At 42.5% G+C, this 144179-nt stretch overlaps 1 protein-coding gene across 1 annotated transcript; it reads right to left on the bottom strand.

The window, feature by feature from the left end:
- Positions 1-19470: 19470 nt before the first annotated feature.
- LOC135052765 (vomeronasal type-2 receptor 116-like) lies at positions 19471-103873 on the bottom strand. Its single transcript, XM_063957446.1, has 6 exons — positions 103815-103873; positions 96752-96851; positions 94912-95214; positions 48778-49002; positions 20842-20965; positions 19471-20378 (listed from the first exon to the last, which is right to left on the bottom strand). Exons 1-6 carry the CDS (start codon positions 103871-103873, stop codon positions 19471-19473), a joined length of 1719 nt encoding a protein of 572 aa, XP_063813516.1.
- Positions 103874-144179: the final 40306 nt, after the last annotated feature.

The following is a 144179-nucleotide window of genomic DNA, read 5'->3' on the forward strand; positions in this document are numbered from 1 at the left end:
CACCGCATGCGCATGCGCAGAACTGCTGGTTTTAGCATGATCGCTGCTCTGCGAACAAATGCAGCTAGCGATCAACTCGGAATGACCACCTGTGCACAGTGTGCTGCGCTGTTAAGGTTACGCAGGTCAAAAAGGGAATAAATAGGTTAATTGGTAATATTGAGCACTGATGTGTTTGTGGTGGGTGTGGGATACTAGGAAATAGAGATGCAGGTAGTGAAAGATTAAGAGGGGAGACAAGTTAAACCAAAATAAAATAAAACAAATTTAAATCAATAAATAAGTCAAATAAGCAGTTACAATGGGGGTAATTCCAAGTTGATTGCAGCAGGAATTTTTGTTAGCAGTTGGGCATAACCATGTGCACTGCAGGGGAGGCAGATATAACATGTGCAGAGAGAGTTAGATTTGGGTGGGTTATTTTGTTTCTGTGCAGGGTAAATACTGGCTGCTTTACTTTTACACTGCAAATTAGATTGCAGATTGAACACACCACACCCAAATCTAACTCTCTGCACTTGTTATATCTGCCCCCCCCGCAGTGCACATGGTTTTGCCCAACTGCTGACAAAATTCCTGCTGCAATCAACTTGGATTTACCCCCAATGTTCCAAGCTCTTTTGTGCCTTGTTTAGGTTGCGGGAATGTTTTGTATTGTGCCACAGCTTTTCAGTAAAATTCAGTCTACGTAGCCCGTCTGGGCTGAAGTGAATACTTTCCCTACTTTGCCCTTATCGTTGGCGCATAGAGGGACCATGGACCACACACAGCTGTACATGAAACACATATGGGTCCATTCCGACCCATTCGCATGCAGCGATTATTCAATGCGATGTGATCGGGTCTGGTATGCACATGCGTCACGTGCGCATTGCACATGTGCGTCATTGCCTGGCAACATAGGTGGCCGGGCAACAACGCTGACAGAGAAGAAAGCAGTCGCAGTGGCGACCGCAAGAAGAAGGACAGCAAGAGGACTTAACGTTTATCGTTTGCTGCTGTTTTCAGGGAGTGGTAAGTAAAACGCAAGCGTGTCCAGGTGAACTGAGGGCGGAGGTGTGACGTCAAAGCCGGGCCCATCATCGCTGGATCCATCGCACAGGGTAATTATGTCCAGGGCTGGTCTTGTTTTTAGTAAAACTTTTTTAGCTTAGCAGGGCTACACAAGCGATCGCAGCCCTGCTATGCTAAAATACACTCCCCCATAGGCAGAGATTAGTTGATTGCACCAGCAGCAAAAAGTTGCTTGGTGCAATCAAATCGGAATGAGGGCCATAGACCGGTGCTAAGCAGTGCAGCAGTAGCAGCCAGGACGAAGACATGTCTTTACTTCTCCCCTCCGCAAAACCCTGCAAGCTGCAACATATGAGCCACCAACGATAGGTGCAAGGTAGGGAAAGTATTCGCTTCAGCCCAGTCGGACTAATATAGACTGAATTTTACTAAGCTGCTGCGGCAAAATACAAAACGTTCCCGCATCCTAAACAATGCACAAAAGAGCTTGGAACATTGTAACTTCTTATTTTACTTATTTATTGATTTAAATTTGTTTCATTTTATTTTGGTTTAACTTGTCTCCCCTCTTAATCTTTCACTACATGCATTTCTATTTCCATGTTTCCCACACCCACCACAAACACATCAGTGCTCAATATGACCAGGAGACATTAGTGCCGGAACTACTTCAGATGGAGCAGGAGACTGAGCATGCAATGTGCTAGTGCTATGTTCTTCTCTCCTCATCTTCTCCCATCAGACATAGCGACCAGGAGACATTAGTGCCGGTACTACTTCAGATGGAGCAGGGGACTGAGCATGCAATGTGCTAGTGCTATGTTCTTCTCTCCTCATCTTCTCCCATCAGACACAGCGACCAGGAGACATTAGTGCCGGTACTACTTCAGATGGAGCAGGGGACTGAGCATGCAATGTGATAGTGCTATGTTCTTCTCTCCTCATCTTCTCCCATCAGACACAGCGACAGCTGCGGATGGCAATATTTCTGTGCACTACTGTTGTATCTGTCACTAATGGGGGAATTACATGTATCTGACACTGCTGGGGGCATTATTTGTGTATCTGGAACTACTGGGGGAATTACATGTATCTGGCACTACTTGGGGCATTATTTGTGTATCTGGCACTAATGGGGGAATTACATGTATCTGGCACTACTTGGGGCATTATTTGTGTATCTGGCACTGCTTGAGGCATTATTTGTGTATCTGGCACTGCTTGAGGCATTATTTGTGTATCTGGCACTGCTTGGGGCATTATTTGTGTATCTGGAACTGCTGGGGCCATTACTTGTTTATATGGCACTGTTGGGAGGCATTATTTGTGTATCTGGCACTGTTGTGAGGCATTATTTGTGTATCTGGCACTGCTGGGGGCATTACTTGTTTATATGGCACTGTTGGGAGGCATTATTTGTGTATCTGGCACTGCTGGGGCCATTACTTGTTTATATGGCACAGTTGGAGGGCATTATTTGTGTATCTGTCACTGCTGGGGGGCATTACTTGTTTATATGGCACTGTTGGGGGCATTATTTGTGTATCTGGCACTGCTGGGGCTATTACTTGTTTATATGGCACTGTTGGAGGGCATTATTTGTGTATCTGGCACTGCTGGGGCTATTACTTGTTTATATGGCACTGTTGGGGACATTACTTGTGTATCTGGCACTACACATGGGGCTTTACTGTTGTGAGGCCACACCCACTTTTCTGAGGCCACACCCACTTTCACAGGAATGCACATGCATTGTGGGTGGGGGTAGCTCTTCCAGAGATTTTATTTTCTGAAAGCGGCTCACACCCCAATTAAGGTTGGAGACCACTGGTCTAACATATGTGATGAAAAGACTCAAAGGCAGCAGCAGTATAGTCAGAAAGGGCTGACATCAGAAATTGAGAACCAAGTACTAATAAAAATAGGCATTACCTTCCCAATAGACTCACTTACACATATTCTCCCCCCATACTCACAATTCCTTCTGTTTCTGCCCTCCCACCAACATACTATGTTTCTCACTGACACCCACATTCCACAGTCTCTCACTGACACCCACATTCCACAGTCTCTCAGTGACACCCACATTCCACAGTCTCTCAGTGACACCCACATTCCACAGTCTCTCAGTGACACCCACATTCCACAGTCTCTCAGTGACCTTCCACTATCCCGATTCTCTCATTGACCTCCCACATTCTCAGTTACTCCCCAACACACACATTCACCTTCCTCCGCAATCACCACCTTACATTCCCCTCTCTGTTAGTGACCCCCACCCCACATTCCCCTATGTCACTCAGTGACCCCACTTTCCCCTCAGTCTCTCAGTAATGCCCCCATTCCCCTCTCAGCAGTAGTAACTACTACTACTTTAATAAGAGTCCTCACCAGGAAAGACATGGGCCTGTTAGCAGGATTGTCAGGGGTTCCATGTCGAAGGAGATGTCCGTCCGTGACTTTTCCTGACCACAACCAGCCCCTCTATACAAATCTGATGCTTGGATCAGGAGCCAGGGCAGTGTGGTGGTGCAGAAATCAAATCCATGCTTCACATGGTAGGCCACAGGGTGAGCTTGTAATGGAAGAGAGGGTAGTCCTGGGCTAGTGGATGTTAGAACCTGGGCCCCCTACATCACTTTCCTGGGTGGCTGAGCAGTCAGGCAGGCAGAGGACTGGTTGGGGCATCTTTCACATGTTGCGTCAACAGTATGGTATGAGTGGAAAGGACCCCCTTGTTTATCAAAGTGTCTGGGCCCAGGACTGTTGATGGTGGCCCCTTTGATGGTGGCCATGTAGGCAGCAATGACTGGTGCTGTGGCTGATACACTTGGCTCTGCTGCATCAGCCCCACATAGCATGTGTTCTCTGTCATGTGGTCTGGTGCCTGCAGTTGATGCCATCTGTATCCACACCATACAGACAATCAAGCACCTTACTGACAACCAGTGGAGCCAAGGGGGGAGTGGGTACTCTTTACTTGGGCCTATTGGAGTGGCCTGGGTGGGCCTAGGAGGGCATGCGTCCTGCTGCCCTCCTCTCCATTGTAGACAGTGACATCTTGGGGTGGGGAGAGAGAGGGTTGTCTGCTGCAGAAGCCTCTCTCCCCAGTCCAGCACACACTCTGTTGTATGATGTGCTGGGGACAGTGTTAGTTGCAGAAGCAGTCGATCCTCTCTCTGCCTGATGTGCGGGTGATGATTGTACTCCCGCCGTGGGTGGTGACACCCCAACCACCGCCTGTCCTCAAGATGGCGATTCCCTTCCCTGCATGGGTGGTTGCTTTGCGGCTACACATTAAATACTATTTTAAATATTTCACAAGGAGGGAAGCTGGCCACACCTCTCTGCATTGGCCATGCACTATCCCATTACATGGTCCCAGCACAGCTGTCAGTGCCCCTGCTGACAACAAGGGTCTAAAACTTGGGTCACATCCATTCATACTTCAGGCAACCCAGGTCACTCACAGGAAAAACACTGGTACCAAGCAGGGTTGCAGACCTGGCTCCCACAGTCTAGGTTGGCTCTCTTCTCTTACAGCCAAAACCCAGATCAAGCCTTCTCCATGGGAAAAAATGTTTTTGCTGTATGTGTAAAGGGTTATAAGTTATATTGGAAAGACTAAAAAGGATCTTAATATCATACTATATCATTCTCAGAATAATAAATGTGGCTTAGGAAACCATAGCCTTCCTCATCACTTTATACATTAACATAACTGTAATACAGATCTTTTGTTATGTAAGGGAATGGAATTTGTAGTACCGGACAAAAAAGGATGGTATTAAGCTTAAAAAATTAACTAGAAAAAATATTCTTAGGATAATTATACATTATACTGTACACTACTGTATGTCCTAGTGGTGTAAAGGAAAAATATGAGATACTATATACCCTTTCCTGTGATGTTTTATGTGAATGTGCTGCCTATCCTCTGGATAATAGGCACAATTGTTTAGAGTCCTGTAACCTCTATTGTCCCTCCATTAATAACTTTCCTTCCTTTATTGTCTTCCTCTTCGATAAACTTGTGAGCTGATACTGTAGGTGCACTTGTTAATTCCTGGCTAAAACACACGCAATGTACAGTATGCTATAGGGCACACACACACACATATATATATATATATATATATATATATATATATATAGTTGTAATGTTCTGATTTTTTTGTCCTGTATAAAAGAAAATATCCTCATTTCATTATTGTTTAAAAATGTTAATTTGATTCTTAATAGCAATATGTAATGCAGTCAAATGCAATAATTAAAAAAAACTTGATAAAATGCCTGTTTTAATTAAGGTTAAGAATAAATAATATAAATGATGCATAATTTACAAATAAACTTGGAACAAAATCAATTCATTTTGTGGCACAAATATATTATCTGAAATAGTACTAACTATCTAACTTTTATTAACTGCTATTTAAAAATGAGAATATATTTGAAAAAATATTTATGCTCAAAAGTGAAATAGAAATAAAATCAAGAAGTGAAAAGAAAAGAAAAAATAAAGATCAATTTAAAACCAAAGAGTTGTCCACAGGTGTTTGTGTATTTATATTTCATAATTGTATATAATATATATTGACCACAGTAACAATTTGCAGGAAATATTCTGTAATTTTCCTCTTTTTCCTTAATACTGATTCAAAAATGGACTTCATAAGAAGACAACCCAATGCGTTTCATCTTTTCTCCAAGACTTCATCAGGGGTGAATCGATGATTGTATAAGAACTTATCAATAAAACATTCATAATTGTGTATAATAGATATACAGAACATCTCACATAAAAACATAAAAAAATGTGCAGTATATACAAAAGAGCAGACAAAAAACATAAAGTGAGAAAAATCATGGACAACCTTCCCAGATAACATAAATACATCTTTGGAACGTACCTCAACTGAATGGTAAGTATGAATAGTGTATGGAACCACAGTCTAAACAGATCATTCGTGAATGCTTGATGACAAGACCTTATATGCGATTAGGACTTCAAATTGGCCAGTCAGTCAAGCCTAATAGGAAACAATTCCATCAAGTGCATTAAGCCAAATGATGCTATACATAAGACCCGATTAACTGGTCCAGGAAAAAACACAAACCTTGTAGTAAGACAATTTGCACATGGAAAATCAGATGCTCAGGTTCAGAGACAAATCACTTAACAGGCGAACCTAGCAAGTTCATATCAGTAAGTTAATTAATGGAATTCAATCAATATATATTAATTAATTTAAATTGATATCAAATTGATAAATGTTCGACCCATAGAATGACTATTTAACACCATAAAAGACTTTACACCGCACTTAAATTCATATGATGGTCCAATATAGCATATCCCCTCTCATAAATGTCTTGCGGGGAATAGTGCTTATGAAGATAATGCATATCGTAAAGTATTAAATTATATGTTGGAAAAAGGGGTGTCATTAAAAACACAGTGATTTTCTGACCTTACACTGAGATTCATTGGTGTACTTAACATCATAAATCCTTCAATTATTAAATCCACTGACATACATTGTCGCAAGATCTGTGATAACATTCTAACAAATATAAACATAGTTTACATAGTATCCAAAGCATAATTTACATAGTATCTAAAGCAAAGTTTACAAAGTATAAAAAAAAAATAGCAGGAACCTAATTCACAACAGTGCCTTAATACTTTAGAAGTAATCCTTACCCTCAATGGATCTGCAAAGGTGGTTCAGCATCTGTGTAATGAAACACTGAGCCACAAAACTGCTTTATAAAGGGAATAAAAATGACATCATCACACTTGTTAATGTGATTGGTGCACCAAAAAAAACAAAAAACAGTAATTTAAAAAGGGCTATAAATTTACCATCAACTTAGTGAATATTAATAATTGGTGTGCAAATTCATAATCACTTAAAAAGCTTATAATACTTATAAACTACTGAGAAAAACGTTTATTGGTGTTATACCCATAATGCCATTCAAGAAAATCATTACACCCACACCTTGATTGACAGTCCCCAGCCACCAATAACTTATATGCAGGTCGGGATGCTGGACTGTCAGTTCATTTACACCTCATGGGCATGTAGCGGCTAACAACCACAGCCCATCCTTGAAGCATAAAGGTGTGCTACCTAGCACACACATCTACTCGCGGCAGACTATACTGCCGCGCTCGATCTCTGCGCCCACACGCTGCCGCTGGCCAGAGCCCATGCATTCCAGCACCATTACTATGCACTCCCCAGGGACGGCCAGACTCTTCCTATTATGTGCTCCCGTCACATGACCCTATCACTCCAATAGCATAACTCCAGGGTTCTGAGCACCTAGGGATGACGGCTAACAGTCTTTATTCTTAAAAATGAAGATTCCTCCGTTTAGGATAAACGGGACCCATAGATACAAACCTTTGAATATATATATATATATATATATATATATATAGTGAAACTATAAACCCCAGTGAATATATTATAAATACCTAAAACAACCCCTGTCCCGGAAGCATCTGTCAATTATCACCTATCTCTGTGTTACATATATATTATACATAGGCACAACGATACTTAAACATTAACACAACAATACTTGTACATGAGTTCCTAAATTAGGGGATAAATAATATAGGGGTTAATTCATTAATTATTATTCATGGACCCGCTCTTTATTCATGAACTTGTTCCTAACTAGAATACAGTGAAATTAATTACCCTATTTATCTACTCTATTCGAAACAGTGAAATTAATAACCCCATTAAGCTACTCTATACGTAACACAACAATATTTGTACATAAGGTCCTAAGCTAGGGAATAAATAATTTCGGGGACAAATCATTAATGATTAATTATGATCCTGCTCCTAATTACAATACAGTGAAATTAATTAACCTATTCAGCTACTCTATTATTCATAGACCCACTCCTAATTACAATACCGTGAAATTAATTACCCTATTTAGCTACTTAAATGTGAATCCTATTTAGTTGTATCACACAATGAATAGTTTATTCAATTTATTTATTATCTAGCATGTGACCAAAACAAGACAAAAAGACATATAAAATATTACATATGAGATGCACACATAACCACTTTATCAAGAATTATCTATCTATAATTTAGATCCAAGGCACTATTATGAAATGAAGGCCACTACTGTACAATAAAAGATCGATATCAATTTTTTATAGTCACAAAAGGATATCATGGAACGTTAAATATAACTATATATAATACCTAATCTAAATATACTCAATAATACAACTATACCCCCTGTGCTGAACACAATTCTTCTATTGTGTTATATTTTTATTTTCAGTTCCTTCTAACGGGGAATTTAGAAGAATCAGACTGCCATTTCTACATCTAGTGCAGTAATTTGCATTGAGTATACTACACTTACCAGTGCAGAAGGAGAGTATTGATTTGGTATGTATGTATATATATATATATATATATATATAAGTTCCAAACAGTCCACACTCTGGCCTTTCAAGTATATGCTGGGGTGACTTCCATTATAGTGATAGGTATTGACCCATCACTTTCCAATATACATCCAAAAGTAAAGGAGCACTCACCAGTCTTCAAAAGCAAGTTTTCTTTATTTTCAGTGGATCATATGAAACAGGGGTGTATCGACGTTTCGGTCCCCAGTTTGGACCTTTGTCAAGAACATCTAGTATGGTGAATAGCCCTCATTTATACCCAAATGTGGCCCTCCCACCAATCATCCAATTAGAGGGATCCCAAATTTTATACATTAAAATACAGACATAGTACAACAAATACAAACAAGACTTACTAACATATAACAATAAATGTGCAAATCTTACTTTAAAATCATATATCCATTGTGAACCGCCATATAGACTGCTGTGATCACTGCAGAAGCGGCGTGCGTTCCACTGCGTCCCGTACTTCCGGTCTGTGGAACGCACGCTCCGGTCACATGACCGGAAGTGTGTACTGAAAGCTGGTATAGATAGACTTAGAGTGCTCTGCAAATCTCAGTACTTCCTGTCTCTGGAACGCAAGTTCCAGTATCTTATCAGGAAGTGATAGGTGTATGTAAACAGTTGCCTCCGTTGTCATAGCGATCAATAGTCTAAAACGAGATTCTAAGAGTATTCATATATTAGCAAGTATCACCATGGATATATGTATCTCAAACAAGGCCATATTTGGCTAATATTACAAAGACTCTGGTATGATTTAAATTACATTCTAATATTGTAAAACTATATTATTGTTATCTAGTTTATTTATCTGTTAACAAACTTCAACAATTAAGGGCATGGGCACAGACCATCCTTATTATGGAAATCCAAAGTCGCAAAAAAAATGTGATATTAGGAAAAACAAAAAACAAAAATAAAAATAAAAATAAAAATAAAAAATAAAGATAAAAATAGAAATATGTATTTGCTGAAGACGTGAATTTAGAGAATTATTCCAAAAATATCCCATAATGAATGCCTTCATTTAGGCCTCGCGGGCGAATAGTGTCAAGCCGGTAGATCCATGATGCCTCTCGTTGCAACAATAATTTTGCTCTGTCTCCTCCCCTTTTCAGTGGTAGTATCCGATCTATGATCATGCATTTGAGTGATGCCAGAGTATGTTTCGCTTCATAAAAATGCCTTGCGACAGGCTTGTCTGAATGTCCAACACTTAGTGCTGTTCTGATGGATAGGCGATGATTCGCCATTCTCTCTCTAAATGGACGAATCGTTTTGCCCACATACATCAGAGAGCATGGGCACATAAGTATGTAAATGATGAAATCAAACATACAGCTTACTCGCTGCTGAATCTTAATTTTCTTTCCAGTATGCGGATGATGGAAGTATTCACCAGAATTCATACTTCTGCACGTAGTGCAGTTGACACATCGATAGCACCCCATTTTCTGTGGTTGTAGCCATGAGTCAGAGTCAGATTTTAATAATCTATCAGGTTGCATAAGGATATCTTTCAAATTTCGCCCCCGTTTGAAGCTAATTAGAGGCTTAGTTGGTAGATATTTGTTGAGAGCAACATTGCGCCATCGTATGCTAATTTATTTATGGATATCTATGAGAATACACAGATACTCCCGCTGTTTGGAGATAGTATCGGCTTCTACCGTCGCTTTATAGACGACATATTCCTGATTTGGACGAATAATGAGGTGGCATTGCAAAATATGTTGAAAAGCCTTAATGAGCTGGACTCTCCAATCAGGCTGACTATGGAGTTCAGTAGAAATGAAATTAACTTTTTAGATGTGACCATCTATGCCACAGAGTTTGGGTATGGACACAGACTATTCAGGAAATCCACGGATCGCAACACTCTGCTGCAGTTTGGAAGTTACCATCCTGGTTCCCTTAAATTAAACATGCCGGTCTCACAATTTTTGCGAGTACTTCGCAACAATTCAGACCCAGATACAGCCAATATACAACTTGAAGAGATGAAGTTGAGATTTTCCTCTAGAGGATACAGCGAACAGATTATCAACAACTGCTTGCATAAAGCACGGAAGATCTTCTCCTCTGGAAATCGGAGGAAACAGAAGGTGCAAAATCCATTTGTGGTCACTACGACATTTGATACTGCAGGTTCAGCAGTACGACAAGCAGTAAAAGATCTCTGGCCGGTGGTGAAGAGTGATCCAGCTCTCAACAAATATCTACCAACTAAGCCTCTAATTAGCTTCAAACGGGGGCGAAATTTGAAAGATATCCTTATGCAACCTGATAGATTATTAAAATCTGACTCTGACTCATGGCTACAACCACAGAAAATGGGGTGCTATCGATGTGTCAACTGCACTACGTGCAGAAGTATGAATTCTGGTGAATACTTCCATCATCCGCATACTGGAAAGAAAATTAAGATTCAGCAGCGAGTAAGCTGTATGTCTGATTTCATCATTTACATACTTATGTGCCCATGCTCTCTGATGTATGTGGGCAAAACGATTCGTCCATTTAGAGAGAGAATGGCGAATCATCGCCTATCCATCAGAACAGCACTAAGTGTTGGACATTCAGACAAGCCTGTCGCAAGGCATTTTTATGAAGCGAAACATACTCTGGCATCACTCAAATGCATGATCATAGATCGGATACTACCCCTGAAAAGGGGAGGAGACAGAGCAAAATTATTGTTGCAACGAGAGGCATCATGGATCTACCGGCTTGACACTATTCGCCCGCGAGGCCTAAATGAAGGCATTCATTATGGGATATTTTTGGAATAATTCTCTAAATTCACGTCTTCAGCAAATACATATTTCTATTTTTATCTTTATTTTTTATTTTTATTTTTATTTTTATTTTTGTTTTTTGTTTTTCCTAATATCACATTTTTTTTGCGACTTTGGATTTCCATAATAAGGATGGTCTGTGCCCATGCCCTTAATTGTTGAAGTTTGTTAACAGATAAATAAACTAGATAACAATAATATAGTTTTACAATATTAGAATGTAATTTAAATCATACCAGAGTCTTTGTAATATTAGCCAAATATGGCCTTGTTTGAGATACATATATCCATGGTGATACTTGCTAATATATGAATACTCTTAGAATCTCGTTTTAGACTATTGATCGCTATGACAACGGAGGCAACTGTTTACATACACCTATCACTTCCTGATAAGATACTGGAACTTGCGTTCCAGAGACAGGAAGTACTGAGATTTGCAGAGCACTCTAAGTCTATCTATACCAGCTTTCAGTACACACTTCCGGTCATGTGACCGGAGCGTGCGTTCCACAGACCGGAAGTACGGGACGCAGTGGAACGCACGCCGCTTCTGCAGTGATCACAGCAGTCTATATGGCGGTTCACAATGGATATATGATTTTAAAGTAAGATTTGCACATTTATTGTTTCATATGATCCACTGAAAATAAAGAAAACTTGCTTTTGAAGACTGGTGAGTGCTCCTTTACTTTTGGATGTATATATATATATATATATATGTATATATATATATATAATGTTATAACTCTCTTTTATAAATGCATTGTAATATCTGGTGCTTGACATGTTTCATTTATGTGTTGTAAGAAATATGTGTTGAATATATCTTTGTGGCTAGTCTGTGTGAATGCGTAGGCTACCATATATCGCTGTGCATGCTGCGTGTATGCTCCATCTGTTTGGAGTTTATATGTGGTGTGTATGTAATATTTTTGACTTTCACAGTCCACCCTTTGTCAATAGACAATAACTGTCATAACTGACACACTAAAAATAATTGAAAAAAAATATTTCAAACACACAATCTATGACCTAGACACACGTATGTATTAATTTCACAAATCAGACATTGACTATATTTGGGGAAGACAGGGATGAGGATGGGACATCCTCTATATGCACTCGGCAGTCACGGGACAACTGGTTGGATGTGGGATGACATTAAACCTGTAGAGTATGCTGAAACAGTGCTATGGCCTATGATGTCTGATTTGAACAAACGTTGCACACATACATGTACTTACATCTTTGCAAACTGATGTTTGGATTCTATAAATGTTTTGCTGGGTAGAGGGAGAAAACACAAACAAATCGTGAAAGAGACATATAAAATATTCCTGGTATATATTCCTATCATTTCCTGAACATTGTTTCCATTTCTGGAACGTATGCTAGGTCTGTTTAATCATTGAACAAAGTTTATTATTTCAGTTATTGTCCTTCCTAGATAACATAAACCTTCGGAGTTCGGGGAGAGCAACTCAAAAACTTTTCTTCCACATATATTAATGAGCTCTTTATCTGCTATGTGTGAATAGGCCATTGTCTTATTGTTCTTGATTACCTCCCAATTTCCTGATTTCTTGAAATTGGTGAGATTTAAACATACCAGGGATTTATATATGGTACTGGTGGATCTTAATACTAGCAGATCTAGTTATATTATATTCCTTGTCCACCGGTCCCCCCCCCCTCAGTATCATTCAAGTACCTCAGCTAACTCTAAAGAATATGACTCTAGTCCTGCATTATTTTGTATTAGAGGTACCTGTGAGCAGATGCAACATTACATTTGGTTTAAGACCTTACCCACTAGTGAGTGGTAATCACTCAAGGGATGTCTGTCAAATGCTGCCTTATTGCTAGACTGACATCTCTGGATGCACTCATCTTCAAGTATAGGGTCCCGATGACTACAAAATACAGTATTCCTCAGACAATAGCCACATTACCTCTGAACTCCGTAACTACTAGACCTTTGATTTTCTCTGGCTTTAACAAAGTGATAGGCTGATCCTGGGATCCTATAAAGATATCACTCCTTTCTCCAGAACCAGTTCCAGTTCCACACTCGACTCCTCATGAGACCTCACAAAAATAGAATGTCTTGAAAAAAATATTTGTCAATGGGAAAAAGAAAGATAGAACAAAACAAATCTTGCTTATAGCAAATCCATTACTACGACTTGTCTTTTTGCAATTCTTTAGTACGCACAGGTAGTGTTCAGTGCCGCCTCTCAGTCTTCACGGAACAGACTCTCGGGTGATACTTCTGCAATCTCACTCCCTTTACAAGTTCCTTCTGGACTACTGACTTTCCTGCAATGGGAATTCGTGGACCCAAGTCTCTCTCTCGGCTACTTTCACTAGGATCGTGCTGTCAACAAAACTTGATACGGTCCTTCCCACCTGTCTATTAGGCAACCTGAGCATAAGAACAATCAGACAGTCTCTTGGTTCACAATCAAGACAGTTAGTAGTTGGCATATCAGGAATCAACAGTTTCAAGTTCTTTTGTTACGTTCTCAAATGCTGGCTCATCTCGATAAGGTACTGTACTGTCACCTCATTGGTGTATTTCTGATCATGGTGTGTATAGATCATGACATTTGGTTGTCTTCCAAAAAAACACATTTTTTTTTAAAGAGGGTGATTCGTTAAGTGGGGATCTGGGAGTGGTTCCGATGCTACATAACATTAGTGGTAGTGTCTATGACCACAATAGTCCAGTTTCAAGCTATCCCTTTGCTCCTAATCCTAGGGGTACCATATCTACACACAAATATCTGCACAATTTTCTTTGCGGTAAACACAGCAGTATTTGTGGTGGCAGGAAATGCATCTTCCCAATTTGAGAAAACATCAGTGCACACCAATACATATTTCAAATTCCTACAGGGTGTTAACTGTACGAAGTCGATTTGTATTACCTGAAAAGGTCCGTCTGCAGAAGGAGTATGGGATGGCTCTGTCAGTGATACCTTACCAAATGTTCTTCCTCATGCAAGTAAGACAGGTCATTGCTTTCCTTCTTGCCTGAGAAGAGAACCCTGGTTTATGCCAGTATTCTCTTACCAATTTGCACATACCTTCCCTACCCTAGGTGAGTCAGAACATGTGCTGCCTCAGCTAGGCCTAGGAGATACATCCTGGGGGCCACTGGCTTACCTTGTCCATTTCTCCGGAGTCCTGAGGACTCCTGAACATACCCCTTTGCATTCCAGACCTCCTTTTCCTGTAGGGAACACAAATTTGCATCTTAATTTAATTGTTGTATGATTGCAAATATAGAGTACCATGAGCATAACTCAAAAAAAAAGAAAAAAAATCTCTAGAGAGAAAAAAAAGAAAAGATATCAGGTCTGCATTAACCAACGGGCTGTCACTGATGTCTGGTCTCGTAGTAAAGGTCTGATTCAGATATTCCATACCATCATGCATATCAGTGTCTATACAAAAATGTCCCTTCACCAGTATTCTCATCCTCCACCCTTTGTGCATGGCAAGGCACACTGAAGTAATATACTGGTGCCATCGTGCTGATGAGACATACCGGGTTCGGACAGAACTTTGAAGGACCAATATGGCATGTGGTGTATGAACTGTCAAATCATGTACCAGTACTACGACCCAGGTATTTGACCCTTGTCCCACACAATTGCAGTTTATCCCTTAAAACCTGGTGTCCTGTCTGGAAAAGACGAAACAGAAACTGCTTTGTATCTGCCAGGGACGACTCAAATGAATCAGTGCATAACAACAAGTCATCAACATATTATATCAGCACCGACCCATTCTCAGGCTGAAAGGTCTGTAAACAGTCATGTAGGGCAAGGGAGAAAATACTCAGGCTGTCACTTGAAACCTTGGGAGAATAGGGTCCATGTATTGTACCCCCTTTGTGAACGCAAAAGATGAAGAGGAAACTGTGAAGAAAACAGAATAGAGGTTGGTGACAGATAAGTTTGTAGAGGTGGAGAGGATTTTATAAAAATGACAGCTGGATTGGGCACTACGGGGAATTGATTCACTACTTGGTCTACCTCCCCTTAAAGCTTGTTCTTGCTGTTTCACTACTGGGACTACCTCATCCATTCCATCAATCCAGTGTCCTGTCCATCCTAAGTTCATAGGGAACCCGGTATCTGTGAGATAATTTCCTCTACCTGTTATGGACATGAATCTAGAACAGTGGAATGCAACATTAGTCTTTGAGGAGTATCTAACATACCTGTTACCTTCTGAGCAGGAGTACAATATATGTATTACACATTTCAATTTACATAACAAAATCTCTGTCGATTAAGTTAGTCAGGGGCCACTGCTGCTAGGGAAATAGAAAAAGGTTTAGCATCATAGATGCCCAATCGTAACTTCAGCAGGTTTTGTCAAAGGGTAATGTTGCAGTTCTCTCGTTCCTCCCATTTGCCGAATTAGTGTTTACCAGTAATCTTATCCTGACGGGGAATTTTCTAGTACTAAAAAAACAACCAAATAAGCTTCTAGGTCATGCAAAGTATTCATTCAATCCTTCTCATCCCGTATTAAGGGTCTGTATATGGTCCAACAAACATTTCAGAGATTATGTAGACAAGGGCATTCCTAGAAATGAATACTTCTTATGTGGTAATTAAAAATAAATTCCCGGGGTTTACCCCATCTCGGTCTGCTTTCCTACTGGGAAATACTAATGTGCAGACAGGATAATCTCCATTTATGTCATTTCTTTCTTGATTTTTGTTTTATTTTTGTCTATATCTGTACTTGAATGGCTCCATACTTACCAGTTCCACTGGTCTCAGCCACTTCCCCTGCAGGCTACAGCTCCTCTTTTACCAGGTTGGATACTACTCCTCTGAATGCATGAGAAATGGCTGAAACCAGTCAGGTCACCTTCTCCTCCTAAATAAAACTTTGACATTCATTAGTGCATATATATTGGTTACATTCATATTTTTCATATTTTTCATATTTTCTATAGTTTGTATACTGGCTGTAACTGCTTCCACATCCACATATGGCAGTGTACTTGCTTTCTATTTTTACTTACTTATTTTTGCTATGAGTTCAAACAGTTATTATGTTTTTGTTCTTGTCTTATATGACTTTAGTTAAACATACTACCTGCAACCTCATGATCAAAACCACCAATCACTTGAAAATGATATTCCACCATTCATACGTACTCAATCATTACAAAAAGCCTTTGTGTGTGGACTATATTTCCCACACATATTACACCGAGTGGACCCTCTTAGCCTCTGCTCCTCAGCCTGAACCCTGGCTCCTGAACGCCTCTCGGTTGCGCATTTGGCTCCCATTGTGGGCTTTTTTCACAACCCCAAATGGACAATGCAAGCAAACGATGAAAGTTCTCAGAGTTATTTCACCAACTCCTTCTCCTCTGGAAATACCATGGGCATCTTCTGTAGTGACTACCGCGTACCCAGTGAAGATCCCTACCAGACACCTCAGCAATGGAAGTATGACATATTAACAGCAAAAAATCAATACTAACAAATTTGCAGCAGCGTTCAGGTCTGAATTACCCCAACAGTCCTCTGCGCCAAATACAAAATTGCAAGCAATGTGGAAGCTTCTATGAAGAATCCTACTTCTACTGGCTCCATAAAGCAAACACAAGGCATCTCCAATGGCAAGCAAACCACACAGATGAAAGTCCTCTACCAGCAAATCGGTGCAGGCAACAATACAGGAAACGTGCCTCCAAGCCATGGACCTACAATCAAGCTACATAATGGTATGGTGTTCAAATGCCTGTACAAAATATTTTCCTCATGAATACTGAATTTTAAAAATCACAGTGGTTACACTCATGGTTAAAGTTGTGGATAAAATGTGTTCAAGAAATGTTTTAAAAGGTATTGAAAAGGACTACATTAGTTTATTGTGTGGTCAATCAAAATTATTTCTCATGACTGGAAGGGAATGACTGTTGCCAGATAGGTGATTTGCGTAAAATATATTTTAGGAATATTGAGATTAAAGAGATATTGTCTGAATTAGAATATTGTTAAGGATGAAAGGTGGTTTTAACCCAAGTGAACAGTATGGAAATACATTTTATAGTAAGAAACAGGTTTAATAGGTTTGAACATAGGTTAATGTTTAAATTGTTTTGGAAATAAAGTTTTGTATACAGTATGTGTGTTTATTTGTGTTTACTGTAAGACATTGTGTAGGGAACAGGTTTATTCCACTCAAGCCATAAATTAGGCTAGTGAGGTTACAATATAACAAATAATTGTTTCACAATCAAATGGACCCTGTAATCCACAAGTGTATATTTTAATCAGATTCAAGATTTGCAATACAGTACCTTTGGTATTTATAAACAATCTGGCCTATTGCCAATGTATACTGCAGACCAGAGACAATGACAACATAACAACATAACATTTTTTATCTACTACCAACAAGTCCCAATTGTTGATGCTAACAACCAAGGCAAACACATACATTTACACTTTGATGATTAACACATTTTATGACCCCAATATATATGTACTGTTATCCACCTTGGTGCAGAACAATTACACATGTTTTAGGACACTTTTGAATCTGGCAGCAATCCGTTACAAGGGAACCAATAGGAATATGCCAGTTTGAAATGGTTATGTTATGTATACATGTAGATGAGTTAGTTAGAGTCAAGAGATAAAGGAAATCAGAAGGACAGAGGAAGATGCAGAGAAAAAGCTAAGTGCAGGAGGAAAGGAGACATGGTCAGACAGAGAAAAGGATCTTAAGATGGTAACTATGGAACTGCAAGTGTACAATTTGTGTTAGTAATTGTCTAATAATTTCATGTTTTTTATTAAGGAAGCACAAGTATAAATATTAATAGTGTGTATGTATATATATATATATATATATATATAAAACTATATATCACTACTGTGTATATCTTATTCTGTATGATTTGAGTTTGCCTGTGAATAAACAATGAGATGATAAGATCTGTGAATACCATGTTTGAACTCCTTTTGGAATCATGATTTCATAACTCATATGTATGAGAACTGCATATATGTATCAGCTGGATAGTATCTAAGTCATACATAATATATTTGCAGATAAATATGATAAACGTATATTATAAAATATACATATAGATTCTACTTTTCAATAATTGGCACTCCAGACACTACTATAAAAGTATAAGATAATATAAGATTCCTCAACAAGTATCCCCTGCCTCACCCCACCGCACGTCACGGCTCTACGCTAGCATGCAAAGAGGGGCTATCTTTGATATAAATAGGCACTACTACTCCCAGTACTTTGGAGAGGGGAGAGGCAGGCACTTAATCATGTTATGTATAAAGGGAGATCCAGGGCACCACTCAGTATGTCTCTGTTGTTCCTGCTGGAGGGATGTGTTGAAGAAGGTTACATTTGTGAACCAAAATGTTGACTCTATGTATTAAAGTGGTGATGTGAGTAATAAAACTCTGAAATATTGCTTGTGAAAAAAACTGCAACCAGCAATAGATCCTCTTAGTGTACCCTGTCTCCGCTTTATATAATTTGTGGACCCCAGGAAATAAATATATCTGGAATTAATGGATAAGAAGAGGGCGCCCATAGTGCAAATCAATTTTTTTATTTAAAAACAGTTCTTGTAAAACACCACAATACAAAATACACCTTCTGACCAAGAATCTCACCGCTGTGGGCTGGACACCACAAGATGTAAAACAGAAAGCCACGGCAATAATGTAATACTTCACTAGGGAAAGAGTCAGGACCATAGACTGTATCTACTGGTCACCATAGGGTCCATCTGGACACTGCTCACTACCAGCATGACAATAATCTGGGCACACACAACATTGGATAGGCCAAAATCTTATGTGTTCCATGTAATCACTTTGTCAGTATAACGAGGCTGCAATCTCTCTTGTGGTGTTTTAAAAGAACTTTTTTTAAGTGAATTAAAAAATTCACTTGCAATATGGGTGCTCTCTATTCCCACACACAGACATATATATATATATATATATATATATAAATATTTTTTTTTCCTTTGTCCATGTCACTAAATCCAGATCTTTCTATACGTATTTACATAAACCAATTTAGAATGAAAATATTGTTAATGAAGCAAAATTTAAGGAAAACAACAGGTTTTGAATCGTATAATGGTAATGTACAGTATCTGATGGTTTATATAGTGTTTTTCCCCAGTATTGTTTTTCTGGAGTTAAATGCAGGTTTTCTAAGCAAAATATACAGTTTTGGGAAAAATATACAGCCCAGAACACCAGCACATGAGGTCAGTATGGCGAATATCTCCACAGCCACCATGTATTTCCCTTTGGTGCTCAGATAGGCTGGGATCATTGCAATCCAGACACTGCAGAACACCAGCATGCTGAAGGTGATGTACTTGGCCTCATTAAAGCTGTCTGGTAATGTCCTCACCATGAAAGCCAGAGCAAAGTTCACAGATGCCAGGATCCCTATGTAACCCAACATAGAGTATAACCCAAGCACTGACCCCTCATTACACTGAATGATGATCATTCCCTTATAGGAGTGATGGTCATACTCCTGGTATGGAGAAGAAACAGTCAGCCAGATACCACAGATCAGAACTTGGAGAGAGGAAAACACAATGACCACATGTTTAGATACTTTGAGTGTGACCCACTTCCTCCAGGAGCTTCCGGGTTTGGTGGCTTTGAAAGCAATGAAGACAGTGACAGTCTTGGCCAGTACAGAAGAGACAGCTGTGGAGAAGAAGATCCCAAATGATGTCTGTCTGAGTCTGCATGTTATATCCACCGGCTGGCCAAGGAACAAGAACACACTGAGGAAGCTCAGCAACATGGAGATCAGTAGAATGAAGCTTACAGCCCGGTTATTGGCTTTCACAATTGGGGTGTTCCAGTAATAAATAAAGTTCCCTAATATAAATAATGTTATTGCAGAGAAAGATGAAGCTGTTACTGCAGATATTTGCACCACAATGTCCTTTTCATAGGACAGAAAGTCATATATTTTGGGTACACATCTCACTCTTCTCTCATCCGGCCACTCTTCATCAGGACATCTATGGCAGATCTCACTATCTAATGTAATATAAAACCATACATATAATCTCGGTGGGTCAGTTCTTTTGTTCGTTATAAACAATCAAACTGTATGTATATTCAATATAAATCTGCAAAAAAAATTAATGTGTTTTGTCAGCAAAGGGAGCATTGGACATTTGTTCTTCTGAAATGTTTTCATGGGGTATGTACCCAAATGGGGTGTATCAGAGTATTTTTTTCTTTATTGTAATACTTCTGTCTCTCAATAAAAAGTGGTAATTAACTGAAACAAAGTACTGCAATATAATATGTAGTGAATTTGGAATGTGGTATTTTATACTTTAATGTGAGAACATCAATATAGTTTTGTGCTATTTGTATTGTGTTTTTATTCTATGGTACAGTTTGTCTTCTATACTTATATGTTACTATGACAATTGTTAAATCTTTACTCTATTATGTTGATTTATCTAATGTATATACTGTAACACATTCCTACCTGTTGTATTAGATATTTCTCCCTCAGAACATGGGACACAGTCATAGCAGCAGACATGGAATCCCCCATTAAAAGCTTTTCTGTATCCAGGAGGACATCTGTCATTGCACCGAGATGTTGGGATCTTGTACATGTATTAAAATATAAAATATGATTCCGGTTTTTTATAAATCATTTAATTTAATTATTGTTTCTTTTTATTTGCAAAACCGTTTACTATTTTTTAAAATTTCTCTTAGGGATATAATATACTGATATGACCTCATCCTCCAGTGATAACATGGACCATATCTTCTGTCCCTCAAGTCTGTTTCCTCTTTGGCATTCTAAAATTCACTTTCTCCTTCTCTCCCCACATTAACGCTTTATTTTAATACTGACGCCAGATTAGGGGTATAAAATATACCTTTTTATTAAAGCATTTCATCCTTCCTGTTTATTTGATTCTCCAGCCCTGCACAATATATATTTCTCTGGTCACCCTCCAGCTGTTTTTCCCTTCACTTTAGAGTGTAAGCTCCTCCTTCTTGTTCTTCCTTAGTACACCGCCTTTCACCAGCACTCCATGGCCTTGTCTCCTTCCTACTGCCACTCTGATTCTTGTAGCTTGCCCACATGCTGGGTACAGGATCACTGCACTGCCCTGACTCCCACCTTTGCCTCCAGCTATCTTCAATGAGTTGTCATACAGTATGTAAGCCCCAATTGTCACTTCCAGTCTGGTGTAAGCTTCTTTTTTGACACTTATGTTATGGCGTTCCTTTGTGTATTTTATGTAAAACCTACTGTAATGCCCTGTTAATGAGAAATGTTTTGTATGTGTACTCTGTACAGCGGTGTGTACATTTTGCGGCACCTAATAAATAAAAGGTAATAATAATACTGTGGGATTACACACATGAGAAATTGCACCTATTGAAATATACAGTAAATAGACTAAATTCTGTAAATCCTAGAACTTGTTTTGTTGGTGTTACATTGTACACAGCAGATCATTCATAATAATGTTTACAACGTATTTATTTTCTAATCATTCCTAACATATTCCAGCATTCATTGTTCTGTGTATAATCCACATCCCTCCTGCACAACAGCTCTGACCACTTACTGCATATCAAGGAAAGATGCTTCCCCCGGTCACACACTCCACATTGTGATCACTCTGCAGCTTATTTCTAATATATAATAATTTATGGTCAGATATCACTCTGACTCTTATTATAGGATTTACTATCAGACATGTAACAGTTTCCAAGTACTTCTAGAAGATGGTTTACATATAAGACTGATTACAGCAGTACATGTCCTTATTACTTATATTATTATTATTTATGTATGTAATTTACAGATGCTGAGGTAAGTAGATGAGGGTGCACAATCCCACACATCTATACCAGCTGCAGGGGTTGCAATGTTATCAGGGGGCTCTGGTTCCCTGCACCTGGCTGTTACAATCAGGGCCGGCGCTACCACTAGGCAGCTTTAGGCAGCTGCCTATGGGCGGCGACCACTGGAGGGTGGCACTCAATGAAACAGAGAACGCTTTCTTTATTACCCTGCCTCGCCTCAGCTCAGCCAAGCTCCTGCTCTACTTTAAGAGACGAGGAGCAGCCAGGGATGTTGTATGCGCCCAATTGTCTCGGTGCGGGTGCTGACAATTGTTCGTGAGTGAGTCAGTGAATCCCTCCCTCTCTCCCTCCCTCCCCTCCCTTCCTCCCCCCCTCCACGATTGTGCTCCCGAATGTTACCTCCCCCCCTGCAAGATTATGCTCCCCTCCGCATTATTACCAGCCCCCACTCCCGAGATTGTGTACCCAAACATTACCCGCTACCTCCCCACCGCCTGCATCTTGTTACCATCCAGGGCTGCCAGGGCCAGGCTGAGGAAGGTCAAGACCTCCCCTTTGCACTCAAAACACGGCAGCATTAGGACCCGGGACATCCTCCATGACCATGCGCCCTCCCGCCCCCCGGCTGTTGCTGCTGTGTGGCTGAGCCTGACATCGAGCGGAGCTGAGCTGCCCTGAGCAACTGAACAGCGGTCACACCAGCTGCAGCTACTGTGCCACACTTTTCCAGTTATCTGGCTGGACACATAGCACCTGCGAATGACATCTGCCTCCCGGGCTCCTCACAGCCAGCTGCGCAGTGCGAGGTGGCACTAGGTGAGCACTACTGGGTGCATTGTTTGTGTGTGGGTGACATTGTGGGTTACATTGGGTGTATGCTGTGTATGGGTGCCAGTGAATGACTGCTGTGTGTGGGTGCCAGTGAATGACTGCTGTGTGTGGGTGCCAGTGAATGACTGCTGTGTGTGGGTGCCAGTGAATGACTGCTGTGTGTGGGTGCCAGTGAATGACTGCTGTGTGTGGGTGCCAGTGAATGACTGCTGTGTGTGGGTGCCAGTGAATGACTGCTGTGTGTGGGTGACATTGGGTGAATGCTGTGTGTGGATTACTGCTGTGTGTGGGTGTCAGTGAATGACTGCTGTGTGTGGGTGCCAGTGAATGACTGCTGTGTGTGGGTTACATTGGGTGAATGCTGTGTGTGGGTGCCAGTGAATGACTGCTGTGTGTGGGTGCCAGTGAATGACTGCTGTGTGTGGGTGACATTGGGTGAATGCTGTGTGTGGATGACTGCTGTGTGTGAATGTGTGTGACAGGGGGTGACTCCTGTGTGAGTGACTGTGCTAAGTTTAAATTTCCACCATATCTGCCGTGATGCTCCTGATTTGAGATGTCTATGTCCCTGCTTGGGGTAGGAGCTGCATTGGATGATAAATCGCATTGGGGAGAGGGGCTAGGGGTTAAAGAAAAGAAAGCTAGTTAGAGGTGTGGGGATGAGTGAAGGAATCAGGTGGGGCAAGGAAGCAGGCAGGGAGTGAAACAAGCAATGAGAGGTGAGGGAATGAGGGGGGGCAGGGGTAGAGAGGGAAGAAGGAGACAAATGGGTAGCAGGCAAAACGCGAGGTGTAAGTAAAGGTGAGAGACACCGGCATTCAGACACTAAGGAGAGCAAATGTTTTTTGGGATTTTTTTTTTTTTTTTGGGGGGGTGGGGGTGTTAGGCTGAAGTTTTGCCTAGGGTGCCGAGATACCTTGCACCAGCCATTGTTACAATCACATAAGATCAGGCTACTGCTGACAGGGTCAGGGCTATGGTTGTGTGTCAGCGTCTGCTCCAGCCTTTAGTTTCCCAGCCCTCAGCTACTGCCTGTGGATGTGAGTTACTGATAAGCTGTAACTGGAGTATGTCCCTCTCACACACACGCTGCAGCAGCCCTGGCAGGGAGTGGGAGGAAGATGGAGGCTGGGGCTCTTCACTAGCTTTGCATGGATTTGTTATAGGGTCTGGTTGTTCTGCAGTGCCAGGAATGCTGAGTGATGCCACTGAGGTCAGGAATGCTGAGTGATGACACTGAGGTCAGGAATGCTGAGTGATGACACTGAGGCCAGGAATGCTGAGTGATGACACTGAGGCCAGGAATGCTGAGTGATGACACTGAGGCCAGGAATGCTGAATGATGACACTGAGGCCAGGAATGCTGAGTGATGACACTGAGGCCAGGAATGCTGAGTGATGACACTGAGGTCAGGAATGCTGAGTGATGACACTGAGGCCAGGAATGCTGAGTGATGACACTGAGGCCAGGAATGCTGAGTGATGACACTGAGGCCAGGAATGCTGAGTGATGACACTGAAGCCAGGAATGCTGAGTGATGACACTGAGGCCAGGAATGCTGAGTGATGACACTGAGGCCAGGAATGCTGAGTGATGGTACTGAGGCCAGGAATGCTGAGTGATGGTACTGAGGCCAGGAATGCTGAGTGATGACACTGAGGCCAGGAATGCTGAGTGATGACACTGAGGCCAGGAATGCTGAGTGATGACACTGAGGTCAGGAATGCTGTGTGATGACACTGAGGCCAGGAATGCTGAGTGATGACACTGAGGTCAGGAATGCTGAGTGATGACACTGAGGCCAGGAATGCTGAGAGATGACACTGAGGTCAGGAATGCTGAGTGATGACACTGAGGCCAGGAATGCTGAGTGATGACACTGAGGCCAGGAATGCTGAGTGATGACACTGAAGCCAGGAATGCTGAGTGATGACACTGAGGCCAGGAATGCTGAGTGATGACACTGAGGCCAGGAATGCTGAGTGATGGTACTGAGGCCAGGAATGCTGAGTGATGGTACTGAGGCCAGGAATGCTGAGTGATGACACTGAGGCCAGGAATGCTGAGTGATGACACTGAGGCCAGGAATGCTGAGTGATGACACTGAGGTCAGGAATGCTGTGTGATGACACTGAGGCCAGGAATGCTGAGTGATGACACTGAGGTCAGGAATGCTGAGTGATGACACTGAGGCCAGGAATGCTATGAGATGACACTGAGGTCAGGAATGCTGAGTGATGACACTGAGGCCAGGAATGCTGAGTGATGACACTGAGGTCAGGAATGCTGAGTGGTCAGTAATGCTGAGTGACGACACTGAGGTCAGGAATGCTGAGTGATGACACTGAGGTCAGGAATGCTGAGTGATGACACTGAGGTCAGGAATGCTGAGTGGTCAGTAATGCTGAGTGATGACACTGAGGTCAGGAATGCTGAGTGATGACACTGAGGCCAGGAATGCTGAGTGATGACACTGAGGCCAGGAATGCTGAGTGATGACACTGAGGTCTGGAATGCTGAGTGATGACACTGAGGTCAGGAATGCTGAGTGATGACACTGAGGTCAGGAATGCTGAGTGATGACACTGAGGTCAGGAATGCTGAGTGATGACACTGAGGTCAGGAATGCTGAGTGATGACACTGAGGTCAGGAATGCTGAGTGATGACACTGAGGCCAGGAATGCTGAGTGATGGTACTGAGGCCAGGAATGCTGAGTGATGGTACTGAGGCCAGGAATGCTGAGTGATGACACTGAGGTCAGGAATGCTGAGTGATGACACTGAGGCCAGGAATGCTGAGTGATGGTACTGAGGCCAGGAATGCTGAGTGATGGTACTGAGGCCAGGAATGCTGAGTGATGACACTGAGGTCAGGAATGCTGAGTGATGACACTGAGGCCAGGAATGCTGAGTGATGACACTGAGGCCAGGAATGCTGAGAGATGACACTGAGGTCAGGAATGCTGAGTGATGACACTGAGGCCAGGAATGCTGAGTGATGACACTGAGGTCAGGAATGCTGAGTGGTCAGTAATGCTGAGTGATGACACTGAGGTCAGGAATGCTGAGTGATGACACTGAGGTCAGTAATGCTGAGTGATGACACTGAGGCCAGGAATGCTGAGTGATGACACTGAGGACAGGAATGCTGAGTGATGACACTGAGGTCAGGAATGCTGAGTGATGACACTGAGGTCATTAATGCTGAGTGATGACACTGAGTCCAGGAATGCTGAGTGATGACACTGATGCTGAGTGATGACACTGAGGCCAGGAATGCTGAGTGATGACACTGAGTTCAGGAATGCTGAGTGATGACACTGAGGCCAGGAATGCTGAGTGATGACACTGAGGCCAGGAATGCTGAGTGATGACACTGAGGTCAGGAATGCTGAGTGATGACACTGAGGTCAGGAATGCTGAGTGATGACACTGAGGTCAGGATTGCTGAGTGATGACACTGAGGTGAGGCTCAGGCTCCCTATCTGGGCTGTCACATGCCAGGTGTCTGTGAGACAGGGAGCATAGCCACTATGGTATTACCCTCAGTATTCTCCCATAATATACTGTATGTGAGCAGACACCTAATGCTGGCATCCTTCCTCAGTGATAAACTCACACAGATCCCATAGGAGGGATCCGGTTAGGATCCCGTCTATCGGGATACCAGCTGTCAGAATACTGATGCTGGAAACACGACACAGCGGTTAATTCAGGTTGCATTGCTGTCATGATGGGACCGTAATTCGCCCTCCATGGTGCCAATGCGCAGGCGCAGGTTCCATCCTGCATATGCGCACCCACCAAATGTGATAGGTGCGATTTCCTCTGCCTGAATTACAGGCATACAGTAGGTGTTCGCGGGGCATGTGCGGGGTGGCGACGGACCATTGTGGGGGCAGTGTGGGGAAACCAGAGGCGGGTCAGCTGCATTTTCAGGGTTGCGGCATGACATCACACACAGCCGCTCTGATGTAAAAAATGTTGGCTGCCCTCCTGCATATACATCCCTAATTTCTGCATGAGCAATGAAATCGCAATTGTTTTCCAATTGCATCGCCAGGCCCGCCAATTATCATGCCGGGAGGCCTTGCCCTGCGATGGGCAGCCCCCAGAATGCCACAGAAGGAATTGCAGACCCTGTTTTTTGCAAAATCTGCAATCTCTACTGAATAACCCCCACTATTAGGAATGCTGACACCAGCATCCCGATTAGGTGCACCATCCCAGCACCGGAATCCCATCAGCCAGGATGCCAAATGGCAAGCCAGCGGGACGATGCAGGGATGGGGGAAGTTAGGGTAAGGCTGCCGGGGGAGGGTTAGGTTTAGGCTCTGGTGAGGGAGGGTTAGGGGGCCGGGGGGAAAGGTAAGGTAGGTATATATACTCTGTATATAGATGATCAAGCTGCTGCTGCAGGTACAGGGGGGTGGGAGAGGAGCACTGGAGCCCCCAGGAGGACACATCAGTTCAGCTCCTACTGCCTGGCCGCGCACCTCATAGCACCCTACACATCATACTCAGTATAGATCTACCCCAGGCTGCCTGCATCAGTGTCCATGCTGTGAGTTACCCCCCAGCAGACACGGACATGGACACCACTGCACTGAAGCTGGATGTGCTGAAGTTCACAAAGCTGTGTTCCACTACAAGGTATGATCCCAGCCCCGGCTGCCTTACCCTGTACACTGCAGCGTACACCTGCGTTGTGGCAAGCTGCATTACATCACTTACCCATGTTGCTGTACACTGTATATAGATCATGTATGTTGTGTGACAGTAAGCACCTGTCCCCATTCCAACTCCTGTGCACAGTGATACCCAACAGTGGAGAAAGTGACTATTTACTCTCCTAGAACAAAGTTGTCATTTTATACAATCCTGGCCGTAATGAGCATAATGTGTAAGGGCCACTACAACTGCTCTTTTCCCATGAGCGCCAAAGTATATCAAAGCATACCAAAAAATATGCTTCGGGCCAGCCCTGTGTGTGCCTTAATACTTTACTGCTTGCATAACATCTTTACAGTGAGACTGGCACGACTTTTGGATATAATAGAAACTGTAGCACCTTTTATATAATGCCACCAGAACCACTGTGTTCATACACTGTATGCTGGTGTAAATCCAGGTCTGTTATAAGCCAGTGCCTCCACCAGTCATTGACCTCACCGCACATCACTGATAGTGAGCAGGGAGTGTACACAGCTTTTATGCTGGCTGATTATAATAAATAGATGTTGCTATTATTAGTATCTCAGATGGAACTGTGTAGTAAGATATTTGGGGTATTGTATTCATTAGCGGGTGAAAGGGGAAACCTGTCAAGTCATTAGATAAATTATCTAATGTGAATTAGTACTGCACCAAGCAACACAGGCCATGAAAGTATTATCTGTTAAGACACTGAAAGTAATCTTACAGGAGGGCTATAAAGCCTAGAGGCTTACCCATAGCAGATCAGTTCCGATCAAAGCTAGTTTTGTCTGCAGCGGATATAGCCTTCCACAAATCCCCTCCAGCTTTTAAATTGAGACAAAGTTAATAGGCGGGACCCTGGAGAATCAACTGAACTTCATTTTTTAAACTACTTAATCAATGACCATCATCTGGGACATATCCTAAACCATCTGAGATAAGAGCAAAGTATTCTCATTTGTTCATGCTATTATTGTAACTGAGTATAACTTGTTACTTTCATGTTTTTATTGATGTAACTTAGATAAATAAATGCTTATCCTTTTTTAAATGTCCTGTGTAAATCTCCATATTTAATACATTGTATCCCAGAACCTGGGTCTCTTGGGTTTTTTACACAAGATGCCTCCTGAGGAGTAACCATATGGTCACACAGCAGCTGCACACAAAGATGAAATGGTTGCAACAGTAGCGTTCACCTCTGAATTAGCTCCTGGATTTTGGAGGTGGAGTGTGTAGAAAGTCAAGAACAGATTGTGAGGGAGGGGGGGGGGGGGCAGAAAGCCTGACAAGGAAGTTAATATTGACATGGCAGAACTGTTCGATGAGAGCATGAATTTGAAGTTGCAGAAAACAGTGTGACTTCATTGACTGTAATTCAGTGGAAAGGGAAAATTGCATAGGTAGGAGGAATGTAAAGTGTGTCATGGTTGATGTGGTAACCACCAATGCTTAATAGCAGCAACCAGGACAGTAATATCTAGATCAAGGTAAATGTGTAATTAAAGAGTAAAAAGGCCTCTTTGGGGCAGAAAGGATATCCATGTACAAATAAGAGAGTTAAGAAAATAGTAGAATGTAATAAGTACAACTGTTAGGCGCCGAGGGTCCGCCCGTCAGTGTGGCCCGGCGCCTAGCAACTAGGGACGCCGCATGCGGACAGCCGCCGGCTCCCTAGCAACGTTAGACGCCGGGCGCACGGAGCCGCTCAGACCCTAGCAACGGGGACGCCACTGTCGGACCGCGTTCCCCGTTGCTGGGTCTAGATTAATCACCTCATTGGTATCCTGGCCGTGCAGCATGCAGCTGCACGGCATGATTGGTAATTACCCTGTCTGGCTCCTGATTGGAGAGCTCCCAGTTAAAAGCACTCTCTGGACTTCTCACAGACGCCGGTAATAGCTTCCTGTTTGCTGTGTCTGTTGCAGAGAGTTTTCCAGTCCTGTCTATCCGGTCGTTCTTGTCCTCAGTGGTCCAATACTCGGAAGTTGTCATCTTTTCCTGGAGTCCTGACCGAGCACCTTTAACATCCTGTGGTGTTCGTGAGTCGCGGCGTAGCCGTGTGTTGCGGCTTGACCGCTTACTATTTATTATTTGGTTATATTGTGTTTCGGAGCTTTTGCGGAGGATTCCGCTCCCACAAATCCACTCTGGTATCCAGCGATGCTGGATAGGAGTAACGGATTCGTGGATTTTTGGTTGTCCTTTTCCCTGGCGGTTTGTCCGCACATACTTCTGGTTTAAGTTAGTTAGCTTGTAGCCCCTGGCCTGGTTGCTTAGTCAGAGGGCCCCTTGTTATCACCCTGTCTCGGATTTCCCTTTGTCTCCCATTAAGACCTGAGGGGGCATCGGAGTTGGGCAGACATAATCCGCCCTTCAAACGCGGCTGCCATGGGCTCAAGCAACCATAGTCTCGCAGGGGATTTCTGATAACACGGGCGAGACAACGGAGTTAGGGCGCCAGGGGTTACTAGGCTATCCTGCTCCCGTAACCAGCATTCCATTCCAGTACTCTGACCTCCGTCATAAGATCACCTCTGGTCAGACGTACTGGTATCATAACATTATTACCGGCCTGACTAAAATTTAAAATTAAACAGGGTTTGATTTTTTCCCTTATTTCAGTTTGGAAGATTTGTCGGCCTCATGAATCCCACTGGTGTAGGGCCAAATCCTGGCCAGCTTCTAGTTAGTCAGATTCAAGAACTTACTCAGATGGTTCAGGATCTATCCCTTCGGGTGAGGTCACAGGAAGATCTGTTACGGACTTCCCCGAGGGTCGTTCCTGAACCAAAAATGCATTTGCCTGACCGTTTTTCTGGGGATTGAAAGCAGTTTTTTAATTTTAAAGAGTCTTGTAAACTTTATTTTCGTTTAAGACCAGTCTCCTCAGGTACGGAATCTCAGCGGGTCGGAATTATTATTTCTTTACTTCAGGGGGATCCCCAGACCTGGGCTTTTGGTTTAAGAACAGACGATCCGGCATTGTTGTCTGTAGACGCCTTTCTGGGGTCTTTAGGGCTATTGTATGATGACCCTGATAGAGAGGCATCCGCCGAGAGTCATTTGCGTGCTCTCAGACAGGGTAAGAATCCCGCAGAGATTTATTGTACGGAGTTTCGCCGTTGGTCGAACGACTGTGGATGGAATGACCCAGCCCTGCGCAGTCAGTTTCGCCTCGGCTTATCTGAGTCTATAAAAGACAGTCTCCTTCAGTATCCCGCTCCTGAGACTCTTGATAAACTCATGGAGCTTTCTATTAAGATTGATCGTCGTCTCAGAGAGCGGAGGGCTGAAAAAGGAGCATCTGTCGGGTCTACTCCTGGTGTTTTTTCCATTCCTGTGGACATAGAGGAGCCCATGCAGATAGGTCTCTCCAAGCTGTCTCCTGAAGAAAGAACCAGAAGGCAAAATTCTGGTCTTTGTTTGTACTGTGGGAGTAAGGGACATTTTGCCCGTAATTGTCCGAACAAGTCGGGAAACGCCTCGACCAAGTGAATTGTGAGGGGGTTCACTTTGGTCTGCAGCTTATCTCCTCAAATAATTCACTGTTAGTCCCAGCTAAAGTTTCCTTTGGCAGCCTCTGTTCCTCGGTGTCGGCTTTTGTTGACAGTGGAGCTGCAGGGAACTTTATGGACTTAACGTGGGCCAAGGCCTTAGGTATTCCTCAGTTAGCCTTGGGTAGGTGTATCACCATGCATGGTTTAGATGGGAGTCCCTTGTCCAATGGGGTTATTTCTCTCTGTACACCTCCTGTACTATTTTCGGTAGGAGCTCTTCATTCCGAAAAAAATTGAATTTTTCCTTACCCATTGCCCAGCAGTTCCAGTGGTTCTGGGTCACCCTTGGCTGGCCTTTCATAATCCCATCATTGATTGGCAGTCGGGGGAGATCTCACAGTGGGGTACCATCTGTAATAAGGAATGTATTACGCTTCCCATCAGAATAGCTGCTGTCATTCCCGCACCCATTCCTGTGGAATACCAGGATTTTGTTGATGTATTTTCCAAGGGCAATGCGGACATTCTGCCTCCCCATCGGCCTTATGATTGTGCTATTGAGCTAATTCCTGGTGCCACTTTGCCTAAGGGAAGGTTATATGCATTGTCCGGACCAGAAACTGTGGCCATGAATGAATATGTTAAAGAAAGCCTAGGGAAAGGATTTATCAGGCCGTCTAAATCCCCTTTAAGTGCAGGCTTCTTCTTTGTGGAGAAGAAGGATGGATCACTCAGACCTTGCATTGACTTTAGAGCCTTGAATAAAATCTCAGTAAAAAATACTTACCCTTTGCCGCTGATTTCTGTCCTCTTTGATCAGCTACGTTCGGCTGTGATTTTTTCTAAGATTGACCTGAGAGGAGCATATAACCTCATCCGAATCAAGTCAGGGGATGAGTGGAAAACGGCATTCAGTACTCAGTCGGGTCACTATGAGTATCTGGTTATGCCATTCGGCCTGTCTAACGCTCCGGCAGTTTTCCAGGATCTCATTAACGATGTGCTCCGTGATTTTCTTGGAAGATTCGTAGTTGTCTATTTAGACGATATCTTGATATATTCTGACTCTATTGAACAACACGTTACCCAGGTGCGTCAGGTTCTAAAAAAATTACGTGAAAATCACCTATATGCCAAGCTGGAGAAGTGTGAATTTCATGTCACGGAGGTATCCTTTTTAGGGTACATTATTTCCCCTCGGGGATTCTGTATGGAACCGAAGAAGCTCCAAGCCATCCTTAGTTGGGCGCAACCCACCAACTTAAAAGCAATTCAGCGCTTTTTTGGGTTTACGAATTATTATAGAAGATTTATTCACTCTTTCTCCGACCTAGTTGCTCCCATTGTGGCACTGACTAAGAAGGGAGCGGATCCAACCAACTGGTCACGTGAAAGCTGAGTTATCTTTTCAGGCCTTGAAACAAGCCTTTGTCTCAGCCCCGGTCCTCAGACATCCCAACCCAGAATTGCCTTTCATTGTTGAGGTTGATGCCTCGGAGGTTGGATTAGGGGCTATCCTATCTCAGAAGGATCCGGATTCTCTAGAATTACATCCTTGTGCCTTTATGTCCAGGAAATTCTCATCTGCTGAATCCAACTACGATGTTGGTAACCGGGAATTACTGGCTATTAAATGGGCTTTCGAGGAGTGGAGGCATTGGCTTGAGGGAGCAACACATACCATTTCAGTTTTGACTGATCACAAAAATCTTCAGTACATTGAATCAGCTAGACGGCTGAATGCCCGGCAAGCTCGTTGGGCTTTATTTTTTACTCGTTTCAAGTTTATTATCACCTTCAGGCCAGGTTCCAAGAATGCCAAGGCGGATGCCCTGTCACGCAGTTTTCTTCCAGTTCATGATAACAGTCCTGTTACTCCCATACTTCCGTCTTCAGTCATTCGGGCAGGCCTCACACAAGATTTATTTACCCAGTTAAAGCAGCTTCAACATCAAGCTCCTGGAAATACTCCTGCTGGTCGTCTTTATGTCCCTGAGTTTTTGAGAGCAACTGTTTTGACGGAGTTTCATGATAGCAAAGTTGCCGGGCATCCGGGGATCGCTAAGACTTTGGAATTAGTCTCCCGCTCAGTATGGTGGCCTGGTCTTTCCAAAGACATTAAGGAGTTTGTTTTTTCGTGTCAGGTCTGTGCACAGCATAAAGTTCCCCGTTCCTTGCCTATCGGTCAACTTATGCCCTTGAATGTTCCTCTCAGGCCATGGTCTCATATTTCCATGGATTTTGTGGTGGACCTTCCTCTGTCAGCCGGATGCCGAGTCATATGGGTGGTAGTTGACCGTTTTAGCAAGATGGCCCATTTCATTGCCCTTCCCCGATTGCCATCTGCCCAGGGATTGGCAGTTTTGTTCCTCCGCCATGTTTTCAGACTCCATGGGTTACCCACTGATATTGTTTCTGATCGGGGTCCACAATTCATTGCACAATTTTGGAAGTCTTTTTGTGCCTCTTTAAAGATGAAATTGTCTTTAACGTCTGGCTACCATCCCCAATCCAACGGGCAGACTGAGCGAGTTAATCAATCATTAAAACAATATTTGCGTTTGTACTCGGCCAAACTCCAAAATGACTGGTCCGAGTTTCTTCCGTTGGCGGAGTTTGCTTACAACAATGCCTGTCATTCCTCCACCAATGTGTCTCCATTTTTTACAGTTTTTGGTTTTCACCCCAGAGCTAATTCCTTTTTTCAACATTCCTCTGTCTCCTCACTGACCTTGACCGCTCATCTCAGACTCATTTGGAGAAAAGTGCACCTTGCTCTCAGAAAAGCGGCATTTCGGGAGAAAAATTTTTCTGACAGGCTCCGGCGGCCGTGCACTTTTAAAGTTGGAGATAGGGTGTGGTTGTCGACTCGCAACATTAGACTTCGACAAACCTCAGCCAGATTGGGCCCTAAATTTATTGGACCATTTCATATTATAAAAAAAATCAATCCAGTTGCTTTCCGGTTACGTTTACCAAGAACTCTCCGGATCGGAAATACTTTCCATTGCTCCTTGTTGAAACCATACGTTTCTTCCAGTAGATTTCCTCGGAAGATCTCTCAGGGGAAATCACCAATAGATGTACAGGGTCAGCAGGAGTTCTTGGTGGAGAAGGTTCTCGATTCCAAGTTGTCCCGGGGTCGGCTTTATTTTTTGGTACATTGGAGAGGTTATGGTCCAGAAGAAAGGTCTTGGGTCCTGGATGAGGATCTCCATGCCCCGAGGCTCAAAAAGGCATTTTTTCGAGAATTTTCTCAGAAACCTGGCCTTAGGGGTTCCTTGACCCCTCCTCAAGGGGGGGGTACTGTTAGGCGCCGAGGGTCCGCCCGTCAGTGCGGCCCGGCGCCTAGCAACTAGGGACGCCGCATGCGGACAGCCGCCGGCTCCCTAGCAACGTTAGACGCCGGGCGCACAGAGCCGCTCAGACCATAGCAACGGGGACGCCACTGTCGGACCGCGTTCCCCGTTGCTGGGTCTAGATTAATCACCTCATTGGTATCCTGGCCGTGCAGCATGCAGCTGCACGGCATGATTGTTAATTACCCTGTCTGGCTCCTGATTGGAGAGCTCCCAGTTAAAAGCACTCTCTGGACTTCTCACAGACGCCGGTAATAGCTTCCTGTTTGCTGTGTCTGTTGCAGAGAGTTTTCCAGTCCTGTCTATCCGGTCGTTCTTGTCCTCAGTGGTCCAATACTCGGAAGTTGTCATCTTTTCCTGGAGTCCTGACCGAGCACCTTTAACATCCTGTGGTGTTCGTGAGTCGCGGCGTAGCCGTGTGTTGCGGCTTGACCGCTTACTATTTATTATTTGGTTATATTGTGTTTCGGAGCTTTTGCGGAGGATTCCGCTCCCACAAATCCACTCTGGTATCCAGCGGTGCTGGATAGGAGTAACGGATTCGTGGATTTTTGGTTGTCCTTTTCCCTGGCGGTTTGTCCGCACATACTTCTGGTTTAAGTTAGTTAGCTTGTAGCCCCTGGCCTGGTTGCTTAGTCAGAGGGCCCCTTGTTATCACCCTGTCTCGGATTTCCCTTTGTCTCCCATTAAGACCTGAGGGGGCATCGGAGTTGGGCAGACATAATCCGCCCTTCAAACGCGGCTGCCATGGGCTCAAGCAACCATAGTCTCGCAGGGGATTTCTGATAACACGGGCGAGACAACGGAGTTAGGGCGCCAGGGGTTACTAGGCTATCCTGCTCCAGTAACCAGCATTCCATTCCAGTACTCTGACCTCCGTCATAAGATCACCTCTGGTCAGACGTACTGGTATCATAACAACAACAACAGTGCGGAAGCTACTCCTAATCAGGGCTTTTTTAGAGAAGGATGGAAGGGAGACCATGAAAATATGGTACAGGAGAGGAGAATGAGGCTGAGAATGAGGCTGGACAGAGATTTTTTTAATAGCCAGAGACAGCATAGAGGGAATGTACATAAACATGGATAAGAGATGAGATCCATTTACATTGTGTAGAGTTAGACCATTGCAGAAGAATAAAAAGACTGGAGGCAGCAGGTTCAGAAACATTGTCAGTTGGGATGTTAAAGAACAAAACATGAGAAAGGGAAGGTTGTAAGAGAAAAAGAAAGGTATCCAAGTGGCAAAATTATCAAGGAATTCATAGACTATTTTAGTTATGCAAATGTTGAATAGGTGATAGAGACAGATAGGGAGGACATCAAAGGAGGATGAGAGGGAAGATTCAGGGCAAATAACCTGGAAGGTGTAGTTGAGGATAATGAATAATCTTTTTGTTGCTTGTCAGGTCAGGGATTATAGAAAATGAACAAAATTACAAAGAAGACAGCAGTATGCCGGTTGTGTCATGTGAGGACAGCAAAGAAGTTAAGAGAATTAGAGATTAAGTAATCATGAACAGAAAGTACAGTATGTTTGGTGCACATCACTTTGTTATTACAAAGTGCACAAGAAAGAGGGAGAGAGAAAAAAAATGGTGGTGATATTTCGGGTTTGCAGGGTGGGCAATGTTTTTATCAAAGAGGTTGATATAAAGAGTAGAGGGAAATGAGTCAAGAAACAGAAAGGGAGGGAGATCATCAGTAGACTGGATCGGAAGAAGTGTGAGTGGGACATACTATTTTGTGATGTTGTGTTGAAAAGAAAGAAGAGTTAAAGAATCAAAGTGAAAATAAATGCTAGAAAACATTTAGGTTATTGCTACAAAAATAGAAAAAAATCACAAAATTGTTCACTAGCTCACACTGGGGCAGATGTATTAACCTGGAGAAGGCATAAGGAAGTGATAAACCAGTGATACGTGCAAGGTGATAAAGGCACCAGCCAATCAGATTCAAACTGTTAATTTACATAATGGAGCTGATTGGCTGGTGCCTTTATCACCTTGCACATATCACTGGTTTATCACTTCCTTATGCATTCTCCAGGTTAATACATCTGCCCCCACTGGCTGGTACATCAATTCACATAATAATAAAATCTTTACAAAAACAATTAAAAACAGCAAAAATTCAAAGTGAATTAATTTCATTAGCTGCTGTATTCAACATTAAGCTATGAGTATTAAAATTCACTAGGATATTTCATGTAAGCATATAAAGGGTTAATAGTATCAGGGCCGGACTACCCATCTGCCCTCCGGCTCTCTTGTTTGGCCACCCTTGCCTGAAGTGTGTGTCTCAAGAAAATTGAGGTGTACTGTGAGTACACGCCCCCTAACTCATGGTACACCCCTGTGAGCTTTGTTGCAAGCCCTTGTCCCCCCCATCTGACGTGTCTGTTTCAAGGGAAATGTGGGTGTGCAATGAGTACATGCCCCCTGATTTGTGTGTCTGTGCGCTCCCCCTGTGACATGTGCACACACTCACAAATGTCAGTGCTGATTTGTAGCCCCAGTACGTCCTTAAATAGCATATAACATAATCTGGCTTTCTTGTTATGCACATGCATGCACATATGGATATAGTTTGTATTTGTTTTGTAGCATGGAAGCTTATCTAGCTTTCTTATTGAGTACACATAGGGTCTAATTCAGACCTGATCTCTGCGGCCCTTTTGCATAGATAATAGTAACGGTTCCTGATTGCCTAATCATGCTGGCTAAATGGTAAAAACTCTCACCCTCCGTCTTACACGTAGACAGATTCAGCTGGAGATACACTGCACTGCCGGTCAGGTGCGGCTAGGGAGCTCCGGACGTCTCCGGCCCCCAACGTATGAAATGCCGCTGCAGTCCAAAGTGAAGCCGCTGGCTTCCGGCGTGGTGCAGTGATTCTTAGGTGATAATCGCAATGAATGATATTGTCATCAGATGTCACTTCTTTCCTCTGACTAGTTTCGCTCGTCACTGGAGCTTCCTCATAGAGTCTATGCAAAATGAATTGCTTGAGACTTTGTAACAATGAGTTTTCAGTGTAATAACACAAGGAGCCGTTCTGAGACTTTGTAACAACGAGTGTTCAGTGTAATAACACAAGGAGCCGTTCTGAGACTTTGTAACAACAAGTGTTCAGTGTAATAACACAAGGAGCCGTTCTGATACTTTGTAACAACGAGTGTTCAGTGTAATAACACAAGGAGCCGTTCTGAGACTTTGTAACAACGAGTGTTCAGTGTAATAACACAAGGAGCCGTTCTGAGACTTTGTAACAACGAGTGTTCAGTGTAATAACACAAGGAGCCGTTCTGAGACTTTGTAACAACGAGTGTTCAGTGTAATAACACAAGGAGCCGTTCTGAGACTTTGTAACAACGAGTGTTCAGTGTAATAACACAAGGAGCCGTTCTGAGACTTTGTAACAACGAGTGTTTAGTGTAATAACACAAGGAGCCGTTCTGAGACTTTGTAACAACGAGTGTTCAGTGTCATAACACAAGGAGCCATTCTGAGACTTTGTAACAACGAGTGTTCAGTGTAATAACACAAGGAGCCGTTCTGAGACTTTGTAACAACGAGTGTTCAGTGTAATAACACAAGGAGCCGTTCTGAGACTTTGTAACAACAAGTGTTCAGTGTAATAACACAAGGAGCCGTTCTGAGACTTTGTAACAACGAGTGTTCAGTGTAATAACACAAGGAGCCGTTCTGAGACTTTGTAACAACGAGTGTTCAGTGTAATAACACAAGGAGCCGTTCTGAGACTTTGTAACAACGAGTGTTCAGTGTAATAACACAAGGAGCCATTCTGAGACTTTGTAACAACGATTGTTCAGTGTAATAACACAAGGAGCCGTTCTGAGACTTTGTTACAACGAGTGTTCAGTGTAATAACACAAGGAGCCGTTCTGAGACTTTGTAACAACGAGTGTTCAGTGTAATAACACAAGGAGCCGTTCTGAGACTTTGTAACAACGAGTGTTCAGTGTAATAACACAAGGAGCCGTTCTGAGACTTTGTAACAACGAGTGTTCAGTGTAATAACACAAGGAGCCGTTCTGAGACTTTGTAACAACGAGTGTTCAGTGTAATAACACAAGGAGCCGTTCTGAGACTTTGTTACAACGAGTGTTCAGTGTAATAACACAAGGAGCCGTTCTGAGACTTTGTAACAACGAGTGTTCAGTGTAATAACACAAGGAGCCGTTCTGAGACTTTGTAACAACGAGTGTTCAGTGTAATAACACAAGGAGCCGTTCTGAGACTTTGTAACAACGAGTGTTCAGTGTCATAACACAAGGAGCCGTTCTGAGACTTTGTAACAACGAGTGTTCAGTGTCATAACACAAGGAGCCGTTCTGAGACTTTGTAACAACGAGTGTTCAGTGTAATAACACAAGGAGCCGTTCTGAGACTTTGTAACAACGAGTGTTCAGTGTAATAACACAAGGAGCCGTTCTGAGACTTTGTAACAACGAGTGTTCAGTGTAATAACACAAGGAGCCGTTCTGAGACTTTGTTACAACGAGTGTTCAGTGTAATAACACAAGGAGCCGTTCTGAGACTTTGTAACAACGAGTGTTCAGTGTAATAACACAAGGAGCCGTTCTGAGACTTTGTAACAACGAGTGTTCAGTGTAATAACACAAGGAGCCGTTCTGAGACTTTGTAACAACGAGTGTTCAGTGTCATAACACAAGGAGCCGTTCTGAGACTTTGTAACAACGAGTGTTCAGTGTAATAACACAAGGAGCCGTTCTGAGACTTTGTAACAACGAGTGTTCAGTGTAATAACACAAGGAGCCGTTCTGAGACTTTGTAACAACGAGTGTTCAGTGTAATAACACAAGGAGCCGTTCTGAGACTTTGTAACAACGAGTGTTCAGTGTAATAACACAAGGAGCCGTTCTGAGACTTTGTAACAACGAGCGTTCAGTGTAATAACACAAGGAGCCGTTCTGAGACTTTGTAACAACGAGTGTTCAGTGTAATAACACAAGGAGCCGTTCTGAGACTTTGTAACAACGAGCGTTCAGTGTAATAACACAAGGAGCCGTTCTGAGACTTTGTAACAACGAGTGTTCAGTGTAATAACACAAGGAGCCGTTCTGAGACTTTGTAACAACGAGTGTTCAGTGTAATAACACAAGGAGCCGTTCTGAGACTTTGTAACAACGAGTGTTCAGTGTAATAACACAAGGAGCCGTTCTGAGACTTTGTAACAACGAGTGTTCAGTGTAATAACACAAGGAGCCGTTCTGAGACTTTGTAACAACGAGTGTTCAGTGTAATAACACAAGGAGCCGTTCTGAGACTTTGTAACAACGAGTGTTCAGTGTAATAACACAAGGAGCCGTTCTGAGACTTTGTAACAACGAGTGTTCAGTGTAATAACACAAGGAGCCGTTCTGAGACTTTGTAACAACGAGTGTTCAGTGTAATAACACAAGGAGCCGTTCTGATACTTTGTAACAACGAGTGTTCAGTGTAATAACACAAGGAGCCGTTCTGAGACTTTGTAACAACGAGTGTTCAGTGTCATAACACAAGGAGCCGTTCTGAGACTTTGTAACAACGAGTGTTCAGTGTAATAACACAAGGAGCCGTTCTGAGACTTTGTAACAACGAGTGTTCAGTGTAATAACACAAGGAGCCGTTCTGAGACTTTGTAACAACGAGTGTTCAGTGTAATAACACAAGGAGCCGTTCTGAGACTTTGTAACAACGAGTGTTCAGTGTAATAACACAAGGAGCCGTTCTGAGACTTTGTTACAACGAGTGTTCAGTGTAATAACACAAGGAGCCGTTCTGAGACTTTGTAACAACGAGTGTTCAGTGTAATAACACAAGGAGCCGTTCTGAGACTTTGTAACAACGAGTGTTCAGTGTAATAACACAAGGAGCCGTTCTGAGACTTTGTAACAACGAGTGTTCAGTGTCATAACACAAGGAGCCGTTCTGAGACTTTGTAACAACGAGTGTTCAGTGTCATAACACAAGGAGCCGTTCTGAGACTTTGTAACAACGAGTGTTCAGTGTAATAACACAAGGAGCCGTTCTGAGACTTTGTAACAACGAGTGTTCAGTGTAATAACACAAGGAGCCGTTCTGAGACTTTGTAACAACGAGTGTTCAGTGTAATAACACAAGGAGCCGTTCTGAGACTTTGTAACAACGAGTGTTCAGTGTAATAACACAAGGAGCCGTTCTGAGACTTTGTAACAACGAGTGTTCAGTGTAATAATACAAGGAGCCTTTCTGAGACTTTGTAACAACGAGTGTTCAGTGTAATAACACAAGGAGCCGTTCTGAGACTTTGTAACAACGAGTGTTCAGTGTAATAACACAAGGAGCCGTTCTGAGACTTTGTAACAACGAGTGTTCAGTGTAATAACACAAGGAGCCGTTCTGAGACTTTGTAACAACGAGTGTTCAGTGTAATAACACAAGGAGCCGTTCTGAGACTTTGTAACAACGAGTGTTCAGTGTAATAACACAAGGAGCCGTTCTGAGACTTTGTAACAACGAGTGTTCAGTGTAATAACACAAGGAGCCGTTCTGAGACTTTGTAACAACGAGTGTTCAGTGTAATAACACAAGGAGCCGTTCTGAGACTTTGTAACAACGAGTGTTCAGTGTAATAACACAAGGAGCCGTTCTGAGACTTTGTAACAACGAGTGTTCAGTGTAATAACACAAGGAGCCGTTCTGAGACTTTGTAACAACGAGCGTTCAGTGTAATAACACAAGGAGCCGTTCTGAGACTTTGTAACAACGAGTGTTCAGTGTAATAACACAAGGAGCCGTTCTGAGACTTTGTAACAACGAGTGTTCAGTGTAATAACACAAGGAGCCGTTCTGAGACTTTGTAACAACGAGTGTTCAGTGTAATAACACAAGGAGCCGTTCTGAGACTTTGTAACAACGAGTGTTCAGTGTAATAACACAAGGAGCCGTTCTGAGACTTTGTAACAACGAGTGTTCAGTGTAATAACACAAGGAGCCGTTCTGAGACTTTGTAACAACGAGTGTTCAGTGTAATAACACAAGGAGCCGTTCTGAGACTTTGTAACAACGAGTGTTCAGTGTAATAACACAAGGAGCCGTTCTGAGACTTTGTAACGAGTGTTCAGTGTAATAACACAAGGAGCCGTTCTGAGACTTTGTAACAACGAGTGTTCAGTGTAATAACACAAGGAGCCGTTCTGAGACTTTGTAACAACGAGTGTTCAGTGTAATAACACAAGGAGCCGTTCTGAGACTTTGTAACAACGAGTGTTCAGTGTAATAACACAAGGAGCCGTTCTGAGACTTTGTAACAACGAGTGTTCAGTGTAATAACACAAGGAGCCGTTCTGAGACTTTGTAACAATGAGTGTTCAGTGTAATAACACAAGGAGCCGTTCTGAGATTTTGTAACAACGAGTGTTCAGTGTAATAACACAAGGAGCCGTTCTGAGACTTTGTAACAACGAGTGTTCAGTGTATTAACACAAGGAGCCGTTCTGAGACTTTGTAACAACGAGTGTTCAGTGTAATAACACAAGGAGCCGTTCTGAGACTTTGTAACAACGAGTGTTCAGTGTAATAACACAAGTAGCCGTTCTGAGACTTTGTAACAACGAGTGTTCAGTGTAATAACACAAGGAGCCGTTCTGAGACTTTGTAACAACAAGCGGTGATTACTGCATCTGATTATTCCGTCTCTCTACAAGCAGTTAGTGGACAATCTGAGAATACTGATTTGCACAGCAACTAATAAGTATATCCCCTATTGCACATATTGTGGTTATTATATACGCATGAGAGCTGATCCATATTTTATTTTAGGTGCATATAGAAATCCGGCTTTTGAAAATAAGAATTAATTAGAGTTGTTGAATTTATATATGCATATGATAGCTTTTTTTATTAGATTAAGAATTTTAGAGATTTATGTGATTAATCCAGAATAAAAAGGTGTTTTTATGTATATATGTGAATTCACTTTATTTGGAGTCTGAAAGGTTCTTAAATAGCGCAGAGTGTTCTTTTCTTATATTGTCTAGTTGGTAATTCCCCCTTTCTTAAAGGGGAACCGCTGATTTTATGCTTACACTAGCACAATTAACATTCAGCAGCTGATTAATATCTGTATTCCTATTAACTATTAAGGTTTGTTTTAGAATAAATATAACATTTAAAATTTAGTACTAGCGCCGTGAGACATTCTTGTATGAAGATTCTACACTGTGTTAATTTATCCATATTATTCCTCTTTCTGTTGATCATTATCAGTGTCCTACTACACAAATCAAGAGGTTCATATTTCAACTACTTCTATTATTTATTATTATCCTTTATATGACATCACAAGGAATTAACAACACCCAATTACAGAGTACATAAAAAAATACGCAAAACAGGCAAACAGTGACTTACTGTCAAAGACAATGTAGGACAAGTACAGGGTAAATAACATATCTGCATCAGCTCCCGACACTGAACTAAGTGTCATGGTGTCAGAAAACTGTGTGATTTGATGCTGTTGAAGATGGTTAAAGTAAGAGAATGAAAAGCACATGAGGAAAGAGGACCCGGCTCATGAAAACTTACATTCTAAAGGGGAGAGACCGACAGATGTGATGCAGATGAGTGAGCATGGAACAGAATGTTATGATGAGATTTGGCTGCAGTTGTTGGGTATCGAGAGCCAATTTAAAGTTTTGTAGAGAGGTGGAGATTCTGAGGGGGAGATACAAAGAATTCCATAGAAAGAGAGTGGCACAAGAAAAATATTGGAGCTTGGAGTGGGAGGAAGTAATCAGTAGGCAGTGCCTTAGCGGAGTGAAGAGTGCAGGTGGGAGTGTAAAGGGAGATAAGTTCAGAGATGTAAATGGGAGAAGAGTGGGTAAGAGCTTTGTAATGTAGCGTGAGAAACTTTACTTGTATTCTGAAAGGGAAGGAATGTTAGTTATGGGCTTGTAGAAGAGATGAGTTGGACAGTTTTGTTTGATGAGGTTGATAAACTGGGAAACAGCATTGAGGATAGATTGGAGTAGAGAAAGGCATTTTTCAGGGATTCCAGATAGAAGGAGATTACAGTACTCCAGTCTGGAGATGATCAGTGAGTGAATTAAGGACTTGGTAGCATCCTGGTTGAGAAAGGGTCTGATCCTGGAAATATTTACAGATGAAAATGGCAGGTTTGTGAGAGGTGATACATTTGTGGTTTGAAGTAGAGAAAGGAGTTAAAGATTACTCCAATACAGCACACTTGGAGGCTAGAGGATACAATGGTGCCATTAATAGATAAAGAAATTGTGGTGGGTGAGGTTGTGTGGAAGGGTGGAAAGATGATCAGGTCAGTCTTAGTCATGTTATGTTTAAGAAAGTGCTGGGACATCTACGAAAAGGTAGCATAAAGAGAGTTGGAGATATAGTATGATGGAGGAGAGTGAAGGAGAGGTCAGGGGACAAAAGGTAAATTTGAGTATCATCAGCATAGAGAGGAATTGGTAGTCAAAAAAGCTGATGAGTTTACATAAAGAGGACATATAGATAGAGAAAAGGAAATAACCAAGAACAGAACCTTGAAAGACAACAACAGTTAGTGAAAGTGGAGGTAAAGTGGCATCATGAGAGGAGAAAGAGAAGGAACAGTCAGAGATCAGACCAAGAGAGTGAAGGATATGCAGAAGAGGGTAGTCCACACTGTCAAAAGCAGAGTTTAAAATTAATTATCAGAGATCAGTGTCCCTTAAATGTTGCAGCATGAAGGTCATTGCAGACTTTGTGATGACAGTTTCAATGGAGTAGACAGGACAAAATCCAGACTGGAATGGGTCAAGCAGGGAGTGGGAGGATAGAAAGGCAGTAATGCAGTTGTACAGAATATGCTCAAGTAGTTTGTAGTGAAACATGAGGAGAGAAATGTGTCAGTACATGGAGAGGGTGTTTGGATCAATGGTAGGTTTTAAGAATAGGGGAAATGAGTGTATTCTTGAAGGCATAGGGTACAGTGCCTCATGAGAGGGAGATATTGAGGAAGTGAGTCAAATGGAGAGGTGGTGGTGAGAAGGAATGGATGATGGTTATGAATTTATCATTAGTTATAAGGAAGAAAGATGTTAGAGCTGATAAGAGGGACAGGGAGGGGTGTTAAGGGACAGGAGGTTGCTGATGGACTGGTAGGATGTGAAGTCCTAATGTACAGATAGGTCCTCCATTATCTTTGCTGACTGAGGCATTAGTCGCGATCGGGCATACGCAGCGTGCCTGGGCGCAAGGAGGCGCGCCTAGTTGAAGGGATGCGCACAGAGCGTTTAGTGTTACCTTTGAGTGTAATACCTAAGATCATCCACCAGATGTCGCTTTTTAAAATCACCAATGCGCATGCGTGTGGTCTCCATTAAAATACAATACTGAACTACAGGGTAAGAACTACTTTACTGGTGCGTCTCATTACGCTACATTATGCTACAGTATGTCATAAAGTATATAACAGTATATACAGTACAGATGCAAATAGTACAACATATACAGATGCAAACAAACGTGTTACAGATACAGTGTGGTCTATTGATGTTAGGAATATGTGAGCGTCCAAATCCCATAGTATTAAGTATAATGGGGAGAGATAAAAGATACTCCCTAAGTTCCTGGATGCCAAATCACTGTGTGAATAGTTTATACAGATGAAAATGAACATTTTAAAACACTTGTGTATGCAGACGCAACTAATGTGTGAAAGGAATAATGTAGCTCATTGACTTTACAGTATGTACAGTGCACTAAATGAGCAGCCGAGTCCCCTAATGGCATAAATGAAAACCAATAGGAAGGAATCACTGCTTGCATTACTTTTACACATGAACTTGTGTATCTTCCATGCAGCGACGTAGGCTATCAGTGAAGGCTCCCACCTCCCATGCTGAGGATCCCGGCTTCGATTCCCAAAGTGCCAATCTATATATTTTTTTCCCCTTACATTCACTTTATTAATTTTGTTTTTCTGTGTAATATATTGTAAAACATTCAATGGAAAGGTGCACACAGGTTTCACATAAATCAGGGTTTTTAGTGAACAGCTAATTAGTACCATAATAGAACATACTGTACAGAGATACTAAGGACGGTGATTTGGCACCCAGGAACTTAGGGAGGAGCTTTTATCTCTCTACACTATACATAGAAAGATTGCAATGGAGAGAGATAAAAGCTCCTCCCTAAGTTCCTGGGTGCCAAATCATCATTCTTACTATCTCTGTACAGTATATTCTATTAGGGTACTAATTAGCTGTTCATGCTAATTAGTTGTTCACTAAAAACCCTGATTTATGTGAAACCTGTGTGCACACTTCCATTGAACGTTTTACAATGGATTACACAGGAAAAAAAGAATATGAAAGTGATTGTCAGGGTAAAAAAAATTCACACTTTAGTTAGAAATTAGAACTACATTATTCCTTTTACACATTAGTTGCGTCTGCATACACAAGTGTTTTAACATGTTCGTTTGCGTCTGAATAATTTTTTTACATTTTTTTTACTCTCTCCGTCTGACCATTGGTTACCATCTATGAGTACACTATGCAGTACAGGACTATATTAAAATTACAGTCATCACTGACCATTTTCCAGAGCTTGTACTGTAGATCAATCCGCCGCTATTCAAACTAAAGTACTGGATTAGTGGAGCATTAGCCACCCAGTGGTGGAGATGTGTATTGCATGCTGAGTATCTAGTCATGCCTCAACGCGCCTGTCCGTGATTAAACTCAGCAACATAAGCTATCGCCTCGGCGTGACTAAACCTCCGTCTATGTGCTGAAACAATCAAGATAATGGAGGACTCATCTGTATAGAGTACATTTTGGATGTGAAGTAAGTGGAAAAATCAAGAGCCTAGAATGAGGAGGGGAGATGAGTTTTTGGTTATGTAAACTTCTCTAGACACATGCATTTAATTGTAATATCCTTGATATTCAAAGATTTATCTAATCACGACAGGTTTCACAGACTAACAGAGCAACATCTGCGATCCCAGAATGTCCAAGTTATTCAATATTGAAAACAGTTTGATTAACGATAGAGAATAATGGAGATTTCGATAAGTTTACTCTGATGAATTCCCCCAATGAAAAGAGTAAAGATTCTTCAAAAATATTTATTTTATTGAAATCCCTTTGGCATTTTGTTTAATTATAAATGAATTCCAAATTGGAAAAAATATTTTCCCTTTTGTTATCTTACTTTTTACAATTTTACTTTGCTATTATATAAATTTATATTTTTAAAGAAATAATTCACTGTGGGGGAATTCCATAGTGCTTGAGGTTTACTGAGGTCAAACAAACAACTCACATACTGTACCTCACACCTGATTTTGGATTACCACAGTTATGAAGGAATCTAATATCTATGGGATCTAATTATAAAAAAAACTATGGTTGAAGGTTTTTCAGCTCTGAAAAAAATATACTCATCTCTCCATGCAGAATATCAAGATTGTATGTTAATATTTCAGATCTCAAAGCTGTGAACATAAGAACAGTCTGCACATGTTGACATGTTCATTGTTGTCATTTTATCAATGTTCAAAATACCAAAATCCTAATTTAGTCTACTATCTTGATGGCAGTGACGATAGGCAGACAGAACCTGGGGCAAAAAAACCATGGTATGGTTGACACAACGTTTTCTCAATTTCTCCTTTACCACCAAATTCAGCTCAATTTTCAGAATTAAAAGCATTAACCAAGTCTTGACTTATGTCAGAAGAGAGGACCATAAATACTCATACAGAAAGTTCATATGATTTTGTTGTATTACTTGATTTTGGCGATTCATATAAAAAAGAGACTTCATAACAGTAACAAGCAACCAATATGTACATGTTAAAGCAGTTAAGGAGTTGCCAGAAGTCATACAATTAAAACCTACTCTTGGCTGCTACAAATACCAATCCCAGGACAAGATAAAACTAATAATGTAAATAACTGTGTGCAGTTATAGCATCCATGAGTAATCTGATTAAGACCTACTGATATAGTAATATCTTCACATTATTTCTAGACGTATACTTTGTCTCCTGTATTGTCTATTTGCAAATTAAAAAATCAGTAAGGAAGGTTAAAACACTACCTTCATATATTTCCTTTTACACATCCTATAACCAAATGTAATTCAAGTTACAGAGGCTAGAATGACTCAGTGTGATTTGGTATCGGATGAAGGGGACAGTATGTCATTGCTAAGGCACAAGATTATTTCTGTATGTATAGTATGCTAATGTAATACCATCTGTTCAAAGTACACATTTTACTACACTACTTTAAAAATAAACCAAATAATCTGTAACATTCGCAAGTGGGAGAGGTGATGGAAAACTAGTACTACTACTACTACTACTACTACTACTACTACTACTACTACTACTACTACTACTACAACAACTACTACTACTACTACTACAACAACTACTACTACTACCTATTACTACCAACACTTCCACAACAACTAAAACTAATTCTACCACTATCACTAATACTACTACTACTACTACTACTATTACTTACTACTACAACTCCTACTCCTACTACTACTACTACTAATAATAATAATAATAATAATAATAATATAAAATTGATTTAATCACAATGTTCTTGTATATTCTTTGTTGTCTAACAAATTTTGGGAACCTAACTTCAGTGCTTCATGAAACTCAAAGTGCTTGAGATGACTAATAATATGATCATGTGTTTTATATCTGCACAGTGTGCCTTCATCAGTTTGCCATAAAGGTGGCACCTACTGTTTGCCCTATCACACTATGCTGCACCAAGAGGCTCTCTGAAAAATCCCTTTAGCAAATTTACTATTTTCTCTCACTAATCTCGGCTAGGAAGATATTCCATGTCCAGTCAAAATAATTCATTACACAGAAGTTAATGATGTTTTTCTTTGTGTAACAAATTTGTTGCCAGATGTCATGTATCTAGGCTTACCATACATACCGTGTAACTGGGGCACACATGAAACACACAGATTCTCTAGCTGAGTAATACCAGGTGAAATGCAAGTTTGAAGTCAGCCAGCGACAGAATATGTGTGATTCATGTGTCCTGGTATAAAGGGATAGTACGGCACATCTGCATGTATAATACACCAACTGCATTCCTACTGTATATGATATACTGAATTTCATCATCTCTTACCATGCCATTTTTCCACGTGATTTCTCCTGCTTTTATATTATAAAACTGGTCATCTTGTGATTCGTCAAAGATGGTCACAGGCTTTATAACAAATTCATATGATGTATTAGTTTTATATATAACCCAATTTTCCATTAACCACTTGGAGGGCAGATCTCCTCTCTCATTGAAGGTCATCTCTTCTCCAGTGGGATCTGTGTAATGAAGGTTTCTCATAGAGTGCTGCTTTCAATAGGAAATAAAAATGTCTGTATAAGTAATGGCACAAACACAGTAAATGTTCTGGACATATAAATCCACTTATAGCATAACTGTGGCCATAGATTTTATAGGTAATGAGAGAATGGGTCTATTTACAAAACATAGGAAGTAGAGATGAGTGGGTTCGGTTCTCCGAGAACCTAACCCCCCCGAACTCCACGTGGTTTACACGGGTCCGAGGCAACTTCGGTTCTTCCTGCCCGACTTGGAAAACCCGAATGAGGCAAAACGTTATCATCCCGCTGTCGGATTCTCGCGAGATTCAGATTCCATATAAAGAGCTGCGCGTCGCCGCCGTATTCACTTGTGCATTGTAGACAGAGCGGAGAGGACGTGGCTACGTTCTCTCAGTGGAAATCTCAATATCAGTGCTCAGTATCAGTGCTTACTGATAACTTATTGCTGCTCAGTAATACTTCTAGTTGTGTGTCTCTCCTGCTCAGTGTCAGTTCTAGTATCCTCATCAGTGCTCAGTATCACTGCTCATTGTCTTGTGCTACATTGTGTGGTGCTCAGTATATTTCAGTACATTACTAATAGTCCAGTGCTGCATCTTGCTGCTCAGTGTCAGTTCTTCTCAGTATAATCCTCATCAGTGCTCAGTATCACTGCTCATTGTCTTGTGCTGCATTGTGTGGTGCTCAGTATACTACAGTACATTATTAATAGTCCAGGGCTGCATCATGTTGCTCAATGTCAGTTCTAGTCCGCATCAGTGCTCAGTATCACTGCTCATTGTCTTGTGCTACATTGTGTGGTGCTCAGTATACTACAGTACATTACTAATAGTCCAGTGCTGCATCTTACTGCTCAGTGTCAGTTCTAGTATTCTCATCAGTGCTCAGTATCACTGCTCATTGTCTTGTGCTGCATTGTGTGGTGCTCAGTATATTTCAGTACATTACTAATAGTCCAGGGCTGCATCTTGCTGCCCAGTGTCAGTTCTTGTATCCTCATCAGTGCTCAGTATCACTGCTCATTGTCTTGTGCTGCATTGTGTGGTGCTCAGTATGTTACAGTACATTACTAATAGTCCAGTGCTACATCTTACTGCTCAGTGTCAGTTCTAGTATTCTCATCAGTGCTCAGTATCACTGCTCATTGTCTTGTGCTGCATTGTGTGGTGCTTAGAGATGAGCGGGTTCGGTTTCTTTGAATCCGAACCCGCACGAACTTCACTTTTTTTTCCACGGGTCCGAGCGACTCGGATCTTCCCGCCTTGCTCGGTTAGCCCGAGCGCGCCCGAACGTCATCATGACGCTGTCGGATTCTCGCGAGGCTCGGATTCTATCGCGAGACTCGGATTCTATATAAGGAGCCGCGCGTCGCCGCCATTTTCACTCGTGCATTGAGATTGATAGGGAGAGGACGTGTCTGGCGTCCTCTCCATTAGAATAGAGATAGATAGATTAGATAGAGAGAGATTGTGCAGAGTCGCAGACAGAGTTAGTTTACCACAGTCAGTGACCAGTGCAGTTGCTAGTTAACTTTTATTTAATATAATATATCCGTTCACTTCTCTCTGCTATATCCGTTCTCTGCCTGAAAAAAAAAACGATACACAGCACAGTCAGTCACACAGTGTGACTCAGTCTGTGTGCACTCAGCTCAGCCCAGTGTGCTGCACAGTCATCAATGTATAAATTAAAAGCTTATAATTAATTGTGGGGGAGACTGGGGAGCACTGCAGGTTGTTAGCAGGAGCCAGGAGTACAATTATATTAATTAACAGTGCACACTTTTGCTGCAGGAGTGGTGACCAGTGCCTGACCACCAGTATAGTATTGTTGTATACTACTAATATCTCTTTAAATATCAACCAGTCTATATTAGCAGCAGACACAGTACAGTGCGGTAGTTCACGGCTGTGGCTACCTCTGTGTCGGCACACGGCAGGCAGTCCGTCCGACCAGAATTGTATTATTTATTATTATATACCTACCACCTAACCGTGGTTTTTTTTTCATTCTTTATACCGTCATAGTGTCATCCTAATTGTTACGAGTATACTACTATCTCTTTATCAACCAGTGTACAGTGCGGTAGTTCACGGCTGTGGCTACCTCTGTGTCGGCACACGGCAGGCAGTCCGTCCGACCAGAATTGTATTATTTATTATTATATACCTACCACCTAACCGTGGTTTTTTTTTCATTCTTTATACCGTCATAGTGTCATCCTAATTGTTACGAGTATACTACTATCTCTTTATCAACCAGTGTACAGTGCGGTAGTTCACGGCTGTGGCTACCTCTGTGTCGGCACACGGCAGGCAGTCCGTCCGACCAGAATTGTATTATTTATTATTATATACCTACCACCTAACCGTGGTTTTTTTTTCATTCTTTATACCGTCATAGTGTCATCCTAATTGTTACGAGTATACTACTATCTCTTTATCAACCAGTGTACAGTGCGGTAGTTCACGGCTGTGGCTACCTCTGTGTCGGCACACGGCAGGCAGTCCGTCCGACCAGAATTGTATTATTTATTATTATATACCTACCACCTAACCGTGGTTTTTTTTTCATTCTTTATACCGTCATAGTGTCATCCTAATTGTTACGAGTATACTACTATCTCTTTATCAACCAGTGTACAGTGCGGTAGTTCACGGCTGTGGCTACCTCTGTGTCGGCACACGGCAGGCAGTCCGTCCGACCAGAATTGTATTATTTATTATTATATACCTACCACCTAACCGTGGTTTTTTTTTCATTCTTTATACCGTCATAGTGTCATCCTAATTGTTACGAGTATACTACTATCTCTTTATCAACCAGTGTACAGTGCGGTAGTTCACGGCTGTGGCTACCTCTGTGTCGGCACACGGCAGGCAGTCCGTCCGACCAGAATTGTATTATTTATTATTATATACCTACCACCTAACCGTGGTTTTTTTTTCATTCTTTATACCGTCATAGTGTCATCCTAATTGTTACGAGTATACTACTATCTCTTTATCAACCAGTGTACAGTGCGGTAGTTCACGGCTGTGGCTACCTCTGTGTCGGCAGTCGGCAGGCAGTCCGTCCATCCATAATTGTATTATTATTATAATATATACCACCTAACCGTGGTTTTTTTTTCATTCTTTATACCGTCATAGTGTCATACTAGTTGTTACGAGTATACTACTATCTCTTTATCAACCAGTGTACAGTGCGGTAGTTCACGGCTGTGGCTACCTCTGTGTCGGCAGTCGGCAGGCAGTCCGTCCATCCATAATTGTATTATTATTATAATATATACCACCTAACTGTGGTTTTTTTTGCATTCTTTATACCGTCGTCATAGTGTCATACTAGTTGTTACGAGTATACTACTATCTCTTTATCAACCAGTGTACAGTGCGGTAGTTCACGGCTGTGGCTACCTCTGTGTCGGCAGTCGGCAGGCAGTCCGTCCATCCATAATTGTATTATTATTATAATATATACCACCTAACCGTGGTTTTTTTTTCATTCTTTATACCGTCGTCATAGTGTCATACTAGTTGTTACGAGTATACTACTATCTCTTTATCAACCAGTGTACAGTGCGGTAGTTCACGGCTGTGGCTACCTCTGTGTCGGCAGTCGGCAGGCAGTCCGTCCATCCATAATTGTATTATTATTATAATATATACCACCTAACCGTGGTTTTTTTTTCATTCTTTATACCGTCGTCATAGTGTCATACTAGTTGTTACGAGTATACTACTATCTCTTTATCAACCAGTGTACAGTGCGGTAGTTCACGGCTGTGGCTACCTCTGTGTCGGCAGTCGGCAGGCAGTCCGTCCATCCATAATTGTATTATTATTATAATATATACCACCTAACCGTGGTTTTTTTTTCATTCTTTATACCGTCGTCATAGTGTCATACTAGTTGTTACGAGTATACTACTATCTCTTTATCAACCAGTGTACAGTGCGGTAGTTCACGGCTGTGGCTACCTCTGTGTCGGCAGTCGGCAGGCAGTCCGTCCATCCATAATTGTATTATTATTATAATATATACCACCTAACCGTGGTTTTTTTATACCACCTAACCGTGGCAGTCCGTCCATAATTGTATACTAGTATCCAATCCATCCATCTCCATTGTGTACCTGAGGTGCCTTTTAGTTCTGCCTATAAAATATGGAGAACAAAAAAGTTGAGGTTCCAAAATTAGGGAAAGATCAAGATCCACTTCCACCTCGTGCTGAAGCTGCTGCCACTAGTCATGGCCGAGACGATGAAATGCCAGCAACGTCGTCTGCCAAGGCCGATGCCCAATGTCATAGTACAGAGCATGTCAAATCCAAAACACCAAATATCAGAAAAAAAAGGACTCCAAAACCTAAAATAAAATTGTCGGAGGAGAAGCGTAAACTTGCCAATATGCCATTTACCACACGGAGTGGCAAGGAACGGCTGAGGCCCTGGCCTATGTTCATGGCTAGTGGTTCAGCTTCACATGAGGATGGAAGCACTCAGCCTCTCGCTAGAAAACTGAAAAGACTCAAGCTGGCAAAAGCACCGCAAAGAACTGTGCGTTCTTTGAAATCCCAAATCCACAAGGAGAGTCCAATTGTGTCGGTTGCGATGCCTGACCTTCCCAACACTGGACGTGAAGAGCATGCGCCTTCCACTATTTGCATGCCCCCTGCAAGTGCTGGAAGGAGCACCCGCAGTCCAGTTCCTGATAGTCAGATTGAAGATGTCAGTGTTGAAGTACACCAGGATGAGGAGGATATGGGTGTTGCTGGCGCTGGGGAGGAAATTGACCAGGAGGATTCTGATGGTGAGGTGGTTTGTTTAAGTCAGGCACCCGGGGAGACACCTGTTGTCCGTGGGAGGAATATGGCCGTTGACATGCCAGGTGAAAATACCAAAAAAATCAGCTCTTCGGTGTGGAGGTATTTCACCAGAAATGCGGACAACAGGTGTCAAGCCGTGTGTTCCCTTTGTCAAGCTGTAATAAGTAGGGGTAAGGACGTTAACCACCTCGGAACATCCTCCCTTATACGTCACCTGCAGCGCATTCATAATAAGTCAGTGACAAGTTCAAAAACTTTGGGTGACAGCGGAAGCAGTCCACTGACCAGTAAATCCCTTCCTCTTGTAACCAAGCTCACGCAAACCACCCCACCAACTCCCTCAGTGTCAATTTCCTCCTTCCCCAGGAATGCCAATAGTCCTGCAGGCCATGTCACTGGCAAGTCTGACGAGTCCTTTCCTGCCTGGGATTCCTCCGATGCATCCTTGCGTGTAACGCCTACTGCTGCTGGCGCTGCTGTTGTTGCCGCTGGGAGTCGATGGTCATCCCAGAGGGGAAGTCGTAAGCCCACTTGTACTACTTCCAGTAAGCAATTGACTGTTCAACAGTCCTTTGCGAGGAAGATGAAATATCACAGCAGTCATCCTACTGCAAAGCGGATAACTGAGTCCTTGACAACTATGTTGGTGTTAGACGTGCGTCCGGTATCCGCCGTTAGTTCACAGGGAACTAGACAATTTATTGAGGCAGTGTGCCCCCGTTACCAAATACCATCTAGGTTCCACTTCTCTAGGCAGGCGATACCGAGAATGTACACGGACGTCAGAAAAAGACTCACCAGTGTCCTAAAAAATGCAGTTGTACCCAATGTCCACTTAACCACGGACATGTGGACAAGTGGAGCAGGGCAGGGTCAGGACTATATGACTGTGACAGCCCACTGGGTAGATGTATGGACTCCCGCCGCAAGAACAGCAGCGGCGGCACCAGTAGCAGCATCTCGCAAACGCCAACTCTTTCCTAGGCAGGCTACGCTTTGTATCACCGCTTTCCAGAATACGCACACAGCTGAAAACCTCTTACGGCAACTGAGGAAGATCATCGCGGAATGGCTTACCCCAATTGGACTCTCCTGTGGATTTGTGGCATCGGACAACGCCAGCAATATTGTGTGTGCATTAAATATGGGCAAATTCCAGCACGTCCCATGTTTTGCACATACCTTGAATTTGGTGGTGCAGAATTTTTTAAAAAACGACAGGGGCGTGCAAGAGATGCTGTCGGTGGCCAGAAAAATTGCGGGACACTTTCGGCGTACAGGCACCACGTACAGAAGACTGGAGCACCACCAAAAACTACTGAACCTGCCCTGCCATCATCTGAAGCAAGAAGTGGTAACGAGGTGGAATTCAACCCTCTATATGCTTCAGAGGTTGGAGGAGCAGCAAAAGGCCATTCAAGCCTATACAATTGAGCACGATATAGGAGATGGAATGCACCTGTCTCAAGTGCAGTGGAGAATGATTTCAACGTTGTGCAAGGTTCTGATGCCCTTTGAACTTGCCACACGTGAAGTCAGTTCAGACACTGCCAGCCTGAGTCAGGTCATTCCCCTCATCAGGCTTTTGCAGAAGAAGCTGGAGGCATTGAAGAAGGAGCTAACACGGAGCGATTCCGCTAGGCATGTGGGACTTGTGGATGCAGCCCTTAATTCGCTTAACAAGGATTCACGGGTGGTCAATCTGTTGAAATCAGAGCACTACATTTTGGCCACCGTGCTCGATCCTAGATTTAAAGCCTACCTTGGATCTCTCTTTCCGGCAGACACAGGTCTGCTGGGGTTGAAAGACCTGCTGGTGACAAAATTGTCAAGTCAAGCGGAACGCGACCTGTCAACATCTCCTCCTTCACATTCTCCCGCAACTGGGGGTGCGAGGAAAAGGCTCAGAATTCCGAGCCCACCCGCTGGCGGTGATGCAGGGCAGTCTGGAGCGACTGCTGATGCTGACATCTGGTCCGGACTGAAGGACCTGACAACGATTACGGACATGTCGTCTACTGTCACTGCATATGATTCTCTCAACATTGATAGAATGGTGGAGGATTATATGAGTGACCGCATCCAAGTAGGCACGTCACACAGTCCGTACTTATACTGGCAGGAAAAAGAGGCAATTTGGAGGCCCTTGCACAAACTGGCTTTATTCTACCTAAGTTGCCCTCCCACAAGTGTGTACTCCGAAAGAGTGTTTAGTGCCGCCGCTCACCTTGTCAGCAATCGGCGTACGAGGTTACATCCAGAAAATGTGGAGAAGATGATGTTCATTAAAATGAATTATAATCAATTCCTCCGCGGAGACATTGACCAGCAGCAATTGCCTCCACAAAGTACACAGGGAGCTGAGATGGTGGATTCCAGTGGGGACGAATTGATAATCTGTGAGGAGGGGGATGTACACGGTGATATATCGGAGGGTGAAGATGAGGTGGACATCTTGCCTCTGTAGAGCCAGTTTGTGCAAGGAGAGATTAATTGCTTCTTTTTTGGGGGGGTCCAAACCAACCCGTCATATCAGTCACAGTCGTGTGGCAGACCCTGTCACTGAAATGATGGGTTGGTTAAAGTGTGCATGTCCTGTTTTGTTTATACAACATAAGGGTGGGTGGGAGGGCCCAAGGATAATTCCATCTTGCACCTCTTTTTTCTTTTCTTTTTCTTTGCATCATGTGCTGATTGGGGAGGGTTTTTTGGAAGGGACATCCTGCGTGACACTGCAGTGCCACTCCTAGATGGGCCCGGTGTTTGTGTCGGCCACTAGGGTCGCTAATCTTACTCACACAGCTACCTCATTGCGCCTCTTTTTTTCTTTGCGTCATGTGCTGTTTGGGGAGGGTTTTTTGGAAGGGACATCCTGCGTGACACTGCAGTGCCACTCCTAGATGTGCCCGGTGTTTGTGTCGGCCACTAGGGTCGCTAATCTTACTCACACAGTCAGCTACCTCATTGCGCCTCTTTTTTTCTTTGCGTCATGTGCTGTTTGGGGAGGGTTTTTTGGAAGGGCCATCCTGCGTGACACTGCAGTGCCACTCCTAGATGGGCCCGGTGTTTGTGTCGGCCACTAGGGTCGCTTATCTTACTCACACAGCGACCTCGGTGCAAATTTTAGGACTAAAAATAATATTGTGAGGTGTGATGTGTTCAGAATAGGCTGAAAATGAGTGTAAATTATGTTTTTTGAGGTTAATAATACTTTGGGATCAAAATTACCCCCAAATTCTATGATTTAAGCTGTTTTTTAGGGTTTTTTTAAAAAAACACCCGAATCCAAAACACACCCGAATCCGACAAAAAAAATTCGGTGAGGTTTTGCCAAAACGCGGTCGAACCCAAAACACGGCCGCGGAACCGAACCCAAAACCAAAACACAAAACCCGAAAAATTTCCGGCGCTCATCTCTAGTGGTGCTCAGTATATTTCAGTACATTACTAATAGTCCAGGGCTGCATCTTGCTGCCCAGTGTCAGTTCTAGTATCCTCATCAGTGCTCAGTATCACTGCTCATTGTCTTGTGCTGCATTGTGTGGTGCTCAGTATATTTCAGTACATTACTAATAGTCCAGGGCTGCATCTTACTGCCCAGTGTCAGTTCTCAGTATCATCCTTATCAGTGCTCAGTATCTCTGCTCATTGTCTTGTGCTGCATTATGTGGTGCTCAGTATACTACAGTATATTACTAATAGTCCAGTGCTACATCTTGCTGCTCAGTGTCAGTTCTAGTATTCTCATCAGTGCTCAGTACCACTGCTCATTGTCTTGTGCTGCATTGTGTGGTGCTCAGTATACTACAGTACATTACTAATAGTCCAGGGCTGCATCTTGCTGCTCAGTGTCAGTTCTCAGTATCATCCTTATCAGTGCTCAGTATCACTGCTCATTGTCTTGTGCTGCATTGTGTGGTGCTCAGTATACTACAGTACATTACTAATAGTCCAGGGCTGCATCTTGCTGCTCAGTGTCAGTTATAGTATCCCCATCAGTGCTCAGTATCACTGCTCATTGTCTTGTGCTGCATTGTGTGGTGCTCAGTATATTACAGTACATTACTAATAGTCCAGGGCTGCATCTTACTGCTCAGTGTCAGTTCTAGTATCCCCATCAGTGCTCAGTATCACTGCTCATTGTCTTGTGCTGCATTGTGTGGTGCTCAGTATATTACAGTACATTACTAATAGTCCAGGGCTGCATCTTGCTGCTCAGTGTCAGTTCTAGTATCCCCATCAGTGCTCAGTATCACTGCTCATTGTCTTGTGCTGCATTGTGTGGTGCTCAGTATACTACAGTACATTACTAATAGTCCAGGGCTGCATCTTGCTGCTCAATGTCAGTTCTAGTATCCTCATCAGCGCTCAGTATCACTGCTCATTGTCTTGTGCTGCATTGTGTGGTGCTCAGTATAATTCAGTACAGTACAATAGTCCAGGGCTGCATCTTGCTGCTCAGTGTCAGTTCTAGTATCATCCTTATCAGTGCTCAGTATCACTGCTCATTGTCTTGTGCTGCATTGTGTGGTGCTCAGTATACTACAGTACATTGGCCCTCATTCCGAGTTGTTCGCTCGGTAAAAATCTTCGCATCACAGCGATTTTCTGCTTAATGCGCATGCGCAATGTCCGCACTGCGACTGCGCCAAGTAAATTTGCTATGCACTTTGTAATTTTACTCACGGCTTTTTCATCGGTCTGGCGATCGTAATGTGATTGACAGGAAATGGGTTTTACTGGGCGGAAACAGGCCGTTTTATGGGCGTGTGGGAAAAAACGCTACCGTTTCCGGAAAAAACGCAGGAGTGGCCGGAGAAACGGAGGAGTGTCTGGGCGAACGCTGGGTGTGTTTGTGACGTCAAACCATAAACGACAAGCACTGAACTGATCGCAGATGCCGAGTAAGTCTGAAGCTACTCAGAAACTGCTACGAAGTGTGTAATCGCAATATTGCGATTACTTCGTTCGCAATTATAAGATGCTAAGATTCACTCCCAGTAGGCGGCGGCTTAGCGTAAGCAACTCTGCTAAAATCGCCTTGCGAGCGAATAACTCGGAATGACCTCCTTTACTAATAGTCCAGGGCTGCATCTTACTGCTCAGTGTCAGTTCTAGTATTCTCATCAGTGCTCAGTATCACTGCTCATTGTCTTGTGCTGCATTGTGTGGTGCTCAGTATATTACAGTACATTACTAATAGTCCAGTGCTACATCTTGCTGCTCAGTGTCAGTTCTCAGTATCATCCTCATCAGTGCTCAGTATCACTGCTCATTGTCTTGTGCTGCATTGTGTGGTGCTCAGTATACTACAGTACAATAGTCCAGTGCTGCATCTTGCTGCTCAGTGTCAGTTCTAGTATCCTTATCAGTGCTCAGTATCACTGCTCATTGTCTTGTGCTGCATTGTGTGGTGCTCAGTATACTACAGTACATTACTAATAGTCCAGGGCTGCATCTTGCTGCTCAGTGTCAGTTCTAGTATCCTCATCAGTGCTCAGTATCACTGCTCATTGTCTTGTGCTGCATTGTGTGGTGCTCAGTATACTACAGTACATTACTAATAGTCCAGTGCTGCATCTTACTGCTCAGTGTCAGTTCTAGTATCCTCATCAGTGCTCAGTATCACTGCTCATTGTATTGTGCTGCATTGTGTGGTGCTCAGTATATTACAGTACATTACTAATAGTCCAGGGCTGCATCTTGCTGCTCAGTGTCAGTTCTCAGTATCATCCTTATCAGTGCTCAGTATCACTGCTCATTGTCTTGTGCTACATTGTGTGGTGCTCAGTATATTACAGTACATTACTAATAGTCCAGTGCTGCATCTTGCTGCTCAGTGTCAGTTCTAGTATCATCCTTATCAGTGCTCAGTATCACTGCTCATTGTCTTGTGCTGCATTGTGTGGTGCTCAGTATACTACAGTACAATAGTCCAGTGCTGCATCTTGCTGCTCAGTGTCAGTTCTAGTATCCCCATCAGTGCTCAGTATCACTGCTCATTGTCTTGTGCTGCATTGTGTGGTGCTCAGTATATTACAGTACATTACTAAGAGTCCAGTGCTGCATCTTGCTGCTCAGTGTCAGTTCTAGTATCCCCATCAGTGCTCAGTATCACTGCTCATTGTCTTGTGCTGCATTGTGTGGTGCTCAGTATATTACAGTACATTACTAATAGTCCAGGGCTGCATCTTGCTGCTCAGTGTCAGTTCTAGTATCCGCATCAGTGCTCAGTATCACTGCTCATTGTCTTGTGCTGCATTGTGTGGGGCTCAGTATATTACAGTACATTACTAATAGTCCAGTGCTGCATCTTGCTGGTCAGTGTCAGTTCTAGTATCCTCATCAGTGCTCAGTATCACTGCTCATTGTCTTGTGCTGCATTGTGTGGTGCTCAGTATATTACAGTACATTACTAATAGTCCAGTGCTGCATCTTGCTGCTCAGTGTCAGTTCTAGTATCCTCATCAGTGCTCAGTATCACTGCTCATTGTCTTGTGCTGCATTGTGTGGTGCTCAGTATATTACAGTACATTACTAATAGTCCAGGGCTGCATCTTGCTGCTCAGTGTCAGTTCTCAGTATCATCCTTATCAGTGCTCAGTATCACTGCTCATTGTCTTGTGCTGCATTGTGTGGTGCTCAGTATATTACAGTACATTACTAATAGTCCAGTGCTGCATCTTGCTGCTCAGTGTCAGTTCTAGTATCCTCATCAGTGCTCAGTATCACTGCTCATTGTCTTCTGCTGCATTGTGTGGTGCTCAGTATATTACAGTACATTACTAATAGTCCAGGGCTGCATCTTACTGCTCAGTGTCAGTTCTAGTATCCTCATCAGTGCTCAGTATCACTGCTCATTGTCTTGTGCTGCATTGTGTGGTGCTCAGTATATTACAGTACATTACTAATAGTCCAGTGCTGCATCTTGCTGCTCAGTGTCAGTACTCAGTATCATCCTTATCAGTGCTTAGTATTACTGCTCATTGTCTTGTGCTGCATTGTGTGGTGCTCAGTATATTACAGTATATTACTAATAGTCCAGTGCTGCATCTTGCTGCTCAGTGTCAGTTCTAGTATCCTCATCAGTGCTCAGTATCACTGCTCATTGTCTTGTGCTGCATTGAGTGGTGCTCAGTATAATTCAGTACATTACTGATAGTCCAGTGCTACATCTTACTGCTCAGTGTCAGTTCTCAGTATCATTCTTATCAGTGCTCAGTATCACTGCTCATTGTCTTGTGCTACATTGTGTGGTGCTCAGTATACTACAGTACAATACTAATTGTCCAGTGCTGCATCTTGCTGCTCAGTGTCAGTTCTAGTATCCTTATCAGTGCTCAGTATCACTGCTCATTGTCTTGTGCTGCATTGTGTGGTGCTCAGTATACTACAGTACATTACTAATAGTCCAGGGCTCCATCTTACTGCTCAGTGTCAGTTCTAGTATCCTCATCAGTGCTCAGTATCACTGCTCATTGTCTTGTGCTGCATTGTGTGGTGCTCAGTATAATTCAGTACATTACTAATAGTCCAGGGCTGCATCTTGCTGCTCAGTGTCAGTTCTAGTATCATCCTTATCAGTGCTCAGTATCACTGCTCATTGTCTTGTGCTGCATTGTGTGGTGCTCAGTATACTACAGTACAATAGTCCAGTGCTGCATCTTGCTGCTCAGTGTCAGTTCTAGTATCATCCTTATCAGTGCTCAGTATCACTGCTCATTGTCTTGTGCTGCATTGTGTGGTGCTCATTATACTACAGTACATTGGCCCTCATTCCGAGTTGTTCGCTCGGTAAAAATCTTCGCATCGCAGCGATTTTCTGCTTAATGCGCATGCGCAATGTCCGCACTGCGACTGCGCCAAGTAAATTTGCTATGCACTTTGTAATTTTACTCACGGCTTTTTCATCGGTCTGTCGATCGTAATGTGATTGACAGGAAATGGGTTTTACTGGGCGGAAACAGGCCGTTTTATGGGTGTGTGGGAAAAAACGCTACCGTTTCCGGAAAAAACGCAGGAGTGGCCGGAGAAACGGAGGAGTGTCTGGGCGAACGCTGGGTGTGTTTGTGACGTCAAACCAGGAACGACAAGCACTGAACTGATCGCAGATGCCGAGTAAGTCTGAAGCTACTCAGAAACTGCTACGAAGTGTGTAATCGCAATATTGCGATTACTTCGTTCGCAATTATAAGATGCTAAGATTCACTCCCAGTAGGCGGCGGCTTAGCGTAAGCAACTCTGCTAAAATCGCCTTGCGAGCGAATAACTCGGAATGACCTCCTTTACTAATAGTCCAGGGCTGCATCTTACTGCTCAGTGTCAGTTCTAGTATTCTCATCAGTGCTCAGTATCACTGCTCATTGTCTTGTGCTGCATTGTGTGGTGCTCAGTATATTACAGTACATTACTAATAGTCCAGTGCTACATCTTGCTGCTCAGTGTCAGTTCTCAGTATCATCCTCATCAGTGCTCAGTATCACTGCTCATTGTCTTGTGCTGCATTGTGTGGTGCTCAATATACTACAGTACAATAGTCCAGTGCTGCATCTTGCTCTCAGTGTCAGTTCTAGTATCCTTATCAGTGCTCAGTATCACTGCTCATTGTCTTGTGCTGCATTGTGTGGTGCTCAGTATACTACAGTACATTACTAATAATCCAGGGCTGCATCTTGCTGCTCAGTGTCAGTTCTAGTATCCTCATCAGTGCTCAGTATCACTGCTCATTGTCTTGTGCTGCATTGTGTGGTGCTCAGTATACTACAGTACATTACTAATAGTCCAGTGCTGCATCTTACTGCTCAGTGTCAGTTCTAGTATCCTCATCAGTGCTCAGTATCACTGCTCATTGTCTTGTGCTGCATTGTGTGGTGCTCAGTATACTACAGTACATTACTAATAGTCCAGTGCTGCATCTTGCTGCTCAGTGTCAGTTCTAGTATCCTCATCAGTGCTCAGTATCACTGCTCATTGTATTGTGCTGCATTGTGTGGTGCTCAGTATATTACAGTACATTACTAATAGTCCAGGGCTGCATCTTGCTGCTCAGTGTCAGTTCTAGTATCATCCTTATCAGTGCTCAGTATCACTGCTCATTGTCTTGTGTTGCATTGTGTGGTGCTCAGTATATTACAGTACATTACTAATAGTCCAGGGCTGCATCTTGCTGCTCAGTGTCAGTTCTCAGTATCATCCTTATCAGTGCTCAGTATCACTGCTCATTGTCTTGTGCTACATTGTGTGGTGCTCAGTATATTACAGTACATTACTAATAGTCCAGTGCTGCATCTTGCTGCCCAGTGTCAGTTCTAGTATCCTCATCAGTGCTCAGTATCACTGCTCATTGTCTTGTGCTACATTGTGTGGTGCTCAGTATACTACAGTACATTACTAATAGTCCAGGGCTGCATCTTGCTGCTCAGTGTCAGTTCTAGTATCCTCATCAGTGCTCAGTATCACTGCTCATTGTCTTGTGCTGCATTGTGTGGTGCTCAGTATATTACAGTACATTACTAATAGTCCAGGGCTGCATCTTGCTGCTCAGTGTCAGTTCTAGTATCCTCATTAGTGCTCAGTATCACTGCTCATTGTCTTGTGCTGCATTGTGTGGTGCTCAGTATATTACAGTACATTACTAATAGTCCAGTGCTGCATCTTGCTGCTCAGTCTCAGTTCTCAGTATCATCCTTATCAGTGCTCAGTATCACTGCTCATTGTCTTGTGCTGCATTGTGTGGTGCTCAGTATACTACAGTACATTGGCCCTCATTCCGAGTTGTTCGCTAGGTAAAAATCTTCGCATCGCAGCGATTTTCTGCTTAATGCGCATGCGCAATGTCCGCACTGCGACTGCGCCAAGTAAATTTGCTATGCACTTTGTAATTTTACTCACGGCTTTTTCATCGGTCTGTCGATCGTAATGTGATTGACAGGAAATGGGTTTTACTGGGCGGAAACAGGCCGTTTTATGGGTGTGTGGGAAAAAACGCTACCGTTTCCGGAAAAAACGCAGGAGTGGCCGGAGAAACGGAGGAGTGTCTGGGCGAACGCTGGGTGTGTTTGTGACGTCAAACCAGGAACGACAAGCACTGAACTGATCGCAGATGCCGAGTAAGTCTGAAGCTACTCAGAAACTGCTACGAAGTGTGTAATCGCAATATTGCGATTACTTCGTTCGCAATTATAAGATGCTAAGATTCACTCCCAGTAGGCGGCGGCTTAGCGTAAGCAACTCTGCTAAAATCGCCTTGCGAGCGAATAACTCGGAATGACCTCCTTTACTAATAGTCCAGGGCTGCATCTTACTGCTCAGTGTCAGTTCTAGTATTCTCATCAGTGCTCAGTATCACTGCTCATTGTCTTGTGCTGCATTGTGTGGTGCTCAGTATATTACAGTACATTAATAATAGTCCAGTGCTGCATCTTGCTGCTCAGTGTCAGTTCTAGTATCCTCATCAGTGCTCAGTATCACTGCTCATTGTCGTGTGCTGCATTGTGTGGTGCTCAGTATATTACAGTACATTACTAATAGTCCAGGGCTGCATCTTGCTGCTCAGTGTCAGTTCTCAGTATCATCCTTATCAGTGCTCAGTATCACTGCTCATTGTCTTGTGCTGCATTGTGTGGTGCTCAGTATATTACAGTACATTACTAATAGTCCAGTGCTGCATCTTGCTGCTCAGTGTCAGTTCTAGTATCCTCATCAGTGCTCAGTATCACTGCTCATTGTCTTGTGCTGCATTGTGTGGTGCTCAGTATATTACAGTACATTACTAATAGTCCAGTGCTGCATCTTGCTGCTCAGTGTCAGTACTCAGTATCATCCTTATCAGTGCTCAGTATCACTGCTCATTGTCTTGTGCTGCATTGTGTGGTGCTCAGTATATTACAGTATATTACTAATAGTCCAGTGCTGCATCTTGCTGCTCAGTGTCAGTTCTAGTATCCTCATCAGTGCTCAGTATCACTGCTCATTGTCTTGTGCTGCATTGTGTGGTGCTCAGTATAATTCAGTACATTATGTCACGATCCGGGTATCTGGACGCCATTTCTTACCCATCAGATGCCTCCTAAGGCTGGCTCAGCGCTCCAGGACCGGATCCCATCTGTTATCCTAATGTTCACATTCCTGCATCCTCTCCTGTCTCTCTGAGACGCTGTCACAGTAACGCCTTATTACATCTGGCATGGCGTCTCCCGCGGCCTCCGCCGCCGTCCCTGAGCTTCTGCATGCAGAGTGTCAGAGTGGCGATTACGTCAGCCGCGGCCTCCGCTGTGTCCGCGTGGTTGGATGTGCACTTGTCAGCCTGGCGTCTCCTGTCTCCAGTGGCCGGCGCCGCCATTACTGTTTTCATTACCACATGGATTACAAACCAAACTTCCCTCCAAGTGTCTGCATGGGCGCAGCCATCTTGGATTCTGTCAGCTGATCATTTCCTCCAATCTGTTGTCAGTATTGTTAATCTGCATAATTGCCTAGCCAATCCCTTCCTTGCTGCAGGTATAAATACACTGTGCCTGAGCAAGGAAGGCGTCAGTGCTTTGGTTGTCAAACCTAGTTCCTGTTTGTCTCTCTCCTGTGATTGTCTTCCAGGTTCCAGCTCCTGTCTCAAGACTTCCACCATAGAGACCCGCACCAGCATTCCACCTGCGGTGTAGCTTGACTCTCCAATCCATTGTGGATTCATCTGTTTCCAGCTACAACATTACCTGCTTCCAGCTCAGCTTCCAGCAGAGTACAGCTTCCCTTAAAGGGCCGGTGTCCTTTCTACACTTTACCACTCTCCACCGGTATTATTATTTCTCCGCTCTCAAGTTCTACATTTCAGTTCATATTTCATCGCTCCCAAGTTCATTTATTATTTAACTGGTTCCAGCCAGTATCCACTCCGTGCTAACAACAGTCTGGTTCCAGCCAGTATCCACAGCAGCTGTTTTACCTTCAGCAACCCAGCTTTTCCTGGAACACCAGCTGACACAATCCTGGGTTATCTCCATTGCTACAGTCGGGCCTGGTAAGGACTTTCCATCTAGAAGATCATAAGAACTATCTCACACTACCAGTGCCCTGTGGCTCCTGCCATCCTGTAGTACCCAGGAACTGTATTTATTATTTGCTGACTTTTACGTTTTCTTTTACTGCTGCTGTGTTGCGGAGTTGTCATAATAAACATCATTGACTTTTATCTAAGTTATTATTATTTTATTATTATTATCATTTATTTATATGGCGCCACAAGGGTTCCGCAGCGCCCAATTACAGAGTACATATGCACATAATCAAAACAGTGACTTACAGTTGAAATCAATTTTGGACAAGTACAGGGTAACTAAGCATAACTACACCAGTAAATGACAGAGATAAGTTCCAGGTGGCCCAAAAACTGTGATTTGGGCAGTTGAGAATTATTAAAGAAGAAAAGGGTGAGCACATGAGGGAAGAGGGCCCTACTCGTGAGAGCTTACATTCTAGGGGTAGGGGTAGACAGACAGGGGTGACACAGATGGGGTACATTGAGAGCATGGAACAGGGGGTTAGGATGAGATTTGGCTGGGTTTGGTAAAGAAATGGGTCTTGAGAGCCCGTTTGAAGTTTTGTAGAGAGGTGGAGAGTCTGAGGGGGAGAGGTAAAGAATTCCAAAGGAAGGGAGCAGCACGTGAAAAATCTTGGAGATAGGAGTGGGAGGAAGTAATCAGGGGACAGGAGAGGCGGCGTGCATTAGCAGAGCGAAGAGGACGGGTGGGAGAGTAAAGGGAGATAAGGTCAGAGATGTAAATGGGAGAGGATTGGGTGAGAGCTTTGTAAGTGAGAGTGAGAAGTTTGAATTGGATTCTGAAGGGGAAGGGAAGCCAGTGAAGGGCTAGTAGGAGAGGGGAGGTGGATGTAGTGCGTTTGGTGAGGAAGATGAGCCGAGCAGCAGCATTGAGGATAGACTGGAGTGGAGAGAGGTAATTGTCAGGGAGGCCAGTTAGGAGGAGATTACAGTAGTCCAGTCTGGAAATAATCAGTGAGTGAATAATGATCTTAGTGGCATCCTGGGTGAGAAAAGGTCTGATCCTGGAAATGTTTTTGAGATGAAAATGACAGGTTTGTGAGAGGTGCTGAATGTGTGGTTTGAAGGAGAGGGAGGAGTCAAGGATTACACCAAGACAGCGTACTTGGGGGCTAGAGGAGATAGTCGTGCCATCAATGGATAATGAGATTGTGGGAGGTGAGGTTGTGCGGGAGGGTGGGAAGATGATCAGCTCAGTCTTAGACATGTTGAGTTTAAGAAAGCGCTGGGACATCCAGGAAGAGATAGCAGAAAGACAGTTAGAGGCACGAGTGAGGAGAGCCGTGGAGAGATCAGGGGAGGAGAGGTAGATTTGAGTGTCATCAGCATAGAGGTGGTACTGGAAATTAAAAGAACTAATGAGTTCACCTAAAGAGGACGTATAGAGAGAGAAAAGGAGAGGCCCAAGAACAGAACCTTGGGGGACACCAACAGTTAGTGGAAGTGGGGGCGAGGTAGCATCATGAGAGGAGACAGAGAAGGAACGATCGGAGAGGTAGGAGGACAGCCAGGAGAGGGCAGTATCACGTAGACCAAGAGAGTGAAGGATTTGCAGAAGAAGAGGGTGGTCCACAGTGTCAAAAGCAGCAGAGAGGTCAAGAAGAATAAGCAGAGAGTAGTGGCCCTTAGATTTGGCGGCATGGAGGTCATTGCAGACTTTTGTGAGGGCAGTTTCAGTGGAGTGGAGAGAGCGGAAACCAGACTGGTATGGGTCAAGCAGTGAGTGAGAGGAAAGAAAGGCAGTAAGGCGATTATAGACAATACGCTCAAGAAGTTTGGAGGCAAAGGGGAGGAGAGAGATCAGTCGATAGTTGGAGAGAGTGTTAGGATCAAGGGTAGGTTTTTTTAAGAATAGGGGAGACAAGAGCATGCTTGAAGGCAGAGGGGACAGTGCCTGATGAGAGGGAGAGATTGAGAAGGTGGGCAAGATGGGAACAGGCAGAAGGGGAGAGGTAGCGAAGGAGGTGGGAGGGGATAGGGTCGAGTGGGGAGGTTGTGGGGGGGGAGGAGTGTAAGAGGGCCATGACTTCCTCACCAGATACTAGGGAGAAAGATGTCAGAGTTGGTAAGAGGGTAGGGGAGGGGTGGCAAAGGATGGGTGGTGGCTGGTTGCTGGACTGGTGGGATGTGATGTCCTGACGTATGGAGTCAATCTTGGATGTGAAGTAAGTGGCAAAGTCAAGAGCAGACAATGAGGAAGGGAGAGGAGGTGGTGGTGGGCAGAGGAGGGAGTTAACAGTGGCAAAGAGGCGCCGGGGGTTGGAAGAGTGGGTAGAGATGAGGATTTTGAAGTATGATTGTTTAGCAAGGGAAAGGGCAGCACTGAAGGATGAGAGCATGAATTTGAAATGGAGGAAGTCTGCTTGAGAGCGTGATTTCCTCCAGTGTCGCTCGGCAGTACGTGAGCATTTTTGTAGATATCTGATGCATTTGGTGTGCCAGGGTTGAGGTGTTGATCTGCGAGGGTGAATAGTGGTTGGCGGAGCAACAGAGTCAAGGGCTGAAGTAAGAGATGCATTGTATAGAGATGTGGCTTGTTCAGGGCATGTGAGAGAGAGAAGAGGAGAGAGAATCGAGTCAAACAGGGAGGATAGGGATGAGGTGTCAATAGCCTCAATATTACGCTTAGTGATGGTAGCCTTAGGAGGGAGAGATGGGGGAGCAGAGATAGATAAGTTGAATGAGAGCAAGTGGTGGTCAGAGAGGGGAAAAGGGGAATTGGAGAAATCAGAAATAACACAGCGGTGAGTGAAAACCAGATCCAGTGAGCTCCCGTTCACATGGGAGGGTGAGGAGGTCCACTGGGAGAGACCAAGTGAAGAGGTGAGGTTAAGGAGTTTAGAGGCAGGTGGTTTTGTGGGGTTATCGATAGGGATGTTGAAATCACCTAGGATAATGGTGGGAATGTCAGAAGAGAGGAAGTGAGGAAGCCAGGAGTCAAAGTTGTCGAGGAATTTAGAGGAAATGCCAGGTGGACGGTAAATGACAGCAACTCGAAGATTAGTGGGTTGGTAGAGGCGAATTGCATGGACCTCAAATGTAGAGAATGTAAGAGATGGTTCTGGAGGTATAAGTTGGTATGTGTAGCTTGAGGGTAAAAGGATCCCAACACCACCCCCATGACGACCCCCAGGTCGGGGTGTGTGTGAGAATGTAAGGCCCCCAGCCGAGAGAGAAGCAGGAGAAGCGGTGTCATAGGGTGTAATCCAGGTTTCAGTAATGGCCAGGAGGTGCAGGGAGTTGGATATGAAGAGGTCGTGAGTGGGGGTCAATTTGTTGCAAACAGATCTGGCATTCCAGAGCGCACAGGATAGGGGGTATGAGTTTGTTGGAGAGATGTGAATGAGATTATCTGGATTGCTATGGCGTTGAGGTAAGCTTGATGGGGAAGGAAGGGATAAAGAGGGTGAATTGATGGTGCTGGGGCCTTGGCTAGGAAGGGAGACTGCAGGAGTGAGGCAGGGAGGGAGTGCAGTATGATACTGGTGGAGGAGAGGTGAGGAGACAGGCAGAGGAGGGAGAGAGCAGGGTTGAGTGCTGGGGTATAAATGGTGTGAAGGGGCAGAAGTGAATTGCAGTGGGGAAACAGAAGAGGAGGGGAAGGGAGGCAGACAGAGGAGAGGAGACAGCATGAGATGTAGGAGACTGGGAGAGAGGGATAGAGGTGGTAACAGGGGACAGAAAAAAGGAATAGGAAGACGAGGATTAATGAGGGATGTTGCCAGCCTGGCCATAGTGTGGATGGGGTAAATAGTGGTAGCAAAATAAGAGTAGGAGGAGGAGTGGTGGCTGAATAAGAGAGCAGTGAAGTTTGCAGAAATAAATTCAATGTTAAACTGTCGTTATTATCTACAGGTAACAGTAAATCAAATATTTGCTGATGTTAGTTGGAAAATTACACAGTGTTGGCAAACTGCAAGTCAGTGTTACTTCATTAAATATGCTTCTCAGTGACCCATTTGTTGTCCAGGTGTTTGCAGGGTCAGAGTAGAAGTTGCAATGCAGGTGTTTGTGCAGAAAGTGAATGTATAGTTTTACAAATAAGTGAGGTTTGGAGAATATTAGGAGTAAACAAACATTTGTAGCTGCAGTCCAAGTATTGGGGTTTGTGTTGTTTTTTTGTGTGCAATTGATGGTGCTTCCTTTCAGTTTCCGTCCAGTAGAAGTCCAGTAAAAGTCACAGATGACACCCTTAGAAAGTTTATCCCTTTGAAAGCTTTCACCCCACACTGAATCAGCTACGCTGTTTCAGCTAGACTACAAGCTAATATAAAGAGCAACAAACATGTGTATGTAAGCACATTGATTGATTGGACCCACCCCTAGCCCATCACCCACTTAAAGCAATAAAACTTACACAGACAAATGGTGTGGGGGTATGAAACCATCACACATTCCCCAAATGCAAAAAATAAAGTTTGCTTAAATCTGCTAATGATTAATAAGCTAAACATACCTATTGCTAAGCATTCATGAAAGTCATATATGATAATTAACAGATGCAGTGTGGCTTGCTGGCGCTTGTAGTCCCACTAGACATACCTATTGCTAAGCATTCATGAAAGTCATATATGATAATTAACAGATGCAGTGTGGCTTGCTGGCGCTTGTAGTCCCACTAGACATACCTATTGCTAAGCATTCATGAAAGTCATATATGATAATTAACAGATGCAGTGTGGCTTGCTGGCGCTTGTAGTCCCACTAGACATACCTGTTAAGAGAACAATGAGATATGAGGTTACTTCATACTCCTTGCAAATTGATCACTAATTTTCCAGTAAAAGTCACAAAGTTGTCGTGGTCACGCCTTCGGGCAGTTATTATTCATGTTACTTACATGTCCAGGGGTCTGATACAACCTCCCAGGTTCCGGTACATCTCAGCCCCTACAACTGAGGCTGCCTCCCGTCAGCTCAGGCCCTCAGTTGTGACACATTACTAATAGTCCAGTGCTACATCTTACTGCTCAGTGTCAGTTCTAGTATCCTCATCAGTGCTCAGTATCACTGCTCATTGTCTTGTGCTACATTGTGTGGTGCTCAGTATATTACAGTACATTACTAATAGTCCAGTGCTGCATCTTGCTGCTCAGTGTCAGTTCTAGTATCATCCTTATCAGTGCTCAGTATCACTGCTCATTGTCTTGTGCTGCATTGTGTGGTGCTCAGTATACTACAGTACAATAGTCCAGTGCTGCATCTTGCTGCTCAGTGTCAGTTCTAGTATCCCCATCGGTGCTCAGTATCACTGCTCATTGTCTTGTGCTGCATTGTGTGGTGCTCAGTATATTACAGTATATTACTAATAGTCCAGGGCTACATCTTACTGCTCAGTGTCAGTTCTAGTATCCTCATCAGTGCTCAGTATCACTGCTCATTGTCTTGTGCTGCATTGTGTGGTGCTCAGTATACTACAGTACATTACTAAGAGTCCAGGGCTGCATCTTACTGCTCAGTGTCAGTTCTAGTATCCCCATCAGTGCTCAGTATCACTGCTCATTGTCTTGTGCTGCATTGTGTGGTGCTCAGTATATTACAGTACATTACTAATAGTCCAGGGCTGCATCTTGCTGCTCAATGTCAGTTCTAGTATCCTCATCAGTGCTCAGTATCACTGCTCATTGTCTTGTGCTGCATTGTGTGGTGCTCAGTATATTACAGTACATTACTAATAGTCCAGTGCTGCATCTTGCTGCTCAGTGTCAGTTCTAGTATCCTCATCAGTGCTCAGTATCACTGCTCATTGTCTTGTGCTGCATTGTGTGGTGCTCAGTATATTACAGTACATTACTAATAGTCCAGGGCTGCATCTTGCTGCTCAGTGTCAGTTCTCAGTATCATCCTTATCAGTGCTCAGTATCACTGCTCATTGTTTTGTGCTGCATTGTGTGGTGCTCAGTATTAGAGATGAGCGGGTTCGGTTTCTCTGAATCCGAACCCGCCAGAACTTCATGTTTTTTTTCACGGGTCCGAGCGACTCGGATCTTCCCGCCTTGCTCGGTTAACCCGAGCGCGCCCGAACGTCATCATGACGCTGTCGGATTCTCGCGAGGCTCGGATTCTATTGCGAGACTCGGATTCTATATAAGGAGCCGCGCGTCGCCGCCATTTTCACACGTGCATTGAGATTGATAGGGAGAGGACGTGGCTGGCGTCCTCTCCGTTTAGAATTAGAATAGATTAGAGAGACACTTGATTTACTAATTTTGGGGAGCATTAGGAGTACTCAGTAGTGTACAGTGCAGAGTTTTGCTGATAGTGACCAGTGACCACCACTTTTATTTATAATCCGTTCTCTGCCTGAAAAAAGCGATACACAGCACACAGTGACTCAGTCACATACCATATCTGTGTGCACTGCTCAGGCTCAGGCCAGTGTGCTGCATCATCTATTATCTATATATAATATTATATATATCTGTCTGACTGCTCAGCTCACACAGCTTATAATTGTGGGGGAGACTGGGGAGCACTACTGCAGTGCCAGTTATAGCTTATAGCAGGAGCCAGGAGTACATAATATATTATATAGTGAGTGACCACCAGACACACAGTGCAGTTTATTTAATATATCCGTTCTCTGCCTGAAAAAAGCGATACACACAGTGACTCAGTCAGTCACATACCATATCTGTGTGCACTGCTCAGGCTCAGGCCAGTGTGCTGCATCATCTATATATATTATATATCTGTCTGACTGCTCAGCTCACACAGCTTATAATTGTGGGGGAGACTGGGGAGCACTACTGCAGTGCCAGTTATAGGTTATAGCAGGAGCCAGGAGTACATAATATAATCCGTTCTCTGCCTGAAAAAAGCGATACACAGCACACAGTGACTCAGTCACATACCATATCTGTGTGCACTGCTCAGGCTCAGGCCAGTGTGCTGCATCATCTATTATCTATATATAATATTATATATATCTGTCTGACTGCTCAGCTCACACAGCTTATAATTGTGGGGGAGACTGGGGAGCACTACTGCAGTGCCAGTTATAGCTTATAGCAGGAGCCAGGAGTACATAATATATTATATAGTGAGTGACCACCAGACACACAGTGCAGTTTATTTAATATATCCGTTCTCTGCCTGAAAAAAGCGATACACACAGTGACTCAGTCAGTCACATACCATATCTGTGTGCACTGCTCAGGCTCAGGCCAGTGTGCTGCATCATCTATATATATTATATATCTGTCTGACTGCTCAGCTCACACAGCTTATAATTGTGGGGGAGACTGGGGAGCACTACTGCAGTGCCAGTTATAGGTTATAGCAGGAGCCAGGAGTACATAATATTATATTAAAATTAAACAGTGCACACTTTTGCTGCAGGAGTGCCACTGCCAGTGTGACTAGTGACCAGTGACCTGACCACCAGTATATAATATTAGTAGTATACTATCTCTTTATCAACCAGTCTATATTAGCAGCAGACACAGTACAGTGCGGTAGTTCACGGCTGTGGCTACCTCTGTGTCGGCACTCGGCAGCCCGTCCATAATTGTATATACCAGTGACCTAACCGTGGTTTTTTTTTCTTTCTTTATACATACATACTAGTTACGAGTATACTATCTCTTTATCAACCAGTCTATATATTAGCAGCAGACACAGTACAGTGCGGTAGTTCACGGCTGTGGCTACCTCTGTGTCGGCACTCGGCAGCCCGTCCATAATTGTATATACCAGTGACCTAACCGTGGTTTTTTTTTCTTTCTTTATACATACATACTAGTTACGAGTATACTATCTCTTTATCAACCAGTCTATATATTAGCAGCAGACACAGTACAGTGCGGTAGTTCACGGCTGTGGCTACCTCTGTGTCGGCACTCGGCAGCCCGTCCATAATTGTATATACCACCTAACCGTGGTTTTTTTTTCTTTCTTTATACATACATACTAGTTACGAGTATACTATCTCTTTATCAACCAGTCTATATATTAGCAGCAGACACAGTACAGTGCGGTAGTTCACGGCTGTGGCTACCTCTGTGTCGGCACTCGGCAGCCCGTCCATAATTGTATATACCACCTAACCGTGGTTTTTTTTTCTTTCTTTATACATACATACTAGTTACGAGTATACTATCTCTTTATCAACCAGTCTATATATTAGCAGCAGACACAGTACAGTGCGGTAGTTCACGGCTGTGGCTACCTCTGTGTCGGCACTCGGCAGCCCGTCCATAATTGTATATACCAGTGACCTAACCGTGGTTTTTTTTTCTTTCTTTATACATACATACTAGTTACGAGTATACTATCTCTTTATCAACCAGTCTATATATTAGCAGCAGACACAGTACAGTGCGGTAGTTCACGGCTGTGGCTACCTCTGTGTCGGCACTCGGCAGCCCGTCCATAATTGTATATACCACCTAACCGTGGTTTTTTTTTCTTTCTTTATACATACATACTAGTTACGAGTATACTATCTCTTTATCAACCAGTCTATATATTAGCAGCAGACACAGTACAGTGCGGTAGTTCACGGCTGTGGCTACCTCTGTGTCGGCACTCGGCAGCCCGTCCATAATTGTATATACCACCTAACCGTGGTTTTTTTTTCTTTCTTTATACATACATACTAGTTACGAGTATACTATCTCTTTATCAACCAGTCTATATATTAGCAGCAGACACAGTACAGTGCGGTAGTTCACGGCTGTGGCTACCTCTGTGTCGGCACTCGGCAGCCCGTCCATAATTGTATATACCACCTAACCGTGGTTTTTTTTTCTTTCTTTATACATACATACTAGTTACGAGTATACTATCTCTTTATCAACCAGTCTATATATTAGCAGCAGACACAGTACAGTAGTTCACGGCTGTGGCTACCTCTGTGTCGGCACTCGGCAGCCCGTCCATAATTGTATATACCACCTAACCGTGGTTTTTTTTTCTTTCTTTATACATACATACTAGTTACGAGTATACTATCTCTTTATCAACCAGTCTATATATTAGCAGCAGACACAGTACAGTGCGGTAGTTCACGGCTGTGGCTACCTCTGTGTCGGCACTCGGCAGCCCGTCCATAATTGTATACTAGTATCCAATCCATCCATCTCCATTGTTTACCTGAGGTGCCTTTTAGTTGTGCCTATTAAAATATGGAGAACAAAAATGTTGAGGTTCCAAAATTAGGGAAAGATCAAGATCCACTTCCACCTCGTGCTGAAGCTGCTGCCACTAGTCATGGCCGAGACGATGAAATGCCAGCAACGTCGTCTGCCAAGGCCGATGCCCAATGGCATAGTACAGAGCATGTCAAAACCAAAACACCAAATATCAGTAAAAAAAGGACTCCAAAACCTAAAATAAAATTGTCGGAGGAGAAGCGTAAACTTGCCAATATGCCATTTACCACACGGAGTGGCAAGGAACGGCTGAGGCCCTGGCCTATGTTCATGGCTAGTGGTTCAGCTTCACATGAGGATGGAAGCACTCAGCCTCTCGCTAGAAAACTGAAAAGACTCAAGCTGGCAAAAGCACCGCAAAGAACTGTGCGTTCTTTGAAATCCCAAATCCACAAGGAGAGTCCAATTGTGTCGGTTGCGATGCCTGACCTTCCCAACACTGGACGTGAAGAGCATGCGCCTTCCACCATTTGCACGCCCCCTGCAAGTGCTGGAAGGAGCACCCGCAGTCCAGTTCCTGATAGTCAGATTGAAGATGTCAGTGTTGAAGTACACCAGGATGAGGAGGATATGGGTGTTGCTGGCGCTGGGGAGGAAATTGACCAGGAGGATTCTGATGGTGAGGTGGTTTGTTTAAGTCAGGCACCCGGGGAGACACCTGTTGTCCGTGGGAGGAATATGGCCGTTGACATGCCAGGTGAAAATACCAAAAAAATCAGCTCTTCGCTGTGGAGGCATTTCACCAGAAATGCGGACAACAGGTGTCAAGCCGTGTGTTCCCTTTGTCAAGCTGTAATAAGTAGGGGTAAGGACGTTAACCACCTCGGAACATCCTCCCTTATACGTCACCTGCAGCGCATTCATAATAAGTCAGTGACAAGTTCAAAAACTTTGGGTGACAGCGGAAGCAGTCCACTGACCAGTAAATCCCTTCCTCTTGTAACCAAGCTCACGCAAACCACCCCACCAACTCCCTCAGTGTCAATTTCCTCCTTCCCCAGGAATGCCAATAGTCCTGCAGGCCATGTCACTGGCAATTCTGACGAGTCCTCTCCTGCCTGGGATTCCTCCGATGCATCCTTGCGTGTAACGCCTACTGCTGCTGGCGCTGCTGTTGTTGCCGCTGGGAGTCGATGGTCATCCCAGAGGGGAAGTCGTAAGCCCACTTGTACTACTTCCAGTAAGCAATTGACTGTTCAACAGTCCTTTGCGAGGAAGATGAAATATCACAGCAGTCATCCTACTGCAAAGCGGATAACTGAGGCCTTGGCATCCTGGGTGGTGAGAAACGTGGTTCCGGTATCCATCATTACTGCAGAGCCAACTAGAGACTTGTTGGAGGTACTGTGTCCCCGGTACCAAATACCATCTAGGTTCCATTTCTCTAGGCAGGCGATACCGAAAATGTACACAGACCTCAGAAAAAGAGTCACCAGTGTCCTAAAAAATGCAGCTGTACCCAATGTCCACTTAACCACGGACATGTGGACAAGTGGAGCAGGGCAGGGTCAGGACTATATGACTGTGACAGCCCACTGGGTAGATGTATGGACTCCTGCCGCAAGAACAGCAGCGGCAGCACCAGTAGCAGCATCTCGCAAACGCCAACTCTTTCCTAGGCAGGCTACGCTTTGTATCACCGGTTTCCAGAATACGCACACAGCTGAAAACCTCTTACGGCAACTGAGGAAGATCATCGCGGAATGGCTTACCCCAATTGGACTCTCCTGTGGATTTGTGGCATCGGACAACGCCAGCAATATTGTGTGTGCATTAAATATGGGCAAATTCCAGCACGTCCCATGTTTTGCACATACCTTGAATTTGGTGGTGCAGAATTTTTTAAAAAACGACAGGGGCGTGCAAGAGATGCTGTCGGTGGCCAGAAGAATTGCGGGACACTTTCGGCGTACAGGCACCACGTACAGAAGACTGGAGCACCACCAAAAACTACTGAACCTGCCCTGCCATCATCTGAAGCAAGAAGTGGTAACGAGGTGGAATTCAACCCTCTATATGCTTCAGAGGTTGGAGGAGCAGCAAAAGGCCATTCAAGCCTATACAATTGAGCACGATATAGTAGGTGGAATGCACCTGTCTCAGGCGCAGTGGAGAATGATTTCAACGTTGTGCAAGGTTCTGATGCCCTTTGAACTTGCCACACGTGAAGTCAGTTCAGACACTGCCAGCCTGAGTCAGGTCATTCCCCTCATCAGGCTTTTGCAGAAGAAGCTGGAGGCATTGAAGAAGGAGCTAAAAGGGAGCGATTCCGCTAGGCATGTGGGACTTGTGGATGCAGCCCTTAATTCGCTTAACAAGGATTCACGGGTGGTCAATCTGTTGAAATCAGAGCACTACATTTTGGCCACCGTGCTCGATCCTAGATTTAAAGCCTACCTTGGATCTCTCTTTCCGGCAGACACAGGTCTGCTGGGGTTGAAAGACCTGCTGGTGACAAAATTGTCAAGTCAAGCGGAACGCGACCTGTCAACATCTCCTCCTTCACATTCTCCCGCAACTGGGGGTGCGAGGAAAAGGCTCAGAATTCCGAGCCCACCCGCTGGCGGTGATGCAGGGCAGTCTGGAGCGACTGCTGATGCTGACATCTGGTCCGGACTGAAGGACCTGACAACGATTACGGACATGTCGTCTACTGTCACTGCATATGATTCTCTCAACATTGATAGAATGGTGGAGGATTATATGAGTGACCGCATCCAAGTAGGCACGTCACACAGTCCGTACTTATACTGGCAGGAAAAAGAGGCAATTTGGAGGCCCTTGCACAAACTGGCTTTATTCTACCTAAGTTGCCCTCCCACAAGTGTGTACTCCGAAAGAGTGTTTAGTGCCGCCGCTCACCTTGTCAGCAATCGGCGTACGAGGTTACATCCAGAAAATGTGGAGAAGATGATGTTCATTAAAATGAATTATAATCAATTCCTCCGCGGAGACATTGACCAGCAGCAATTGCCTCCACAAAGTACACAGGGAGCTGAGATGGTGGATTCCAGTGGGGACGAATTGATAATCTGTGAGGAGGGGGATGTACACGGTGATATATCGGAGGGTGAAGATGAGGTGGACATCTTGCCTCTGTAGAGCCAGTTTGTGCAAGGAGAGATTAATTGCTTCTTTTTTGGGGGGGGTCCAAACCAACCCGTCATATCAGTCACAGTCGTGTGGCAGACCCTGTCACTGAAATGATGGGTTGGTTAAAGTGTGCATGTCCTGTTTTGTTTATACAACATAAGGGTGGGTGGGAGGGCCCAAGGACAATTCCATCTTGCACCTCTTTTTTCTTTTCTTTTTCTTTGCATCATGTGCTGATTGGGGAGGGTTTTTTGGAAGGGACATCCTGCGTGACACTGCAGTGCCACTCCTAGATGGGCCCGGTGTTTGTGTCGGCCACTAGGGTCGCTAATCTTACTCACACAGTCAGCTACCTCATTGCGCCTCTTTTTTTCTTTGCGTCATGTGCTGTTTGGGGAGGGTTTTTTGGAAGGGACATCCTGCGTGACACTGCAGTGCCACTCCTAGATGGGCCCGGTGTTTGTGTCGGCCACTAGGGTCGCTAATCTTACTCACACAGTCAGCTACCTCATTGCGCCTCTTTTTTTCTTTGCGTCATGTGCTGTTTGGGGAGGGTTTTTTGGAAGGGACATCCTGCGTGACACTGCAGTGCCACTCCTAGATGGGCCCGGTGTTTGTGTCGGCCACTAGGGTCGCTAATCTTACTCACACAGTCAGCTACCTCATTGCGCCTCTTTTTTTCTTTGCGTCATGTGCTGTTTGGGGAGGGTTTTTTGGAAGGGACATCCTGCGTGACACTGCAGTGCCACTCCTAGATGTGCCCGGTGTTTGTGTCGGCCACTAGGGTCGCTAATCTTACTCACACAGCTACCTCATTGCGCCTCTTTTTTTCTTTGCGTCATGTGCTGTTTGGGGAGGGTTTTTTGGAAGGGCCATCCTGCGTGACACTGCAGTGCCACTCCTAGATGGGCCCGGTGTTTGTGTCGGCCACTAGGGTCGCTAATCTTACTCACACAGCTACCTCATTGCGCCTCTTTTTTTCTTTGCGTCATGTGCTGTTTGGGGAGGGTTTTTTGGAAGGGACATCCTGCGTGACACTGCAGTGCCACTCCTAGATGGGCCCGGTGTTTGTGTCGGCCACTAGGGTCGCTAATCTTACTCACACAGTCAGCTACCTCATTGCGCCTCTTTTTTTCTTTGCGTCATGTGCTGTTTGGGGAGGGTTTTTTGGAAGGGCCATCCTGCGTGACACTGCAGTGCCACTCCTAGATGGGCCCGGTGTTTGTGTCGGCCACTAGGGTCGCTAATCTTACTCACACAGCTACCTCATTGCGCCTCTTTTTTTCTTTGCGTCATGTGCTGTTTGGGGAGGGTTTTTTGGAAGGGCCATCCTGCGTGACACTGCAGTGCCACTCCTAGATGGGCCCGGTGTTTGTGTCGGCCACTAGGGTCGCTAATCTTACTCACACAGCTACCTCATTGCGCCTCTTTTTTTCTTTGCGTCATGTGCTGTTTGGGGAGGGTTTTTTGGAAGGGACATCCTGCGTGACACTGCAGTGCCACTCCTAGATGGGCCCGGTGTTTGTGTCGGCCACTAGGGTCGCTTATCTTACTCACACAGCGACCTCGGTGCAAATTTTAGGACTAAAAATAATATTGTGAGGTATTCAGAATAGACTGAAAATGAGTGTAAATTATGGTTTTTGAGGTTAATAATACTTTGGGATCAAAATGACCCCCAATTTCTATGATTTAAGCTGTTTTTTAGTGTTTTTGGAAAAAAACACCCGAATCCAAAACACACCCGAATCCGACAAAAAAAATTCGGTGAGGTTTTGCCAAAACGCGTTCGAACCCAAAACACGGCCGCGGAACCGAACCCAAAACCAAAACACAAAACCCGAAAAATTTCAGGCGCTCATCTCTACTCAGTATATTACAGTACATTACTAATAGTCCAGTGCTGCATCTTGCTGCTCAGTGTCAGTTCTAGTATCCTCATCAGTGCTCAGTATCACTGCTCATTGTCTTGTGCTGCATTGTGTGGTGCTCAGTATATTACAGTACATTACTAATAGTCCAGTGCTGCATCTTGCTGCTCAGTGTCAGTACTCAGTATCATCCTTATCAGTGCTTAGTATTACTGCTCATTGTCTTGTGCTGCATTGTGTGGTGCTCAGTATATTACAGTATATTACTAATAGTCCAGTGCTGCATCTTGCTGCTCAGTGTCAGTTCTAGTATCCTCATCAGTGCTCAGTATCACTGCTCATTGTCTTGTGCTGCATTGAGTGGTGCTCAGTATAATTCAGTACATTACTAATAGTCCAGTGCTACATCTTACTGCTCAGTGTCAGTTCTCAGTATCATTCTTATCAGTGCTCAGTATCACTGCTCATTGTCTTGTGCTACATTGTGTGGTGCTCAGTATACTACAGTACAATAGTCCAGGGCTGCATCTTGCTGCTCAGTGTCAGTTCTAGTATCCTCATCAGTGCTCAGTATCACTGCTCATTGTCTTGTGCTGCATTGTGTGGTGCTCAGTATACTACAGTACATTACTAATAGTCCAGGGCTCCATCTTACTGCTCAGTGTCAGTTCTAGTATCCTCATCAGTGCTCAGTATCACTGCTCATTGTCTTGTGCTGCATTGTGTGGTGCTCAGTATAATTCAGTACATTACTAATAGTCCAGGGCTGCATCTTGCTGCTCAGTGTCAGTTCTAGTATCATCCTTATCAGTGCTCAGTATCACTGCTCATTGTCTTGTGCTGCATTGTGTGGTGCTCAGTATACTACAGTACAATAGTCCAGTGCTGCATCTTGCTGCTCAGTGTCAGTTCTAGTATCCTTATCAGTGCTCAGTATCACTGCTCATTGTCTTGTGCTGCATTGTGTGGTGCTCATTATACTACAGTACATTGGCCCTCATTCCGAGTTGTTCGCTCTGTAAAAATCTTCGCATCGCAGCGATTTTCTGCTTAATGCGCATGCGCAATGTCCGCACTGCGACTGCGCCAAGTAAATTGGCTATGCACTTTGTAATTTTACTCACGGCTTTTTCATCGGTCTGGCGATCGTAATGTGATTTACAGGAAATGGGTTTTACTGGGCGGAAACAGGCCGTTTTATGGGCGTGTGGGGAAAAACGCTACCGTTTCCGGAAAAAACGCAGGAGTGGCCGGAGAAACGGAGGAGTGTCTGGGCGAACGCTGGGTGTGTTTGTGACGTCAAACCAGGAACGACAAGCACTGAACTGATCGCAGATGCCGAGTAAGTCTGAAGCTACTCAGAAACTGCTACGAAGTGTGTAATCGCAATATTGCGATTACTTCGTTCGCAATTATAAGATGCTAAGATTCACTCCCAGTAGGCGGCGGCTTAGCGTAAGCAACTCTGCTAAAATCGCCTTGCGAGCGAATAGCTCGGAATGACCTCCTTTACTAATAGTCCAGGGCTGCATCTTACTGCTCAGTGTCAGTTCTAGTATTCTCATCAGTGCTCAGTATCACTGCTCATTGTCTTGTGCTGCATTGTGTGGTGCTCAGTATATTACAGTACATTACTAATAGTCCAGTGCTACATCTTGCTGCTCAGTGTCAGTTCTCAGTATCATCCTCATCAGTGCTCAGTATCACTGCTCATTGTCTTGTGCTGCATTGTGTGGTGCTCAGTATACTACAGTACAATAGTCCAGTGCTGCATCTTGCTGCTCAGTGTCAGTTCTAGTATCCTTATCAGTGCTCAGTATCACTGCTCATTGTCTTGTGCTGCATTGTGTGGTGCTCAGTATACTACAGTACATTACTAATAGTCCAGGGCTGCATCTTGCTGCTCAGTGTCAGTTCTAGTATCCTCATCAGTGCTCAGTATCACTGCTCATTGTCTTGTGCTACATTGTGTGGTGCTCAGTATATTACAGTACATTACTAATAGTCCAGGGCTGCATCTTGCTGCTCAGTGTCAGTTCTAGTATCCTCATCAGTGCTCAGTATCACTGCTCATTGTCTTGTGCTGCATTGTGTGGTGCTCAGTATATTACAGTACATTACTAATAGTCCAGGGCTGCATCTTGCTGCTCAGTGTCAGTTCTAGTATTCTCATCAGTGCTCAGTATCACTGCTCATTGTCTTGTGCTGCATTGTGTGGTGCTCAGTATACTACAGTACATTATTAATAGTCCAGTGCTGCATCTTGCTGCTCAGTGTCAGTTCTAGTATCCCCATCAGTGCTCAGTATCACTGCTCATTGTCTTGTGCTGCATTGTGTGGTGCTCAGTATAAATTTAGTACATTACTAATAGTCCAGGGCTGCATCTTGCTGCTCAGTGTCAGTTCTCAGTATCATCCTTATCAGTGCTCAGTATCACTGCTCATTGTCTTGTGCTGCATTGTGTGGTGCTCAGTATACTACAGTACAATAGTCCAGTGCTGCATCTTGCTGCTCAGTGTCAGTTCTAGTATTCTCATCAGTGCTCAGTATCTGGTGGTAGGGGATTCTATCATCAGGTAGGCAGATAGGGCAATCTGCTACCGGGACCGTGATCGCCGTACAGTCTGTTGTCTCCCGTCTGCTCGGGTACGGCACATCGCGGACCGGGTAGATAGATTGTTGGGAGGGGCTTGCAAAGACCCGGCGGTCTTGGTGCACGTTGGCACCAATGACAAAGTTATCGGAAGGTGGGATGTCCTTAAGAAAGATTATAGGGACTTAGGAATGAAACTGAAGACAAGGACATCTAAGGTAATATTCTCGGAATTATTACCCGTGCCACGCGCTAGTCCAGGGAGGCAGAGGGAGATTAGGGAGGTAAATGTGTGGCTTAGGGATTGGTGCAGGAAAGAGGGGTTTGTGTTCCTGGAACACTGGGCGGACTTCTCAGTCAGGCGCCATTTTTTTTGTCGTGACGGATTGCACATGACTGAGGAGGGGGCAGCGGTGCTGAGGGGAAGGATGGTTAGAAGGTTGGAGGAGATTTTAAACTAGGAGCCTGGGGGGAGGGTTAAGCTAGAAACTACGGGTCATGCAGTGAGAATAGTGGGGATGGCGGTAGTAAACGAAATGGGGGAGAAGTTGGGGGGAGGGTAAGAGCAGGCGGTAAGGTTACTAACATGGGTACTAAAAGGGATTTTACTAAAGCACTAACCAATGACGATTACAGGTCATCCTTGCTACATAAGGTGAAAGATGTCCCTAACGCAAGGGAAAATACTTATCTTAGTTGTATGTATGTAAACGCCAGAAGCACTACTGGTAAAAAGGGTGAACTAGAAATACTTGCAGCAAGCAAACAGTATGATATTATAGGCATTACTGAAACTTGGTGGGATGAATCTCATGATTGGACAGTCAATCTAGAGGGCTATACACTGTTTAGGAGAGACAGACTAAATAAAAAGGGTGGAGGGGTGTGTCTTTACGTAAAGCCGTTTTTAAAACCTAATATATGGGAAGATATTCAGGAGGGGACTGTAGACACTGTCGAGACTTTATGGGTAGAAATTGCATGCGGAAAAAAATTAATAAAAAAGTTAGTATTGGGTGTATGCTATAGGCCGCCTGGTATCAACGCATCTGATGATGAATTGTTACTAAAGCAAATTGAAAGAGCAGCAGGAGTAGGAGACATAGTAGTGATGGGAGATTTTAAAAATCCAGAGATAAACTGGAAAAACGACTTATGTGATACTGCTAGGGGCAATATGTTTTTAAACACACTTAATGATAACTACTAAGTCCAACTAATTGAGGAACCAACTAGGTACAATGCAATCTTAGACCTGGTATTAACAAACAATGGGGATTTGGTATCAGGTATTATAGTAGGAGAACCCATAGGAAACAGCGACCACAATATGGTCACATTCAATATCAGTTTCTATAAACAGCCCTATACTGGCTCAAGTAGGACTTTAAACTTTAGCAAAGCGAATTTTGAAAAGATGAGAGTATTTTTCAGGGATATTGAATGGGAAGGTTTGTTTTTAGGAAAAAATACTACGGAGAAATGGGAGGTACTAAAATTCCTGCTAGCTAAAAATACACTCAAATGTATTCCTATGAGTAGCAAAAAAAGGAATAAAAATCATAAACCGATGTGGCTTAACAAAAAGATTAAGGAACCTATGGGCAAGAAAAGGTGAGCATTTAAAAAATACAAATCTGACGGGGAAGCAGAGTCAATTCAGCACTATAAGGAATGTAACAAAATTTGCAAAAAGGAAATAAGAGCGGCTAAAGTAGAAACTGAAAAACTAGTAGCAAAGGAAAGCAAAGCGAATCCCAAAAAATTCTTTAAATACATTAATAGCAAGAGATTAAAGAAGGAGAGTATAGGCCCTTTAAAAGACAAGTTGGGAGTCTTAAGCAAAAATGGTAATGACATAGCAGACACACTAAATGAGTTTTTTTCAACAGTATTCACTAGAGAGGACCCAATTCAGGGACTGACACACAATCTCAATAATAAGAATATGACACTGATAGGTACTTATTTAAGCGAGGAAGTAGTCTGTGACCGATTAAAACATTTAAAGATTAATAAATCACCAGGGCCCGATGGCATTCATCCAAGGGTTCTAATGGAGCTTCACTCTGAACTGGCAAAACCGCTATCTTTGATCTTTAAGGATTCAGTTATATCAGGTATGGTTCCCAAAGACTGGCGTATAGCGGAAGTAGTGCCTATATTCAAAAAGGGAAGTAAAGCTGAACCAGGTAATTATAGACCAGTTAGTCTTACATCTATAGTGGGGAAAGTATTGGAAGGTATTCTAAGAGATAGTATTCAGAAGTTCCTTGAAACCAATATTTTCATTAAAAGGAATCAACATGGGTTTATGAAGGACAGATCCGGTCAAACCAACTTACTTGACTTTTATGAAACAGTAAGCGCAAACCTAGATCAGGGTAAAGACGTGGATGTAATCTTTTTAGACTTTGCCAAAGCGTTCGATACTGTACCATACATGAGACTTATCTACAAGCTACAAGAATCAGGGCTAGGAAGCACAATATGCACTTGGGTCAAAACTGGTTAGATAATAGGGAGCAGCGCATTGTGGTTAATGGATCTTTTTCAACTTGGACTGAAGTGCTAAGTGGTGTGCCGCAAGGTTCAGTATTAGGACCGCTATTGTTCAATATTTTCATTAACGACCTAACAGAAGGTCTAGAGAGCATGGTGTCAATTTTTGCAGATGATACCAAATTGTGTAAGGCTATAAATACAGAGGAGGATGCCGAGTCTCTTCAGAACGACTTAGTTAAATTAGAAGCATGGGCAGCCAAATGGAGAATGCGCTTCAACACAGACAAGTGTAAGGTAATGCACTGTGGTAACAAGTACAAAAATTACACCTACCTACTAAATGGGGTCAAATTAGGGGATTCTGTACTGTAAAAGGACTTAGGTGTCCTCATAGTTAGCAAGCTAAGCAGTAGTACCCAAAGTAGGACTGCAGCAAAGAAGGCTAATAAGATATAAGCATGCATAAAATGGGGTATTGATGCTAGGGACGAGAGTATTATACTCCCGTTATATAAATCACTAGTGAGGCCACACCTTGAATACTGTGTACAATTCTGGGCATCGTACTACAAAAAGGATATCCTGGAGCTAGAAAAGGTACCGAGGAGGGCGACCAAACTAATTAAGGGCATGGAGACGATGGAATACAAGGAAAGGCTTGAAAGACTAGGCATGTTTACATTGGAAAAGCGGAGACTAAGAGGGGATATGATCAACATCTACAAATATATAAGGGGACAATACACAGAGCTAGCGCGGGACCTGTTTTTGGTTAGATCAACACAGAGGACTCGTGGACACTCGCTCAGGTTAGAGGAGAGGAGATTCCGCACAATACGGCGTAAAGGCTTTTTCACGGTAAGGACAATACGTGTTTGGAATTCCCTGCCCGAGGGAGTTGTAATGGCGGAATCTGTCAACACCTTTAAGAATGGGTTAGATAAATTCCTAATGGATAAGGATATCCAGGGGTATGGTGCATAGTCATGCATTATAGTTACTATAAATAGGGATAAAATGCAACGGCTGACAGCAGCATCAGTCAGAAATTTTAGTCAAATCATCATGCATAGGAGACCACAAATAGGTTGAACTCGATGGACAATTGTCTTTTTTCAACCTCAGATACTATGTTACTATGTTACTGCTCATTGTCTTGTGCTACATTGTGTGGTGCTCAGTATACTACAGTACATTACTAATAGTCCAGTGCTGCATCTCGCTGCTCAGTGTCAGTTCTAGTATTCTCATCAGTGCTCAGTATCACTACTCATTGTCTTGTGCTGCATTGTGGTGCTCAGTATAATTCAGTACATTACTAATAGTCCAGTGCTGCATCTTGCTGCTCAGTGTCAGTTTTCAGTATCATCCTTATCAGTGCTCAGTATCACTGCTCATTGTCTTGTGCTACATTGTGTGGTGCTCAGTATACTACAGTACATTACTAATAGTCCAGTGCTGCATCTTGCTGCTCAGTGTCAGTTCTATTATTCTCATCAGTGCTCAGTGTCACTGCTCATTGTCTTGTGCTACATTGTGTGGTGCTCAGTATATTACAGTACATTACTAATAGTCCAGTGCTGCATCTTGCTGCTCAGTGTCAGTTCTATTATTCTCATCAGTGCTCAGTGTCACTGCTCATTGTCTTGTGCTACATTGTGTGGTGCTCAGTATATTACAGTACATTACTAATAGTCCAGGGCTGCATCTTGCTGCTCAGTGTCAGTTCTAGTATCATCCTCATCAGTGCTCAGTATCACTGCTCATTGTCTTGTGCTACATTGTGTGGTGCTCAGTATATTACAGTACATTACTAATAGTCCAGTGCTACATCTTGCTGCTCAGTGTCAGTTCTAGTATTCTCATCAGTGCTCAGTATCACAGCTCATTGTCTTGTGCTGCACTGTGTGGTGCTCAGTATAATTCAGTACATTACTAATAGTCCAGGGATGCATCCTACTGCTCAGTGTCAGTTTTCAGTATCATTCTTATCAGTGCTCAGTATCACTGCTCATTGTCTTGTGCTGCATTGTGGTGCTCAGTATACTACAGTACAATAGTCCAGGGCTGCATCTTGCTGCTCAGTGTCAGTTCTAGTATCATCCTCATTAGTGCTCAGTATCACTGCTCATTGTCTTGTGCTGCATTGTGGTGGCAGTATACTACAGTACATTACTAATAGTCCAGTGTCTTGTGCTGCATCTTGCTGCTGTAGGGTGCTGTGGTAGTGTCCTGTCACTGTGCATAGGTCATCATCATTCCAGTCACAGTGGTATCTGATATCTATCTAGTGGTATCTAATTCCAGACATTACTGCCATCTAATTCCAGATATATTACTGGCATATAATTCCAAACATAAAAAAATGGAGAAAAAAATTTGGAGCGTAAAATAGGGAAAAATCAAGATCCATTTCCACCAAGTGCTGAAGCTGCTGCCACTAGTCATGGCAGAGACGATGAAATGCCATCAACATTATCTGCCAAGGCCGATGCCCAATGTCATAATAGAGAGCATGTAAAATCCAAAAAGCAAAAGTTCAGTAAAATGATGACCCAAAAATCTAAATTAAAATCGTCTGAGGAGAAGCGTAAACTTGCCAATTGGCCATGTATGACACGGAGTGGCAAGGAATTGCTGAGGGCCTGGCCTATGTTCATGGCTAGTGGTTTAGCTTCACATGAGGATGGAAGCACTCATCCTCCCACTAGAAAAATTAAAAGAGTTAAGCTGGCAAAAGCACAGCAAAGAACTGCGTTTTAAATAACAAATCCCCAAGGAGAGTCCAAATGTTTCGGGGGGTGCGATGCCTAACCTTCCCAACACTGGACGGGAAGAGGTGGCTCCCTACCACCATTTGCACGCCTCCTGCAAGTGCTGGAAGGAGCACCCACAGTCCAGTTCCTGATAGTCAGATTGAAGATGTCACTGTTGAAGTACACCAGGATGAGGATGTAAAATAAAAAAGGGGGAGACTAGATGGGCCAAGTGGTTCTTATCTGCCGTAAAATTCTATGTTTCTATGTTTCTATATGGGTGTTGCTGGCGCTGAGGAGGAAATTGACAAGGAAGATTCTGATGGTGAGGTGGTTTGTTTAAGTAAGGCACTCGGGGAGACACCTGTTGTCCGTAGGATGAATAAGGCCATTGACATGCCTGGTCAAAATACAATAAAAATCACCTCTTCGGTGTGGAATTATTTTAAAAGAAATGTGGACAACTGGTGTCAAGCCGTGTGTTGCCTTTGTCAAGCTGTAATAAGTAGGGGTAAGGACGTTAATCACCTAGGAAAATCCTCCCTTATACGTCACCTGGAGCACATTCATCAGAAGTCATTGACAAGTTCAAAAATGTTGGGTGACAGCGGAAGCAGTCCACTGACAACTAAATCCCTTCTTCCTCTTGTACCCAAGCTCCTGCAAACCACCCCACCAATGTCAATTTCCTCCTTAGACAGGAACGCCAATAGTCCTGCAGGCCATGTCACTGGCAAGTCTAACGAGTCCTCTCCTAACTGGGATTCCTGCGATATATCCTTGAGTGTAACGCCTACTGCTGCTGGCGCTGCTGTTGTTGCTGCTGGGAGTCGATCATCATCCCAGAGGGGAAGTCGGAAGACCACTTGTACTACTTCCTTTAAGCAACTGACTGTCCAACAGTCCTTTGCGAGTAAGATTAAATATCACAGCAGTCATCCTGTTACAAAGCAGATAACTCAGGCATTGACAACTATGTTGGTGTTAGATGTGCGTCCGGTATCCACCATTAGTTCACAGGGACTTAGAGAATTGCTTGATGTAGTGTGTCCCCGGTACCAAATACCATCTAGGATCCACTTCTCTAGGCAGGCGACACCAAGATTGTACACAGACGTCAGAAAAAGAGTCACCAGTTTCCTAAAACATGCAGTTGTACCACGGACATGTGGACAAGTGGAGCAGGGCAGACTCAGGACTATATTACTGTGACGGCCCACTGGGTAGATGTATTACCTCCCGCAGCAACAACAGCAGCAGCGGCACCAGTAGCAGCATCTCACAAATGCCAACTCATTCCTAGGCAGGCTACTCTTTCTATCACCGCTTTCCATAAGAGGCACTCAGCTGACAACCTCTTACGGAAACTGAGGAACATCATTGCAGATTGGCTTACCCCAATTAGACTCTCCTGGGGATTTGTGACATCGGACAACGCCACCAATATTGAGCGTGCATTACATGTGGGCAAATTCCAACACGTCCCATGTTTTGCACATACAATGCATTTGGTAGTGAATAATTTTTTAAAAACCACAGTGGAGTGCAGGAGATGCTGTCGGTGGCCCGAAGAATTGCGGGCCACTCTTGGCATTCAGGCACCGCGTGCTGAAGACTGGAGCACCAGCAAACACTCTTGAACATGCCCTGCCATCAGCTGAAGCAAGAGGTGGTAACGAGGTGGAATTCAACCCTCTATATGCTTCAGAGGATGGAGGAGCAGCAAAAGACCATTCAAGCCTATACATATGCCTATGATATAGGCAAAGGAAGGGGAATGCACCTTACTCAAGCGCAGTGGAGAATGATTTATATGTTGTGCGAGGTTCTCCAACCCTTTGAACTTGCCACACATGAAGTCAGTTCAGACACTGCCAGCCTAAGTCAGGTAATTCCCCTCATCAGGCTTTTGCAGAAGCAGCTGGAGAGAATGAAGGAGGAGGTAAAACAAAGCGATTCCGATAGGCATGTGGGACTTGTGGTTGGAGCCCTTCATTCGCTTGGGTGGTCAATCTGTTGAAATCAGAGCACTACATTTTGGCCACCGTGCTCGATCCTAGGTTTAAAGCCTACGTTGTATCTCTCTTTCCGCCAGACACAAGTCTGCAGATGTTCAAACACCTGCTGGTGAGACACTTGTCAACTCAAGCGGAACGTGACCCGCCAACAGCTCCTCCTTCATTTTCTACCACCACCGGAGCTGACAGGAGAAGGATAACAATTCCAAAACCACCCCTGGTCGTGATGCAGGGCAGTCAGGAGCAAGTGCTGACATCTGGACAGGCTGAAGGACCTTCCAACGATTACTGACATGTCGTCTACTGTCACTGCATATGATTCTGTCACCATTTAAAGAATGGTGGAGGATTATATGAGTGACAGCATCCAAGTTGGCATGTCAGACAGTCCGTACGTATACTGGCAGGAAAAAGAGGCAATTTGGAGGCCCTTGCACAAACTGGCTTTATTTTACCTAAGTTGCTCCAGTGTTTAGGGCAGCCGGTAACCTTGTCAGCGATCGGTGTAGGAGGTTACTTCCAGAAAATGTGGAGAAGATGATGTTCATCAAAATGAATTATAATAAATTTCTCCGTGGAGACATTTACCAGCAATTGCCTCCAGAAAGTACACAGGGACCTGTGATGGTGGATTCCAGTGTGGACGAATTAATAATCTGTGAGGAGGGGGATGTACACAGTGAAAGGGGTGAGGAATCTGACGATGAGGAGGAGGTGGACATCTTGCCTCCGTAGAGCCAAATTGTGCAAGGAGAGATTGATTGCTTCTTTTTTGGTGGGGGCCCAAACCAACCAATCATTTCAGCCACAGTGATGTGGCAGACCCTGTTGCTGAAATGATGGGTTTGTTAAAGTGTGCATGTCCTGATTATACAACATAAAGTTGGGAGGACCCAAGGGCAATTCCATCTTGCACCTCTTTTTTTTATTTATCTTTGCATGATGTGCGGTTTGGGGACTATTTTTTTATCTGCCATCCTGTCTGACACTGCAGTGTCACTCCTAGATGGGCCAGGTGTTTGTGCCGCCCACTTGGGTCGCTTAGCTTAGTCATCCAGCGACCTCCGTGCACATTTTAGGACTAAAAATAATATTGTGAGGTGTGAGGTGTTCAGAATAGACTGGAAATGAGTGGAAATTAGGGTTATTGAGATTAATAATATTATAGAATCAAAATTACCCCAAAATTCTATGATTTAAGCTGTTTTTGAGGTTTTTTTAAAAAAAATCCACCCGAATCCTACATAAATTTGAAAGGAAGGTTTTGCCATAACGCGTCCGAATCCAAAACACGACCACAGAACCGAATCCAAAACCAAAGCACAAAACCCGAAAAATGCCCGCTGCACATCTCTAATAGGAAGGTGATAAAGTACCAACCAACCAACTGCTGTCATTTATCACACACAGCCTGTAACATGACAGATAGGAGCTGAGTCTCTGGTACTTTATCTCTGTCCACTTTATCTCTCTCCACTGCTTAGTAAATAGGCTACTTTGTTCTTAAGGGGGGCATGTACAAAGAAGTGATACAAGTAGAGAATTGAGCGAGTGGAGAAGTTGCCCATGGCAACCAATAAGCTGCTCTGTATGCTTTTATAGTATGCAAATTATAAATGTTACGTCAATGCTGATTGGTTGCATGGGCATCTTCTCCAATGGCTCACTTATCCACTTTATCACTGCTAAGTACATGTCACCCTTAGTTTAGAATGTGCCAAATGCTGACCCTGTCAGTCCTGATATCTCTGAATAGCCCATTTTTCCCCTGACCAGGGATGGTGTGATAGTCAGCAGTTTGCCCCTTGTGTATTCTGTCATCTTCTATGAATGACTGCACAGATACAGTAGAACATATTGTAATGATGATTTTTTTCAACTCTGTTCAGTCTGCTGAAATAAGTAACTTAGGCCCTCATTCCGAGTTGTTCGCTCGCTAGCTGCTTTTAGCAGCCGTGCAGACGCTAAGCCGCCGCCCTCTGGGAGTGTATCTTAGCTTAGCAGAAGTGCGAACGAAAGGATTGCAGCGCGGCTACAAAAAAAAATTAGAGCAGTAGCTTCAGATCTACTCCTAGCTAGCGATCACTTCAGACTATTTAGTTCCTGTTTTGACGTCACGAACATGCCCTGCAATCGGCCAGCCCCTCTCCCGTTTCCCCAGGCAAGCCTGCGTTTGTATCTGACACGCCTGCGTTTTTCAGCACACTCCCTGAAAACTGTCAGTTACCTCACAGAAACGCCACATTCCTGTCAATCACTCAGCGATCAGCAGTGCGACTGAAAAGCGTCGCTCGACCTTGTGTGAAACTGCATTGGCTTTTGTGAAAGTACATCGCGCGTGTGCACTGCACCGCATACGCATGTGCAGAAGTGACTATTTTTAGCCTGATCGCTGCGCTGCTAATGACAGCAGCTAGCAATCACCTCGTTAGTCTGCTGATTTAGTGGAAACAATGTGCTAGTTCCATGCCAAAAAAACCACAATCTACTGTAGATGCTAGATCTTCTCCATATGCATATTGCTAGGTAATAAAGGGAACATTACATGTATTTCTATGTAGAGGTTGTTGCTTTGTCAGACAACTTTATTGTTGTTTGTCTTTATGTTTTCCACAGAACTAAGAAAAACTGTTTGACAGAGTAAATGTGACTGATGTAGGACCTGAGAGATTGACATGTTACCATGCGAGGGCCAAAAGTCAGTGTCAAACAATTATCTCTCAATTTATTACATACATACAAATAAAATATCTGGGGTGGTTACTGGGATTGTAACACACAGCAGCACATTGGGAACTTAATTCCAGCCAGTCGCTACTAGTATATTGGAGTTTTGGAACAAGCCCTGTACTTCACCAACAGTACTTTCTAGATACAGCAAATCTTCTACAGTATATACAGAAATACACCTACATATCCAGTTCTAGTGATACTTGAACTAGTGATACTTGTGGTAATTCAGATCTGATTGCAGCAGCAAATTTGTTATCTAATGTGCAAAACCATGGGGGTAATTCAGACCTGAACGCTAGGTTGCGTTTTTGTACAGCCTGCGTTCATGTCTGAACTGCGCATGCCTATGCAACGCAATGCACAGGTGTGTTGCACGGGTAAAAATCAGATCGCCGCTCAGCAATGGGTTTGTGTGAACAATCCATTTGCACGCATGAACGCAAGGATATTGACAGGAAGAAGGCATTTGTGGGTGGCAACTGACCGTTTTCAGGGAGTGGTTGCAGGCATGTCCAATGGTTTGCAGGGAGGGTGTCTGACATCAATTCCAGTCCTGGACAGGCTTAAGTGATTGCATTGGCTGAGTAAGTCCTGGGCTGTGCAGAGACTGCATAAGATCTGTATGTATAGCTCTGTTACACATGCGTTTGCACACTTGCACAGCGAAAATACACTCCCCCTGTAGGTGGTGACTATCTGATCGCAGCAGTGCAAAAATCACCTACTAGCAATCAGGTCTGAATTACCCCCCATGTGCACTGCAGGGGGGCAGATATAACATGTGCATGGAGAGAGTTAGATTTGGGTGGGTTATATTGTTTCTGTGCAGGGTTAATACTGGCTGCTTTATATTTACACTGCAATTTAGATTTCAGTTTGGACACGCCCCACCCAAATATAACTCTCTCTGCACATGTTACATCTCCACCACCTGCACTGCACATGGTTTTGCCATTAGCTAACAAATTTGCTGCTGTGATCAGATATGAATGAGGGTCACTGTCCTTTAGTTGTGTCTGAACATGCTACTGTGTATCTGCCAATTACTGCTAATGATCTCTGTGACTTATCTGTCCTCTCCAGTCCTGGCTTTACACTGATGACTTATCTTCCTGAGATGCCTGCCTCAGACATAGATTGTTTCCCATCTGCTCTTCCCACCACCCATGACCATATGTAGATCACTCCTTGACTTCCAACCACATTACCTAATTAGTTTGTCTATGCCTCCTGATATAATATACTCCCGTCTTCTTTGTCACATTAGCTGCTTACCTGGGGGACTATGACATATGCAGCACAGCAGAAAGGACAACATGGAGGGATCAGCGACATGTATATACTGGGTGCGGTATGATATACTGACAGCGGCAACCCACCTGTTGGTATATAAGCAGTGAGGCATCCTGTGTTTGCTGTTCTTGCTGCACTTTGGGCCCGGTGGTGAGATTTGCTCACAATAGATTCTATTCCCACTCGGTAGGTGGTGTGGAACCAACAGCTGAGTGTGAATTAGAGGAGGTGTAGGGATTCTGACCGCTGGTAAAATGTCAGAGGTTTTGATTCCGGAGTCAGTCTCCTGAACACCGGAATCCTGACCACAAGCATTATAAGTACATCCTGTTTATACTCTATACCCTGAAGATAAACAAGACCAATACAGACTTATGAGTCTGCAGAACCACTGACTGGATAATGATGTATAATTATGCCACCATTCAATCGATTTGAGCCTAACATCATGGCAATAGTGTTGGCAAATCAAATTCAAGTTCTCAATACGGACAATTATCTCGTTACTCTCTTACATACACACAACTTACTGTTTGTTTTAATTCAAATGTTTTATCTTTATTTTTATGCAGATTCATTCTGTTCAGAGCATGAGCCAGAGCATATACTGACATGTATGTATAGTGGGGCTTCAATTCTGCAACGCCATAAATTGTCCCTGGAAGATGATTTTTGCCACTGCAATTATGTCCAGAAAACTGATACATACGCTGATAAACAGTATTTTTGAAAATATTTTGTGAAAGACATTTATAAAACAGGAGCCAAATATCTTCCAGTATTGGGTCATTTGTTCTTTCAAATGGGATTGCATTGTTAATAAAATTATTAATATTGGGGAATTTTTTAGGAGGTAATATAAAAATTAAGCTACAATTTATGGATGGGAAGAAGATATCATCAAAATATTTTACATAAGTCCATTTGTCACTGAGGATTAATGTAAAATTTTCATTAAAAGCTTCATTCTCAAAAAAAATATTAAAAAAATGCATGGAACCAACACCACACATTACTAGAATTCTAGCTGTAAATTGTTTCATCTCCTGAAGTTTCTTTCTATTAACGTCTAAATCAAAGGAAAGTTTCGTGATAAACTCAATGCAGATCCCTTGTTGGCTCATCAGTTTACTCATTTCTAGTAATTCCATGTCCCCACTACCATCACTTGGTGTAATGACTCCAACCCAGTTCCAACCAAAATGTAGCAGACACTTAACAATAGCTGCATAACGGTCCTGATCATCTGGGACAATCCGGGAAAAAGTTGGATATAATAGTCTGTCATTTAGGACAGGGTCAGTGGCTCCATAATTGATCTATGGAAATGAAATATACTGTTAGAAGTAGTAGCTTAGTATAATAGCAGTAAAAAATGTAATCACTGGGGTAATTAGCAATATTCTAACATGGTACAGTATTTTGTGAATTTGAGATCAGTGCTCCAGCCATATGCTTTTAGTATACTTGAAGTTTTGGAACAACTCCTGCTCTTCAACTATTATTTGGCTGCAAGGAACCTTAAAACCAGATTATCTGAACACATTTATAATGTGAAAAAAGGTTTAGAGACACATACGGTTTCTAAGCACTTCAAAATCAAGCATGCATGTAAACCTTGTCATTTTAAGTCCTTTTGGGGCATCCAAACTATAAAACCAACCCCACGTAATAAAGAAACTGAAGTCACCTTATCCAAAACGGAGATGAAGTGGATTTATAAACTGAAAACTCTAGTACCTTTGGGCCTCAATAGTGATTTTAAACTGAAGTGGTTTTTATGAAAACATTTTTAATTAATTAATTTTTTTAATTAATTAAATGTTTTAATTAACTTTTTTTAATAATTGTATTTTAATTTCTTGCGAAAGAATAATTTTTAAATCGTTTAAATGATTTAGTGGATCTCCGTTAAAGGACTAATTCCGTGTTAAGATCTACCTCATCTCTTCTTTGTAATTATTTATCTCAATCCCATTTAATGTAGATGTTTACATGTGTTTTATAAGAATGTAATATTGATTTCTTATTTTTGAGATATGGATCAAACATGTTGCCGATCATTTGTTATTGAAAACGGGAAATGGAACGCAAGTCACGCTAGTCGTGACACGCAGACGTCACTTCCGGTAATGCCACTTCCGGGATTGTGAAGTGAAGCGCAAACGTCACTTCCGGTGATGTGTACGTGACGGCCGGGAGGACTTCAATGAATCAAACAGCTGTGTCCATTCTCCTAAATCAGTGTGCTATTTAAAGGTTGCTAAGTTGTGCTGTCCCTCACGCTTCTGAAGAAGGATAAATGATCCGAAAGCGCTTAAGCCTGTGGGACCTATCTGTGCGGCATTTACGGAGGATCCGGAGGACACACTTGACAGTTTTGGGACACCTTTAGTTACCGGGACTTTGGGTGACTATATCTCCACACTGTCCGCTGCAGTTTTCTGGATATCTTCTGTTATATGCTGTTTTTTAACCTTTGTTTGTGAGTGCGTCTTGTATTAAATTTATTTTAAATCATATACACAGACGGTATTGCACTATCATTATTTTCTATTTAAGCTTCTTATGGGAACACATTTAAGAAGTAAAAACCAGCCAGAATGAGATTCTGCTTACTACATGCAAATTTACCAGCTATACTATCCCATTGTTAATCAATCTGGAGCTGGAACTATTCTATCAAATTTATTGTGTAAGCCTTTCCTTGACCATCTAAATCTTGTTGTGATAAGGTTGCGCCACTTGGTTTCACTAATTTTGGGTGTATATTATTTGGCTGCAGTCAAAATCCTACACATGGTAAATACACAATGAAGGAAGTATATGTATTTACTGTAGTTCTTGTAATATTACCTTCTCCTTGGATTGTGTGAACCTGCTGCTGCTTACTTGAAAATTACTGTTTTTGGCCCAGACCTCTTTGAATTCTATAGCATCTGCAATCCTGACCTTGCTTGATCAGTGGAGGAATATACAGATGTGTCCACATACACCTTTCCAATAGCCTGTCACGTATGGCACAGTTTAGCATGCCATGGACTCAGAGATTTAGCTATGTTTTGTGATTTTTCTTTATTGGCTTCTTTAACATACTACTTTATACATATTATTATGGCAAACAAAAATTCTAAAATCCATCCACTCGCTACTCGTAAAAAAAAGTTAGCTGTGCTATACATGACGCTCCAACTGTAGCAAAATATATAAGGTGAAAGTGGTCACATCTGTAGCGCAGAGTCCTGTACTGCAGGTGCTCTTCTTGAGACTGTGAGTGAAATGATCCAACCTTATGTAGTCAGCAGAGGACAGGTACACACACCATTTCCATTTCTGAGGAGTCTGGTCAGAAGTGGTCTTCATGGAAGAATTGGGGCCAAAAAGTTATACCTTTGATGTGGAAACTATGCAATCAGCTTCACTATTTATGAAAACATAGGAACTGGGGTACAGAAAAATGGCAGCAGGCGCTCTAGACTGATGATTCAAATGTTGAAATATTTGGCAGTAACAGAAGGCAGATTGTTCACTAAAGGGCTGGAGAGCAGTACAATAATGAGCGTCTGTAGGCAACAGAGAAGCACAGTGGATGCCTTTTGCAGAATATGGACTGCATTTCAGCAAATGGTGTCCTGAATGCTGATTAATACAGACAGGTACTTCTTCAGCATCATGACTATCTGGGATTACGTAATGAGACTGAAGTATTTGAGCAAGCCTACATCCACAGTAAATCTGTATCCAATAACTTAAAAAACCTCCACTGTGAGGAGCAATCAAGTATAAAAATCTACCAAGAAAAGACTACAGTCCTTCAAATGGATCTAAATACAATGTATAAATTCACAGATCCAATTCCTTCCCCTTTCGGATAATCCCCAGTGCATCCAGAGGCCTACGTATGTAGCACAGAAAAGCACATGATTAGGTATTTATCATATCATTTCAAACTCTTTGTACCTAAGCATAGTGTATTTATATAAACCATTTGGTCTCAAAATCTGCATTTAACCCCTGTGGGTACAAAGTCCTCATAGTATATAATTTTCATTTCAAGTTTGGCCAGTGCAGTTTCTGCATCTCGAGTTCTTCAATGTGGTTTAGCTATCTTAATGTCACATATATTTCTCAATTCCTTAATGTCACAGTTATGTTTGTCTTGGAAATGTGCAGAAACGCTATGCCTATCATATCCCTTCCTAATGTTACGATTATATTCATTCAGCCGCTCCTTTAATGATCTACTTGTACTATATGTCCAACATATTGTAGAGCGCAACTGCATTTTAATAAATACACATTTTTGCTCCTACATGTAATAAAATCATTGATTTTTTCTTTTTTATTGTTTACATTTGAAACATATTCAGTAATTTTACTTTCTGTTTTGCACATAATGCGCAAATTTTGATCCCAGTGGGACTATTATATCGGAAGTCTAGTGAGAGTCAGGAACACTAATACAGTTTAACAATCATTTATTTACAATACCATTGACAAGAATTCAAATATACTTATCCACGTTCCTTAAGGTAGTTATATAGGATGGTCAGAGTCCTAGCATAAGGTGTAGTCCCAGGGAGCCTTCTGTCGCTGCATAGCTCATAGGTCTTGTCAGTCAAAGGAATCCTATTGCCAATCTCAGGTCTCAATGGAGGCTGCTATCAGTATGACATGACCCTCTATTTAACCTAGAATTCTAGGAGGTGATCAAAGGATCATATCTCTATACACATGTCATTGGAGTCCCTGGTCACTCGTACAATATTGTGAAATCTGTTGTTGTATTGTATTCTAATGTAAGACAAATAGCCTTTTACCTTTGCGTATTTTAGATGTCTAGGCCACTTGATCAAAGGTAAACATCTATTTGTTGACCACGAATAGACATATTGGGGTATATGCAATTGCGGTCGAATTCCCGAAATTGTCGAAAAACTGGACTTTTTCGCCAAAGAAAAAAAATCGACAATGCAATTCAGTACTTTCCGTCAAAAAAACGGACTTTCAAAATTCGACTTTTGGAAATTCGACATTTGTCAAATTCGAAATTTCTGCAATGGTACAAATGCGGCAATTCGACAAAAGTATATTCAATTGAAGTTTGGAAATTCGACAACAGTGCTTTTAGACAGTAAATTCGTCATTTTCAATCCGCCACACTTTGGTGGGGTAATTGAATAAAACATTTTTAAAACATGTTTTTTTTGGTGTTTTTTTTTTATTGGTAATAGCATATCTATTTATATTAGAAGGGATTAGGTACTTGGATTGTCTTTTTTGTAGGCACAAGTATTATTTATATATTTAAAAAAAATATATATATATATTTTTTTAGATGGAATGGTAAAATCCCGGAAAAAAATGGCGTGGGGTCCCCCCTCCAAAGCATAACCAGCCTCGGGCTCTTCGAGCTGGTCCTGGTTCTAAAAATCCAGGGAAAAAATGGACAGGAGATCCCCCGTATTTTTAAAATCAGCACCGGGCTCTGCGCCTGGTGCTGGTGCAAAAAAAAAAACGGGGGACAAAAAGAGTAGGGGTCCCCCTGGTACCTGTAGTACTACTGGAAAAAAAATACCCAAATAACCTTCAGCCAATCAGCGAGCGCAACGTCCTGGCACTCTGCTGATTGGCTGCGCGTCTGAGCTGTCAGACAGCGCATCGCAAAGCCTCTCCATTATATTCAATGGTGGGAACTTTGCGGTTAGCGGTGAGGTCACCTGCGGTCAGCGACTGACCGCGGGTAACCCCACCGCTGACGGCAAAGTTCCCACCATTGAAAGTAATGGAGGGAGCTGTGCGATGCGCTGTCTGACAGCTCAGACGCGCATACAGCCAATCAGGTGAGTGCCACGAAGTAGCGCTTCCTGATTGGCTGAAGGGACCTCTGTGACAGCAGTCACGTGGGGTCCCGGAATTCAGGGAAAAGGGTCCCATGTGTAAACATGGGACCCCTTTCAGTCCGGCTTGGTCGGGTGTTCGTTTTTCTTTTTGCCAAGTACGAGGATTTATATCTGGACACTGGATTGAGATGAGTATAATTTTATTTACAGGTACCCCGGATCGTCGGATCAGGAGACGTTGGAGTCGGCATGTCAACATAGGTAAGTATGTGTGTGTCAGCAGGTGTGAAATAAAGTTTTACTCTCAAGGTGTGTGTCTCCTGTTTTTATTTGGGTATTTTTTTTCCAGTAGTACTACAGGTACCAGCGGGCCCGTTTTTCTCCAACATGCTGGTACTTGTGGTTCTCCAAGTACCAGCTTGCGGGGGAGGCTTGCTGGGACTTGTAGTACTACAGGAAAAAAACAATATTCTTGACAACTACTCAAGGCTATCAGCCCCCATCCGCAGCCCTTGTATGGAAGGGACAGCCTCAGGCTTCACCCCTGGCCCTTGGGTGGCTGGGGGGGACCCCTTGATTGAAGGGGTCCCCACTCCCCCAGGGTACCCCGGCCAGGGGTGTCTAGTTGGATATTTAATGCCACGGCCGCAGGGCGCTGTATAAAAGTGACCCCCGGCTGTGCATTATCTGTCCAGCTAGTGGAGCCCGATGCTGGTGTAAAAAATATGGGGGACCCCTACTCTTTTTGTCCCCCATATTTTTTGCACCAGCAACAGGAACAGAGCCCGGTGCTGGTTTTAAAAATACTGGTGATCCCCTGTCCATTTTTTTCCCGAATTTTTAGAACCAGGACCAGCTCGAAGAGCCCGAGGCTGGTTATGCTTTGGAGGGGGGACCCCACGCAATTTTTTTTGGGTTTTTTCCAGTTTTTTACCGTTTTTTTTAAAAATCAGATCAAAATCCGTCAAATCGGCCGTTTTTCGACAGCGGGACTGTCTAATCCGTTTTTCATTGAATATGGTGAATTTCGGCACCCACTTGCCAGAATTCAATGGTCGAATTGTGTCGAATAAAAATACGGGCGAAAAATTTCAGCGATTCGCCGCTAATTGCATATACCCCATTGTCTGGCACACATTCTCTGTATGCTCCCAGTGTGACTAGGTGGACGGATCATGCTGACTACGCTGGAATGCGATGGAGCCGCATCAGATGAGCGTGGCTCCATCTGTACAAAAAAGTTACTAACAGGGACATGATACAAACTACCGGATATTAGTGTGAATGGGGAATTACAACTCTTGCAGCAAATCAAAAATGCTGCAAGACTGGGGAAGGTACTAATCATTAGTGATTTTAACTATCTGGATATAAATTGGAAAACCAAATCAGATGATACAGCCAGGGAAAACAAGTTCTTAACAATGCTAAAAAATCATTATTTGTCTCAAGTAATCTAAGAACCAACTAGACTAAGGACTATACTGGATCTGGTACTAACTAATAATGTGGCGATAATATCAAATACTAAAGTAGGGGAGACCTTGGGAAAAAGCGATCATAATACAGAATGGTTACATTCGACAATAGTTTCAAAAACAGCTCTATATGGGCACAACTAAGATCTTAAACTTTAGAAAAGCAAAATTCAAAATGCTGAAACATACACTAAAGGAAATTAATTGGAAAACTATGGGGGTTATTCAGAGTTGATCACAGCAGCAAAGCTGTTATCAGGTGGGCAAAACCATGTGCACTGCGGGTGTGGCAGATATAACATTTGCAGAGATAGTTAGGTTTGGATGGGTTATTTTGTTTTTGTGCAGGGTAAATACTGTCTGCAATTTAGATTTCAGTTTTAACACCCCCCACCTAAATCTAACTCTCTCTACACATGTTATACCTTCCCCCGCTGCAGTGCACATGGTTTTGCTCAACTGCTAATAAATTTGCTGCTGCAATCAACACTGAATTAGGCCCTTTGTTTCATTTTAAGGATCCAGATGAAATGTGGGAGGCTTTCAAAACTTTACTGAATAAGAACATTGAAAAGTTCATTCCCATGTGCAGCAAACGTAGGAGTAGTAAATTCAAACCAATGTGGCTTTATAAAAGGATAAGGTACAAATAAATTAAAATAGGCATGCGTTCAAATCATTTAAATCCACCGGGAAGGCAGAATCATTCCAATAATACAAAGAATGTAACATAAAATGAAAAAAGGAATCAGAGCTGCTAAAATTGAAAACAATTAAAGTACTGTATATAAACAGTGAAAGGTTAAAAAAGGGGAACATAGGACCATTATAGGGTGAGTTGGGTGTCTTGATTAATGAGGACAAAGAAAACGATGAATTATTTAACTTTTTTTTCATAGGTATTTACTAGAGAGGTTCAGTTTGTTGGAGTAATGCACAACAAAAGCCATGATAAGGTCCCGTTGCTAAGTGCTTTGTTAAATGAGTAAGTAGTCCAGGAGAGACTAAGTAAAATTAAGATAAATAAATCTCCAGGTCCTGATGGTCTTCATCCAAAGATTCTTATGGAGCTTCACTCAGAATTAGCAAAGCCTTTATATTTGATTTTCTATGATACAATTCCATCAGTCTTGGAACCAAAGGGCTGGTGTATAGCAGAGGAAGTCCCAATATTTAAAAAGGGAACTAAAACTCATCCCGGAAATTATAGACTTGTAAGTTTGACAAATATAATGGGAAAAATATTGGCAGGTACATTATAATAAGGTATAGCATACAGGAGTTCTTGGAGACCTCCAAAGTTATTAATAGGAACCATCACGGTTTTGTGAGGAATAGGTATTGTCAGACTAACTTAATTAGTGTACAGTATATGAAAAAGTAAGTGATAATGTAGATCAGAGAAAGCAGTACTGGAACTGATGTCAGACACCCACCCTGCAAACGCTTGGACACACCTGTGTTTTTTCAAATATTCCCAGAAAATGGTCAGTTGACACTCACAAACACCTTCTTCCTGTCAATCTCCTTGCAATCGGCCGTGCGAATGGATTCTTCGTATAATCCATCACCCAGCAACTATCCGCTTTGTACTCGTATAATGCACCTATGCATTGCGGTGCATACGCATGTGCAGTTCTGAACTGATCGCAGCGCAGCAAAAATCCAAGTGTGTGATCAGGTCTGAATGATCCCTAATGTGTACATTTCTGGGGTTATACTATAAAAAAGATATCATGGAACTTGAAAAGGTTCTGAGGCGAGCCACCAAATTGATTAAGGGGTTAGAGGAACTGGAATATGAGTAAATGCTTGCTAGGTTAGATATGTTTACACTCAAAAAGAGGCATCTAAGAGGAGAAATTATTGATACTTACAAATTTATAGCGGGACAATACAAAGAGCTATCAGGCGATTTAAAAAAAATCTGTACACTGAACACGCGGTCACCCTCTGATGTTAGAGGAGAAAAACATTTTATACCCAATGCAGGACAGGACTCTTCACAGTAAGTGCAGTAAGGATTTGGAATTCTCTGCCAGAAAATGTAGTATTAGTGGAATCAGTCAATATGTTTAAAAATGGATTAGATAAATTTCCTAACCAAAAGAAATATCCCAGTATTTAGCATTTAAAAAAGAACATATTTGAGAAATATTGTGAATTACAGTTTTTAGTTAAACTTATTAACATAGCTACACCAGGGTCATTATAGGGGTATGGGACTCAGGGTGGACAGTGTCTAGGTTGACACCCAATAGGTTGACACCTATTGGTCTACAGTGGCTAGGTCGACACTTGAAATATGTCGACATGAACAAGGTCGGCAAGAAAAAATGTTGACAAGTTTTGATGTTTTTTGTGTTGTTTTCTTCGTAAAGTGATGAGGAACCTCAATTAGTGCCCCGTGTCCCTTCGCATGACTCTCTTCACTTCGGGCAAGGTGCTTCGCTATGCTACCGCTGTGCTCGGCACAGGTTACAGGTCCCAATTGTAGTCCACATGGAAAAAAACAAAGAGGAATTTTGACATGGATTGGGTCTCTATATTATTGTGCATCTTTATTAGTTGCTTTATTACCACATACTGGTATCTTACACAACAACCATCCCTCTGGCATCATGGGCTGAATCAGGAGAGCCGGTTACTTCACTCATGTTTATAAATGTCATTATATTTATCAGCCAAATTGCCCAATATTGTGCTCTGGTGCTATCTATTGCATAGTAATAGATTACGTTTGATGTTTATAAGTATAAATATGTGCTCTATTCAGCTCATTAAGCTGCTGCTGGTGCTCTGATTGTTCCTGCAGGGTTATCTCAGTCAGGTGATGAATTGTATTGTGTAGGTGGGAGCAGAACATATCATAACCATGGTCACCCATTTTTGATACTTCTACACTGCCCCATATGTTTTTGGGTACTCAAAAAGTCATCACTAACAATTTCCTATTATTAGAAAGAGCTTAGAAATCAAAATTGATCATCTAAGATCAGTCTAAACAGTTTGGGATTTGGGGTTTGATTTGGAGTTCGATTTAGAGTTCAATATCAAATTGAACTTTCTTAAATTAGGGGATTTCATGTTGGTCTATGGGAAAACATTGATATTTTTAAGAAATGTGATTTCTATTGGGATATGAGTTGAATCTGTCTTTATTATTGACATTTTATTTGGTCTTTAATAAATCAACTAAAACCCACATTGAATGGAAATCAAATTGAAACAGAATGCTAAATCACTTAAATCACCAAAATCCAACTTTAGTAAATTTGGCCCTTGGTTTCAAAATATTTGGAAAAAAAGATGTATTAGCACCTCGACTTTTAAAAACCAGCATCAGGCTCCACTAGTCCACAGCCAAGTGTCACAACTGAGGGCTGAGGCTGACTGAGGGAAGCCTCAGATGTAGGGGCTGGCATGTAGGTGAACCATTGAGATTGAGATTAGGTTCCTAGACATACAGGATGTTAGAACACCATAAACCCGAAGGCGTGACCACAACAATGGAGTAAAATATAACAGTCAGTTTATTGAACACACAGTATAAATCTTGGCAATGAGAAATCCTCAACAGTGAGTGCAGAATGAAAATGCCGTACAGTTCCTGGGAATGTAACTGGTATTTGAGACTGTGGCTATGCAGAACAAGAAAACAAAGTCCTTTCCAAAATCCGGAGTTGGAAAGTCCGTGGCCACAGCTAACTGCTGTAATGAGGAATGAGCAAGTACTGCACAGTAGGTGGCAGACAGGAGACTGGGATAGGCACTGATACACTGAGGTTGAAAAGCTGTAGGTAGGATTGCCAGAGACTACTGGACGAAACTGGTGTGAGGAAAGATGTGCTGAACTCACCACTGGAGCAACAGTTCGATGGTGAGCATCGATAGATACTGTGGTCCGATGTTGTGTGGAATGATATGCAGGATGATATATGAATACCGCTGGAGATGATATGATGCACCGCTGTAGGCAGATGGTAACACCAATCCCTGCTGGAGGCTGAAAGCGATGTAAGTGACATGCTGGAAGCTTGAAGCCAGTGACACTTTACCACAGAAGCTAGTGAACGATGCTGTAGATAATGGAAGCAATAACGATACCAGGACACCACTGGAAGCTGGAGGCAGAATAGAACCAATGCTAGAAGCCGATGTCAGGACCGCAGCAGTAGAAAGCCAGGAAGCAGAGCTGGAACACTGCAGGATTCAGGCTGCACCGCAGGATGGTGATTGCTGCCGGTATTTTGTAGAAGCTGAATCACAGGAGCTGGAATATCTGGAAAGTCAAGCTGAGAATTCACCAATCAGGAGAGACATGTATGCAGGATTGACAACCAAAGCACTGACGATTATTCAGCCCTGGAGCAGGATATTTGTACTAGCTGATGAGCAAGGATTGGCTGGATAATTAAGGCAGAGTCCAGACTGCAGAGGATAGGCTGAAAACAACATGTGATGAAAAACAAACATGGCTGCGCCCATGTTTGAAACTGGAGGGAAAGTCTTTGTACTTACATGTGAGAACCGGCAGTAATGGCGGCGGAGGCCGTGCATGGTAGGAGACGCCGTACTTTAAACAAATGGATATTTTGTATAATGTGGCCGATGTACCGAGGAGCAAACTTCATACTTGGAACTCTTAAACTCAGATTTTTAGTAGACAGCCAAATACGGTCACCTGGTTTGAGGGCTGGAATTGCTCTACCCTTCTTGTCTGCAAACTTTTTGTACCTTGAGGAAGCTTTCAAGAGAGCTGTCTGGATATTCTTCCAGTTTTTAGAAAACTGACAAAAGGCGACATCAGCTGCAGGTACTGCTGTTGCTGGAAGCGGTTGAAACTCTGGAACCTTTGGATGGAGACCGTAACTGGCAAAGAATGGCGTAGAAGAGGATGAAGAGTGGTACTGGTTATTATGACATAATTCGGCCCATGGAAGAAGATGAATCCAGTTGTCTTGAGAAGATGATATTTAAATTCAGAGGAAGGACTCCAAGTCCTGATTCACCCTTTCGGTTTGCCCATTTGTTTGGGGGTGATAAGCGGTGGAAAACTTTAGCTTGACTTGGAGTGGTGAACACAGACTTCGCCAGAATTTGGCTACGATCTGGACACCTCTATCAGAGATAATCTCTTCTGGAAGACCATGTAGTCTGAAAATTTCTTGAATAAAAACTTGAGCCAGCTTGGAAGCTGATGGAAGACCGGTGAGAGAAACGAAGTGATCCATCTTGGTGAACCGGTCAACTGCAACCCAGATGTATTATATTTGTTACATTCAGGAAGATCTGAAATAAAGTCCATAGATAAATGGGTCCATGGGCGATGAGGAAACGACAAGGGTACCAGTTGTCCAGCGGGCAACTGGCGAGGTACCTTGTGCTGGGCACATTTAGGGCAGGATGCGATAAACTCTGCAGTGTCTTTCTTCAGGGTCGGCCACCAGTATGATCTGGAAATCAATTTAAAGGTTTTCTAAATACCCGCATGTCTGGAGAAGTGAAAGGAATGCACCCACTGCAAGAGCTTCCTTCTAAGGGACGGTTTCACATAGCTTTTCCGTGGCGGATGCATAGAGTCCACTCTCTCAGCGGAGAATACCACTGGATCGAGAATGGGATATTTACCAGTAGACTCAGACTAATTTTCTTGCTCCCAGGAGCGGGAAAGAGCATCAGCCTTACGATTCTGTGACCCTGGACAAAATGAAAGTTTAAAGTCAAACCTGGAAAAGAAGAGTGCCCATCTGGCTTGACGAGAGTAGAGGCATTGGGTGGCATTTAAGTACAGAAGGTTCTTGTGGTCTGTGTGGATAGTGATGGTATGAGAAGCTCCCTCCAGTAGATATCTCCATTCTTCATGAGCGAGTTTAATAGCTAAAAGTTCTTGATCACCAATGGCATAATTACGCTCAGCAGACGAGAACTTCTGTGAGAAGAAGCCATAGGGATGTAAGTGGCCATCCTCGTCTGTTTGAGAGAGCACAGCGCCGACTCTGACTGAAGAGGCATCCACCTCTAAGGTGAAGGGTGAGCTGGTATTAATCTTTTTCAGAACTGGAGTGGAGACAAACTTCTGTTTTAGTAGATAAAAAGCTTGAGTAACTTCTTCCGACCACTTGGAGGGATTAGCACCTATTCTTGTAAGAGCAGTGAGAGGTGCTACAATAGTAGAGAAGCCCCGAATGAACCTCCTGTAATAATTGGTAAACCCCAGAAATCTTTGAACACCCTTGAGAGTTGTGGGTATTCGCCAATCATGGATAGCCTGAAGTTTCTCAGGATCCATCTCTAATCTGGAACCGGACACGGTGTACCCCAGAAACGGAATTGACTTGACCTTGAACACACATTTTTCCAATTTACAATAGAAATGGTTGGCACGGAGATGGGACAGAACTTCCTTGACCCAATGATGATGCTCCTTTTTGTCATTAGCAAAGATAAAAATATCATTGAGGTAGACCACAACATGTCGGTAGAGGACATCACAAAAAATGTTGTTCACAAAATGTTGGAATACTGCTGGAGCATTACTTAGTCCAAAAGGCATGATGAGGTACTCGTAATGTCCATCACGGGCGTTAAACGCGATCGTTTACTCGTCACCCTTACGGATACGTATGAGATTGTATGCACCCCTCAGGTCCAACTTGGAAAAGATGGTGGCTCCACTGACACGATAAAAAAGCTCGGAGATAAGAGGCAAAGGATACTGATTTTTCACTGCGATGTCGTTGAGCCCACAGTAGTCAATACAGGGTCGCAGACCACCATCTTTCTTTTTCACAAAGAAGAAGCCTGTGCCAACCGGTGAGGAGGAAGGTAGAATGAAACCTTTGGCAAGGTTTCCTTTTATATACTCTTCCATGGAGTGTGTCTATGGAAGCGACAACGGATAGGTGCATCCTCGAGGTGGAGACTTCCCTGGAATGAGATCAATGGGACAATCCCACTCCCTGTGAGGAGGAAGAATATCTGCAGAGAATTTACTAAAAACATCAGTGAAATCTTGGTACGGTGAAACATCTGTAGACTTGGAAGAAGAGGTGCAAGCTGGAAGTACCTTTTTATAAGACAAGTCTCTGAACAGGAAGGACTCCATGTAAAGATATGTGTAATCTTTCAATCAGTTTGTGGATTATGGAGACGAAGCCATAGAAGGCCTAGAACCACAGGATGCATGGCTTTTGGAATGATCAGAATAGATATCAACTCAGAGTGAAGAGCTCCTAACTTCAGACGGATAGGCAGGTTCTTAAGATTAATGACTGAGTCGGAAATCCTGCTGCAATCCACCACAGTCAGGCATATGGAGGATGAGAGTCTCTCGGTGGGTAGGGACCACTGCTCAACAAATTCCGCAGTCACAAAGTTTCCGGCTGCTCCAGAATCCAACAGAGCGATGAGATTCCTGGAGCGCTGAGATGCCTGAAGAGAAACTGGAAGGTTACAGTTACATAAAGATTGAGAGGAATTAATTACTCCTAGCTGACCCTCTCCTTGATTGGCTAGGATTTGGAGTTTCCCTGACGCTTCGGACAAGCGTTGATGACATGAGATGGAGCAGTACAATATAGACACAGGTGTTCTGATAAGCGTCTTCTATGCTCTGCAGGAGACAGACGAGAGTATGTTGTACTGCATGGGCTCATCTTTGGGTGGAGATAACTGACGAGGAGGTATAACACTGGAGGTTTTAAGAAGTGTGGACCATCATCGTTCAATTGCCCTTTCACAGAATCTGAGATGAACTTTGATGCATAGGGATATGAGCTCATCAATTTCAGGAGGTAAGTCTCTAGTAGCAAGCTCATCTTTAATTCGCTCAGAAAACCCTTGCCAGAAAGCTGTGTAGAGAGCGTCATCATTCCATGAGAGTTTACATGAAATGATCTGGAATTGTACTAAATATTGACTGACTGTACATGTTCCCTGATGTAGCTGGAATAGATCAGTGGAGGCAGATGTCACATGTCCTGGCTCGTAGAACATGCGCCTGAAGGTTGCCACGAAAATTGTATAGGAAGAAATCAGGACATCAGACTTCTCCCATAGAGGTGAGTCCCAATCCAGAGCAGGACCACTGAGGAGGGAGATGATGTAGGTAACCTTGGTGAGGTCGGTTGGAAAGTTGTCATGCTGCAACTCAAAGTGAATTTCACACTGGTTTAGAAAACCTTGACAGGCTTCAGGGGAACCATCAAACTTGGCTTGTGTCAGCAGATGAAGACGAGGAGCAGAAACGGGACTTGTGGGTGGGGTTACCACCAAAGGTACTGTAGTCGGCACACTGAACGCCCCTGGACCACAGAGGGTTGTTTGAATCCCATCCAGCCAGGAGGAGAGGTCCTGGAGACAGCAAATCACTTGCCTCCTGATGTTCTAAACGGGCTGCAAGTTGTTTTATCAGGCTGATAGCTTGGCCCTGGTCTCTGGCTGTATCCATATGGTCAGTGCTTACTGTCACAACTGAGGGCTGAGGATGACTGAGGGAAGCCTCAGATGCAAAAGCTGGCATGTAGGTGAACCGTTGAGATGAGATTAGTTTGCTAGACATACAGGATGTTAGAACACCATGAACCTGAAGGCGTGACCACAACAACGGAGTAAAATTAAACAGTCAATTTATTGAACACACAGTATACATCTTGGCAATAAGATATCCTCAACAGTGAGTGCAGAATGAAAATGCAGTACAGTTCCTGGGAATGCAACTGGTATTTGAGACTGTGGCTATGCAGAACAAGATAACAAAGTCCTTTCCAAAATCCGGAGTTGGAAAGTCTGTGGCCACAGCTAACCGCTGTATTGAGGAACGAGCAAGTACTGCCCAGTAGGTGGTAGACAGGAGACTGGGATAGGCACTGATACACTGAGGTTGAAGAGATGTAGGTAGGATTGCCAGAGACTACCGGACGGAACTGGTGTGAGGAAAGATGTGCTTAACTCACCACTGGAGCAACAGTTCGATGGTGAGCATTGATGGATACTGTGGTCCGATGTTGTGTGGAATGATATGCAGGACGATATATGAATACTGCTGGAGATGATATGAAGCACCGCTGTAGGCAGATGGTAACACCAATCACTGCTGGAAGCTGAAAGCGATGTAAGTGACATGCTGGAAGCTTGAAGCCAGTGACACTTTACCACAGAATAACAAAAGAACAATACTTTGAAAAATTGTGCGCACTAGGTAGAAGTGCAGCTGAACAATTCACACATAAATGTGCACCCAAAAACACATTTAGATTAGTACATTTGGAAGAAGATAGTGTGAACAGATAATAGCGCTCTCCAACCACCATGAAAAAGGAGAAGACCTTTTGTCAGTGCAACAATAATAATAAAAACAAATCACCCTATTAATGGATGAAATAAATGCCAGTGGAATAGTCATAGGCATCCAGCTCAGTCCTTATAGAATAGTCGATCATCCGTTCTTATATCTTTTCTGAATAGCCGTGAACACCTGAAAAAAAGTATCTCTCTAGTCCCTGTTGCAAGGGACAAATTGAGAGATACTTATAAGGAACAGATATAGTGTAGACGTCCTTAAAATAAAGACAACTTTTTATTCTTTCAAGGTTCCACTTACAGAAAGACAAAATTAAAACAGCATAACATATACTCAGTGGGATATATCACCAATCCAGATGGCACAAGAAAGGGGGGAAACCTCTGACACCCGATGTATGTGGTGAGGATGGGTCCCGGTTCCGGATACACGGCTCCCAATACAAGAGGTCCTCCCAGGAGATTGGATCAGCCCACGAGACACACAGCAGACACGAGCCACGCTCTACGCGTTTCGGACCGTTGGTCCTTCGTCAGAAGCGTGGTTTAAAATGGCTTGAGTCCCCTTATTTAAACCCTACAAACGAGTGTCCTCAGCTGGGGTTCATTGCCGCTAATCGGCAAAAAAACCCGGTGACGCGCTTCCGTTCTCGGACGCGTTACCGGAAGCGGAAGTCCTCTGCGGTCCATATGCGTTCCACCAATGCCGGAAATGTCCTCCTTCGTGCGTTCCACTCGATGATCAGTCGCACAATTCTTTCAGCAAGGTGGTATACAATGTCCATAGCAGAAAAAAGTCCACAAGCCCTAGGGCTCAGTCCAGGTATATACAAAAAATAGAATAATAAACAAGTATAAATAAACCATAACAGTTAGTTTACAAATTAAAATTAGTTAAGGTAAGAAACATTTGAGTTCAAATTCACCGTTTAGGCCCCTCGGAACAAGGGTCCCCAAACGGTGAATCCACCTCATCTCAGCCTGTGCCAGTCTTTTTTCTATATCTCTGGTTCTCCAGACTGGGAGGATCAACTGAATAGCACAGAAAATTTTTAAAAAACATTCCTTAGTGTTATGGATTTTTTTTAAATGTGAAGAAACTGTGTGGGTTTCTAGGCCTTTGCGTATATTGTAGATGTGTTCAGCCCATCTCACCTTGGCACATCTACTTGTTCTCCCAACATAAAACAAACCACATGCACACTCCAGGATGTATACAACATTTCTGGAGTGGCACGTGATGAATTCCCTTATTGGGTATACCTGGCCATTCACTTTAAATTCAGTTATTTTTCTCAAAGGGGATTTCACAGTCTTACACATCAGGCAGTCGCCGCAACGGTGAAAACCCTTAGTCCTTATGCTTTGCCTGGACTCGCTCTCTACACTGCTCCTAACCAGTTGGTCCTTTAGAGATGGTGCCCTTCTATATACGAAGACAGGCTTCTCTGGTAACAGGGGTCCGAGAATTGCATCTTGTTTGAGGATGTTCCAATTGGATCGGAACACCCGCTCTATTCTCTTGTGTGACTGATTGAATTGGCTGATGAAGGCCCACTGGAATTTCCCATTATTCGACTCTTTTGATTTACATTTGGTTTCCAATAAAGTGTTTCTCTCTATATTGGATACTCTTGATCTTGCTTTATCCAATAAACTGGTGGAGTATCCTTTCTTGATGAAACGGTTCGAAATCTCATCAAACTGTTGATCACAGATATGTATATCCGTGCAGTTCCTCTTAATTCTTGCAAACTGGCTGAAGGGAATCCCATCCAGCTAGTTCGCATGGTGCTCACTCGTTCTATCTATAAAGCCATTAGAGTCTGTGCTCTTCCTATATGTTTTGGTATTGACCTTCCCATTGGCAATATAGATACTCAAATCTAAAAAAGAAACCTCCATGTCACTGATGGTGAAAGTAAACTTGATTGACATGTCATTAGTGTTAAGCTCATCACAAAAAAGTTGAAGGGAAGCATTATCCCCCCTCCACACAAAAAACACGTCGTCAATATAACGCTGCCATGACACCAGGCCCGACCCCAGCTCACCACCGGGCCAGATGTATGTTTCCTCCCAGTAGGCCATGAACAAATTTACATAGCTGGGGGCGAACCTGGTGCCCATGGCAGTGCCGACACGTTGCAAATAAAACGTACCATCAAAATTAAATAATTATTCAGTAAAATAAATTTGATACTGTCCAGAATAAACTCTTTCAATATTTCGCTCATAGAGCTGGAGTTCAAAAAGTAGGAAACCGCAGTGAGACCTTGGTGTAGATCTATTATTGTGTACAATGTACACACATCTGCTGTACATAGAACATCATTTTCTTCCCATTTATATGACGTTAATCTTCTCAACATATCTCCAGTATCTTTTAAGAAAGCTCTGGTAGACTGTACCAATGGCTGAAGATGATAATCCACCATTGCCGACAAATTGCTTGTTAGGCTGTTACACCCGGAGACAATTGGTCGACCTGGGGGGTGGAGGGGGTCCTTGTGGACCTTTGGAAGGACATATAGAGTAGGAATAGATGGATCTGAGATATTAAGGTAGACAAATTCTTTATCTGTGATTGCCTTCATGTCTAAAGCCTTTGTACATAGGTCGGACAATGCTTTGGCAATCTTTGATGTAGGATCAGACTACAACTTAAGGTAAGTTTTATCGTTCATTAAGTTGCCTATAGATTTCTTGCATATAGGCTTCCCTATTCATAAGGACCACCCCTCCACCCTTGTCCGCGGGCTTAACAATTAATTCCTTGTCATTTTTAAGATTCTTAACTGCCAGGAATTCTTTTTTGGTAAGATTAAGTCTCTTATTTTTTCTCATATTATCCGTCACGATGACTTTCTCTATTTCGTCACACACTACTTTATTGAAAGTGTCCAGACAACTTCCCTTAGCATGTAAGGGATAGAATGTGGAAGGGGGCTTAAAAGATGAGTTTTCACTATTAGTAATAACTACCGGAGGTTCTAAAGAATTGTCCTCCTTAATCTGAAAAAAACGTTTGATGGTAAGCTTCCTTACAAATTTTTGTACGTCTATAAAGGTGTCAAAGGAATTGGGCTTACAGGAAGGCGCAAATTTTAAACCCTTCTGCAACACCTTTTTTTCCTCCTCATCAAGAACACGATCAGAGAGATTGAAGATTTTTCCTTCAGTGGAACCCAAATCTGTATCTGGATTATCAATCATCACTGGTATAGTGGTTTTTGGATTTCTTTTAAACTTTCGTTTGAGACCCGCCCTTTTACCTCTTTTATTGGTCTTATGGCGTGCCCCACTTACTACTATGTCGGTAGAAACACCTACCAATGGTCCCTCGGGGTTCTTTGGCCCCACTCTAAAAAAGAAGCCGTTTCTTGTTCGACATATGGACCATTCCGGACTCTATTAAATCTTTTTGGAGAAGATAATCTTCTATCAAAGTCTCGAAATCTGGGTCTGGACCTATATGTGGCCCACCTATCATTTAACCTTTGATGATTGATTTGATTTGGTTCATCCCCAGATCTATTGTGGGGGATGGTGTTATTTCTGTTCGTAGGGGGATGATAGATGTTATCTCTATTAGATGGATTAGAGGATTTCCCTCTTCTCCATGAGGCGATCTTTCCACTCTGACCTGAAGGACCCTGGTGTGGACCTTCCAGGTTAGTTTCTACCGTTTGTTTGACATTTCTAGTTTTTCCCTTTTTCTTATTGATCTTATTTACTATTTGTACCCCTGGATTAGATCCTACGGGGAATACTTCTGTCCCTACATCTGTTGTTTCCACGGAATCCCTTTTAAACTTCTTTAGTTTCCTATCCCTCAATTCCTTCGTACTTTTATTCATCCTTTGTAGGAGTAATTTTTCTAAACCCTGGAATTCTTCTGATTCCTTATAAGGACGTACTAATGATTGTAGTGTGTCTATCTCATCATTCAATTGAGTCATATTTTTCTTTCTCTCTCTGATAATCAAATCTATCAGGGAGAGTGAACAGGAATTAAGGATCGTGTCCCATTCTTTCCTAAACTCTGTTTCAGATGTATTAAAAGTGGGTGGTTTGAGAATTTTGAGACCCTTAGGTATGAGGTGGGAGCTCTGGTAGTGTTCCAGCGTTACTACCTCCCACCACATCCTATTTTCTTTCATCATGGTTTGTTCAAGTTTCTTAAATACTGAATTTAGATCCTCATCTGAAATCTCAATACTACTAGATGTATCAGAAAAGGTGGATTGAATTAATGTATTCCTGCTTTCCCTAAAATTAAACATGGCTGCAGCACAAAATCAAAGAAAGGATGCAAAAAACCAACAATAACAAAAGAACAATACTTTGAAAAATTGTGCGCACTAGGTAGAAGTGCAGCTAAACAATTCACACATAAATGTGCACCCAAAAACACATTTAGATTAGTACATTTGGAAGAAGATAGTGTGAACAGATAATAGCGCTCTCCAACCACCATGAAAAAGGAGAAGACCTTTTGTCAGTGCAACAATAATAATAAAAATAAATCACCCTATTAATGGATGAAATAAATGCCAGTGGAATAGTCATAGGCATCCAGCTCAGTCCTTATAGAATAGTCGATCATCCGTTCTAGGGTGATAGGGTGATTTGTTTTTATTATTATTGTTGCACTGACAAAAGGTCTTCTCCTTTTTCATGGTGGTTGGAGAGCGCTATTATCTGTTCACACTATCTTCTTCCAAATGTACTAATCTAAATGTGTTTTTGGGTGCACATTTATGTGTGAATTGTTTAGCTGCACTTCTACCTAGTGCGCACAATTTTTCAAAGTATTGTTCTTTTGTTATTGTTGGTTTTTTGCATCCTTTCTTTGATTTTGTGCTGCAGCCATGTTTAATTTTAGGGAAAGCAGGAATACATTAATTCAATCCACCTTTTCTGATACATCTAGTAGTATTGAGATTTCAGATGAGGATCTAAATTCAGTATTTAAGAAACTTGAACAAACCATGATGAAAGAAAATAGGATGTGGTGGGAGGTAGTAACGCTGGAACACTACCAGAGCTCCCACCTCATACCTAAGGGTCTCAAAATTCTCAAACCACCCACTTTTAATACATCTGAAACAGAGTTTAGGAAAGAATGGGACACGATCCTTAATTCCTGTTCACTCTCCCTGATAGATTTGATTATCAGAGAGAGAAAGAAAAATATGACTCAATTGAATGATGAGATAGACACACTACAATCATTAGTACGTCCTTATAAGGAATCAGAAGAATTCCAGGGTTTAGAAAAATTACTCCTACAAAGGATGAATAAAAGTACGAAGGAATTGAGGGATAGGAAACTAAAGAAGTTTAAAAGGGATTCCGTGGAAACAACAGATGTAGGGACAGAAGTATTCCCCGTAGGATCTAATCCAGGGGTACAAATAGTAAATAAGATCAATAAGAAAAAGGGAAAAACTAGAAATGTCAAACAAACGGTAGAAACTAACCTGGAAGGTCCACACCAGGGTCCTTCAGGTCAGAGTGGAAAGATCGCCTCATGGAGAAGAGGGAAATCCTCTAATCCATCTAATAGAGATAACATCTATCATCCCCCTACGAACAGAAATAACACCATCCCCCACAATAGATCTGGGGATGAACCAAATCAAATCAATCATCAAAGGTTTAATGATAGGTGGGCCACATATAGGTCCAGACCCAGATTTCGAGACTTTGATAGAAGATTATCTTCTCCAAAAAGATTTAATAGAGTCCGGAATGGTCCATATGTCGAACAAGAAACGGCTTCTTTTTTAGAGTGGGGCCAAAGAACCCCGAGGGACCATTGGTAGGTGTTTCTACCGACATAGTAGTAAGTGGGGCACGCCATAAGACCAATAAAAGAGGTAAAAGGGCGGGTCTCAAACGAAAGTTTAAAAGAAATCCAAAAACCACTATACCAGTGATGATTGATAATCCAGATACAGATTTGGGTTCCACTGAAGGAAAAATCTTCAATCTCTCTGATCGTGTTCTTGATGAGGAGGAAAAAAAGGTGTTGCAGAAGGGTTTAAAATTTGCGACTTCCTGTAAGCCCAATTCCTTTGACACCTTTATAGACGTACAAAAATTTGTAAGGAAGCTTACCCTCAAACATTTTTTTCAGATTAAAGAGGACAATTCTTTAGAACCTCCGGTAGTTATTACTAATAGTGAAAACTCATCTTTTAAGCCCCCTTCCACATTCTATCCCTTACATGCTAAGGGAAGTTGTCTGGACACTTTCAATAAAGTAGTGTGTGACGAAATAGAGAAAGTCATTGTGACGGATAATATGAGAAAAAATAAGAGACTTAATCTTACCAAAAAAGAATTCCGGGCAGTTAAGAATCTTAAAAATGACAAGGAATTAATTGTTAAGCCCGCGGACAAGGGTGGAGGGGTGGTCCTTATGAATAGGGAAGCCTATATGCAAGAAATCTATAGGCAACTTAATGACGGTAAAACTTACCTTAAGTTGAAGTCTGATCCTACATCAAAGATTGCCAAAGCATTGTCCGACCTATGTACAAAGGCTTTAGACATGAAGGCAATCACAGATAAAGAATTTGTCTACCTTAATATCTCAGATCCATCTATTCCTACTCTATATGTCCTTCCAAAGGTCCACAAGGACCCCCTCCACCCCCCAGGTCGACCAATTGTCTCCGGGTGTAACAGCCTAACAAGCAATTTGTCGGCAATGGTGGATTATCATCTTTTCATCCATTGGTACAGTCTACCAGAGCTTTCTTAAAAGATACTGGAGATATGTTGAGAAGATTAACGTCATATAAATGGGAAGAAAATGATGTTCTATGTACAGCAGATGTGTGTACATTGTACACAATAATAGATCTACACCAAGGTCTCACTGCGGTTTCCTACTTTTTGAACTCCAGCTCTATGAGCGAAATATTGAAAGAGTTTATTCTGGACAGTATCAAATTTATTTTACTGAATAATTATTTTTATTTTGATGGTACGTTTTATTTGCAACGTGTCGGCACTGCCATGGGCACCAGGTTCGCCCCCAGCTATGCAAATTTGTTCATCGCCTACTGGGAGGAAACATACATCTGGCCCGGTGGTGAGCTGGGGTCGGGCCTGGTGTCATGGCAGCGTTATATTGACGACGTGTTTTTTGTGTGGAGGGGGGATAATGCTTCCCTTCAACTTTTTTGTGATGAGCTTAACACTAATGACATGTCAATCAAGTTTACTTTCACCATCAGTGACATGGAGGTTTCTTTTTTAGATTTGAGTATCTATATTGCCAATGGGAAGGTCAATACCAAAACATATAGGAAGAGCACAGACTCTAATGGCTTTATAGATAGAACGAGTGAGCACCATGCGAATTAGGCTGGATGGGATTCCCTTCAGCCAGTTTGCAAGAATTAAGAGGAACTGCATGGATATACATATCTGTGATCAACAGTTTGATGAGATTTCGAACCGTTTCATCAAGAAAGGATACTCCACCAGTTTATTGGATAAAGCAAGATCAAGAGTATCCAATATAGAGAGAAACACTTTATTGGAAACCAAATGTAAATCAAAGGAGTCGAATAATGGGAGATTCCAGTGGGCCTTCATCAGCCAATTCAATCAGTCACACAAGAGAATAGAGCGGGTGTTCCGATCCAATTGGAACATCCTCAAACAAGATGCAATTATCGGACCCCTGTTACCAGAGAAGCCAGTCTTCGTATATAGAAGGGCATCATCTCTAAAGGACCAACTGGTTAGGAGCAGTGTAGAGAGCGAGTCCAGGCAAAGCATAAGGACTAAGGGTTTTCACCGTTGCGGCGACTGCCTGATGTGTAAGACTGTGAAATCCCCTTTGAGAAAAATAACTGAATTTAAAGTGAATGGCCAGGTATACCCAATAAGGGAATTCATCACGTGCCACTCCAGAAATGTTGTATACATCCTGGAGTGTGCATGTGGTTTGTTTTATGTTGGGAGAACAAGTAGATGTGCCAAGGTGAGATGGGCTGAACACATCTACAATATACGCAAAAGCCTAGAAACCCACACAGTTTCTTCACATTTTAAAAAAATCCATAACACTAAGGAATGTTTTTTAAAATTTTTCTGTGCTATTCAGTTGATCCTCCCAGTCTGGAGAACCAGAGATATAGAAAAAAGACTGGCACAGGCTGAGATGAGGTGGATTCACCGTTTGGGGACCCTTGTTCCGAGGGGCCTAAACGGTGAATTTGAACTCAAATGTTTCTTACCTTAACTAATTTTAATTCGTAAACTAACTGTTATGGTTTATTTATACTTGTTTATTATTCTATTTTTTGTATATACCTGGACTGAGCCCTAGGGCTTGTGGACTTTTTTCTGCTATTAACATTGTATACCACCTTGCTGAAAGAATTGTGCGACTGATCATCGAGTGGAACGCACGAAGGAGGACATTTCCGGCATTGGTGGAACGCATATGGACCGCAGAGGACTTCCGCTTCCGGTAACGCGTCCGAGAACGGAAGCGCGTCACCGGGTTTTTTTGCCGATTAGCGGCAATGAACCCCAGCTGAGGACACTCGTTTGTAGGGTTTAAATAAGGGGACTCGAGCCATTTTAAACCACGCTTCTGACGAAGGACCAACGGTCCGAAACACGTAGAGCGTGGCTCGTGTTTGCTGTGTGTCTCGTGGGCTGATCCAATCTCCTGGGAGGACCTCTTGTATTGGGAGCCGTGTATCCGGAACCGGGACCCATCCTCACCACATACATCGGGTGTCAGAGGTTTCCCCCCTTTCTTGTGCCATCTGGATTGGTGATATATCCCACTGAGTATATGTTATGCTGTTTTAATTTTGTCTTTCTGTAAGTGGAACCTTGAAAGAATAAAAAGTTGTCTTTATTTTAAGGACGTCTACACTATATCTGTTCCTTATAAGTATCTCTCAATTTGTCCCTTGCAACAGGGACTAGAGAGATACTTTTTTTCAGGTGTTCACGGCTATTCAGAAAAGATATAAGAACGGATGATCAACTATTCTATAAGGACTGAGCTGGATGCCTATGACTATTCCACTGGCATTTATTTCATCCATTAATAGGGTGATTTGTTTTTATTATTATTGTTGCACTGACAAAAGGTCTTCTCCTTTTTCATGGTGGTTGGAGAGCGCTATTATCTGTTCACACTATCTTCTTCCAAACTTTACCACAGAAGCTAGTGAACGATGCTGTAGATAATGGAAGCAATAACGATACCAGGACACCACTGGAAGCTGGAGGCAGAATAGAACCAATGCTGGAAGCCGATGTCAGGACGCAGCAGTAGAAAGCCAGGAAGCAGAGCTGGAACACTGCAGGATTCAGGCTGCACCGCAGGATGGTGATTGCTGCCGGTATTTTGTAGAAGCTGAATCACAGGAGCTGGAATATCTGGAAAGTCAAGCTGAGAATTCACCAATCAGGAGAGACATGTATGCAGGATTGGCAACCAAAGCACTGACAATTATTCAGCCCTGGAGCAGGATATTTGTACCAGCTGATGAGCAAGGATTGGCTGGATAATTAAGGCAGAGTCCAGACTGCAGCGGCAAAGGCTGAAAACAACATGTGATGAAAAACAAACATGGCTGCGCCCATGTTTGAAACTGGAGGGAAAGTCTTTGTACTTACATGTGAGAACCGGCAGTAATGGCGGCGGAGGCCGTGCATGGTAGGAGACGCCGTACTTTAAACAAATGGATATTTTGTATAATGTGGCCGATGTACCGAGGAGCAAACTTCATACTTGGAACTCTTAAACTCAGATTTTTAGTAGACAGCCAAATACGGTCACCTGGTTTGAGGGATGGAATTGCTCTACCCTTCTTGTCTGCAAACTTTTTGTACCTTGAGGAAGCTTTCAAGAGAGCTGTCCGGATATTCTTCCAGTTTCTAGAAAACTGAAGAAAGGCGACATCAGCTGCAGGTACTGCTGTTGCTGGAAGCGGTTGAAACTCTGGAACCTTTGGATGGAGACCGTAGTTGGGAAAGAATAGCGTAGAAGAGGATGATGAGTAGTACTGGTTATTATGACATAATTCAGCCCATGGAAGAAGATGAATCCAGTCGTCTTAAGAAGATTGCCTGGATAATTAAGGCAGAGTCCAGAATGCAGCGGATAGGCTGAAAACAACATGTGATGATAAACAAACATGGCTGCACCTATGTTTGAAACTGGAGAGAAAGTCTTTTTGAACTTTTTATGTGAGAATCGGTAGTAATGGCGGTGGAGGTCACGGAGGGCAAGAGACACCATACTTTAAACAAATGGATATTTTGTATAATGTTGCCATGCCAGCACTGCCGCGATCACAGAAGAGAACCTTGAGACACAGACCTGCAGCGCGCTGCCCGCAGACAGCACAGGTGGAATGCAGGCCTGGAATGCCAGGCCAGTTTCAGGAGTTACTTAGCAGGTAAATAATGGGGGCTAATAACCTGGATCTTGACACCTATGACACATTTATACAGGCCCCTGTGGCCATTGCATTACCCCCTCCCAACTACTCAGCCATGGTGGCGTTTTCTTTTGGGTTTTCTGGGTTTGCAAAAACACAGGTGTGCCCAGGCATTTTTAAGGGGGCCTCTGACATCAGCGATGACCACTTCCAGCCTCTTGTGTCACAAGAATGACCTTGCCTTGCACAGATAGCAATTTGTGTGTGGTTTTGTGATCAGACTGCATATTGTGATGCATTCACAATTTCTGCAATGGGTATTTTTTCACTATTTCTGTGCAACAACTATTGTATTTGATCGCAACAACTACTTTGTAGTAGAAATTGCAATACTTAAGGTCTCATGAGCAATTAAAGAACTCACAGGACAATTGTATTATTGCAGGATGTGTGTGCCCTTATAAGTAATGTGCATTATAGACTTGATTCCACTATGATAACATGCATAAAGCAAAGTATTGAAACCCAAGACCCCCAGTACCAGAGTTAGTCATATTATTCAGGAAGTATGTGCCACAATGATGAAATACCTCTATTTGTAATACAAATGCACCTCTATGGGAAAAATACAATGGTCAGGATATATTCAGCAGCCCCAAGAGGCACAGAGAAGAACAACAGCCAATGAGAGAGAGGCACATTGTACAGAGAAATGTGGGGATATTAGCAGGTACTGTATAATAAAATACAGATAAAATACAGAGATCACTTACCTGTGGGTACTGGTACAGACTCAGTAACTGGGCCATCACATGGCTTGTATGAAAATCAGAATCACCAACAAATCCAAACACTTTCTCATGTTTCCTACAGGAATAATTAGGAGCCTCCATCATTTCTCCAGACAATATCTGCAGGACATACTGTAAGGTTTTCTTTCGATCCCCACAAGTGTCATATATGTGATAACCCAGAGTCACATTTGGGAGAAGGTTGGGGTCCTTGTTAATTTCATCAATTGCAAAGATAAATGCCAGGATACTTCTGTACTCTTCAATGTCAGGTCTGCAAAATGTTGAGTATGTGCCACAATTAGTAAGCCAATCACTAATTACAGATATTTAGTTTCTGTAGCCCAATGTTTAGTCAGTACACTCAAGGGCAATAATTCATGGCGGACAGCTGCAAAATTTCTGCCGGAAGTGTCTATCATGATCTCTACCAGATACACCTGAGTTTTGGCTATACAATTTCATGGACATTCCTGTTTCAATATATTTAAAAAATCACTACTCCGGCATTTGATGAATGCTGCAGAGAGCCTCAGTTTGCCCGAATGTGTCTCTTTGGTTCCATAGCATAGACCATTACATGCTCATGGATGACCTAACCTCTTTCATAAAGTTACCTTCTTCTGATTTTGTGGCTACCTGGAATAACTGGTTAGCCTTTAAAGAAACCAGAGGATACGATGAACACATTTTCTTTTACTCATCTACACAGCGTGATTAACTCGAATGACTCTCTTCCCCTTCCAACTTCTGCCCTTTCCTTCCCCTATTTCCTATCACCTTTCTTTTGTCTTTTCTTATCCATTCTTTTGATATTTACTATAGTGATCCTAGTATTGCTTGTGCCAACCACTCACTCTTACTCTATGTTGTAAAAGAAAAAGTACATAGTGAGTATAAAGTCACAAATAAAGCATAATGATATTTAGTGCAGAAGTCTTCTTTTGCATTTTTTACAACTTCATCTCACACATAAGTAGAGGTCCGGTATGATATACCAACAGATGTGTTGCCAGCTGTGAGGCAGCGAGTCCCCTTGTGTGCTCGCCATGCTGTGGGCCTGGTGGCAAGCTTTGCTCATCACAGTTTCTATTGCCACTCAGTTGGTGGCGTGGAACCACCATCCGAGTAGCAATCATTGGTGGGTGTCAGTATGCTTGCCTTCAGCAAAATACCAGCTGTCTGGATACCGTCGCTGGTCTCCTGAACGCCAAAATCCTGACCGCAAGCATTGTGACTGCACCCCAGAAGTACATAACATGCTAGCCCCAGTGGTCACTGCACCCTTACATTGTACTTTTGTTTCATTAGTGATGCCACTGAGATCTATATAAAAGGAAAAATATACTTAGCGCTGCTGAGTCTCAGTGACTGTTTCTTGCAAATGTCGCTATTTGGCGCTAATTCAGACATATCTATATATTCTCACATCTGCTGATCCACATTTTTATTTGTTCTTAATCATATTCTGTATAAATGTGTTAATATTTTTCACAGTCACTGATATATTATTATTTTTAGCATATATTCAGAATTTTGACGCTGTGTAATTGTTGTGGTTCTCTTTTTTGGAAGTTGCATTTTTCAGCTGTAAAAGGATGGTTCAGGCCCTACAGTATGTTGGTTATACAGCTAGCAATCGTTCTTTGTATAGTACAGTAAGTGTCTAGTACAGCAGCTGCAGAACCTCATTACTGCTGAACACAAATCATTATACTGTTCTATAATTCATATTATAATAACAAAGAAAAACAGACAAAGTAAATTTCAGGGTTAAAATATTATCAACAATTAATTTGGGTAAATATCAGGATAACATTTTTAATCCATAAAATTGTGCAGCAACTGTGACCATCAGGACACTTACAGCGTAAGCTTCTCATGTACAGACCACAGTCATCATAGTTTAATACTCACTCCAGATCTATCAGGGCTGCAGCGATGTTCCCTGCCAGAGTCTCATCATATATACCTGTCACTGATCATTATAGTGTAATACTCACTCCAGATCTATCAGGGCTGCAACGATGTTCCCTGCTAGAGTCTCATCATATATACCTGTCACTGATCCCTATAGTGTAATACTCACTCCAGATCTATCAGGGCTGCAACGATGTTCCCTGCTAGAGTCTCATCATATATACCTGTCACTGATCATTATAGTGTAATACTCACTCCAGATCTATAAGGCTGCAGCGATATTCCCTGCTAGAGTCTCATCATATATACCTGTCACTGATCAGTATAGTGTAATACTCACTCCAGATCTATCAGGCTACAGCGATGTTACCTGCTAGAGTCTCATCATATATACCAGTCACTGATCATTATAGTGTAATACTCACTCCAGATCTATCAGGGCTGCAGCGATGTTCCCTGCTAGAGTCTCATCATATATACCTGTCACTGATCATTATAGTGTAATACTCACTCCAGATCTATCAGGGATGCAGCGATGTTCCCTGCTAGAGTCTCATCATATATACCTGTCACTGATCATTATAGTGTAATACTCACTCCAGATCTATCAGGCTGCAGCGATGTTCCCTGCTAGAGTCTCATCATATATACCTGTCACTGATCATTATAGTGTAATACTCACTCCAGATCTATCAGGGCTGCAACGATGTTCCCTGCTAGAGTCTCATCATATATGCCTGTCACTGATCATTATACAGTGTAATACTCACTCCAGATCTATCAGGCTGCAGCGATGTTCCCTGCTAGAGTCTCATCATATATACCTGTCACTGATCATTATAGTGTAATACTCACTCCAGATCTATCAGGGCTGCAACGATGTTCCCTGCTAGAGTCTCATCATATATACCTGTCACTGAACATTATATTGTAATACTCACTCCAGATCTATCAGGGCTGCAGCGATGTTCCCTGCTAGAGTCTCATCATATATACATGTCACTGATCATTATAGTGTAATACTCACTCCAGATCTATCAGGACTGCAGCGATGTTCCCTGCTAGAGTCTCCTCATATATACCAGTCACTGATCATTATAGCGTAATACTCACTCCAGATCTATCAGGGCTGCAGCGATGTTACCTGCTAGAGTCTCATCATATATACCTGTCACTGATCATTATAGTGTAATACTCACTCCAGATCTATCAGGCTGCAGCGATGTTCCCTGCTAGAGTCTCATCATATATACCTGTCACTGATCATTATAGTGTAATACTCACTCCAGATCTATCAGGGCTGCAGCGATGTTCCCTGCTAGAGTCTCATCATATATACCAATCACTGATCATTACAGTGTAATACTCACTCCAGGGTCAATATTTACAATAAATTCGAGTTTGTCCATTTTTTTTTCTAAGTCCCAACACGGGAATTCACTAAGCACAAATATCCGCAGTGTTTGGACTATTCGTAATGGTTTGAATGGCAAAGTTCAGAAATACGAATGAATAGACCATCGGTCAAACGCGGCTGTTATTTCATAGAACACGGGTATTCACTATTCATTCGTATTTGGGTGTTAGTCTGTGAGTGCTCAATTGCGGTCGTATTATTTTGCGAATCGTAAAAAAAAACTGCAAAAAAATAGACCTGATTTTTTCAGCCATGTTTACATGTGTTGACACTTACAAATCATTCACACCTGACTTATCATGCCTATAAAAGGGACACAAATTTGTCTCATCCAAAATATTGTATTGCCTTATGTTTGCTTGAGTAAATTTGGAGTTTTAAAAGTCAATACATATTTTTCAACATATATCCATTATTACACACATTAGTGTTAAAAGTTAAAATATTTTTCATTTTGTGGGTTCTGCCTCAGGTTTTTAAATATGATTACTCATTTTTAACACACACAAACATGCCACAACAATAATGTCATTCATTTTGGGTATTACATTTTAAAAATTTACACAAACATATTCGAACACTTTTACACAACTCTATTGTGTTTTTCTTGTAAAGTCGTCTACAGAAGAAATGTAAACCAGTTTTAATTCACATTGTAAGTTGCATTGGTCATGGATGATTCTGCCTGGCTGCCAATTATTGTGTCTGTAGGATCTGAGAATGATTGGAATCTAGAAAGAGTAATGCTTATTAAAAAAATCAAGTGGTCTGTTTACTTCCTGCTAAACATATTCTGCCTGGCTGCCAATTATTGTGTCTGTAGGATCTAAGAATGATTCAATCTAGAAAGAGTAATGATTATAAATAAATCAAGTGGTCTGTTTACTTCCTGCTAAACATATTCTGCCTGGCTGCCAATTATTGTGTCTGCAGGATCTGAGAATGATTGGAATCTAGAAAGAGTAATGATTAGAAAAAAATCAAGTGTCCTGGTTACTTCCTGCTAACATCTATGTGCAACTCAAACAACATTTCCTTCCTCCCAAAAAATTCAAAGATGGTAAAGAATAAATGTGCGTACAAATTTCCTGTTGTTGTTTGTACCACTTATAATTAATTATGTTGTACAAATTGTCAAGGAGCTAAGTGTTATATGTATTATGACAAACATACACACTTACTAAGTATTTTGATTAACTTCTCTGAAATTAAAAATGTGAGGTTTATTTGTTAAGTTTTTTTGGGTAGCTGCTTGTCCTGCCCTTTGCCTTTAACACTGTCATGTTGGCATGCTCTGGTGGAGCGTCTTGGTGGTGATGACACTGGCATGATATTTGGAGTAGTCATACCAGAACTGCTGCTTGTTTGCTGTTGGTGCATGGATCTGAGTGTTTCATTGAGGTTAGTGAGGGTGGCATTGAGTTCATTAGTAGCAGCATTTTGATTGTCTACAATTCGGAATAAAGATTAATTTATATTTTGATTGTTTTGAAAAATTTTGATATAGCTTTGCTGATGTCTGTGCTGTTCTTCCATTAGTCTGTGCTGTTCTTCCATTATGCGCTGTAAGTTGCCCATGGCATGTGTTCCATGGTATTGCCAATTCTCGTGGTTTGTTCATTTTGTTGACTCATATTTTGGATAATTCTTTTGAGGTGACATGGTAGCTTTGCAAACATTTGTGTCTGCCTACACAGGCAATCTTCATTAGTGGCCTGCTGTCTAGCCCAAATGTTCTAAAACACGTGATCAGGGCCTTGTGTTACTGGTGTTGTTGGGCTGTGTTGTGGTGGTGGTGTGCTTTGATGTGGTGGTGTACTCACAGGTGCTGGGGGGCTGATTCCTTGGCTTAATGGCTGCATTTCTAACATGATTGTCTCATCCATATCACTGTGTTGCTGTTGTTGTGGAGGGAAGCTGTTACCAGGACTAGAAGCTGTAATTTAAAAAAAATATCCGTTAGTTATTAGTGATGAGCAGGTTCGGTTCCTCGGAATCCGAACCCCCCCGAACCTCACCTATTTTACACGGTTCCGAGGCAGACTCGGATCCTCCCGCCTTGCTCGGTTAACCCGAGCGCGCCCGAACGTCATCATCCCGCTGTCGGATTTTCGCGAGATTCAGATTCTATATAAGGAGCCGCGCTTCGCCGCCATTTTTCACTCGTGCATTGGAAATGATAGTGAGAGGATGTGTCTGGCATCCTCTCAGTTTTGTTCAGGGGGCTGCAAATATCTGTGCTCACTGCTTTATTGTGTGGACTGGGTAAATAGGAGGAGTATAGTGCAGAGTTTTGCTGACCAGTGACCACCAGTATTATACGTTCTCTGCCTAAAAAATGCTCCATATCTGTGCTCAGTGTGCTGCATATATCTGTGCTCACACTGCTTTATTGTGGGGACTGGGGACCAGCAGTATTATATAGGAGGAGTACAGTGCAGAGTTTTACTGACCAGTGACCACCAGTATTATATGTTCTCTGCCTGAAAAACGCTCCATATCTGTGCTCAGTGTGCTGCATATATCTGTGCTCACACTGCTTTATTGTAGGGACTGGGGACCAAAGGTATTATATAGGAGGAGTACAGTGCAGAGTTTTGTTGACCAGTGATCACCAGTATTATATGTTCTCTGCCTGAAAAACGCTCCATATCTGTGCTCAGTGTGTTGCAAATATCTGTGCTCACACTGCTTTATTGTGGGGACTGGGGACCAGCAGTATTATATAGGAGGAGTACAGTGCAGAGTTTTGCTGACCAGTGACCAGTGACCACCAGTATTATACGTTCTCTGCCTGAAAAACGCTCCATATCTGTGCTCAGTGTGCTGCATATATCTGTGCTCACACTGCTTTATTGTGGGGACTGGGGACCACCAGTATTATATAAGAGGAGTACAGAGCAGAGTTTTGCTGACCAGTGACCAGTGACCACCAGTAGTATACGTTCTCTGCCTGAAAAACGCTCTATATCTGTGCTCAGTGTGCTGCATATATCTGTGCTCACACTGCTTTTTTGTGGGGACTGGGGACCACCAGTATTTTATAGGAGGAGTACAGTGCAGAGTTTTGCTGACCAGTGACCACCAGTATTATACGTTCTCTGCCTGAAAAACGCTCCATATCTGTGCTGCATTGTAGTATATAGTAGGAGTACAGTGCATAATTTTGCTGACCACCAGTATATAATATATAACAGTACGGTACAGAAGGCCACTGCTCTACCTACCTCTGTGTCGTCAAGTATACTATCCATCCATACTTGTGGTGTATTTCAGTTTTGCACAGTTTGCTGACCACCAGTATATAATATATAGCAGTACGGTACAGAAGGCCACTGTTCTACCTACCTCTGTGTCGTCAAGTATACTAACCACCCATACCTGTGGTGCATTTCAGTTGTGCGCAGTATATATAGTAGTAGGCCATTGCTATTGATACTGGCATATAATTCCACACATTAAAAAATGGAGAACAAAAATGTGGAGGGTAAAATAGGGAAAGATCAAGATCCACTTCCACCTCGTGCTGAAGCTGCTGCCATTAGTCATGGCCGAGACGATGAAATGCCATCAACGTCGTCTGCCAAGGCCGATGCCCAATATCATAGTAGAGAGCATGTAAAATCCAAAAAACAAAAGTTCAGTAAAATGACCCAAAAATCAAAATTAAAAGCGTCTGATGAGAAGCGTAAACTTGCCAATATGCCATTTACGACACGGAGTGGCAAGGAACGGCTGAGGCCCTGGCCTATGTTTATGGCTAGTGGTTCAGATTCACATGAGGATGGAATCACTCATCCTCTCGCTAGAAAACTGCAGTGCCACTCCTTGATGTACCAGGTGTTTGTGTTGGCCACTTGGGTCGCTTAGCTTAGTCACACAGCTACCTCATTGTGCCTCTTTTTTTCTTTGCATCATGTGCTGTTTGGGGACTATTTTTTTAATCTGTCATCCTGTCTGACACTGCAGTGACACTACTAGATGGGCCAGGTGTTTGTGTCGGCCACTTGGGTCGCTTAGCTTAGTCACACAGTGACATTGGTGCACCTCTTTTTTTCTTTGCATCATGTGCTGTTTGTGGACTATTTTTTAAATCTGCCATCCTGTCTGACACTGCAGTGCCACTCCTAGATGGGCCAGGTGTTTGTGTCGGCCACTTGGGTCGCTTAGCTTAGTCATCCAGCGACCTTGCGCAAATTTTAGGACTAAAAATAATATTGTGAGCTGTGAGGTGTTCAGAAAAGACTGGAAATGAGTGGAAATTATGGTTATTGAGGTTATTAATACTATGGGATCAAAATGACCCCCAAATTCTATGATTTAAGCTGTTTTTGAGGGGTTTTTGTAAAAAAACACCCGAATCCAAAACACACCCGAATCCGACAAAAAATTTTCAGGGAGGTTTTGCCAAAACGCGTCCGAATCCAAAACACGGCCGCGGAACCGAATCCAAAACCAAAACACAAAACCCGAAAAATATCCGGTGCACATCACTATTAGTTATCCATATGTTTGATAAATTATAACAAATCACTACATATGGAACACATGTCATTGACTGTTGCTTTCAGATATCCTGGCTAGCAACATCATCACTCATAACTTAAATACATACAAATGACTGTTTGTGGCAAATGTGTCTGGTTACTTCATTGTGAAAGTAAACACATGAGTTTTATTGTAGATCAGACATACTCCACCATAAAAACACATTGTAATCCATAATGTGTTACCTTATAGCTTTTCAAAAACAAATATAGTAATGTTTTTATATGTATTTGGCAATGTTAGGTCAAACACACATGTGAAAATGTGTTAAACAACCTTACTATTTTCCAAAATTACACATGAGTTTCTGTTGCAGCATCTTCCACACAATGTGCTACTGTATGGCTGAAGTGGACATACATATCTTTACAGGATGTGGACAAGGCCATTTTGCTAGGATTCCATTTCATGTTTTACTGACTTCGGTAAGTATATCTGATTTTGATGTGTTTGGACTTAATGCATTTAAGTAAAAGTTTTATTATGATCAGAAATGTAATAAATTTATTTCAGTTTGATACTCACAATCAAGATGAGGGGAGTGTGGTTCGCGTCTTGGAGGTGTGTCCAAAATTTGGAGTGGGGGGACCGAACATACTGTCGATAATCTTCGTGGCGGGGAAGCCTGCTGTGGTTGGTCCTGGACATCACACCTTGCTTTCTTTGCTGCCACATGTTTTTTTTTGGTGGTGTGTTACATAAGTCCGCCTTCTGCTGCTCCAGACTTCTTTTGATGGATCTAGTATTGAAAGTTAAATTTTGTTATGGCCATTCCTTTACAAACATACCCTATACTACAATAGACACTTTACCTGCTTCCGTAGCGTCGTCATCATCATCAGATATAGGACGACCAGTACTGCTTTTTTCCAACACTGTAAAACCAAAAAAAAAAAAAAAATGTATTCATGCTATTGTTGATACATCCACCCATTATGCTTATAAACCTTAAATCTGTTAAAAATGCTTGTTTTTTTTAATTAAATAAAACATAAGAACCGTAAACCAAAAAACCACTACATAAAACAATAAACATTGTCCAATAGCCACATTCACTATGGAAAGTGCAACACAGGAAAACATGTACAGGACACAGACATAGGACACAAGTAAAAATACATACACTAACAACCAAAAACACACATCTTCATTTTGTAATGAAAGGAAACAATTTACAGATGCAATAAGGAAATTGCTCTGTGATGTGGCACTCCAAACACACATTACCACTATATGAGCCAAACAAAAACAAAACCCAAATAAAACATAAAAAAATAAAAAAATTAGACTGCAGTGTAGTGTCAGGGTACAAATACAGACTCAAACTGAACAAACAAATAGTGGGATTTAAAAAAAAAAAAAAAAACATTCAGTACTAATGACATTACACATGTAAGTGGTTTCCAAACCACTTTCCACTACTCCAGCCTCTAACATGACAACCACTGTTTTTGCAACATTGCACATAGATAACCTAAATATAAAATCTAGTCCAAATTGAAAACTTAAAAATGTGCAAAAGGAAAACATTATTGCAGGACAATTCAATGACACACCAAGTCCAAACTACACACGGAAAATATACAGAAAAAAAACACATGACATACAATAAAGTAAGGTGTGACATTGGCTTTTGTAGAAAACATTACCAAAAACAATGTATTTGCTGACACACACTTGAAGATGGGAGTAATATGCAACGTCACATGACACACATTTGAAAAAAAAAAACAAAAAAAACAGAAGTAAGGTCATAGAATGTTAATGCAAATACAAATGCTCACCATTCTTCCTGGGCCTATCTGAATCCCGGACATGGGTTGCAGAGACAACTTCAGGAGGTTTTACACTCTGCATGGGCTCCTCATAGTCCAGATATCTTGAAATATAGGGCTGGCCACCACCGGTTTTTCGAGCCGACTTCGCCTCCTTGGCCATTTTGGACTTGATTCGTTGCTTTATGTCAAAGTACCGTTTGCGGCACGTGTGCTCCGTCCGCTTGACCACCCCCTCACTATTGACAGCAGCAACAACTTTCGCCCACAACACTGTCTTCTTCCATGTTGGCACCTTGGCGGGCTCAGGCCCAAATAGCTGCCGCTGATACTTCATCAGCTCCAGCACCAATGCCACATTTTCTGCATAACTAAACTTGACATTCCACCCAGTCTTAGTAGTGGTGCGTGGCTGCGGAGCTGTCTGAATGTCACTATCACTGTCACTTGAGGCTGCTGCAGCAACCTCACCCACCTCCTCCACCTATCTAACCTCACTCACACTCACCTCCTCCACCTGACCGACCTCTTCCTCCTCACTCACACCCTCTACCTCACCCACCTCTGAGTCACACATAATTGTGTGTCTAAACACTTAACACAGAAAAAAAAGACAAACAACACACTCCTCCACTACCACTGCACAACTTTCACACACACACACACACACACACACACACACACACACACACACACACACACACACACACACACTGACAAGGGACTATAAAGAAAAAAAACTTGGACAAAAAAATTAGACAAAACCACAAAAGACAAGACTACAAGAATGACAAGACTACTTTCTAACACAATACTACACTCAGAAATCGCAAACAACACTCCTCACCAAACCAAAAACTCACCTACCTCCACAGCACAACCTCCCTACTCACCACTAACTAAACCCACGTGGTGCGGACGGTTTGGGGCGTATTTATATGGTTGCAAACAGACACTCCTACATATGAAACACAACCAATCATGAATGGGGATGAAAAACAAAACTAAAAATGAAAATGCGGCCGGGGTTTAAAAAAAAACATGCCGCGTTTAACTTAGAAAATAAACCAGAAAAAACAACAAAAACACGTACGCAAACGACAATGACGGCCGTAAATGTGCCAAAAAAAAAACGACTGGCATCGACATCGGAAAAAACGATAACCATAAAGTCGACTGCTTCGTAACTTTGCGTATATAGTTTCAAAAAGTTGCATGAAAATGCACCCGATACAAAACGACTTAAAACACTACACAAACCGACTCAAACACGGATATTAGTAAATAATTAAATATAGGCCCAGATCTATCAGGGCTGCAGCGATGTTCCCTGCTAGAGTCTCATCATATATACCTGTCACTGATCAGTATAGTGTAATACTCACTCCAGATCTATCAGGGCTGCAGTGATGTTCCCTGCTAGAGTCTCATCATATATACCTGTCACTGATCACTATAGTGTAATACTCACTCCAGATCTATCAGGCTGCAGCGATGTTCCCTGCTAGAGTCTCATCATATATACCTGTCACTGATCACTATAGTGTAATACTCACTCCAGATCTATCAGGGCTGCAGCGATGTTCCCTGCTAGAGTCTCATCATATATACCTGTCACTGATCACTATAGTGTAATACTCACTCCAGATCTATCAGGGCTGCAGCGATGTTCCCTGCTAGAGTCTCATCATATATACCTGTCACTGATCATTATAGTGTAATACTCACTCCAGATCTATCAGGCTGCAGTGATGTTCCCTGCTAGAGTCTCATCATATATACCTGTCACTGATCATTATAGTGTAATACTCACTCCAGATCTATCAGGGCTGCAGCGATGTTCCTTGAGAGAGTCTCATCATATATACCTGTCATTGATCATTATACAGTGTGTGACTGTTACACAGTGTGTGTGACATATACAGAAATGAGACACTGTGACACTGTCACCTCTGCAGAACTGTCACATCATCAGTCACACTCACACCTGGAGATACACCTGGTGGTAGCTGCACACATGTTGTGGTGTATCTCGGTACATGTATGTAATAGGAGGCATGTCATCATGGAAATGTGTGTCCCTATTTCACTATTGTAATATTTTTTTCCTGGATAACAAAACAAACAGAACGACCCCTGTAAAACAAGCAATTACAGTATATAGTTAAAATACAGAAAATACACTAAAAAAGACTTACGCTACACATATAGTGCGGAATGTAGACATGCCGTATGCAGATTCATACTCTATGGTTTTGTAATGCGCAGATAATAGTCCTCCAACAATGATGTTTCCATCTTGGTAATATTTAAACTCAAATGCAGACTTTTCTGCAGCAAGGTGACACTGACTGGCTGAGTCCTGTGTTATACTCCCATAACATATTATCAGCAGGATAACTGACCACAGGTAACAGGCATAGTGTACAGGAGACCAGGACATGACACACACAGGCTCTGCACAGTCACTATAATCCCTGACAGCTCTGCAGCTCCTCAGTGCTGCAGTTTATATACATTATCTGGGACTGATATAGGCTCAGAGCTGCAGCTGCAGAATTATAAACAATTGTAATAATTGCGTCTTTAAATTCAAGAATAACATCTATATTTGATTGTGTTTTAATTTTTATAATAAGATATCTTTATTACCTTAATTTTAAGATCTGTGTTTCATCCCGGATGAGTTTAAGACAATTTAAAAATAGAAAAACATGGTTTTCAGAGCATCAGATGAAGGAACTGATGTTGAACTACATGTGTCATTGTGTATTACGTGTATTGTGTACATTTAGAAGTTGAGATTATTTCTAATAAATATTTAAAATGCAAGCATTAATATATGCTGTGGACGCAAGGCACATTTTATTACCATATACGATAAAAATGCGCTGTACATCGCAAACACTACATCCCTTAAGAGAAAACAAGCATTCGCACACATTGTATTACTGAGGTCCAACACTCAGAGATGTATTTGATATTTTTAAAGGGTATGCATACAATATAACACATGTACAATATATATATATATGGTTACAGTTGCAATTACACAAGAAGCAGTTGTAGTTACATAAGGATCAATTACAGCCAGCAAACTTCACCCTGTCCCATGCTCAATGCACAGTCCACTCCATCTTTTAATCTGCCCCAATAGCAACTAACAAAATAACACAGAACTTCTTGGGTGAGGGAAAATACCTCAAAACAGTCAAAAAAGAACACCTGTACAGACAAGCGCTTAATTAGCAGCAAGCGGATGGTGATCCAAAAAAGGGGTGCTACCCTCACCCCAGAAACGTTACCCAAATACTAAAAGAAAATTGGATCTCCTATCCACTGCGCTCTCCCACTATGCAAATTCGTGAAAAAGGGGAAAAACCTCTACTTATCTGAAGGAGTTGGTGTATTTTTCTTCCTCTCTTTCTATCCCACCTTCTTCACTTTAGGATTTAGTGTAACTAATGATAAGTGATATTATTCCAGAGGTCCCATATGAACAACCATGCAAGAGAAAATAAAACACAATCTAGTGTAATACCATCACATAAATCTCTTCATTAGATAAAAATGCAATATGGATCCTTATATTCAAATCTGAAAAAGATATGATCCACACATGTGTATAAAAAATGCAAATTTTTAATGCTAAAATGGTTTTCAATTAAACAGTGTGCTTCAGTCACATAGATGACACTTGTCCACTTTTACATCCAATAATATGTGAGGGTGGCTTCCTACCAGATTTGGGAATTTTGAAGTGCTTATAAAAAAGCTGTGCAGATGTTACAGCAGTCCCAGGAACAATCAGCCTCAGTGGTCAGCACCTCGTCCTTTCCTCTTCCGGTATGTTCGCCACAGATCCTCACCCTCATCCAATGCGTTTCGATCAGTTCCGCTGATCTTTGTCAAGGCATATCCTGGTGGTCTCCTTTCCCAGCTATTTATACCCTCAGAACTATATGTTCCTAATTACTGGGAGGAGCCACTCTCACTTACAGTAAACACGATTTTTTACATTCATTCAATTGTCATCTCCTAATCTAACATCCAAACACTATTCTAAACAGCATCTCTTTAATTCATAATTAACTAAAAAACGAGTCATATAAAACGATTTATAAACATAAAACATAAAATATCGATGACCGGAAGTGCCCTGTGTGAACAGGAACAACTTCCGCCTATGCTCATACAAAGGTTCCACACCGCCAGGCGATGGAATCTGGTCCGTCCGCAATCGCGTCACTTCCTGACACGTGATCGATTAGTCACGTGATCGCGGCTTTCCGCATTAGTGTGGTTTCAGTCCCGTCAAACGGAGTGTCCGATCACATGATGCTGCATGCCCGGAAGTCCCGCAATCGCCATTTTTAAAAGTCCAAGAGAAACTTTAATGGACTGTCATCCTATCATTATACAGGGGCGGAAATATCTACAGCGCCATATTGCTTCCTGGAAAAAACGGGAATTTGCCTTTTATTTCATAGCAATAGTTATATACAATAATCAGATATTCTTAATAGGAAATTACCATACCTACAGTTCACATCCCCCCACTTAATATAGGGACAATGGGCTGGAGAATATAACTGGATAATTCTGGTACAATACAATTCACTTGAAGCTAAACTTAGTTGAGGAACCATTTGACCTCGAAATCTTTATTCAGGCCACCCGGAATTAGGGTTTTCAATGAGTATATATATTGCATTTCGGTTTTTGCTAGAATTGCAGCTGCATTGTTACATCTCCAACTCCCCTTTATTTGCTTTAATGCTCCAAATACTTTTAGCTGTTTGATATCCCGGCCATGGATGTTCCTGAAATGGGATGAAAGCGCATGTGTTTCAACCCCATTTTTTATATTGCGTAAGTGCTCTGAAAATCTTGTTTTTAAATATCTACTAGTTCTGCCGATGTAAAATAAATCACAGCTACACCCCAAATAGTATATCACATTCTTTGAGGTGCAAGTTATGAATTCATTAATTTTATTAGTTTGCCCATTTATTTCAATTTCTGTACATTTCGCTGTACCTTTAATTTCTTTGCACATACAGCAAATCCCACACCTGAAAAAACCTTTCGAAACGCGTTGGATGAGGGTGAGGATCTGTGGCGAACATACCGGAAGAGGAAAGGACGAGGTGCTGACCACTGAGGCTGATTGTTCCTGGGACTGCTGTAACATCTGCACAGCTTTTTTATAAGCACTTCAAAATTCCCAAATCTGGTAGGAAGCCACCCTCACATATTATTGGATGTAAAAGTGGACAAGTGTCATCTATGTGACTGAAGCACACTGTTTAATTGAAAACCATTTTAGCATTAAAAATTTGCATTTTTTATACACATGTGTGGATCATATCTTTTTCAGATTTGAATATAAGGATCCATATTGCATTTTTATCTAATGAAGAGATTTATGTGATGGTATTACACTAGATTGTGTTTTATTTTCTCTTGCATGGTTGTTCATATGGGACCTCTGGAATAATATCACTTATCATTAGTTACACTAAATCCTAAAGTGAAGAAGGTGGGATAGAAAGAGAGGAAGAAAAATACACCAACTCCTTCAGATAAGTAGAGGTTTTTCCCCTTTTTCACGAATTTGCATAGTGGGAGAGCGCAGTGGATAGGAGATCCAATTTTCTTTTAGTATGAGGGAAAATACCTATATACTGTGTATTGGGGGAAGTACATGTCTGGGACTGAGTCTTTTGTTATGGGACCAAGGGAGGGTGATCTCTCATTCATGATGTGTTATTTGTCAGTTCTTATGCAAGCAATGTCCTGCCTTGAAGATCACATCATAGGGATTAGCCATTCTGTTTTTCAGGAAGTTCTTTGTTCAGTTTAAAATTGTGGCTTCATATTCCTGAGTTTAATCATAACTAATCGTTGCAATGTGCTATAATCTACCCATTGCTATCAAATTAACATACTCATTCCCCTGATAATTTTGACAGCAAGCATGACATGTTTAACATGTTCCGTTCCAATAATACACATATATATGATGTTATAACTCTCCTATATAAATACATTATAATGTCTGGTGCTTGACATGTTTAATTTATGTGTTGTATGAAATATGTGTTGAATATATCTTTCTGGTTTGTCTGTGTGAATGTGTATGCTACCATATATCGCTGCGCACACTACGTGTATGCGCATGCAGAGGGACCTATCTCTTTGGAGTTTTATTTGCTGTGTATGTAATATTTTTGACTTTGACAGTCCACCCTTTGTCAGTAGACAATAACTATCATAACTAACACACTAAACATAATTACAAAAAATATATATTTCAAACACGTAATCTGTGACCTAGACACACATATGTATTCATTTAGCTAATCAGACATTGACTATATTTGGGGAAGACAGGGAGGAGGAAGAGACATCCTCTATATGTACTCGGCGGTCACGGGACCACTTGTTAGGTGTGGGATGACATTCAACCTATAGAATTTGCTGGGACAGTGATATGGCCTATGATGTCTGATTTGAACGAATGTTGCACAAATACATGCACCTACATCTTTGTACACTGATGTTCGGAATCGATAGAGGTTTTGCTGGGTAGAGGGAGAAAACACAAACAAATCGTGAAAGAGACATACAAAATTTTCCTGGTATATATTCCTATCATTCCCTGAACATTGTTTTCATTTCTGGAATGTATGCTAGGTCTGTTTCATCATTGAACAAGGGTTATTATTTCAGGTAGTGTCCTTCCTAGATAACATAAATGTTTGGAGTTCGGGGAGAGCCACTCATACACTTTTCTTCCACATATATTAATGAGCTCTTTATCTGTTATGTGTGAAAAAGCCATTGTCTGATTGTTCCTGATTACCTCCCAATTTCCTGATTTCCTGAAATTGGTGAGATTTAAACATACCAGGGATTTATCTATGGTACTGGTGGAATTTAAGACTAGGGGGTCTAGTTATATTATATTCCTTCTCCACCGGTCCCCCCCTCCATGTAATTCAAGTACCTCAGCTAACGCTAAAGAATATGGCAATAATACTGCATTATTCGGTCTTAGAGGTACCTGTGAGCACATCCAACATTCTGTTTGGTTTAAGAACTTACCCACTAGTGAGTGGTAATCACTCAAGGGATGTCTGTCAAATGTTGCCTTATTGCTAGACTGACATCTCTGGATGCACTCATCTTCAATTATAGGGTCATAATAACTACAAAATAGAGTATTCTTCAGACAATAGCCTATCACATTACCTCCGAACTCCGTAACTACTAGTCCTTTGATTTTCTCTGGCTTTATCAAAGTGATAGACTGATCCTGGGATCCTATAAAGACATCAATCCTTTCTCCAGAACCAGTTCCAGTCCCATACTTGACTCCTCATGAAAACCACACAAAAATATAATGTCCTGAAAAAAAAGTTTGTCAAAGGGAAAAAAGAAAGATAGAACAAAACAAATCTTGCCCATAGCAAATCCATTACAACTGGTCTTTCTGTAATCCTTTAGTACGCTCAGGTAGTGTTCAACAGTGTCGCCTCTCAGTCTTCACGGAACAAACTCTCGGGTGATATTTCTGCGATCTCACTCCCTTTATGAGTTCCTTCCGGACTACCGACTTTCCTGCGATGAGAATTCATGGACCCAAGTCTGTCTCTCGGGTACTTTCACTGGGATCGTGCTGTCAACAAAACTTGGTACGGTCCTTCCCACCTGTCTAATAGACAACATGAGCGTAATATCAATCACACAGTCCCTTGGTTCACAATCAAGACAGTTAGTAGTTGGCATATCAGGAATCAACAGTTTCAAGTTCATTTGTTAAGTTCTAAAATACTGTCTCATCTCGATAAGGTACTGTACTGTCACCTCATTGGTGTATTTCTGATCATGGTGCGGATCGATCATGACATGAGGTTGTCTTCCAAAAAAAAGCACTAAAGAAACAAAACAGAAATTTTAAAGATGGTGATTCATTAATTGGGGATATGGGAGTTGTTCCAATGCTACATATCAGTAGTGGCAGTGTCTATGACCACAATAGTCCAGTTTCAAGCTATCACTTTGCTCCTACTCCTAAGGATACCATATCTGCACACAAAATTCTGTACAATTTTCTTTGCGGTAAACACAGCAGTATTTGGAAATGCCTCTACCCAGTTTGAGAAAACATCAGTGTACACAAATACATAATTCCGATTCCTACAGGGTGTTAACAGTATGAAGTCAATTTGTATTACCGGAAAAGGTCCGTCTGCAGAAGGAGTATGGGATGGCTCTGTTGGTGCTACCTTACTAAATGTTCTTCCTCATGCAAGTAAGACAGGTCATTGCTTTCCTGCTTGCCTGAGAAGAGAAACCTGGTGCACACCAGTAAGCTCTTACCAATTTGCACATACCTTCCTTACCCTAGGTGAGTCAGACTATGTGCTGCCTAAGATACGCTTGGGAGATACGTCCTGAGGGCCACTGGCTTACCTTGTCCATCTCTCCAGAGTCCTGAGGACTCCTGACCATAACCCTTCGCCTTCCAGACCTACTTTTCCTGTAGGGAACACAAATTTGCATCTTAACTTAATTGTTGTGTGTTTGCAAATGTAGAATACCATGAGCATAACTCAAAAAAAAAGAAAAAAAAAACATCTCTAGAGGGAAAAAAGAGAAAAAAAATATTAGGTCTGCATTCACTAACGGGCTGTCATTTATATCTGGTCTTGTAGTAAAGGTCTGATTCAGATATTCCATACCATCATGCATATCAGTGTCTATACAAAATGTCCCTTCACCAGTATTCTTATCGTCCACCCTTTGTGCATGGCAAGGCACATTGCAGTAATACTGGTGCCATCGTGCTGATGAGACATACCGGGTTCAGGCAGAACTTTGTAGGACCAATACGGCATGTGGTCTATGAACTGTCAAATCATGTACCAGTACTGCGTCCCAGGTATTTGACCTTTGTCCTAAGCAACTGTAGGTTATCCCTTGAAACCTTGTGTCCTGCTGGAAGAGACGAAACAGAAACTGTTTCGTATCTGCCAGGGATGATTCAAATCAATCAGCGCCCAACAACAAGTCATCAACATATTGTATCAGCACCAACCCACTCTCAGGCTGAAAGGACTGTAAACAGTCATATAGGGCTCGGGGGAAAATACTCAGGCTGTCACTTGTAACCTTGGGAGAATTGGGTCCATGTATTGTACCCCCTTTGTGAACGCAAAGATGAAGAATAAACTGTGAAGAAACAGAATAAAGGTTGGTGACAGATAAGTTTGTAGAGGTGGAGAGGATTTTATTAAAATTACAGCTGGATTGGGCACTACGGGGAATTGATTAACTACTTGGTCTACCCCCCTTAAATCTTGTGCTTGCAGTGTCACTACTGGGACTACCTCAGCCATCAATCCAGTGTCCTGTCCATCCTAATTTCATAGGGAACCCGGTATCTGTGAGATGATTTCCTCTAGCTGTGATGAACATGACTCTAGAACAGTAGAATGCAACATTAGTCTTTGAGGAGTTTCTAACATACCTTGTACTTTCTGAGTGGGAGTACAATATATGTATTTCACATTTCAATTAACAAAACAAAATCTCTGTCGATTAAGTTAGTCAGGGGCCACTGCTGCTAGGAAAAAAAGAAAAGGGTTTGCATAATTAGTGTTTACCAGTGATCTTATCCTGATGGAGAATTTTCTAGTACTGCAAAAAAAACAAAAAAAACAACAAGCTTCTAGATCATGCGAAGTATTCATTCAATCCTTCTCAACCCATATTAAGGATCTGTACATGGTCCAACAAACATTTCCGAGCTTATCTAGACAAGGGCATTCCTAGAAATTAATACTTCTTATGTGGCAATTAAAAAGAAATACCCGGGGGTTACCCTATCTTTGTCCGCTTTCCTGCTGGGAAATACTAATGTGCGGACAGGATAATCTCCATTTATGACATTACTTTCTTGATTTTTATTTTATTTTATTTTTGGGGGATTTTACTATATATGTACTTGAATGACTCCATACTTACCAGTTCCACTGGTCTCAGTCACTTTCCCTTCAGGCTACAGCTCCTCTTTTACCGGTTGGATACTCCTCTGAGTGCATGAGAAATGGCTGAAACTAGTCAGGTCACCTTCTCCTCCTAAAAAAAACGTTGACGTTCATTAGGACATATATACTCTAGGTGACATTCATATTTTTATTATTATTATTTTCTATAGTTTATATGCTGGCTGCAACTGCTTCCACATCCACATATGGCAGTGTACTTGCTTTCTCTTTTTTTCTTATTCATTGTTGCTACGAGTTCAAATAGTTATGTTTTCGTTCTTGTCTTATATGACTTTGGTTAAACATACTTCCTGCAATACCTCAGGATCAAAACCACCAATCACTGGAAATTATATTCCACCATTCATATGTACTCAATCATTACAAAAATCCTCTGTGTATGGACCATACTTCCTACTCTTAATATACCGAGTGCGCTGAAAGGATTTGCCCTTATACCTTAACCCTCGATGTGATGGCCTCTTAGACGTCTGGAGTGTAAACTTTAACCACAAGGTACATGCACAACACAAGCAGTAAAAATTCACACTGTTTTATTGAATGTTTAACATTGGTATAAAAAGAGAACACATAAGGGTGTAACTGATAAGTGTAAAAGGGCTCATTGGCTTAGGGGTAGGTGCCTGGGTGGGGTACGTAGGGGTGGTTAATACTTGACATAACATAATTGGATATAGCAGTTGCTAGGCAGATGTTATATACGTTGCATCAGACGGAACTTAACAAAGGATCTTTTAGTAACACACAGAAGTAGAAAAAGCAGGTTTCATCTAGTATAGAGCTGACCTTGGATGCCAGACCCACACAAGCCTGGTATCTGTATGAGAGACAAAGGCATCTAGCACAAGGTAGCACGCATCTATGCAAACACATAACAGTTCATATAGCATGTTTTAACCCTTCATTAGGGAGGTAGAAATATTCACTTTTACACTATACTTATTATAAGGAAATTGATCATATAAAAAGTAATATTTACAAAGACAGAAGAGCTAACCCTTCAATCCCCTCTTAGAATCATGATTATTATATGACATGATTCTTGAGTGAGGCTCCTTTTAAATTTCTCCCTGTGGTGGTGTTAGATGTATAACAGGTATAGTTTCCAGGATATATGGTTATGGTGCTTCCTGGGTTGGGATTTTTTGACAATATGGGATATTCCCTTTTCCACATTTCGCACTGACTGTCATTTGTTTTGGTGTCATTGGAAAGGCTGAAAAAACAATTTTCCTGTTCTAGGGGTATATTAAGGGGCACTGTACCTAGGTGGGGCCTAGATTTGCCACAGACATAACAGTTGCTTTTATTGTGTTTGTTAGCACTATACTTCATCCATTCCAACCAAAAATTAATGTCAGAGAAACCAGTTTCAATAGCTAGGGTGTCTTCAAAGGTAGGGTTAGTAATAGCCACCATATCTTTAGAAGTGGCAATATGGGGCTTTAAAGGTTTGTTTTGGGGAGCAATTTTAGGCTGGTATTTTGGGTTTTTATACATGTCCCACAAATAAAACATTTGCCTTGCACTATAGTATCCTGCTTGCCACCCCACAGCTTCCCAGGAATTGCAATTAGATCCATAATATCTAATGTCATAGTACCATTCGTCAGTAACACAAATATATACTGTCTCAGACATTCCTGATTTCCTCCTTTGTTGTATATAACATAAAATAGTCAAGGATATATGTGGCTACGTGTGTGTTAGAGGAATTATACCACAAGGTGGGGATCCCATTAGTGTGTGTAATATCAACCTCACATATTGTGTGGTGAGTGAGGGCCAGTAGGGCTATCAAGGTAGTCCCCAGGATAAAGATAGGGGACAGGTTCCTCATCTTCTTCTGTTCTTCTTTCTTCGCTAGGTGGGAGGTCAGGGCTGTCTGCCCCGGTTCGTACCTCACTGGAATCACTTGCTTCCCTCTCTAGGTCTGGTCTAGGAACCTTTTTTTACTCGGGATGCATGGATCCAGGTAGGACTTTCCTCTGTCAGGACTGCTGTTCGGGTAACTGCTACGACCTCTGTCTCTGGACCATAGGTGAAGTCTCCTGGGCTCTTGTTCCTGGGGAGCACCTTCACCACGACTCTGTCTCTGACTTTAAAGGGGTGTGTAGGTTCCTGTGGATTCAAAAGGGTTTTTACAAACAACCTCATGTTCAATTTCATTCAGTTTTGTTATCAGGGACCTGACATACTCTTCTCTGATGAGTTCTAGATCTCCTTCCTGTATTACTAGTGGTTTCTTAGCCCAGGGTGTAGGAAAAGGGTCTACCCATTAGTATTTCAAAGGGTGAGTATCCTAGAGTTTTCTGTGGGGTATTCAAGATGCTGGTGTTTAGCTTTATTAGGGTTGTTCCTGAGGCAAGTGATGCATCTGCTAACATACTGGTCCACAAGTGATTTGGCATTAGTAACATAAAAATCATTGGTTAGTAGGAGGAGTGTTGTGGCTTCACCACGGTGACCAACACCACGGCACTGGGCAACGAGCAAAGGGGCACTGGACTGGGGCATACAGGGTTTCCCCTCTTTGCAGATTAATCCTGATTTAGGATTTTTTCTGCAGAATTGGGTAAGTTCAGTCGGAGAGATCAACACAGTATCAGGGAGGGTGACAATGGCATAGCCAGCCTGGTATGTATTGTCATTGGGCCTACTACATGAGCCGTCAACAAAAACTACGTCTGCGCC

The sequence above is a fragment of the Pseudophryne corroboree genome, chromosome 1, assembly GCF_028390025.1.
Source record: "Pseudophryne corroboree isolate aPseCor3 chromosome 1, aPseCor3.hap2, whole genome shotgun sequence".
Classification (NCBI taxonomy): Eukaryota; Metazoa; Chordata; class Amphibia; order Anura; family Myobatrachidae; genus Pseudophryne; species Pseudophryne corroboree.

What these genes read in the sequence shown, in the direction of transcription:
- LOC135052765 (XM_063957446.1), bottom strand. Translation starts at nt 103,873, where the DNA reads ATGAGTGAAGTAACCGGCTCTCCTGATTCAGCCCATGATGCCAGAGGG. An exon ending in GCCAGAGGGATGGTTGTTGT is followed by an intron (nt 96,852 to 103,814) that starts GTAAGATACCAG and finishes CCACTGATCAAG; the next exon opens with CAAGGTCAGGATTGCAGATG. An exon ending in TCACGTGGAAAAATGGCATG is followed by an intron (nt 20,966 to 48,777) that starts GTAAGAGATGAT and finishes TACATGTACAAG; the next exon opens with ATCCCAACATCTCGGTGCAA.